Below are 144,179 nucleotides of genomic sequence, written 5' to 3' on the forward strand. Positions count from 1 at the left end.
GTCTTGGCTGACAAGTTAGGAATGAACTTTCCAATGAAGTTTATCATCCCCATGATGCGTAGCACTCCTTTTTTGTCAGTGGGTCGGGGCATTTTGAGTATGGCGTTTACTTTTTCCATATCTGGCTCTATTCCTTTACCAGATAGATCATCTCCTAGGAAAGTGACTTCCTGGACGCCAAACTGACACTTGGCTTTGTTGAGCTTCAGTCCATTCCGGCATATGCTCTGTAGCACTTTAGTCAGTCTCTCATTGTGTTCTGTCAGTGTGGAGCCCCAGATGATGATGTCATCAACATAGACCCGAACTCCTTCCAGACCTTCAATTATGTGTTCCATTGCTCTATGAAAGATTTCAGATGCAGATATTATCCCGAAAGGCATTCTGAGGAAGCAATAGCTGCCAAATGGTGTGTTGAAGGTACAGTATTTGGTGCTCTCTTCATCCAGTTTTAGTTGCCAAAATCCTTGTGAGGCATCGAGCTTTGTAATGTATCTGGCACCTGACATTTCACTGGTGATTTCTTCTCGCTTGGGAATCTGGTAGTGTTCACGTTTTATGTTTGCATTTAAGTCCTTTGGATCCATGCATATTCTTAGATCATTGTTCTTTTTCTTTACACATACCATGGAGTTAACCCAGTCTGTTGGCTCTTCGACTTTCCTGATGACTCCTAGTGTGGTCATTCTGTCCAGTTCATTCTTGAGCCGGTTACGCAAGGGTGCTGGAACTCTTCGTGGAGCATGTACCACTGGCTGAGCATCCTCCTTTAGCTGGATCTTGTAAGTGAATGGTAGAACACCAAATCCTTTGAACACATCCTGGAAATTATTCACTACAGAATCCACCGAGTCATCTGGTTTGCTTATGGCACAGTTTATACGGTAGACTCTCTTGACCAGTTCTAAGTCCTCACAAGCTTTGTCACCCAGTAGTGAATCAAGTCCTTCAGCCACAACAGAAAACATGAGATGATGCACTTTGTCTTTGACTGTCACTTTAAGTCTGCATACACCTAAGCTATCTATTTTCTGTCCATTATAGTCTTTCAGTAGTACTGACCTTTTCTGTATTTTGGGCTTTTCTTTCATATTGTTAATGTCACTCATACTGATTAAGTTTGCTTTTGCCCCAGTGTCTAGTTTCAATGTAACTAATGCTCCATTTACCTGCAGTGGGATCATCCATTTGTCCTCTTTTACTGCATTAACTTGATGTTCAGCATTGTTAATTCCTGAGGGCTGCACATTTTCTGTATCCTTTTTGATATTGTCACATGACACCATTCCTACAAAACATGTCTCACTTAACTCAGTGTCCTCAATTACATTAACTCGTTGCCCTTTCTTAGTTTTTACTTTTGAAAAGCATTGTTTGGCAAAGTGATTCTTTCCATGACATTTTGTGCACATTTTTCCAAACGCTGGACATTGTTTTAACTGGTGTTTGTAACCACAGCGTTTACAATTAAAAATTCCTTCCTCCGATTGCTTTTCACTTCTGTTCTGCCCATGTTTCTTCCCCTTGTAGGACACAGCACCGACAGCAGCACTTACTGCAATCGCATCATCATTGATTTCACTGAAAGTCTTGGCATGCTTTTGAGCTAGCTCGCTAGCTTGGCATATTTTCACAGCAATTTCCAATGTTAGTTCGGTTTCTCTCAACAGACGTTCCCTGACTTTTTTTTATCATGAATACCAAACACAATCTGGTCACGAATCATGGATGCTTTCAGCTCAGGGAAATTACATGTCTGTGCTTTCAGTTTCAGATCAGTCAAAAAGCTATCAAAAGTCTCATTTTGCTGCTGTGTCCGAGAACGGAAGATGTACCTCTCATAGTTTTCATTCTTTTTGGGAGAAAAATGTGTATCAAACTTCTTTAGCACATCGTCTAATTTTTCTCTGTTCTCCTCTGGATTAAATACAAATGTATTAAATACCTCTATCACCTGTGGGCCTGCAACCGTGAGCAGCAACGCTATTTTCCTTGCGCCTGGCTTCGTCCCGTACCCGATGGCAGCAATGTAGAGTTCAAATTGTTGTTTAAAAGTCTGCCAATTGTAGTCAACATTTCCTGTGAGTTTCAAATGCTCTGGTGGCTTCAAATTCTCCATGTCGCGTTGCACAATATTCGGCAGATCTTACCAATCCTGGTACCATGTTATGTTCATTAATAACTAGTCGTTTTTATTAAGAACAGCTAGCTTTTGCTAGACACTTTATTGAGCAGCACATGTGGACTAGGTACAGTATCTGTAGAGGCCTCCATCTTGACTGCTGCCTTGTGGGTAGCCTGGTGCATCCTGGGTAGCCCACTCTTATATACATACAGCACCACCTAGTGTACCATTCCAGAATGACAGGTTACTGATCATTACAAGTACATTTCAGATATCCTAACTATAATCTTACAAAGTTCTCTCGATTCAGGAATCGTCCCTTTAGATTGGAAAATTGCGCATGTCATTCCGCTATTTAAGAATGATGACAGAGGGAAACCTGGGAATTATAGACCAGTTAGCCTAATATCTGTTGTTGGGAAATTACTAGAGTCTATATTTAAGGATAGGGTGAATACATTGAAAATTTTCAGTTGATCAGAGAGAGCCAGCATGGATTTGTAAAAGGTAGGTCATGCCTAACAAACCTGATTGAATTTTTTGAAGAGGTGACTATAGTAGTGGATAGAGGAATGTCTATAGATGTTATTTATATGGACTTCCAGAAGGCATTTGATAAAGTCCCTCATAAGAGACTGTTAGCTAATGTTGAAGCCCATGGAATTTAAGGCAAATTATTGGCCTGGTTAGGAAATTGCTGAATGGCAGGAGACAGAGAGTCAGGATAATGGGCAGTTACTCTAATTGGCAGGATATGACTAGTGGTGTTGGGGCCTCAATTATTCACCATATTTATTAATGACTTAGATGATGGGCAGCACGGCGGCATAGTGGTTAGCACTGTTGCCTCACAGCGCCAGGGACCCGGGTTCGAATCCGGCCTTGGGCGACTGTCTGTGTGGAGTTTGCACATTCTCCCCGTGTTTGCGTGGGTTTCCTCCGGGTGCTCCGGTTTCCTCCCACAGTCCAAAGATGTGTGAGTTAGGTTGATTGGCTATGATAAATTGACCCTTAGTGTTAGGGGGATTAAATACGTGGGGTTACGGGGATAGGGTGGGATATGTGTTGGTGTAGGGGTTACGGGGATCGGGTGGGATATGTGTCGGTACAGGCTCGATGGGCCGAAATGGCCTCTATCTGCACTGTGGGGTTTCTGTGATTCTGTGATAGAAAGCCACATATCCAAATTTGCTGATGACACAAAGATAGGCAGCATTCTAGGCAGTGTAGATGAAAGCATAACATTACAAAGAGATATTGATAAATTAAGTGAATGGGCAAAACTGTGGAGTAGGATTTCAATGTAGGGATATGTGAGGTCATCCACTTTGGACCTAAAAAGGACAGAAGAGGGTACTTTCTAAATGATGAAAAGCTAAAAACAGTGGAGGTCCAAAGATACTTGGGTGTCTAGGTACATAGATCATTAAAATGTCATGAACAAGTACAGAAAATAATCAAAAAGGCTAATGGAATGCTGGCCTTTATATCTAGAGGTCTAGAATACAAGTAGGTAGAGGTTATGCTGCAACTATACAAAGCCCTGGTTAGACCACACCTGGAGTACTACGAGCAGTTCTGGGCACCACACCTTATGAAGGATATACTGGCCTTGGAGGGAATGCAGTGTAGGTTTACCAGAATGATACCCGGACTCCAAAGGTTAAATTACAAGGAGAGATTACACAAATTAGGGTTGTATGCCCTAGAATTTAGAAGGCTAAGGGGTGATTTGATTGAAGTTTTCAAAATATGAAGGGGAACAGATAGGGTAGATAGAGAGAAACTATTTCCATTGGTTGGGGAGGCTCTAGGACTAGGGGGTATAGTCTAAAAATTAGAGTCAGACCGTTCAGGAGTGAAATTAGGAAACATTTCTACACACAAAGGATGGTAGCAGTTTGGAACTCTGTTCCGCAAATGGCAATTGATGCTAGATTAATTGTTAATTTTAAATCTGAGGTTGATAGATTTTTGTTAACCAAAGGTATTAAGGGATATGGGCCAAAGGCAGGTATATGGAGTTAGGTTGCAGAACAGCCGTGATCTCATTGAATGGCAGAACAGGCTCGAGGGGTTAAATGGCCTACTCTTGTTCCTACGTTCCCATGTACCAGCACTGCTAGTAGGCCAGGAGGAACAGGAGTGCTTCCTCTCGACCACCCAAGCAACCCTGTAAACCTCCCCAGTGATAGGACCACCCTCCCCCCCCCTGCGATCCGATGCCCTCCCGATGTCCTCCACGGGTCCCCCACAATCTTCTCCCCTCCTCTCCTGATCTCTCCGAGCATCCCTGCGATCTTGGCCCCTCCTTCCCGATCTCTCCTGGACTCCCATCAATGACCCCATGATCCTGATCTCCCCCGACCCCGAATCTCTCCCTCCCTCCCGCCCGACAGCCAGCCAGTCTCTCAATCTGGCTGGCTGTGGCCAGGAAACAGATTTTAAAAATGGTAATCAGGTCTTGCCGTTAAATTCGGCAGGACCTGAGGGAAACCCGTTCTTCTGGGTTTCCCTGCCACAAAACTATCCCCCTGCAAATATCGGGGTCCTTGTATCAGACAGGCAATCTTATAGCACAAGCAGTCGAGAGGATCAACAGAAGTGGTGAGAAAGTAGAGCTGGGTGTCACCATCACACATGTGGAAGCTGACCATCTGGGGGGGATTTTAACCTTACCTGCCTGATGGAAACTGGTGGGCGGTTAAAATTGCTAAACCGCCTTCCCAAAGCTGTCGGGTCCTTCTTTAAATATGCAGATCTGGGTCCACTAACGTCATAAGGTCCCAACTGTAATTTTAGCTCCGGTTGTGACTTTCCCGTCAGGCTGAAGAGAGCTTGGACTTGCTGGAAAGATGAAAAGGACCAAACAGGTAAGTTCTTATTTTCCTTTGTGGGGCCAGGAGTAGCACAAGGAAAGGTAAGGCCTCCCATGCCCCGGACTCCCCCTTTCCCTCTGGTGAGACCCTGCTGGAATTCCCTTCCCCATACTTACCTGAAAGCCAGTGGGCAGCTACGGCCACCCGATTCTTCCTGGCTGGCAGCATCCACCCACCCACTTCCTGACCGGTGGCATGTTAATGAGGCCCGCGAATTAAAATAGCCTGAGCCTGATTACTGCAGCAGCGGGTGAGTTAAAATCGGGGCCACAAGTAGCATGTAGATAAGGAAGAAGAGGGGCGAAGGGGAAATCCTGGGGTGACTCTGAAGGCAATGGTGCAGATTGGAAAGAGAAAATGTGCGAGCTGATTCCAACATGTTGGAATGGAACCATAAGGGGTGTCCATTGGGGCCGGACAATGGAAGAGAACCGATGGAGGAGGATGACGTGGCTGACCGTATCAAACGTTATGATGCTCCTTTGTTTACTATTTTATCAGAAGTGTTAACTCAGTTAAAATAAATGGGTTAAATGCTTGTGTTAAAATAACACTCATATAAATGCATTAAGTGTATATCTGCTTTTATCACCAACAGTAATTTCTAGCCTTGTATGTACATTAGCAGTGTTTTCTTGAATAAAGGCTATTTTTAAAAGAAATTAAAAATCTTACTTGATGTAGCAATGCATAAATGATTGATGCATTACAAACAAGAAAAGCACAACTAAAGACTATATGGTGGGACTATAGAAATTTCAAGGTCCAAGTGATGAATGTCTTAGGGCAGGAATACCCACGTTTTTCTACTTTACATAGATGTTTATCCGGCAGCCTTGGAGACAACATAAAAAGTTAAATCATATTACTGTAGGAACGGAGGTTCCTATCAAAAAGACTGAGTTCGACTCAGGCAATCAAAACAATGAACTTTAATGGAACAAAAGAGGTTTTAACTAGAAACTGCTGGAATACATCGAATACAGGTCTGCTCTCTTTGAAGGCTCCATGAGGACTGATCCTCTGGTCTGAAAGCTGACGTCATGACATCATCACGTTCTTCCCGCCATTGGGGAATCACGTGACTAATGGCATGACGTCATCACGTTGAAACCGCGCTGTAAAGGTAACTAGACATTGTACAGTCAAACAGTGTAATTAAAGGTACAGACACAGACAGTAACTACATTGCTGTTAAAGGAATTATGTACAACCGCTCTGAGTCCTTTGGTGGCTCCGCCACATGCGCCCCCCCTGAATTGTCTTTAACAGAAAAAGTGAGACGAGGGGGAGGTATGACAAGTCTGTCTGATCGACTTCGATAACCTGGCAGAGGAAGTTGATGACCGGTGGTCAAGCTGGCAGGCGATTGTGGTTGAGCAGGCGCGGCGAACGTGGTCGAGTTGGCAGGCGGCTTTGGTTGATCTGGCACGGCGGCTGCGGGCGGTCGGCCACGTTTCGGTGGTTGAGTGACGACGACTGGGCGGTCCAGGTGAGCCGGCTTCAATTGGTCCACCGAAATGTGATCTGGCTTTCCTCCGATGTCGACCGAAAAGGATTTGTCTCCTGGTTCGATGACGCGGAAAGGACCAGTGTAAGGGGGCTTGAGCGGATCCCGGTGAGCGTCGTGGCGGATGAATACATACTCCGCATTCTTCAGTTCCGCTGGCACGTGGGAGTTCTGTAAGCCGTGATTTGATGTAGGCACCGGAGCGAAGCATCTGGCCGCTTCCTGGTGGGTAACGAGTTGCTGGGAGGCGGACCATGGCTCTGTGGGAGAAGGGAGGAAATCCCCTGGTACTCGGAGAGGCTGGCCGTAGACGAGTTCAGCTGAGGACGATTGCAGGTCTTCTTTGGGCGCCGTACGAAGACCCAAAAGGACCCATGGGAGTCTGTCCACCCATCCTGCACCTTGAAGACTGGCCCGAAGGGCGGCTTTAAGCGACCTGTGGAATCGTTCGCAAAGGCCGTTCGCCTGTGGATGATAGGCGGTGGTGCGATGAAGTTTGGTGCCGAGCCCCTGAGCTACAGCGTTCCAAAGCTCCGAGGAAAATTGTGGCCCACGGTCAGAAGAGATGTCCGCCGGTACCCCGAAACAGGCAACCCAACAGGAGATGAAAGCTCTAGCGATGTCTGACGAAATGGTGGAAACCAAAGGAATTGCCTCTGGCCACCTAGTGGTGCGGTCCACCATGGTGAGGAGATGAGTATAACCCTGAGAAGGCGGAAGCGGCCCCACAAGGTCCACATGCACGTAGTCGAAATGACGCTCCGGAACAGCGAACGTAGCCACTGGAGCTTTAACATGACGCTGGACCTTAGCCTTCTGGCAGACTACACAGGTATTAGCCCAGTCACGGACATCGAGGTGCATACCTTTCCAGACGAACTTCGCCGACATAAGCCGCTGTGAAGCCTTCATCCCAGGGTGCGACAACCCGTGTATGGCATCAAACACCTTCCGGCGCCATGCGACTGGCACGATAGGTCGGGGAACGCCCATGGAGACGTCGCAAAGGAGCGCGGCGCCTGTGGCCTGGAAAGTGACGTCGGTCGCTTGGAAACTAGAGGGGACGGTTCTGTATGATTGGACCTCAGAGTCTGAGGCCTGATCTGCAGCCATGAGGGCGTAGTCGATCCCCAGGTGAACCGCGTGGACCGTCGCACGGGAGAGGCAATCCACCACCAGGTTGTCCTTACCAGACACATGTTGAATGTCCGTGGTAAATTCAGAAATAAACGTCAAGTGACGTTGTTGACGAGCGGACCAAGGTTCGGTGGTCTTGGCCATGGCGAACGTTAGAAGCTTGTGGTCGACAAAAGCCGTGAAGGGACGTCCTTCCAATAAGTCATTAAGGGGACGGCGCCGTCCGATGTTATGCGGTGTCCCAAGAAATCGATCTGCTGCAGGCCGAACTGGCACTTGGCCGGGTTGATGATTAAACCGTGCTGGCTGAGGCGCGTAAAGAGGGTACGCAAATGGGAGATGTGCTCTTCCTTGCTAGCACTGGCGATGAGAATGTCATCAAGGTAGACGAAGATGAAGCATAGGCCTGTGCCGCGTTCTTCAAGCCAAACGGCATCCACAGGAACTCAAAGAGGCCGAAAGGGGTGATGACTGCGGTTTTCGGGACGTCTTGCGGGTGCACGGGAACCTGGTGATACCCCCGGACGAGGTCGACTTTAGAAAAGATAGAATTTCCCGCCAAATGGGCCGAGAAATCCTGAATATGCGGAATCGGGTGCCGATCAGGAGTGGTGGCGTCATTCAGGCGTCGGTAGTCGCCGCATGGCCGCCAGCCGCCGCCCGGTTTCGGAACAATGTGGAGAGACGAAGACCAGGGGCTATTGGATCGGCGAATGATCCTGAGCCACTCCATCGTGTCGAACTCCGCTTTCACAGCCGTGAGCTTGCCGGGTTCGAGCCTTCTAGCCTGCGCATAAACCGGGGCGCCAGTAGTGGTGATATGATGTTCAACACCATGCTTCGTGGCCGAAGAGGAGAAAGTGGGCCTTGTCAGCTCCAGAAACTCTCCGAGGAGCCGAGCGAAGTCATCCGGAGGAGGGAAGGCGCAGGCAATAGAGCATGCCACGGTGGTACCGTGGTAGCACAGAATCGAGTGGAAGGTGGCCGCGTTGATCAACCAGCGGTGCCGAACATCGACGAGGAGGCTGTTGGCACACAGAAAATCCATCCCTAGGATGGCCTGTGAGACTGTGGCCGTGATGAATTCCCAACAGAAGCGCTGACCGCCGAAACAGACTTGGACCCGCCGCTTTCGGAAAGTTCGAATTGCTGCGCCATTAGCCGCAACGAGGGAAAAACCGTGGTTCCCAGCCTGCATATCGAGCTTCGACACAGGTAGAAAGCTACACTGCGCCCCGGTGTCACAAAGGAAACGTCGACCCGATAGGGAATCAGTGATATAAAGAAGTTTCCCCGTAGATCCGACGGCCATCGCAACCGCGGAGCGCCTGTTAGACCCGGTCCTCCTTCGCCAGGAACGCTGCAGGAGCTTTGTTTTTTTGGGGGGCGAAAAACTGCAGGGGGAGCGGCAGCATCGTGCTTTCACACCAAAACGAGCGTGGTAGGAGCACCAGCCCGCTGCAGGAGGAGCTGGAACTGCGTCTGTGGGGGATGGGAGCCTCGTGGCCGCGCAGCACTGCTGGGTTACAGTGAAGATCTTATCGGCTTTGGCAGAAAGCTCGGCGCAGTCTGTAATGTCGGATCTGGCTAGGGCAGCCTATACCTGCTCCGGCATTTGGTAGAGGAAAAGCTCCCGGAAGAGGAAGCATTCCGGTTCGGCACCCAAGGGTGTGAGCATTTGGCTCATGAGCTCGGACGGTTTGGAGTCCCCGAGGCCAGGCATCGTGATGAGCCGGTGAGCGCGCTCTGACTTCAAGAGCCCGAAGACCTGAAGCAACCGCGCCTTAATCGTATCATACTTGCTGTCAGTAGGAGGACTACCGAGGAGGCTGATGATCTGTGAGGCAGTTGCGCTGTTGAGGGCGGAGACCACGTAATAATAACGGGTCTGATCCGCGACGATGTTCCTGATGGCGAACTGGGCTTCAGCCTGGATAAACCAGGTGTCTGGTTGTTGCTCCCAGAACTGTGGCAGTTTCAGAGTCACGGCGTTCGTGTCCATGATGAATCTTCCACGAAAATTGTTCGTAGAAGTCGGGGTCACCAATGTAGGAATGGAGGTTCCTATCGAAAAGACTGAGTTCGACTCAGGCAATCAAAACAATGAACTTTAATGGAACAAAAGAGGTTTTAACTAGAAACTGCTGGAATACATCGAATACAGGTCTGCTCTCTTTGAAGGCTCCACGAGGACTGATCCTCTGGTCTGAAAGCTGACGTCATGACATCATCACGTTCTTCCCGCCATTGGGGAATCACGTGACTAACGGCATGACGTCATCACGTTGAAACCGCGCTGTAAAGGTAACTAGACATTGTACAGTCAAACAGTGTAATTAAAGGTACAGGCACAGACAGTAACTACATTGCTATTAAAGGAATTATGTACAACCGCTCTGAGTCCTTTGGTGGCTCCGCCACATTACCATGGATTTTCATATATCTGAGTTGCAGATACCAACAGATTTTGGTGTTCTGATTTAGGATCTATTTACCAATGAGGCAACAGCACTAAAAACAACTATTTCCACAACTTCAAGCTCGCAAAATTCAGAACAGGACAAACCAACAAATAAGCAATATAAACACAATTAGAACGGAGTTGCCTGCGATTCGAGGGCCAGATTGCCACATCTCAAGAGTTGCACTCCTGTTTTAGGGACATGTCCAGTAGTCTCCCTTGTAAGAGATTGCCTGATTTTGATGTGAATGGATAACAAATGAGGAAGAAGTAAAGTTTTTTTTGAGGGTGGGATAAATTTAAGAATTGGCTATCGATAACAGCAAGAAAATATTGCCAGGCAGTGGGATACGGAGACACAAGTTTATTAAAATTTCAAATCCCTCCATGGCCTCTCCCCTCCCTATCTGTGTAATCTCCTCCAGCCCCCCCCCCCCCGCCACTCCAAAGATATGTGCACTCCTCTAATTCTGGCTTCTTGAGCATCCCTGATAATAATTGCTCAACCATTGGTGGCTGTGCCTTCAGCTGCCTAGGCCCTAAGCTCTGGAATTCCCTCCCTGAACCTCTGCCTCTCTTTCCTCCTTTAAGACGCTCCTTAGAACCGACCTCTTTGACCAAGCTTTTGGTCATTTGCCCTAATTGCTCTTTACGTGGTTTGGTGTCAAATGTTTTGTCTTATAACACTCCTTGCCTTTTGACGTTTTACTATGTTAAAGGCACTATATAAATAAAAGTTGTTGTTGTTGAGCAGGAGTAGGCCACACGGGCCTCTTCCCACTCTATTCACTTCATCTCACCCAATCAACATATCCTTCTATTCCTTTCTCCCTCATGTACTCATCTAGCTTCCCCATAAATGTGTGCTATTCGCCTCAACCACTCCAGGTAGTAGCAAGTTCCACATTCTCACTACTCTCTGAGTATAAGTGTTTCACCTGAATTCCTTGTTGATTTAATTAGTATCTTATATTTATGGCCCCTAGGTTTGGACTCCCCCACCACACAACTTGAACAGCCAATTTAAAGACATAGGTGTTGTGTCTGTACCTTTCTACCTAGACACAATTAGAACTCAGAACCCAGAGATTCAAACATGAAGTGCTTTATTCAGGAAGGAAAGGAAAGTTCTGGAGAGTTCCGAACAAAGAGAGCTAAACTTAACCAAGAGAACACCCAACCATGTATCTGCTGTGACAGCGCCACCACAGGTGGGAGGAGAACACACAATACATAACATATTCCTCCCCTCTTAAATGAAAGGTCCACATTATTCCTCAACAGGTAAGTTACTTTCAATGCACTCAACTAACCAAGGGTAGAGGTAGACTGCCTCAAACCCTGACTTTACCCTGGGGTTTATTCTGTCCCAGTCTTGTGGATAAGTCACTAAGCCTACAAATCCAAGCGTCTTGGAGGCCGCCGCTCTCTGACAGGATACCGGCGGTCATCGCTGGCTTCCACAGCAGTAGGCATTGACACAGGCCTAGATAGAGAAGGTGCCTGTGTCAGTCGAAAGTCAGGAGTTGCACAGGTGGAACAGTCTCTATGACTTCCTGTGTTGGAGAAGAGCACTGTGGCAAAGGATGCTGGTTTGCGGTATCATCTGGAAACAGTTCAGGCCAACCAGCCGTTGGAGCCTCTGTGGCTGTCTCTGCTCCTAGCAACAGTTGATCTGTGTGTCTTCTCCAGACGATGTCCTCAGCAGTCTCAACCGTGTAAGACACAGGCCCGTCTGTGCGATCACCATAGCAGGAACCCATTTCGGTCCAGTGTTGTAGTTTCGAGCTAGGACGTGCTCTCCAGGGTGAAACCATCTCTCCTTGGCTCTTTCCTCTCTCTTTTCAACTTGAGCTTGTTGTTGACAATGGACAACCTGTTCTGCCCTTGGAGGTTTGAGTAAGTCAAAAGTTGTCCGCAACTGCCTCTTCATCATGAGTGAAGCGGGGGAAGTTTTGGTTGTGGCATGCGGCTCGTTGCTGTAGGACAACAGGAAGCTGTTCAGACGTTGGTGGATTGAGCCCTGACCTTGCGATGCCTTCAAGGCGTGCTTCAAAGTTTGCACGAACGTTTCTGCCAGGCCGTATATGTTCATTAATAAATAGACATTCTTATTATGAACACAGCTAGCTTTTGCTAGTTACTTTATTGAGCACATGTGGACTAGGTACAGTATCTGTAGAGGCTTCCATCTTGGCTGCTGCCTTCTGGGTAGCCTAGTGCCTCATGGATAATGTAGTCTTAATATATATACAGCTGGGTAGTGTAGTCTTATATACAGCTCTACACAGCTCTACGGCTCCACCTAGTGTCCACTATAGAATGACATGTTATTGATCATTACATCCCCCTTTCTTTGAGGTTTAACAAAATCAATATCAATCAACTTTCAAGAAAACAATAAAGATAATATCAGTAACACTTTTGTTAGTGCTCTATAAACATAAACATTTTCAAAACAGTCAACACACTTTCAAAGCTTTACATTGTACTCAAAGATTAAGTCTATCAGGCTCTTTTACTTCACGTGTGGATCTTCTCAACACGGGTAAGTCTGATGTGTCTTCATGAGATTGTTCAGGCGGTGAATGACAAGATGCAGTTGCGGCATTGTCATCAATCTGGTCTTGAATAGTCTCTTGTGTTTTTAGGAGGGAACGGCTGTTCCTCCTGAGAATCTGTCCTTCCTCAGTTCTAACAGTGTATGACCTTGGTCCTACTTCCTCAAGAACTGTAGCTTTCCTGTTCCATGCATCTGGATCCTCAATCCTGACAACATCATCCCTTGTCAATGGTTTTAGAGTTTTGGATGACTTGTCATAGTATGATTTCTGTTTCAGCTTTAACAGTTGAAGTCTCTGTCTCAGTTCCTCACTTTGCTGTTCTTTTGCACAGCAGGGTAGCGTGGTGCGCAACTTGCGACCCATTAGTAGTTCAGCAGGTGAAGAACCACAGTCTAAAGGTGAGGCTCGGTAGCTCAGCAGGGCGAGATAAGGATCAGACTTGCTTTCTGTCGCTTTCTTCAGTAGCTGCTTGAGAACTTGAACACCTTTCTCTGCCTTACCATTTGACTGAGCATACAAAGGACTGGATGTGATGTGCTGAAAGTCATAATGTGCTGCAAACTGTTGCCACTCCTTACAGTTGAAGCACGGACCATTGTCGCTAACGGCAATCCTGGGAATTCCATGTCTGGCGAAGATGGATTTCACATGCATTATGACACTGCTTGCTGTGGTGCTTGAGAGCAGCGCCATCTCAGGATAGTTAGAATAGTAGTCAATCACTATTAGATAGTCTTTACCATTTAAATGAAAAAGGTCCATACCAACCTTTTGCCATGCTGCTGTTGGTATGTCAGCTACTATCATTGGTTCCTTTGCTTGTTTGTTTTGGTGTTTCTGACATGTCTCACATTTGCCTATCATGTTCTCAATGTCCTTATTTATGCCAGGCCAATAAACAGTGTCTCTTGCTCTCCTTTTGCATTTTTCAATTCCGAGGTGTCCCTCATGAATCCTTTTGAGCATGTCTTGACGTAGAGCCTGTGGAATGACTATTCTGTTCTGTTTTAGTAATAGTCCACTTGCGACACTCAATTCTGACCTTATGTGAAAATATTTTGGACAGGAACCTTTTGGCCAACCATGATGAATGTTCTCTATTACTGTTTGTAATACTGTATCTTTTACTGTTTCTTCTGCTATTTGCTTTGATTTTGTGTCTGACACGGGCAGCGCAGCAGTGACCATACTCACATGAACATCCACGTCTTCTTCAGTAGAGCTCACATGACTCATTGTGGGTGCTCGGGATAGTGCATCTGCTAACACTATGTATTTGCCTGGTGTGTAGATCAGTTCAAAGTCATATCTTTGCAGCTTCATCATGAGTCGTTGAATCCTTGGAGACATCTCATTCAGGTTCTTTTTTTTATGATGGCAACCAGAGGGCTGTGGTCTGTCTCAACTGTGAAGGTGGGAAGTCCATATATGTAGCCATGAAACTTTTCTAGTCCAACTACCAAGCCTAGACATTCCTTTTCAATCTGGGCGTATCGACACTCAGTATCAGTCATAGACCTGGAGGCATAGGCAACAGGCTTCCAATCTTCACCCTCTGCTTGTAGCAAGACCGCACCTAGGTCATCTTTTGATGCATCCGTTGACACTTTGATTCTTTTGGTTGGGTCAAAGAAGGTGAGTACAGGTGTGGTTGTCAGCACTGTTTTGAGGTTTATCCACTCTTGTTCATGTCTTTCTGTCCATGCGAACTCATTTGTTTTATGTAGCAGGTCTCGCAGACAGGCTGTCTTGGCTGACAAGTTAGGAATGAACTTTCCAATGAAGTTTATCATCCCCATGATGCGTAGCACTCCTTTTTTGTCAGTGGGTCGGGGCATTTTGAGTATGGCGTTTACTTTTTCCATATCTGGCTCTATTCCTTTACCAGATAGATTATCTCCTAGGAAAGTGACTTCCTGGACGCCAAACTGACACTTGGCTTTGTTGAGCTTCAGTCCATTCCGGCGTATGCTCTGTAGCACTTTAGTCAGTCTCTCATTGTGTTCTTTCAGTGTGGAGCCCCAGATGATGATGTCATCAACATAGACCCGAACTCCTTCCAGACCTTCAATTATGTGTTCCATCGCTCTATGAAAGATTTCAGATGCAGATATTATCCTGAAAGGCATTCTGAGGAAACAATACCTGCCAAATGGTGTGTTGAAGGTACAGTATTTGGTGCTCTCTTCATCCAGTTTTAGTTGCCAAAATCCTTGTGAGGCATCGAGCTTTGTAATGTATCTGGCACCTGACATTTCACTGGTGATTTCTTCTCACTTGGGAATCTGGTAGTGTTCACGTTTTATGTTTGCATTTAAGTCCTTTGGATCCATGCATATTCTTAGATCATTGTTCTTTTTCTTTACACATACCATGGAGTTAACCCAGTCTGTTGGCTCTTCGACTTTCCTGATGACTCCTAGTGTGGTCATTCTGTCCAGTTCATTCGTGAGCCGGTCACGCAGGGGTGCTGGAACTCTTCGTGGAGCATGTACCACTGGCTGAGCATCCTGCTTTAGCTGGATCTTGTAAGTGAATGGTAGAACTCCAAATCCTTTGAACAGATCCTGGAAATTATTCACTACAGAATCCACCGAGTCATCTGGTCTGCTTATGGCACAGTTTATACGGTAGACTCTTTTGACCAGTTCTAAGTCCTCACAAGCTTTGTCACCCAGTAGTGAATCAAACCTTTCAGCCACAACAGAAAACATGAGATGATGCACTTTGTCTTTGACTGTCACTTTAAGTCTGCATACACCTAAGCTATCTATTTTCTGTGCATTATAGTCCTTCAGTAGTACTGACTTTTTCTGTATTTTGGGCTTTTCTTTCATATTGTTAATGTCACTCATACTGATTAAGTTTGCTTTTGCCCCAGTGTCTAGTTTCAAGGTAACTAATGCTCCATTTACCTGCAGTGGGATCATCCATTTGTCCTCTTTTACTGCATTAACTTTATGTTCAGCATTGTCCATTTCTGAGGGCTGCACATTTTCTGTATCCTTTTTGATATTGTCACATGACACCATTCCTACAAAAAATGTCTCACTTAAATCAGTGTCCTCAATTACATTAACTCGTTGCCCTTTCTTAGTTTGTACTTTTGAAAAGCATTGTTTGGCAAAGTGATTCTTTCCATTACACTTTGTGCACATTTTTCCAAACGCTGGGCATTGTCTTAACTGGTGTTTGTAACCACAGCGTTTACAATTAAAAATTTCATCCTCCGATTGCTTTTCATTTCTGTTCTGCCCATGTTTCTTCCCCTTATAGGACACAGCACTGACAGCAGCATTATCACTCATTACAATCGCATCATTATTGATTTCACTGAAAGTCTTCGCGTGCTTTCGATCTAGCTCGCTGGCTTGGCATATTTTCACCGCATTTTCCAAATTTAGTTCGGTTTCTCTCAACAGACGTTCCCTGACTTTTTTATCATGAATACCAAACACAATCTGGTCACGAATCATGGATGCTTTGAGCTCAGAGAAATTACATGTCTGTGCTTTCAGTTTCAGATCAGTTATAAAGCTATCAAAAGTCTCATTTTGCTGCTGTGTCCGAGAACAGAAGATGTATCTTTCATAGGTCTCATTCTTTTTGGGAGAGCAATGTGCATCAAATTTTTTTAGCACATCTTCTAATTTTTCTCTGTTCTCCACTGGGTTAAATACAAATGTATTAAATACCTCTATCGCCTGTGGGCCTGCAACCGTAAGCAGCAATGCTATCTTCCTTGCATCTGGCTTCGTACTGAATCCGATGGCTGCAATGTAGAGTTCGAATTGTTGTTTAAGAGTCTGCCAATTGTAGTCGATGTTTCCTGTGAGTTTCAAACGCTCTGGTGGCTTCAAATTCTCCATGTCGTTTTTCACAATTTTCAGCAGATCTTCAGCATCCTGGTACCATCTTATGTTCATTAATAAATAGACATTCTTATTCTGAACACAGCTAGCTTTTGCTAGTTACTTTATTGAGCACATGTGGACTAGGTACAGTATCTGTAGAGGCTTCCGTCTTGACTGCTGCCTTCTGGGTAGCCTAGTGCCTCATGGGTAATGTAGTCTTAATATATATACAGCTGGGTAGTGTAGTCTTATATACAGCTCTACACAGCTCTACGGCTCCACCTAGTGTTCACTATAGAATGACATGTTATTGATCATTACAAGTCAAAACTTGTCCGCAACTGCCTCTTCATCATGAGCGAAGCGGGGGAAGTTTTGGTTGTGGCATGCAGCTCGTTCCTGTAGGACAACAGGAAGCTGTTCAGACGTTGGTGGATTGAGCCCTGACCTTGCGATGCCTTCAAGGCGTGCTTCAAAGTTTGCACGAACCTTTCTGCCAGGCCGTTAGTAGAGGGATGATAGGGCACAGCCCTGATGTGTTGGACACCATTCACATGCAGGAAGGTTGCAAACTCCTGTGATACAAATTGTGGACTGTTGTCACTTACGAGTTGTTCCGGTGAGCCATAACGGCTGAACACCGCACCAAGTTTCTCAATTGTTTTCTCTGCCGTGGTAGACCTCATCACAGCGACCTCCGGCCACTTGCTACGAGCATCCACAACCACCATAAACATCTTCTCTTCGAAAGGACCAGCGAAGTCCACATGTACGCGCTGCCACACTTCTGCAGGCCAATCCCAGGGGTGGCACGGTGGCATAGTGGTTAGCACTGTTGCCTCACAGCGCCAGGGACCCGGGTTCAAATCTGGCCTCGGGTGACTGTCTGTGTGGAGTTTGCACATTCTCCCTGTGTCTGCGTGGGTTTCCTCCGGGTGCTCCGGTTTCCTCCCACAGTCCAAAGATGTGCGGGTTAGGTTGATTGGCTATGATAAATTGAGCCTTAGTGTTAGGGGATTAAATACGTGGGGTTACGGGGATAGGGTGGGATATGTGTCGGTGCAGGCTCGATGGGCCGAAATGGCCTCTATCTGCACTGTGGGGATTCTGTGTGATTCTGTCTGTGTGTGTGTGGGTGTAGGGTTGCCAGCTGTGGAACATTCCAGACCCTTTGACATGGGGAACATGTTTTGGCTTTCTCCTCAATATTTCCATCGAGACCTGGCCACCAGAAGTAGCTTCTTGCCATTTCCTTCATCCGAACCATCCCACTGTGGCCTGTATGAAGTTGTTGCAGTATAGGTTCCCTCAGAGGTGGCGGAATGATGACACGGCGTCCCCAAAGAAGACAACCTGCCTGGACGGAGAGCTCATTTCTTTTTGAAACATAAGGTTTCAAACTAGGAGAATCTCCTATAGCTCTCCCTTGAATGACATCGTCCATTACCTCAGACAGGACTGGATCGTTGCGGGTGTACCTTCGCACCTGAACTGCCGTGACAGGTGCTCCCTCCACTTGTCTAAAGTAGAAGATGTCTATCTGACGAGACTCTGGGGGAGTAACAGGCAAGGGTAGCCTTGAGAGACCGTCTGCGTTGCCGTGCAAGTCTGATTTGCGATATTTGATGTCGTATGTGTGTCCTGACAACAGTAAAGCCCACCTTTGCATCCTGCTTGCAGCAAGAGATGGAATTCCGGTGTGGGGCCCAAAGATTGAAGTCAATGGACGGTGGTCCGTCAGGAGTGTGAACCTTCTCCCAAACAGGTACTGATGAAATTTTCGAATTCCAAAAACGATTCCCAAGGCCTCGCGCTCAATCTGTGCATAGTTACTCTCGGCCTTGTTCAAGGTGCGTGATGCAAAGGCGATAGGTTTCTTTTCACCAGAAGGCATGATGTGGGATATGACTGCTCCCACACCATATGGTGACGCATCACATGCTAGCTGCACGGGTAGCTTTGGGTCGAAGTGTGTCAGGACCTCCGATTTCAGCAATGCTTTCTTTGCTTGGGCGAAAGCTTCGTTGCACAGTTCAGTCCATTTCCATGTTTTGCCGTGACATGGCAACTGATGTAACGGCTTCAGCAATGTTGCTAAGTCTGGAATAAACTTCCCATAGTAGTTAAGTAGCCCCAGAAATGAACGTAACTGGCTCACATTCTGGGGTGCTGGGGCCTCTACGATCGCCTTGACCTTTGACGACGCCTTATGCAGGCCAGTAGCGTCAATCACATGCCCCAGGTACTCAACTGAAGACTGAAAGAATTCACATTTGTCTTTACGAACTCTGAGTCCGTACTCTTTCAGTCGTTGTAGTGTCGCATCCAAGTTCAGAAGACAGGAACAATGGGTGTGGCCCATTTGCTCATGCTCACAGGCTCCAGCACTCCATTCTCGACTAAGGCCTCCAAGTTAGCCTCAACTTTTGGCCTAATTGCATAGGGTACAGGTCAGGCTTTGTGAAACTTCAGCTTGCTGTCAGGTTTAATGTCCAGTCTCACACTGATCTTTTTCATGCTCCCAAGTTCCCCATTGAAGAGTTCTGCATGTTTGTTTAACACTGCAGTCAGACCTGACTCCCCTTTTGACATCATGCGGACTGCAGGCCAGTCCAGCATGATTTTCTCTAGCCACGCACGTCCCAGTAGTGATGGGTAATTTCTCTTTACCACGTATAGTGGCAGTTTCGCAGTCTGTCCGTTCAATTTAACTGTCACCTCAATGGCACCTCTCATGGCCACAGGTTCGCCGGTATACGTCTTTAGCACAATGTTTGTTGGCTGAAGGGTAAGATGCTTTAGCATTTTGTTGTAGACAGTGTTTGAAACAAGGGACACAGCTGCGCCTGTGTCCACCTCCATCCGCACTGATTGTCCCTCCACCAGTGGTGACACCCAGTAGCCATTTGAACCACCTGCAACCGTCAGTATGTGCACCTCTTCCTCCTCAGAGGTGTCGCTCCCCTCTGTTTTGCTTGTTCCATCATACTGCACTGAATGAACACTCTTTTTCCTCTCTTGTCCCAATACAGACATTTTGCTTTCATGCTTCCCAGCTCTGTCTATTCTTTTTTTACCTCTACAGGCGCGTTCAATGTGACCCTTTTTGCCACAATTTCGGCATTCCAGCTCCGTACACCAGCAGTCATTAGTGTGATGGCCCGTTTTCCCACAACGGTAACATGTGCCGTTCCGCGCACCTTTAGGCTCAGACGACACCTTGTGAACTCTCCCTGTTGAACTCAACTGGTGAGCCTCCTTTTCCGCCACTTCCATGGAGACACTAACTTCAATGGCCTTTTCAAGAGTAAGGTTGTCCTCAGTAAGAAGGCGCTTCTGTGTGGCTGCACTTTGCAGACCACACACAAGTCTGTCTCTAATGGTGTCATTCAGCACCTCCTTGAACTCGCAGTGTTCTGACAACCTTTTTAAAGCAGCAATAAACATCGTCACTGATTCCCCCTCCTCTTGATTCCGTTTGTGAAATCTAAATCTCTCAGCAATAACCAGAGGTTTTGGTGAAAAATGTGCTCCAAGAATTCCCACTAGTTGCTTATATGTTTTAGTTCCTGGCTTATCTGGCTGCACAAGGCTGCGAAGTAAATTGAATGTCTTCGGCCCCATTACACTCAAAAAGGTAGGCACGACCTTTTCGTTTGCCACCGCATTCGCCAATACAAAATAGTCAAAACGTTCTGTATAAGCGCTCCATTGCTCCACATTTTCATCAAAATCACCGATGTTTCTGAATATAGCAGCCATCTCACGTTTCAAATTAAAATTTCACTTTACTCACTGCACCCGTAACATTAATGTGATGCTGCAATCTCTGTTCCGAGTGTTTTGTAGTCGAAAACAAGAAAGTTCCCACAACGCAGATTCATCCGATCCTCGTCACCACTTTGTTGTGTCTGTACCTTTCTACCTAGACACAATTAGAACTCAGTACCCAGAGATTCAAACATGAAGTGCTTTATTCAGGAAGGAAAAGAAAGTTCTGGAGAGTTCCGAACAAAGAGAGCTAAACTTAACCAAGAGAACACCCAACCATGTATCTGCTGTGACAGTGCCACCACAGGTGGGAGGAGAACACACAATACATAACAATAGGGGTTTTGTTTACTGTTCAGTGTAAGGTTTTACACCAAAACAAGGTTGCAGCCCCTCTTTCATTATTTGAAGGGGCTGCTCCTCGATTTTTGGCGGCACTTCAGTCCCACGCTCCTGATCTTTGGTCACCCGGTGTGGAGGGGAGCGGGCGGATCGGAGGACCTCCTCGTAGGACTGCCCCTGGGCCTGGCCAAAAAAGCCATTAACTGGTCCAGGCAGCGGGCGGTCGAGGGGGTCGTTCGGCCCGATTGCCTGCCTCTCTTCTGTGGCCATGTTCGCACCCGGGTAGCCCTGGAGATGGAGCACATGGTGTCCGCCGGCACACTTGAGGCATTCTGCGACTGGTGGGCGCCGCGGGGTCTGGAGTGCATCGTCAACCCGGTCAATGAAATTTTAATTTAATTTGTTAAGGTTTATTTAGTTTTATTAGTTAGTTATTTTGTTTAATCACCCAAAATCAAAAGAGTACACCAAAACAAGTGAATCGGGCCACTGAGAATTAACAGGCCTTCATATCACCAGACCAAAACAAACTTTCCCGGTAGAAACACATCTCAACACTCGACGAGCGAGCTGACGAGTGGAAATCTCGCGATACTCCAAGATTTTCGCCGACTGGAAGGGCGGTTCTCGCGAGATTGGCGGCGTCCTTTAATGAGGGCCGTAGCGTGCTGGCGAGGCCAACCCGCTGATTGGCTAGAGAGTGCGTCACGTGCGCGGTCCCGTTTCCCGGCGGTCTTCGCGTGAGGTGGTGATAACGAGAGACGAAGGGACGAGGGAAGGAGTGCGGCAGCGACATCGACAATAGCAGCACTCTCTCCGGCAGCCACATACCTGGCTCTCGCACTCCACAGGCACTGTGTACCGGCAGGACAAAGCCAAAGGCGAAAAAGAAAGCACCCTCCAGGAATACTTCCCCCCTCCGGAAAAAACTTTTTTTTCTCGTTTTTTTTTCTTCCTGGTCAAAATTTTTTTTACTCACTTTTTTAGTTATGAGTCATGTGGCCATCGGAAATGTACTGGATCTAGATCAGCAGGTGAGTCGGTGCGAGCTCCGCTGGTGCGTTTTGTTTTTCAGTTGTGTTTATTGGTGATTGATTTGTTTGTGTGTGTGTACCGGGGGGGGAAAGACGGAGTCTTTTCCCGTTCACCCCCTCACCCAGCGCCGGCTGCGGGAAGTTCGTCGACAATGGCGGCTTTTGTCTTCCTCGAAGCCGCACGGCGCTGCAGCGGGGAGGAGTCTTGAGGTTTTTTTTGAAAAGGGGGAGGCGGTGGGGGAAGATCCTGACCATCGAATCTTGTAAACCCCCAACTCGAGTTACATAGGCTCTCCATTCTATATTCCTAGGCCTGTGGTGTAAATTGTGGCTGAAAATAACTTGGAACTGCGGCCTTTGTCTGTTTCGACCTCGTCTCGCAGAGGGAAACCGGCTCTCTGCTTTGTTCTAATCCGTTGAATTTTGTTTTTAGCAAAGCGCCTTTGGTGTTTCCAGCTGAACTTTTTTCGGGGGGTGGGAATGAATGGGATTTTAAGGTGCGCAGAGAAACTTGCCAGTAAAATCTGTAATGGCGGCCTTTGTGGTTAACTGCGAGCCCTTCTCTTTCTTTCCCCCCCCCCCCCCCCACGGCCAAGTACAGTAACGATTACAATATTTCCACGTGAGCACGGTTTTAAAACCCATCGGCTGTCATTTAAAGTGCTATTCTCGGTTTGTTTAACTCTACTAAATTTCCCTTCTCTACTCCCAAAAACACAATACGGTCTTTATTTTTAAAGATGGGGAGGAAAGGAAAACGCGAGGGAAGCCTTGGCCTGCTCAGTTTTGCGTCAATTATCACATCAGTTCGTTTTTAGTCCCTTTTAAAACTGCCGATAATTTATTTTTCATTCGCCACACTAATTACTAATGGTTTCCAAAATGTCCCATTAAAAATGATTGTAATTCTTTTCTATATAAAGTTCCATAGCTGTAACTCTTGATATATTTTTTTCACTTTACTAACTGCGACCGGATTTTATTTAGAAAGGATAGTTATATAACTCATTTCCCACCCCACCACAGATCCCTTTTCGGGGTCCGCTCCCAATCCTTTTATTTTTTGTTGAGATGATTAATTTGCGACCTTTACAGAAACTTTCTAAATTTTTATAAAACTTGTGATTCGATGGGTTTGAAATGATTAAGCTAACTGGCGTGTGTGTTTTGGGGACTTTGAATAAACTTGATTTAAGATGTACAGCCGTGTTAAGAACTCGTTCCATTCTCCAGTGTTTTAATTGCTCGGAGGGCAGGTTAGAGCGGAGATTTCGCTCGAGTGTCGATTGCTGTTGGGCTTTCTTGTTTACTTGGTATTGGTGCGCTAGGAAACTGCGCCATCATTGTGTCTGGCGCAGCACGTTATTAGCTGAAGCATGAGGCTTCCTGCGGGCAAATATGAGACGTTTCGGAACGGTTCGCTTAATTTTGTTGACAGTTAAGTTCCTTCAGTTAGGCTACAAGAGGGATTGCAGAACTGTGTTAATACTAGGAGGATAGCGTAAGAGAAAAATATACAATGGGTGGGGGGGGAAGGAGGTAAAATAAAACATTAAAATGGAGTTGTCGGTGATTAATTTCTCTGACGAAGACGGGGCGTGTATGCGCTGGAGACTGACGGGCGATTGTTGGAAGGGTGGGGATGGTTCGTCACAGGTTTAAGTTTCCTGTAAACGTAACGAACGTGCGATGCCATTTTCTCGTGTCGTTGTGCGGTAATTTTTGTTGAAGCAAAGCCATGCGATACGGAAAGCGCTGGCTCAGCAACGTGTGACCTGTTTGCTAAACGAGATCATTTCTCAGCACGGATCTTGGTGCAGACATTCGACATTGACCCGATTAAAGATCCCAAGATGCGGGAATGGAGGGTTTAATCCCAAACGGAACGGCTGTTTGCAAACTGCCAATTATCATGGTAGTTTGGGGCGTTAGGCCTTGAAATGCAGAAGGTGGTCAGGCTGGCTTCGTCCCTTGGGCTCAGCACCACGTGACTGCAAATGCCGCCGGTGTTTACAGAGAATATTCAAGTTCGGAAGATAACAGTCAGCATTACAAGTAGAACATCGTGTAGGTAATGGGGAAGCATTAAGTGCTATCGATGCCAATGAACATGAAAGTTGCCGTTAAGAGTGCATTTTTTTCTATATTCAAGAAATGCAGAACCCCTTTCCAGTTGGTCACTAGGTCTTCCTAAATTAATAATGGTCTGGATTTGTTACACTTGCCTGTAGACTTTTTACGGGTTTTTGCACTGGAAGTTACCCTCCCCTAGCCAAACAGAGCGGCGCCCTCTACAGGGCATTTAGCACCTGTGAACAAGGCAAGCTTTCTGTGAACCTTTCCTTAACCAATCGGATTGATGAGCAGTAGTCTGAAACGGAAGCCAGAATATTTAATTGAATGTCGAATATGTATGAAAGCAAGAGATTGGATTGAGATTAAATATTCTCATTTATTTAATCAAAAAAAACCCAAGAATAATTAAAATCTGAAGGAATCAGACTCCACACAAGTTAATTTTCATTGCCAGATGGGTGGTTTGCCAGTAATTGTCATGCCATTAAAAATGTACGTGTGCTGGAATGAACATGCCCTAATTTTTTTTCTGGCGAGTTTAGTGTGCATTTATCGGGTAAGTAAAGCAACTTCACACTTTCATGTATTTCCATGGCGAGTCTCCTTGAGATACTGTTTTCACTGCTTCTGGAGGAGCAGTGAATCGGACAGTAACTTCCTGATTTGTGCAGTTGCTGTCTGGTTTCCATGGAAATAATGGTGAGCACGGTTTGCTCAGTCTGAGCCCCGTGTAGCATGCGTACAACTTTGCTGCACCCCGCTGAAACACAATTTAAAAAAAAAAAAAAAAAAACGAAAACCGCACCAAGTTTCTACTTAAGGAAAGAAAGTGTTCCTGGAGGGGAAACTGCCAACTTAGTACCTGGTGGCTGCATTATGTTGGCATTGGTCAGAATGGGGTGTACCTGCCCTTGGTGCAAAAGCATAATTGGTGGGCAAATGTAGAGATTAAGACAACAAAAATTGGTGACATTTAATTAAACAATGGGTAATCTTCAGAGATGGTTCAGGTAGACCCATTCCTATGGGGGTGGAGGAAGGACATCCAAAATTAGAACTCCATGGATTAGAGGTTAAAATGAGACAAAGGCTTATGACAATTGTAAGGTTTGTTTTACAGTAGAGAACCAAGCTGAATATAGAAAGAGATCTAAAATGGGAAAGTGGGTGAGACTAGATTAGTGACTAATGTAAAAAGAATCCTCTTGTAAAAGGAACCCTCTTATAAATGCATAAGCAGTGGCAGGGTGGGGCTGGTTTTGGGACCAAAAAGATCATGTGGAAGCAAAGGACATGGCTGAAGTACTAAATGAGTACTTTGCATCTGTCTTCACTAGAGCAGAGGATGCTGACAACATACCAGTAAAGGAAGAGGCAGTAGCAATATTAGATGGGATAAAAATAGAGGATGTACTTTAAGTTGGCAGTCCTCAAAGTAGAACAGTCTGAATGGGATGCATCCTAGGTTACTGAGGGAAGTAAAGGTGGAAATTGTGGAGGCTCTGGACACCATCTTCCAGTCCTCCTTGGGGTGGTGCCAGAGTACTGCAGGATTGAAAGTGTTCCACCCCTGTTTTTAAAGGGAGGGATAAACCCAACAACTACAAGACAGCCGAACATTGATGGCAGGGGATACTTTGACAATAATCCAGGACAAAATTAATTGACCTTTTGAGGATTTGTCAAGTCGTGTTTGGCTAAGTTGATCTGAAGTAACGGAGGGTTGATGAGGGTAGTGTGGTTGATGATCTGCCTATGGACTTTCAAGAGTTTGCTAAAGTGCCATGTAATAGACCTGTTGGCAAAATTAAAGCCTATAGGATTAAAGGGGCAGGACAAATTGAGAAGGCCAATAAAGCATATGGGATCCTTGGCTTTATAAACTGAATATGAAATCAAGGAAGTTATGCTAAACCTTTAGAAAATACTGATATGGTCTCAACTGAAGTATTCAATTCTGAACACACTTTTTAAGAAGGATGCCAGGCTTTGGAGAGGGTGCAGGGGTGCTTTACCAGAATGCTACTGGGACTTTTGTTCTGGGAGGAGCAGAGTTTGAAGGTGGGGAAAATTGGGCCAGGGTGCATGCCTGGCTGAACTTGTTCTCTCATTGAACAACTTCTCCTTTAACTCCACTCATTTCCTCCAAATCAAAGGTGTTGCCATGGGTACCTGCATGGGTCCTAGCTATGCCTGCCTTTTCGTGGGCTATGTGGAACAATCTTTGTTCCAGTCCTACTCGGGTCCCCTCCCTCACCTCTTTTTCCGATACATTGATGACTGTATCGGTGCCGTTTCCTGCTCTTGCCCCGAACTTGACAATTTCATTCACTTTTTGCCTCCAATTTCCACCCTTCCCTCACCTTCACATGGTCCATCTCTGACTCTTCCCTTCCTCGACGTCTCCATCTCTGGGGATAGGTTATCGACCAATATTCACTACAAGCCCACTGACTCCCACAGCTACCTGGACTACACTTCCTCCCACCCCGCTTCCTGTAAGGACTCTCTTCCATTCTCCCAGTTTCTCCGTCTCCGCCGTATCTGCTCCGACGATGCCACCTTCCACACCAGTGCTTCAGACGTGTCTTCCTTTTTCCGCAACCGAGGATTCCCCTCGACCATGTCAGTTCTATCTCCCACACTTCTGCCCTCACCCCTGCCCCTCCCTCCCGGAACCACGATAGGGTTCCCCTTGTCCTCACCTTTCACCCCACCAGCCTCCACATTCAACGGATCATCCTCCGGCATTTCCGCTACCTCAAGTGATCCCACCACCAAACGTATCTTCCCCTCCCCTTTCAGCATTCTGCAGGGACCGCTCCCTCTGAGATACCCTAGTCCACTCCTCTATCACCCCAAACAGCCCTTCCCCTTCGTCTGGCACCTTCCCGTGCAAGCGGAGGAGATGTAACACCTGCCCCTATACCTCCCACTGTCCAGGGCCCCAAACACCCCTTCCAGGTGAAAGTGATTTACTTGTACTTCTTGCAATCTAGTATACTGTATTCGCTGCTCACGATGCGGTCTCCTCTACATTGGGGCGACCAAACGCAGATTGGGCGACCGCTTTGCGGAACACCTCCGTTCAGTCCGTAAGGGTGACCCGGAGCTTCCGGTCGCCTGTCATTTTAATTCACTGCTCCATTCCCACTCGGACCTCACCGTCCTTGGCCTCTTGTATTGTTCCACAGAAGCTCAACGTAAACTCGAGGAACAGCACCTCATCTTCCGATTAGGCACTCTGCAGCCTTCCGGACTCAATATCGAGTTCAACAATTTCAGATCATAAGCTCGGCCCCCATTTCATTTTCTCTTGTAATTGTTCCACTTCCCCCCCCCCCCCCCCCTCTCTTTTCTCTCTCCTGGCAGCTATCTTTTGCCCTGCCAGTACACTTTACACCTAATCCCAGCCTATTACCATCTCGTCTAGCTTCTAATCTCTTTTACTTTTGTTTCTTTTATTTTGTCCGATCGCAGCCCCGCCTTCGATCTAGTTTCTTTTCTTTCCAGTTTTGAAGAAGGGTTCAACCCGAAACGTCAACTCAAATTTCTCTCCACGGATGTTGCCTGACCTGCTGAGTTTTTCCAGCATTTTCTGTTATTTTGGATTTCCAACATCTGCAGTATTTTGCTATCGTGCACAGATTTAATCCAGACTCAAATTTTTGTAACTCGTTCTGTCAATTATATAAAGTGTGCAGTCTGGGAGGCTGAAGTAGTTAGTTTGAGGAATTTCTCCACAGTACAGGCAGGCTGAGGAACTGGGTGATGTGATAAAATGCCATCACTAGTGGAAGGCTGTAATTATGACCAGTTTACATTGGCAGTTTCAGTTGTAAATGTGGGTGTTTGTAAAAGTCTGAAACATGACAACTGGAAGTAAGCTTTTGTAGAAGGGAAGTGTGCTGAACTAAGATTTTAATGATGTACACTTGTTCTGATAGCCAGCTTTCACAGTGCAGACAAACTGCATGTATAGTTTGTGCTTACAGCCTCTGCACAAATTAAATAGCTATTGAGGCATCCTCAACATACAGGAAACTTTGGTTTGTGCGGCATGCTCGAGCCACCGGCAAAATTCAGGAGTCGGTTCAGTATGGTTTTTTCTTTTCGTTGCTTTTTTAACTAGTCAGGCTCTGCAAGGTCTAGCTAAAGCTGTTGCTTAGCTACAGAGATGCTTGCAAGCTACAGCTGACTGTTTAGAAGCTGTTGCTAAGCAACAGGGTTTGTTGCTAGATACAGAGCTCAAAAGCTTTTGTATGTTTTAACATAGCGCTGGTTTGTCCGGCAGTTTTGATGGGACGGCAACCGCTTGGTGCCGGATAGCGCACAGTTTCCTGTATTTATATATGGCCTTTAACGTAATAAGACATCCCAAGGTGCTTAAAGGACACAGCCGCATGAGATATTAGGACAGATGACCAAAAGCCTTGACAGGTTTTAGAGGTGGGGAGGAAATGCCAGGGGGGGGCCCATGCAGCTGAAAGCATCGCCACCAATGGTGGAGGTTTTTTGGATGCTCAAGGCCAGAATTGGAAGAGCAGAGATCTAAAGCTTCTAGGGCTGGAGGAGAAATGGGATTTTAAAATTGATCTGTTGCTGGACCAGGTGCCAGTGTTGGTCAGGTCAAACTGAACTTGTTTTGGTCAGTGAAATGATGTATACAGGAAACTTTGGTAGTCCAGAAAGCTCTTATCTACTGGCAAAATTCAGGAGCTGTTTTTTCCCCCCAGTCAGGCTCTGCAAGGTCTGTAGCTAAGCAACAGCTTCAGCTAGAGATGCTTGCAGCTGCCTGTTTCGAAGCTGTTGGTAAGTAACAGGGTTTGTTGATTCTCATGGAGCTGAAAAGCTCTGTTTTAACATTGCAGCTGGTTTATACGGCAGTTTTGATCTAACGGCACTAGCTCGGCCCTGTCAGTGCCGGATACCAGAAAGTTAACTCTATACTGTTTGCAAGCATGTCTCAGAACTTATATTTAAATATTGAGAAGCTTTCAGTGTGGGATTCTCTTGTATGTTGGCGCACCCTTTGGAAAAACCTTCACAATTCACTGAAGTTTGGACCCATTAACATTTCTACTATGCTGTACTTGCTTGACATTGTCTCTCCCCCCCCCCCCCGTCAATCTCAATTTTTTGGAATAATGCTGCTTTGAGTTCCTCTAAGGCTCAAATTAATTTGTACACCTGCAAGGACAATTGTCTCAGCAGAGTAACCTAGAGTTGGTGATAGCATTATTGGGATTCAATTAATCCAAGCTCTGAACTCTTCCAGGATGTATGCCCCAAAATTTAGTATAGCGTTTGTTTCTTTAGTTTATTGTTTGCTGACACTGCGACAGGGTGATATGCACTTTTTTACTGATTGTCTTCCTTGCTGCTGGTCTGCCCAGTCACTGAAGGTAGTGACTGTCGCATTCCATGTAGGTCCACTGGCCAAGAAGTCATGGCTGGTCTGCATATGTGCAGAATGGCAGGCCTGAATAGTGCTGTCAGTTTTCAGGAAGATCAATTTTGCATAAAGGTTGTAGTTAGCTTACACCTGAGACCAGGGCAGCAATATAAAAGCAAATGACTTGTCCCTTTGTGGGCAGAGCACACTTCCTTCTTGGGGGAACCTAAAGGAAAGACAGTTCAACTTTATTTCATGGAGAATTATTACTGCATAACTCTTGAAGATAGACAAGCAGCACTCACCGTTAAGTATAAATCAGACAGCCACTTCCGACAACCGCACATGAACAGCTAAATGTGGAAATCAGGATTTGCCCTGCTCCTCCAGAAGTTGAGATATCTTGTTGAGACTCGGCATTAAAATACCAAGTTGCTTCATTGGCAGTTGATGCCCATTAAACTCACCAAAAAAGTTAGGGCTTGTCCATTCCAGTGTAAGTAAATTTTTAATGCTGCACTAATTCTTAAATATGGCCAAACAACCCCTCTGACACTACAAATTAACTTTCGGTGTGGAGTCTCATTCCTGGAGATTTTACTTTGTCACGCCTCTTCAATCTCGTCTTTCTTTCCCTCTTTTTTTTGTTTTCTGCACATGATTTGACATTGAATTAAACATTCTAACTGACTTCCTGGTTTAGATTGCATGTCTCTAAGGATTCTTCAAACTGGTTAAGGAAATACACTGCCCTGTTCACAGGTCCTAGAAGGCCCTGTGCAGAAATGACTAATTGCAGTAGGTTCCAGTGCAAAATCCCAAATGGCCAGTGCTGTTTGTTGCTGACCAAAATCTGGCCCATTAACTGTCTTTCAGCTGTGTGTGGATCTGAATTCTTTTCAGGAGGTCATGGCTAGAATAATTTAACACTGCTTTTTGTAGTGAATAAAATGTGTTGTAAATTACTGAAGAGATGAAGTGACTTGAATTGAACCTACTTGTGTCCACCTAATAATTGTATTTCTTCTATTTCAGCTTGCTGGCCTAGACTTGACATCGTCTGCAGGTGATGCCCAGAGTGCTGGTGGGGCAGGCAGTAAGTAGCAACTATAGTGTGGCTATTTTTCCCCCACAAGCTCCAGGCATATGCTCTAATTAAACCATAAACATAAGTTTGTAATGGAACAGTGTTTTAAGTGTTCCTCACTTTTTTATGACGAACAGAAAAAATCCACATGATTCAGTTCTCATTTGTCAGCATGGAAGTAGGAAATCATACAAGGGAACAGGCCATACTAGATTTAGTGATGAGAAACTAACTAGAATTAATTCACAATCTAACAGTAAGAGAACATGGCAAGTATATTCTTGGGTAAGGAGACATTGTACACAGTACTCCAGGTGTGGTCTCACCAAGGCCCTATATAATTGGAATTATACAGCACAGAAAGAGGCCCTTCAGCCCATTGTGTCTGTGCTGGCCATCAAACCCTGTTTATTCTAATCCCATTTTCCAGCACTTGATCTGTAGCCTTGTATGCTATGGCGTTTAAAGTGCTCATCTAAATGCTTGAATGTTGAGGGTTCCTGCCTCTACCACCCTTTCAGGCAGCGAGTTCCAGATCCCAACCACCCTCTGGGTGAAAATGTTTTTCCTCACATCCCCTCTAAACCTCCTGCCACTTACCTAAAACTATGCCTGCTGGTTATTGACCCCTCTACTAGGGAAAAATTCCTTTCTATCTATGCCCCTCATAATTTTGTACACCTCAATCAGGTCCCCCCTCAGCCTTCTCTGCTCTAAGGAAAACAACCCCAGCCTCTTCAATCCCTTCATAGCTGAAGCGCTCCAGCCCAGTAACATCCTGGTGAATCTCCTCTGCACCCTCCAATGCAATCGCATCCTTCCTATAGTGTGGTGACCAGAACTGCACACAGTATTCCAGCTGTGGCCTAACTAGCGTTTTGTGTAGCTCCATCATAACCTCACTGCTCTTGCCTTCATTAGCCGAGGCATATAAGTATCCCATATGCCCTTTTAACCCCCTTATCTACCTGTCCTCCTGCCTTCAGGGATCTATGCCCATGCACACCAAGGTCCCTCTGATCCTCTGTCCTTCATAGGGTCCTACCATTCATTGTGTAGTCCCTTGCCTTGATAGTCCCCTCAAAATGCACCACTTCACACTTTCAGGGTTAAATTCCATTTGCCACTGTTCTGCCCAACCTGTCTGTCTCGTCCTGTAGCCTGAGGCTTCCTCCTCACTATTTACCACTCCACCAATTTTCGTGTCATCTGCAAACTTGCTGATCATATCTCCTACATTCATATCAATCATTAATGTACACTACAAACAGCAAGGGACCCAGCACTGATCCCTCTGGTACACCACTGGACACAGGCTTCCAGTCACAAAAATAATCTTTGACCATCCTCTGCCTCCTGCCACGAAACCAATTTTGGATCCAATGTGCCAAATTGCCCTGGATCCCATGGGCTCTTACCTTCTTGACCAGTCTCCCGTGTGGGACTTTGTCAAAAGCCTTACTGAAGTCCATGTAGACTATATCAACTGCACTACCCTCATCCTGCACTTAAGTCACCCCCCCCTTGCAAAATTCAATCAAATTGGTTAGACCTGCTGACAAAGCCATGCTGACTATCCTTGCCTCTCCAAGTGGAGACTAATTCTGTCCCTCAGAATTTTTTCCAATAATTTCCCTACCACTGATAAGCTCACTGGCCTGTAATTCGCTAGTTTATCCCTACTACCCCTCTTGAATAATGGTACTATGTTAGCTGTCCTCTGGCACCTCCCCTGTGGCCAGAGAAGTTCTGAATTTGTCAAGAGCCCCTGCAATCTCCTCCCTTGCCTCACACAGCAGCCTGGGATGCATCTTGTCTGGGCCTGGGGATTTATCCACTTTTAAGCCTGCTAAAACTGCTAGTACCTCCTTGATGATACTAATTTGTTCTAGTATATCCTAATCCCCCTGCCTGATTTCTATGGCTACATTGTCCTTCTCCATAGTGAACACTGATGCAAAATATTGATTTAAAACCTCACCTACATCTTCTGGCTCTACACACAGATTGCCACTTTGGTCTCTAATGGGCCCTACTCTTCCCTGGTTACCCTCTTGCCCTTGTATAGTATATACATATAAAACACTGGGAGTTTCCTTTATTTTGCCTGCCAGTTTTTTCATGCCCCCTCTTCGTGCTCCTAATTTCTTTAAGTACCCCCCTGCTCTTTCTATACTTCCACTGTTTTTAGTCCTTTGTATCTGCCAAAAGCCTCCCTTTTTTTCCTAATCGATTCTTGTATATCCCTTGACATCCAGGGTTCCCTTGACTTGTTGGTCCCACCCTTGACCTTTACAGGAACATGTTGGTGCTGTACTCTCTCTATTTCCTTTCTGAGACTCCCACTGCTCTGATGTGGATTTTCCTACAAGTAGCTGATCCCAGTCCACTTTAGCCAGATCCTGCCTTATATTAAAATTGGCGTTCCCCCCAATTTCAAACCTTTATTTCCAGTCCATCTTTGTCCTTTCCATGACTACCTTAAATCTCTCTGAATTATGGTCACTCACCAAAATGCTCTCCTACTGACACTTCTACCACTTGGCTAGCTACATTCCCTAGAATTTGGTCCAGTACCGCCCCCTCTCTTGTAGGACTTTCTAGATGCTGGCTGAAAAAGCTCTCCTGGATGCACTTTAAGAATTCTGCACCCTCTAAGCCTTTCACTCTGACTATCCCAGTTAATATTGGGAAGTTGAAATCCCCTACTATTATTACCCTATTATTTCTACACTTGAGATTTGCCTACATATCTACCTACAGGATTAAGACCTCCTGTACTCAAATCCTCTTGTAATGAAGGCCAGCATACCATTTGCCTTCCTAATGGCTTGCTGCACCTGCACATTCATTGTGACTCTTACAAGGGCACCCAGGTCCCTTTTTGAGCATCTGCATTCCCCAATTTTTCACCATTTAGGAAATACTCTTTTTTTTTTTTTCCTACCAAAGTGGATAACTTCACATTGATCCACATTATATTCCATCTGCAATGTTATTGCCCACTCACTGAGCCTGTCGATCCCCTTGAAGCCTCTTCACAGCTGGCACTGCCACCTAGCTTTGTATCATCAGCAAATTTGGAAATGTTAGTTAATCCCCTCATCCAAATCATTGATATAGATTGTGAATAGCTGGGGCCCAAGCACTGATCCTTGTGGTACCCCACTAGTCACAGCCTGTCGTCCTGAAAATGAGCTGTTTACCCCTACTTTGTTTTCTGTCTGTTAACCAATTCTCAATCAATGCTAGTATATTACCCCCAATTCCATGTGCCCTAATTTTGTTCACCAACCTCTTGTGTGGGACCTTTATTGAAGGCCTTCTGAAAATCCCAGATGCACCACATCTACTGGTTCCTCTTTGTCTACTCCACTAGTTACATCCTCAAAGAACTTAAATAGGTTTGTCAAACAGGATTTCCCTTTCATAAATCCATGTTGATTCTGCCCAATCTTACTATTTTTTAAGTGCCCAGTTATTGCATGCTAATGGGTAAATCTGCAGATATGGGTAAATCTGGCAATATTGTGGAAAGTATTAAGTATACAAAACCAGTACATAACCCTAAAAGGCAAAGGCTCCACTTGTATAGGTAAGCAACAATGAGGTTATGTGACTATCAAGCACAAATGCAAGGAAAAGTGGAAATCCAGGGGACTTGCAGAGTCATAAAAAGCAAGAGGTACAAAGGAATATGAGGGGAGGGGGAACATTCAAGTGATAACCGCTAATGACAAATGGTTTTTATAATTAGTGTCAATGGGGAATGTTCACCAATTTAAATACAGATTAAGACTGGAAATGGCAGGTTATTTTCTCAGTGGAGGAAGGTGATCATACCAGTGGTACAAGGAACCTAAAAATAAGTTGAGGGGAGGAACTTAAAGTTTAAAAGAAAATAATGGGAGTTGAGATGATTCTCACCTTTTTTATAGTAAAAGAAATAGGTGAGGAAATTGGAGACATTATTGGTCATAATTTTGCAAAGCTCTCCAGATTCAAGAATTATACTGTTTTGGATCAGGATAATTGCAAATTCCAATAAGAAGGGACGGAAGAAATCAGAACCATTAGACCTCAGTTTAACAAAAGTGAGGAAGTTACTGGTATCTGACCGACTGAGTAAGCACTTGGGCAAGTATGAGCATGGATTTGTGAATAGTAGTTCATGTCTGACTAATCTAGCTGGAATTTTTTGAAGTCACTAGCATAATTTCTGGATGTTGTCTAACTTTCAGAAGGCATTTGACCAGGTTCTGCACAAGAGATTAACAAATTATAAAGTGCTCATAATTGGGGGTGATCTTGACATGGGTTGGCAATTGTTTTGGAGGTAGGAGCTAAGAGAAGATGAAAGGAATGTTCTGATTAGCATGGTGAGGCAAGTTGCCCATGGGATCTGTACTGGGGCCTCAGCTTTTTCACCATCTGTCCATGTTTTGGATGGAAGGATAGAGTTGTATATCCAAGTTTGCAGACCCTTGAGACATAGTGGGCCTGAATTTGCAGCCTGAGGCTTCCTGTGGGCAAATGCCTCTAACCTGCAAGAAAAGTACGAATCTACCCGATCCTGGAGGTTTGTAGACCCTCGTGCCTGGGCCTCTACGTGTAGGCATATGTAAAAGCCCAGGGCACATGATCATGTGGGCCAGGCCAACCAACCAATAAGTATCCCATTATGCATATGGTGATTTCATTTATGTACAGAATCCCCATAAGCATAAATAGGAATCTCCTAAACACAATTATAACCAGTTAAATAAATAAATCATTACATGTTCAAAATTAATTAAAATACAATTAAATTAAACATTTAAAACTTAAATTTTTGAAATACATTTAAATGTTTGAGGGGCTAAAAATAACCTATAATTTAAAGTGTTTTATGTAATTTAAAAAATATTTTAATATTTAAACTCTTAGATTGGTAAAAAGACCCTACGCATGCTTTTTACCAGGCGTGAGTTTCACAGGCATTCATTGAGCAGTAGTTGGGCAAATACCCCAACTTTGCAGGTGAATCTCCATTTCTTGGATGCAACTGAAACCTGACAAATTGCAGTGCACTTGTGTATGCAGTCATAAGCCCTTCAAAATCCAGACCAGTAAGTTGTGTAGATAGTGGCAGGAAGTTAGAGGGACAGACTAAGTAGGCAAAACTGGTACATGGAGTTCAATATGGGGAATTGCATTGCCATCCACTTTGAACCTGAGAAGGACATATGATTTTCATGATGGTTAGACTATGGGGAGCTGTGGAGGAGCAGAGGGATTTAGTTGTCAATGTGCACCGATCACTAAAAGCTAAGGCACAAGTACAAAAAGTAACCAGAAAGGAATGTTGGCCTTCATCTCAAGGGGGTTGGAATTCAAAAGTGAGTAAGCAATGCTTCAATTGTACAGAGCCCTGGTCAGACCCTCATGAGCACTGCTTTCAGTTTTGAGCACCACAACTTGGGAAAAATGTATTGGCTTTAGATGGCATACAGAACAAATTCACAATGATGCTGGGTCTTAAAAATATTAAATTATGCATAAACTTGGTTTGTATTACCTTTTTTAGTTTACAAGTTCAGAAGTTATCTAGTTGAGGTCTCTGAATCCCTTTCACCTTTAATCAAGTAGATAGAGAAACTGGGGTATGAATTTGTTTTGGATGATGGCCAAAACTAATTTATATCCCTAATATTCTGTGGTGTGGGAATCCAGAAAAGGGTTTGGGGGTGGGGGTACTTAAAATTAAAGATGGGCATCTTTTTGCACATGGTAGTGGAAATCTGGAACTTTCTTACCCCAAAAGGCTGCTGGGTCAATTGCAAGTTTAAAATTGGGTTTAATTAATCTTTGTTAGAGAATGGGGCATATGAGGATAAATGGAGTGCTGGTACAGATCAGCAATAATCTAAATGAGGCAGAACAGATTTGGGGCTGACTGGCTTGCTCCAATGTAACTGCTGTTGCCACTGCAGCCCCCCTCCATTCTCTTGACTGAAGTCCTTTGCTTAGCCCTCTATTTAAGGATCCTGTATTTTGGAAATAGTTCATATTGGATTTCTTTATGCAGAATGAAAATGTTGCTGCCACAGTTTGGTTCCTGAAGTTCAAATGTTAGATTAAGGTCTTTAGGTTCTTGTTACCCCAACCCTCGTAGGGTTTCATTGTCTTTTAATATGAACTCGGTAGGAGTATGTATAGAACTAACTAGGTATTCTGAGGTGACTCGCCTACAGCCCAAACAAAACCAAATTTATGCCCTGACAATCTACTGAGCCCATTTATATGCTCAATCTAAATTGGTAACTTCCACAATGGTATTGTGTGTAAATGCAATGTACTGGGTCATACAGACCAGAAAGCCTTTGTTCAATTTGATTACCATTATGAACCACCATGTAGTTGAAGTGGTAGACTGTTGTGTTGGCATTGTATACTAGTACCAGAGACTATGTAGAATTTATAATTTGGCACCTTCAGTGGATGGAATCTAGTCAACATGATTTTTTTTCCTCCGCACCCCCCCCCCCCCCCACAGACCAAAGCACCCCTACTCTGCCCAGTTTCATTGATACCCTAGTCTGTTGTCATATTCAACCTAGATCTGACTTGATTACTATGTTCCTGGAAAATTATAACAAATCTGGTACTATGCTTCCAACATTCTTTTCTGTGGATGGGACTTGATGATTTCATTTCAGAAGTGTACTCCTGCTTGCAGATTGTGCTGCTAAACTTTTGGCAAATATTCCCATCACCATTTCTAACTTGCAGGGGATTTAATTTGCAGAATAATGTATTTTTGAGCAACCCATCTTTCCCAAAGGGGGAAATCTTTAGTGTCTGCTATATAGTTCATTCTTGCCCAGGAATTGGAATGGGCATTTGAAGGTGTATAATGAAGTGTCACGATTCCCCTGTAGTGCATCTCCTAATGACTTGGATCTCTCCAGAAAGCACCCATTCCAATTAAGAAATATTAAACAATTCCTGCTGGTGTGATGCTTATTGCTAATATCCCTATCAAATGTTACATTTTGAAACCCTCAACTTGTAATAAATCTGTTGCAGTTTTGTTACTGACATAATGCAGTAGTGGGTCATTGTTGCCCCTACTCAAGGAGTTGAATAGTTTTTCCTGCATCCAGGTCTGTCCCAATATAATGTCCCCATGTCAATTTGGCCTGAGTGGAGAAAATCATGGGATATGTCAGCCCAGGCTAATTCTTGTACCTTTGAGCACCTGATGAGAACAGTAGTGTCAAAGACATAGGACCAGCAGCTCAGTTTCTTGATTAGGGATTGCTGAGCAATATTAAAATTCAACTTTATTTTATAAAAGTGGTGTAAACCTGTAAATGTGCCTTTTATTCATTTGAAACTTTGTTCATGGTGAAACTTTCCAATGTTGAATCTACCTCTTCCCTTTTTTATATAGAAGGACGTTATATTCCTCCTCACCTAAGAAATAAAGAGGCATCCAAGAATGGTAAGTTGGTATGACTATCCGAGTTGATCTTGAATGAGTACCAATAGTTGAAATGTATTCAGATTTTATGGTATTCTACTTTAAATTTAATTGGAGATTAAATGAACAGGTAAGTGGTAGCATACAGCTGGGAATTGTTGCCATCTGGGGAAAATCATGTTGACTGTCTTAAATTATTTTGAAAAACCTGCAGAGTAGAGAGAAACTGTTCCCATTGGCAGAGGGGTCGTGAACCAGAGGACACAGATTTAAGATTAGCAAGTGATGTTTTTATGCAGCAAGTGGGTAGGATCTGCCTGAAAGGGTGGTGGAGGCAGGCTCAGTCACAGCTTTCAGAGAGTTGGATAAATACCTGAATTTGCAGAGCTGTGGGGGAGTGGGACCAGCTGAGGTGCTCTTGCAGAGAGCCGGCATGGGCTAGACGGGCTGAATGGTCGCCTTCCGTGCTGTAACCATTCTATGATCCTAGGTGTTTTTCTAACTAAAATCATTGAATTTTGCTCTTGATTGCAAGGAGTCCTTTTGCTCCCTATTCTCCTGCCTGACTTAAGTCACTGGTGTTTTGTCTTGGATGTCCCTCCTTTTTAAATTAGTGTTGATTTATCTCCGCTTCCTTTTGTTGGTATAAGGAAGTTTCCTTTTTTGCCATTAATATAGTTCATGGTTCATTTTCTAGGCTTGATTTGCAGAGTCCATGTTCTACCTTGGGTTTGTTTTAGATTAAGCTTTTAAAGAGCACTGGCAAGGACCTGCATGTAATCCTGATTTTTCTCCAAGGTGCCTACACGTTTAATGTACTTGAAGATTTGGCTGGTGCAGGTACCCTCCTGAAAAGGCTGTGCAGCAGGTCCTGTCTCGTTGGAATGCTTTATCAGCTGGGATAAATCCTGTTGTGCTCAATGACCCATTCATAGCAAAACTTTTGGTTGCTTATGACATTGTTTTGCTCCCATGATCTCCTTTTCCGTCCCCATAACCTGTAAACAGATAGTTTTTAGGAACTGTACATAATAACAGTTAAAATAATTGCTGGCATCAAGAGACCAGTTCTTGGTTGCCTTGATGTCTATTTTAATATCTTGCCACAGGTGGTCACAGAATTGGACACTAAGCTGCTTCCCAAGCTGCATAGAATATGCAATAGGTCATGTGACATGTTGCTTAAACTTTCTTGATGCTCATCAGTTTAGGTGTTGAGTTTTTTAACACTTTTTGGCTGGGTACCAACAAACTGGCTGAGACCCTATTCTAAATAGTCACGAGGCACACAGTTTTGAATTGTCTGGCTGATCACTTAATGTCTTTTTTTTTGTTTTTGGTGCATTGTCAAAAGATTTTGAATAGTACATCTGAAGCTACCTTTCTCCAAAGTCAGTCTATCTGAAGCCAGCAGAGATGAGCAGTAAATCAGAACTTGGTGAATAGACACTGGAATTTGCTGCAATGGTGTTACTGGCAACACTCCCATAAGATTGTTGTTTGCCTGGACCCTCCAGTGCTGATTCAAAGCCAAAATTTGCTGCAAAACTCATCATACAACATAGCAGTGATGGTGGCAATCCAAGAAACTTGTCAAATCAAAACTTTACTGTTGTTTTGGATCTACAGTGAAACCTGAAAATTAGGGACTCCTCAGATGTCCTTATTTTCAAAATGGTTGTTGTATGTACTGTAAACTGTAAAGCTATGAACATAAACTAAATTGTCCTAACAATCTTGAACCACTGGATTATGGAAGCAGATGTAACACAACCGATGTTGCAAGTATAGTACCTATATCGCAGAACCTGTTTTTAACTACTCAGAAAACTGACAACTGTGTGGCGGTCATGTGCATGCAAATATTTTAGGTCTGGTATGTGGGCATCCTCTGGCATGTTTGTTGGCGGTTGCTTTTGGATAGTGGCTGCAGGGGTGATTCAAACCATGATACCAACATGGACAAAGGAATTTAGTAACCAGTCATCAGGTGTACTTGCAGTAAATACAGTACATTGAACATAAAGTGACATTGGGTTGTGTCCAATGTTTTAATTTGTAAAAGGGCTTGATGCATTGAAGGCTGTCTAGTTTGTAATTTGAGAATACCTGGTTTGAGTGATGTGTATTTTACAATGCAAATTATTTGGGTCTGTCTTTTGCAGGTGTTTTTTGGGAGTGTCTTTATATAGGTTTCACTACTTATAAATAGGAGCAGCATTTACATGTTTATGGGGGCATTGCAGTTAGCCATTCAATTCAAAATGGGATTTTGATAGAGAAGGAAAGTAGTGTTTGCTGGTACCTTTTTCAGATGGTGCTTTAGGGTTTGAAAATGCTTTGTGGCCTTTGTCACAGCAGTGGTAATAACTAATGCTTCTACTTTCATATCCACTTATTCTGTACTATCAATTTGTAGTACCTTGGGTAATGTTCAAACTCAAGTGTTGCAAGGGTATTTCCTGTGTGCGCGATACATATATATAATATCTCTATCCTTTCAAACATGATGGCAGGTGTTAATGTGACTTAAAGATACTTGAGGTTTCTATATTATGCTGTTAATGGGCTCAATGGTTTCAGGTAGGTAGCCTGTGATTTTTATTATTAAAGCTACATGTTTACTGTAGTTGCCTCATCTTCCTTCATGGAAAGGGCAGCAACTTCAGAAGCTTGAGTACATGCAAATAAAATGAGTGATTTTCTTAGCCACTAAGTATAATGCACAATAAAATTCTTAGCTAAAAAATTTGTAGAACTTGGCTTTTATTGTCTGTCATTGACCAGTAACATTTACTATCCAATACAAAGTTTCAGCAAGATTCCCACTTTTGCCATTATGGTGATGGAACTTATTCTGGATAGAATTTATCCTACATGGGTAATACATTGAAAGTGAACAATAGAGTTCATTTTTCAAATTAAAATTCACATTCAGTGCCTTTTTGTCAACATTTGTAGAATTTGATGGAAGTTTTTTTTTAATGGATAGGTGTTGCAGTTGGCTTTGCTGTCTCTGGGCTGGAGGAAATTGGCTCGGGTACCTGCTAAATGCTATTTCAGCATCTCCTGCTTAAAGTGTAGGTGTTGATGCTTGAACATAGAATTTGACTTCGCTATGATGACTCCCATGGTTGAACAGACTACTTAGGCTTATTTCTGCTCTAAAATTCTATAATGTCTGTCAAATATTTGGAACAATCCTCACTTGAGTCACTGGGGAGCTGATCACAATTGCTTTCAGGAGATGGTTTGGGGATAATTTAGAAGTAACTTAAACCATTTGTCCTAGATCCCTTTCAAATCTTCAGATTGGACTGGGAAAAATTTGCTGCAAGATTTGAAACCTTTGCATACTGTGAATGTGCTAGTCTTGGGTAATTTTTTTTGTTGCATGATATCCATTTTGTTCCACTAAATTCAACACTGCTTCTGAACAGTTATGTAGGTTAAAATATTCATTGCTTTCAATGGACTGACACTGACACTCGGACTAAATTGGCTTGTCAGCTAAATAGTTTAATTGAAGCTTTGTACTTAAATTGATTTGAATTATAGATTGAACTAAGTAATGTGAAGAACATAACATGAAGTAGGCATAGGCCATTTGGCCCTGTGAGCCTGCTGTCATTCAATAAGATCATGGCTGATCATCTACCTCATCTGTACTATCCCCATATCCCTTGATTCCCTTAATATTCAAAAATCTATTTATCTCTCTCTCATATACTGAGCCTTCACAGCCCTCTGAGTGAAGAAATTTCTCCTCCTTGGCCCTAAATGGCCAACCTCTTGAGTCTGTTGACTCCTAGTCCTAGACTCCCCAGCCAGGGGAAACATCCTCCCTGCATCTACCCCATCAAGCCCTGTAAGAATTTTGTATGTTTCAATGAGATTGCCTCTCATTCTTCTAAACTTGAATATAGGCCTAGTCTACTCAATCTCTCCTCATAGGACAATCCCAGGAACCAGTCTGGTGAACCTTTGTTGCACTCCCTCTATGGCAAGTATATCCTTCCTTGGGTAAGGAGACTAAAACTGTACACAATACTCCAGGTGTGGGTGTGGTCTCACCAGGGCCCTATATAATTGCAGTAAGACATCTTTACTCACTCAAATCCTCTTGTAATAAAGGCCAACATACCATTTGCTTTCCTAATTCTTGATTTACCTGCATGTTAACTTTCAGTGATTTGTGTACAAGGACACCCAGGTCCCTCTGAACACCAACATTTCCCAATCTCTCTCTCTCCATTTAAAAACAACTCTGCTCTTCTATTTTTCCTACCAAAGTGGATAACTTCACATTTCTCCACGTTATTTGCCATGTTCTTGCCCATTCACTTGTCTATATCCCCTTGAAGCATCCTTGCATCCTCCTCACAACTGACATTCCCACCCAGTTTTGTATCAGCAAACTTGGATATATTGCATTTGGTCCCCTCATCCAAATCATTGATGTAGATTGTGAATAGCTGAGGCCCAAGCACTGATGTGGTACCCCACTAGTTACAGCCTGCCAACCTGAAAATGACTTGTTTTCCTACTGTTTTCTGTCTGTTAACCAAGCCTCAATCCATGCTAGTATATTATCCCAATCCCATGAGCCCTAATTTTGTTTAATAACCTCGAGTGGCACTTTATCAAATGCCTTCTGAAAATCTAAATACACCACATCCACTGGTTACCCCATCTATTCTGCTAGTTACAACCTCAAAACTAACATTTGTCAAACATTTTTTCCCTTTCATAAATAAGTGCCCCATTGCCACATCCTTAGATTCTAGCATTTTCCCTACTACTCAGTCTGTAGTTCTGTTTTCTCAAGTAGTGGGGTTACATTTGCCACTGTCCAAACTGCAGGAACTGTTCTAGAATATCTAGAATTTTTGAAAATGACAACCAATACATCCACTATCTCTAGCCACCTCTTTCAAAACCCTAGGGTGCAGGCCATCAGGCCCAGGAGATTTATCTGCTTTTGGGTCAATTAATTTCTCCAGTACTTTTTTTTTACTAATTTCTTTCAGTTCCTCATTCTTGCTAGAGCCTTGATTCTCCACTATTTCCAGAAGCTTTTTGTGACTTCTGTGAAGACACAAATTATTTGTTTAATTTCTCTGCCATTTCCTTATTCCCCATTATAATTTCTCCTGTCTCTGCCTGTAAGGGACCTATGTTTACTTTTGCTAATCTTTTCCTTTTTACATACTGAAGCTTTGAGTCTGTTTTTTGTCTCTCGCTATTTTACACTCATTCTATTTTCTCTATCAATTTCTTGGTCCTCCTTTTGAATTCTAAAATCCTCCCAATCCTCTGGCTTACTACTGTTTTTGGCAACATTATAAGCCTTTAATCTAATACTAGCTAACTTCTTGTTAGCCACAGTTGGACCACTTTTCCTGTGGGGTTTCTGTGCCTTAAAGGAATGTATTTGTTGTAAATTATATAAATTCTTTAAATGTTAGCCATTGCTTGCCTCCCTTTACTACAAGGTTATCAATTAACCCTTTCTCATTGCACAATACAAAATCTAAAATAGCCTGTTCCCTAGCTTGTTCCTCACATACTGATTTAGAAAACTAGCTTGCATGCAATCCATGAATTTGTCCACCACTTACTGCAAATTTGGTTTCCCCAGTCTATGTAGATTAAAGTCCCCCATGATTACTGTATTACCCTTGTTACATGCACCTCTAATTCCCTGATTTATACCCTGCCCTACATTACAACTACTGTTTGGGGGCCTATAAACCACTCCCACCAATGTTTTATGCCTCTTGCTGTTTCTTTGCTCCACCCAAACTGATTCTACTTTATTTTCGGAGCCAAGATCCGTTCTCTACTGTCTTTATCCCATCCTTCATTTATCAGGGCTATCCCGCCTATCTCTCCTAAGTAGCCTGGAATATTTAGTTCCCAACCGTGGCCACTTTGCAACTGCATTTCCGTTATGGCTATTAGATCAAACCTGTTCATTTCTATCTGCGCTGTTAATTCATCTATTGTTGCAAATGCTTCGTGCATTCAGGTAGTGTCTTTAGTTTTGACTTATTTCTATTCTCTGATGTCCCCATAGTCACTGATGCCTTCTTACCTATGTTACTCTGTCCCTTCCTGACCCACTGCTTATTTTTACCCAAAACTCTGCTCTAGACCCTTGACAATTCTCTCGCTGCTTTCAAATTTACTGTTTCCTGAATCCTCCCCCCACCCCCTTCATTAGTTTAAACCCCTGTCTACTGCCCTAGTTATTCGATTTGCCAGGACACTGGTCCCAGCCTGGTTTAAGTGGAGCCTGTCTCAATGGAACAGCTCCCTCTTTCCCCAATACTGGTGCCAGTGCCTCATGAACTGAAACCCCTTCCTCCCACACCACTCTTTGAGCCATGCATTTAAGCCTCTAATTTGTTTGTCCCTATTCCAATTTGCACTTGGCTCAGGCAACAATCCAGAGATGATTAACTTTCAAGTTCTGCTTTTTAGTTTGGATCCTAGCTCAAACTCATGCAGCAGAACCTCATTCCTAGTTTTACCTATGTCGTTGGTTCCTACGTAGACCACGACAACTAGACCCAAGTTCTTCAGCTGCGAGATGTCTAGCGGCAGGCAACACAACCTTTTGGAACTGTTGGTCATGGCTGCAGAGAACAGGTATCTATCCCCCTGACGATAGTCCCCCTACCACAACTACATTCCCTTTCAGGTTCTTCCCCCCCCCCCCCCCCCCCAAAAAAAAAAAACTTGAATGGCCTCCTGCACCATGGTCCGCTTGCTCATCCATCCTGCAGGCTTTTCCCTCATCCACTCAGGCAGCAAGAACCTCATACCTGTTGGACAAGGGCATGGCTGAGGCTCCTCCAGCACTGCACCTGGTGTCCCCTTGCCTACCTGAGTTGCAGTCACACCCTCCTGTCCCTGACCACTAACCAGACCTGTACCACTACCTAACCTAAAGTGTGACTGCCTCCTGGATCAAAGTGTCCAGGTAACTCTCCCCACCCCTGATTCCTCGCAATGTCTGCACCTCAGACTCCAGTTCAAAAACATCTTGAGTTCCTCAATGCAGGTGCTTACTGCAAATGTGGTTTTCTAGGATCGCACTGCTCGCCACAATCTCCCACGTGTTGCAGTTGTGGCACACCACCTACACTGCCATCCCTATATGATCTTGTTTTATTTAATTAAATTTGTAATTGGATAACTTGGTTTACAGTGTAGTTTTTTTGACTACCTAAGTTGATCTAGTTTAAGTTAAGGGTACTGAAATTAAATATCTACCTAGCACTACAAGTAGTGCTGGCAAAAAGTAGCAACTTCTCTGAATTCCCACTTTCTAAATTCCCAACTAAGACTGTTCAAGTCAACTCTTTTTTTTAAAATTCTACTTTGCAGTAGAAATTAAGTGCAAAAATTGAAATTTCACTTGATTTCTGTGAATTAAGACTGATATGCAAGCAGTAACAAGGCTAACTTGTGAAATTGTGGTTTTCTACAGTGGATGTACTGCTTGTATGGAAATATTCTTAAATACTAAAAGTATTGGCAGATATACAATTGTGTTCCAAATGCAAACATGTGTTCAACTATTGGACACTTTCTTATAATTGGGAGTATTCACTGGCTACATAGTTTTAAAAAATTGAAATATTGTTACAGCCAGAAGTTTCCTGTCCTGCAGTAGCAAATTTAGGAATATAGAAAACTTCAAATGCACAGCTTGTCCAGGACCCTACCCCTACTGGTTTGAATTAGACATTTTAAATCGAGAGCAAGCAACCAGTGCAAGAACAGCATTATCCATGGGTGCACAACCCAGGTTAAGGAATCTGCAGGAATCTTTTGTGCTGTAAATACTTGGAAAGCTTGAAACCAGTATAGTTATTTAAAACACTTTAGTGAAGGTGTACACTTGAAATAGATGAAAGGGTAGATGTGTGAACCAGTATTTCAGTCCTGTCTCTGAATTAAGTTGCTGTTAATGTACTGGATATAAGATGTGTGACTAGCAATGATGTGGATGGAGAAATTTTGCCTGTGGACAGACTAGGAGTTGCATTTGGACAAGGGGACCCAGCAGTTGGTTTTTGCATATTTAAAGACCAAAGGAGTAATTGCATCAGTGCTGCTTTTGGTCCTTGTTTGGAGGTGTGCAAGGAAGTGTTAGATACTTCCAGCAATTCATGGAACTGAATCTACACAGGACCAATACTTATTATCTGTATATATTGACAGTTTCAAAATTTAGTTAATCTTGCAATTTTTCTGTTGATACTTGTCTTTACAATGGGAAGAGAGTGCTTTTGGTTATAGTGCTTGGTAACATGCAGTAGAATTTGAAAGTACTGGTTTTTCTATACGGCAGCATGTGATGTCTTTACTGTTGCAATTAATTGTACCTCAAGTGCAGTTAATGAAGAAATTAATGCTTATTCATATTTATTACTCAGCTTTGGAATAACTAACTTGCTCCAAATCAGTAAGACATTTCAAGGTATTTAATGGAGGCTACTGACTAGCTACATCACTTTCACCTAGGAGTGTTTCATTCTGGGGAAGGAGTGTTCAGTAATCTAAAGCTTCGATTGAATTAGATTAACCTCAACCGTAATTGCAAGTGGACAAAAATCTAGTGGGTGAAACTCAAAAGTGTGAAGTCTTGCATATTTGCAGAAAATCTTCATGTCAAACAAGAGCCTGAAGGATCTGGCGGTGGTAAATTGTCTTCCAGATTGTTGTAGATTAGTTCAGCTGACTATGTTGAGGAGGACATGGGGTCACATGGGCAGAAATCTGTTAAATGTTAGGTGGCACAGGTTGCCAACTCGTGGTGAATGCTGTTTTACTGAATTCCTGAGGGCGCTGGACCTGATCTGGCTTGGGCAGATCTTGTACAAGAGGTACATACCAGGTAATGCTAATTGGGGTGTGGGTGGTCTCATGGTCTAGTTTCCAGTCACCTAAGGTAGTTTGAGATGAATTTTCCAGTCTCCCTGTAATTGAAAAGTTTTTGCAAGTTGAATCATAACTGCAAGAAATGGCTATAAACTGCTAAACAGCAAGTCAAGACTGATTTAGTTCCTGACATACTAGATGGTGGTGAGTCCATGGTTCAAATCCATCAAAGGCTTTAAGATGCTGTGGTTTTAGAAAGGGTGTGGGGGATGAAGATTATGTTCCTATGAAGGGATGAGCTAGATGGAGCGAATGGTCTCCCTCATTTGTACTTGCCTTGGATCTTGTATTGCTGTATTTGGGGACATGAAAAGCTACATAGGATGCAGTTAAACTGACTTACACACCTAAGATCAAATTAATAGTGTAGAAGTCATATCTGAGGTGTTTATAGCTTGGCAGAAGATTTCTGATTGCGAAATATCTCTTGTAGTTGACATTTATGACCAAGTAAAGCTAGTTCTGCGATGGTTACTTTCCTATTGTATAGCTGTGCTAGATCTCTAGATGCTAGCCTTTAACAGTCCTTTTATAGCCTACTTTCCTCCTTTGTGCTATGGATATATACTCCTTCATGGAGAAGGACTAAATACCTTGATCTACTGTTGTATAAATCAAGGTAATCTGTTGCCTAACTTCTACCTGGTACAATTTGTAACTGGTGATTGATTTTTCTGGATCCTGCTGGTTTGCTGTACCTTTTTGGAAGGGAGGGATGTGGAAAACGTTAACACAAGACATGGTCAATAAATGACTTGTTTATCTTAAGTGACTTGGCTATTGCAATATTTGTTTAGCTAGCCTATATATGTCCTGCTCAGCCATCATCCCTGGTCCCCCAACTCTTTTGAAACTCATCCTCCTGTTTAAATCTCTGGTTTTGCAGATCCCCCATGTCTAACCCCCTCCAAGCCTACAGTCATTTCTCTTTCCTCCCTGCCCCCCCCCCCCCCCCCCCCCCCCCCCCCCCCAACTCCATTCCTGACACTGGTGCACAACCTGCCATTCCACCTAACTCTTGGCTTCACATCCCTCTCTTTATAACACTGCTTTGATCAAGCTTTGTCACCACCCTCTTCTCACCCCTGCCCCCCCCCACGTCCATTTTAGTTTTGAAGCCCATGCCAACCCTGTCTCTGCTGAAACCCTCATCCATGCCTTTGTTGCCTTGACTTGCCTACTCCAATGTGCTCCTGGCTGGCCTCCATCTTCCACTGACACTTGTGCTCATCTAAAACTCCACTGCATGTATCTCGCACCAAGTCTCATTCACCTATCATCCCTGTACTTGCTGACCTACTCTGGCTCCTGGTTTGACTGCTTAAATTTAAAAATCTTCATCCTTGTTTTCAAAGCCCTCCATGGCCTTGCCTCTCCCTATTGCTGTAACCTCCAGATCTTCAAAATCTCTGCATTCCTCCATTTTTGGCCTCTTGTACATCTTTGGTTTCAATTGCTCCACTATTGGCTGCTGTGCATTTGCCTTGGCCCTAAGCTCTGGAATTTCCTTCTGAAATCTCTACCTTTCCTCCTTTTTAAAGATGTTCTTTAACCTAAGCTTTTGGTCATCTGTCCTGAGATCTCCTGTGGCTGTCAAATGTTATTGATAACCCTCTTGAGCACCTTGGGACACTTTGATATGTTAAAGGTGCACTGAGACCACACCTTGCGTATTGTGTGCAGTTTTGGTCGCCTTATCTGAGTAAGGACAGTCTTGCCATGGAGGGAGTGCAGTGAAGATTCACCAGGCTGATACCTGGGATGGCAGGAATGATGTATGAGATTGTGTTGATTGGGCTTATACTCTCAAGTTTAGAAGATTGAGAGGGGATCTCATCAAAACCTATAAAATTCTGTCAGGCCTGGACAGACCAGATGCAGGAAGGATGTTTCCGATGGCCGGGGAGTCCAGAACCAGGGGTCATAGTCTAAGGATCAGGGGTAAGCCATTTAAGACAGATGTGGAGGAATTTCTTCACCGAGTGGTGAACCTGTTCTCTACCACAGAAGGCAGTGGAGGCCAATTCATTAAATATATTCAAGAAGGAATTGGCTATATTTCTTAAGGCTAAAGGGATATGGGGAGAAGGCAGGGACAGGGTACTGAATTTGGATGATCAGCCATGATCTCATTGAATGGCAGAGCAGGCTCGAGGGGCCGAATGGCCTGCTCCTGCTCCTATCTTCTGTTTCTAAAAGTTGTTTGCTTGGGATGCTCAAGGTGCACTGTAAACAAATGCAAGCTGTTAGTGTATAAGCTATAATTGTATCACCATCCATATTGAACTTGCATTTGTGTAGCCTGTTGCATCCTCAGGCTATCTTTGTTTCCCAGCCAAAAGACATGGCAACCAATCGCACTGACAGTAAAGGAGTTAACTTGAGGGAGGAATCCTTGCTCTTTGAATAATGCCATGGGATCTTTGTTTCCCCTAGCAGACTGATTAGGATTTGTGTTTTATCCAGAAGATGGTACTTCTGAAGTGCTTCCATAATACTGCTCAGTACGATCTAAATCGTGTGCAGAAGTCCTGGAGTTGGGGCTGAGCCTTTGATGTGCTTCCTGTACAAAGTACTATTAACTGTCCAAGTTGACCATTATCTTAAATAGGATTTGTTTTTGACATAACGGAAAATGCTGGAAAAACTCAGCAGGCCAGGCAACATCTGTGGAGAGAAATAGTCAACATTTCGGGTCAAAACCCTTCGTCAGGACTGAGAAAATTGTTGTTGCAATTTGTTTTTGGTGTTCTTTGCTTGTGGTTCTACAATTTGGAAAATAGATCCATCGTTAATTAAGAAATGGAACATAGTTTTTTGAATGCAAAGGTGGTTCTAGACCGGCAGGCAAAGTTAGTATTAGTATCCTGGAAATGACAAAAGTAGAGTACAACTGTGAACTACAAGTTGCTGGGTTTCTTGAGCTGTGCAAAATATAAATGTAGATGATTGCTTAAGACCAGATTAGTGTTTCTATAAAATATGCAATACTTCAGTTACATGGATAGGGTGCCCACTGCAGAAGTGTGCTTGGTCATACAGGTACTGTAGGTTGATCATAGGTGGAAAGTTTTAATTTTGGTGCTCCCTGCAAGCATCCCCTCCATTTTGCTTGCAGTCTGGAATTCTCCTCTCATGGAGGGGGACAAAGTGGAAAAGACTAGTATCAAAAGTGAACCATGTTCAACTCTACTCATTGTGTAGTATGCAGCCATTACAGGTCTCTGCTTTTGCACTCTACTGGTTTTGAAAGCTGTTTGCTCACAAAACATGATGTCATTTTTATTAGCAAGTGGTACAAATAGTTAATCTGCAACAAATTGCATTGCAATTTAATGTTCAGTTGGCTAAAATGTAATGGTATTGCTGCATCTGGTGAATTGACCGTTACTGTTTCTTTTACAGCTTATAATCCACTAGGAACAAATCGCTCTATTAATTTTCCAATGTTGAGGATTTGTAAGTCTGCACTTTCTTGCACTTAAAATAGTGTGTGAAAAGGCATGAGATTTGATTTTGAATATTGATTTTGTAAAGGGGGGTCATTCCACACGCAGAGCTGGTCTGTCATTTTCATTACCGTTAAGTAACAACTGAGTGCTAATTTTGAACTAAATGTCTGTAGCTTCCACTTGCCAAGTTAATGCTAATTTAAATCCAATCTGAAAATCTACACTAAGTTCTAAAGAAATTGGCTTTTAAGGTTGATCTGTATTGTAACTGCAAATAGAATCTTGGGTTTTCTTGACATGGCAGCACTAACAGCAATAACTCTCAGCTTTGTAACTTGTCTGCCCTGCCCAGTGAGCGGATGCTACTTTCAAATGTTTTTTGTTTAAAATGGTTTTGTGTTTAAAGCTTTTTTGAAGTTCCACAAGTTGCCCTGTGTTTAACAGGGATGCCACCACAGTCTTGAGTAGAAGAGAGAATTTACAAAATTGGTAGAGATGCTTGTACATTTCCCCCCCCCCTCTCGCTATGGATACATTCCAAATAAAAGCTTGTGCTGTTGCTCAGCTTTCCCAAGAGGTCCTGGCAAGAAGTGGACATGCATCAGAACTGCAATGATGTCTGGCTGGACCGATGTGGTATGACTTGGTGTGCTGGTGCATGGTGGGTGCAGTGCTGTACTAACATTGCATGCACCACTGCATTCTACAGGTTCTGTACATGCATCTTCAGTTTAATTATCTGGTTTGTGGTTAAGTAACTGCACATTTCCCAATATTGTAACTTCATTGGTGCCTACAAATAGATTAACAGTACATGGGGTACAAATAGATTAACAGTACATGGAGTATAGTGTGGGACAACCATATATTTGGAGTTTCAAAGGTTATGCAGCAATTTAAGGTGAATGGGGCTGAAGCTATATGGTGTGCTTCTTTTGAGCAAAGTTAACACTTTCACCATTGGCATCCCTTGTGTGGTATACATAACTTGTGCTAAAAATGCACATTGAAACAGTTCTCCTAATCTGAAGTTGGGAGATTTTAATTCCAGCTGACTCCATACTCCTGAGTAATTTGGTGGTGAGAAGCCTGTTTGCATCTAGAGTAGTTTTTTTTTTAAACCCTCCCTATAACCTGCAATTCAGCTTGGCAGAAACACTACAGCTGGAATTTTTCGTGCCTCTGACTTGCCTTCAAAAAGTGTTCAGTGAATCTGAAGTTTGACTTGCTGTAGAATCATGTAATCTGCTTTGTATTTCAGGCTTCCAACTTGTAGCACGAACACTCAACTGAGTCACAATTTTAGTTCTCAAGGATTTGATCTAGTTTTGTGTGAAACTTTTGCAGCTGGTTAATTTTTGATTTAGTGCCATGTATCTGCAGGGACTTGAGTCCACAGCAAAAGTACCTATTTAACATGCTGCTCAATTAGCATCTCCTGCCTTCTCCAACTACAGAAACAGACTATACAGCAAGTGTTGAGTTGGGCAGATTGTTGTGGTAAATGGTCAGAAGTTTGAGAAGCCTGATTTAGTAGCTTTGTTGCCCACCAGCATGTCATTTTAATCTGCCTTGATGCAATTACAGAAATTTGCTTCCAACATTTCATGGTGCTTACATAGAATGACAAGGGCAAGGACGGTGGCATAGTGGTTAGCACTGTTGCCTCGCAGCGCCAGGGACCCGGGTTCGAATCCGGCCTCGGGTGACTGTCTGTGTGGAGTTTGCACATTCTCCCCGTGTTTGCGTGGGTTTCCTCCGGGTGCTCCGGTTTCCTCCCACAGTCCAAAGATGTGCGGGTTAGGTTGATTGGCTATGATAAATTGACCCTTAGTGTTAGGGGGATTAAATACGTGGGGTTACGGGGATCGGGTGGGATATGTGTCGGTGCAGGCTCGATGGGCCGAAATGGCCTCTATCTGCACTGTGGGGTTTCTGTGATTCTGTGACATAGAATATGCAGCATAGAAATGAGGCCATTTGGCCCAACCAGTCCATGTTGGCATTTATACTCCACTTGCTCCTCCATCTAACTGGTTACAGTTTACTCAAGATTTTAAGCATAAGAAAGGTTACATGTCCTATAGTTCAGGTTACCATTGCACACAGATTAGACTTGAATTCTTGCACACAATTAAAAATCCATTGCTGATGTTTAACATACTAATTAGATAGTAAAAGTATTCTAAAAGCCAACTAATCCATGATCTTACAGTATGCCCAATTTTATAATTCAAATTTTTGCATGTTTGATTACCTGTTTGAACTTTCCCACCGCACACTAGTTCAATAGCACCCACTTTCTTTGTCCTGCACATTCCCAATTGAGCAGTAGCCCAAGCTGGAGTTCAGTTTTACAGGTGGTCTCGGCACAAGTTCAAAGTGGCAATTTGTGAGCCTAGCTGGCAATCTGCTTACAAACTGGGTTCAATTGTCAATTTTATCTAAACTGGCTGACACAATTGCACTTGCTTGACAGATGTATACACTTTAAAGCAGGTGCTCTCATGTAGAGATCTGATGGGGACAGTGGCTGAATGTTTCCATTTAAACAAGCAATAGATGGACTGTACAGCTGGGTGGATGAGTGACCAGCTACAATGCACTGCTCAGACACTGGGGGTGGGAAGGAATTATTTAGTATAGCTTGTAGAAATTGACTAGACTGGGTGGATGTATAAAGGGAATGAGCTATAAAAATATTAGATCAATATACTTGCAGTTAAAATTCACACTGCTACAGGGAAAGAGCAGGGCAGTTGGACTTGGACTGCTTGGATAGTTCTTTCAAGGAGCTGGCACAGATGGGCTGAATGGCCAGAGTCTGATCTTGATGGGTTTAGAAAGATGGCAGTTAAGGGGGGTGAACTATCCAAATGGTACAGCTGAAGTAAACCCAGATTGCCTAGTTCAAGGACAGAGGCCACTTGCAGCAGCACTCACTGCTTCCCTGATTGAGATCTGCTAACTTTGAACAAACAAGCAATCCAATGTAGGATGCTGCTGTTCTTCCAAACCAAGTCTATAGCTTTACTTGCTGAATTGTCAGATATTCTAATGGGGCTGATTAATGCTCTGTTAATGTAAAGTGTGCTCATTCTGGTGCAGTTTGGCTTGCAAAAACACAATAAAGTAAATTTTTCTAAGTTGGTAATTGCTGGTACCTTTGTTATCCATGTGACTGTCCAAAACATAGCTGACACTGGGGAGGTAACCTGCTCTAGCAGTTGAGCATGCACTTTTCACTTGTGCTAGCTAGAGCAGCATCAGCCCTACACTAAATGTACTTATTAGGTTGTATGAGTTCTGACAGTCTTGCTGGATTTGAGTCCCATCACCACAAATTGGTAATCTCCCTTTGGGGATAAGCATGACTTGTGTGGGAAAGGAACTGAGTAACTAATGGTATTGATGTGGTGTATAGGGTGTTCTCCTCTTGACACTTGGAGTGAGATCTCATGCCATATCTACCTAACCTGTCTGTTTCCATTTTCCAAGTGGAAATTTCCATTTACCATGGTCAACTTTGCTCCGGTCTTTCAAGAAAGCACCATGAAATGCCATGGGTGTCGTGGTGGATGCAGTTTAGCATGAAATTGTCACACTGCAAACTGTTTCAGAAGAACAGATGCAAGATTCATCTAGAATACTGCTTCGAGTGCTTGGTCTAACCAGGTTACTAAGACCTACTCCATGAAATGAGATTGCATTTTCTAATGCTAGCTGGATGAAGTGAAACAAAGTGGATAGAAAGTACTTTGCTATAATCTATGGGTGTTTAGTTTAAATACAGGAAACTTTGGTTTATCCGGAGGTTAACTGTCCGGAATGCTTGAGCCACCGGCAAAAATCAGGAGCTGTTTCGTTGTTTGTTCTCTTTTTTTTTCACCAGTCAGGCTCTGCAAGGTTTCTCTGAAGCTATTGCTAAGCTAGAGACGCTTCGTATGTTTCAACATTAGCGCTGGTTTGTCCGGCAGTTTTGATGGGACGGCAACAGCTCGGTCCTGTCGGTGCCGGATATCAAAGTTTCCTGTATAGCCAGATGATTTCCACTACCATTTGTCCAGTGTTTATTGACCAAGCCCAAATCAACTAGTATGGAAAGCAAAAGGATCTGATTAAAATTGCCAGCCTACTGGGCGAAGCAAATCTTAATTTAGTTTGCAGTTTTCTGTTGTATCTGTTTACATTTCTTTCCATTCCCACTAAGAGCAGCCATCTTAGCTGTGGGTGCACAAAAGGTTCAGTGGGCTATTGAGTATTGACACATTAAACTTGATGGGAAATGCAGGTAAAATGGTTGGCATCTTTGTTCCACTAATGTATTTTGATGTACACTATTGTGATCAAACATGCAAGAGTATGGTTTGTGCAAGTAAACTGCAATCTCAAATTGGTTAAATTTTTTGATATTGCTGAAAGCTAACTTTCTCCCCTCATGCAAACTAAGATTCATCAAACTGGGATTCTGGACGTGGAGGAAATGGCTCATTGAATGGGTACCACGATGGAAAAGACAGTCGGGTAAATGGTTATGACCGTGGCCGTAGTGGGTTCAACAGTCGAGGCTTCAGTCAAAATGACACAAGTGGCCGAGATGTTCTCAACCGAACAATTAATCCTGGTGCCCAGCAAAGTGCTGGATCAGGTGTGCAATACTAGCTATATTGCTGTTATGCCAATGTTGGATCAGAACTTCTGTGGATGGGAAAATGGGATTTTTGGGTTTTCTTTGAGTGGGGGGGGAGATTTAGTTGGATCTTTTACACATTGACACCAATTGCTGCTGGCACTGTTTCAAGATCTGCAAGTTTGGTCTCTAGGAAGAGTAAGTAAAACCAGTTCAAGCTTGAGGGCTAGGTCTGTAATGAGCATTCTCACTAGAAATAGTCAATTATTTCTCAATCCTTGACCGATTTGAGTTCCACATCAAAGTGCAAGGGAAACTATTTCTGGTTGGTATTGACAAAGTAACCTTCCAGGATTGGGTGTTCTTGTAAAAACCCCCACAAACACTGCCAGTCACATCTTGCATATGCATGTATATTGACTGCTGCCTACCCTCATCAATTTTACTTTGGCTGTATATTGATTATATATCATCTCAATAGTATAAAGAAATTGATGCCAGGCAGGAGTTGACTGAGGTGGTAGAGCTGGGTGTTGCCAACATGCATGGGGAAGCTGACTCCAGATGTCTCTAAGGTAGATGAGGAATAAAGGGGTTGAAGGATAGATTGATGTGGGGGGTGGTGACTAGATCGTTAGAGGGACTAAAGTAGTATGAAGAGAAGTGATTGCTGGAAATGCTCTGGCTATGATCAGATAAAAGTGCAACCCACTGAGCTAGACGAGGGGTTGGAGAATGGTGTCAAAAGTGGCAAGTTGTTAGCAGACCATGTAGTATCAGTAGATTTATTTTTTTGGGTGTGGCTGGGGCTTGTTGCTGGAGCAGACTCTGCTTGTTTGGTGAACCACCTTGAAGATTACTGAAGGTAGTCAAGCTGACCCTGAGCCTATTTGGAGATTGCTTATAAATTGAAATTCAGCTGCAGCCAAGGCAGCCCTTGTCTGAGGGCCTGGGATTCAAATAGCAGTGGGCGCAGTTGGTCTACCAGTGAAGCACTCCTTTCAGCAGGAAGTGGTATTTAGCTTTATACAATGTGCATCCAAGGCAGCTGGTATCTGACTTTTTGCACTTTGGATGAAGTTTGCAGTCCACCTTGCAGAGCGGTCATCTGAGGTGCTCTACATTTTCCATGAAATCTACCAACCTATAGGGAAGAGGCATATTAAAATGGCTTATGAAGCTGCAATCACTACACTGTTGCCCTGAGGTCCCATCATAGGTACACCATATTTAGCTTTACCAAAATTATAAAAGTAGTCAAACAAAGTTTTCTGTCCATATTTAAACACGCAGGATCCTGCACAATACAGGAAACTTTGGTTTATCAGGAGGTTGAATGTCCAGAAACCTCGATCCACTGGCAGAAATCAGGAGCCGTTTTTAGGTTTTTTCTTCTCGTGGCTTTCCCCCCCCCCCCCAAAAACACCCAAACAGTCAGGCTCTGCAAAGTCTCTGAAGCTGTTGCTAAACCACAGAGACTTTCACGGTACGGGCTGACTGTTTAGAAGCTGTTGCTAAGCAACAGTTTGTTGCCAGATACAGAGCTGAAAACCTCTGCTTCAACATTAGCGCTGGTTTGATCGGCAACAGCTCGGTGCTGGATATCAAAGTTTCCTGTATATGGAATAACCAAAAAATCCCAATGGGGAAAGAAACTTAGCCTGCAGTCCTGCTATGAGCATTGAATCTGAATGGAGTCTGCTGATGGATATTGGAACTTTCTGGCTTGAGTTTCCTAAAATGGAGGGTTCCTGTTTGCAAGATCTTAATATCTTGAGGGTTCTGCTTTAACTAGTATGTCTGGAAAAGATTTGTATAGTATCTCATACAACTTACATTCTACTACTAATTCACTTAGTTTCTGCTTGTTGAGGAATTGATCTGCCCAGTTCAGGACCCACAAATCTTTGCCTATAGTTCATTTTGGACCAATTCATGCTCATCAAAGGTTGACTCTTTTTACATCAATACACAAATCTAGGCTGACAGTCCAGTGCTACACTGTCAGAGGTGGAGTCTTTCGGATGACACACTAAACACGCTCTGGGGAGTTGTCCCAGGTGTCTTAGCCCTCAATCAACATCACTTAAAACAGATTATCTGGTCACTCTCATTGCTGTTTGTGGGGGCATGTGTGCAAGTTGGCTGCTGCATTTCCTACATTTAAACAGTGACTACACTTCAAAAAAAAAAGTACTTCATTGACTGGGCTTTGGGATGTCCAGTGGTCATGAGAGTCTTGCATTTATATAGCGCCTTCCACGACCGCCAGACACCCCAAAGCGCTTTACAGCCAATGAAGTAATTTTTGAAGTGTAGTCACTGTTGTAATGTAGGAAATGCAGCAGCCAATTTGCGCTCAGCAGGCTTCCACAGACAGCAATGTGATGACCAGATAATCTGTAGGTTCATTGAGGATAAATATTGTCCAGGACACTGGGGATAACTACCCTGTTCTTCCTCGAGTGCCATGGGTTCTTTTACGTCCACCTGAGGACAGACGGGGCCTCAGTTTAATGTCTCCTCTGAAAGACGCCACCTCTGACAGTGCAGCACTCCCTCAGTCCTGCACTGGTGGCTCATTTTTGTGCTCAAGTCTCTGGATTGAGACTTGAACCCACAACCTTCTGACTCAGGTGAGGGTGCTACTGGCTGAAAGGTGCTATATAAATGCAAGTCTTCCTTCCTTTAACCTGGAATTAGAATCTGACTGGCTCACTTGTAACCTTAAATTCTGTTGTCTTGGCTTTAAGAAATTTGTTATGAAGCTTTGCCCATGGTTCATTAGAAATATTTTTTAATTTGCCTAGGTTGACAAAACAATGTGGATTGAACAGTTTGTCCTGAAACATTACAGCTAAATTGGTTGCTGAATGCATCTTTCTCTCATCTGGAGCTATTGAGCAAAGCTGATGTGCATTCTGTAGTAGTTTTCAGAAACTATACCGTAACAGATGTTTCAAGAGTAACATTAGCATCTTTATCTATTGACTCAAGCTGATGAATGCTTTAGTGCTGTGCTCAGTAGTTTTTGTACTTTAGTATAACTGCTGTCTGGAAATACAATACTGCTGTCTGTGGAAATACAATACAGGAAAATATTTAGCTACCATAGTCTCATTCATTCAAACTCCATATGACGTGCTTGGTTCTTTTTCTGACCTAGTACACTTGTTGAGTTAATTTTTTTCATCTGACTACTGTCCTGATAAAGAACCCGGCAAAGAGCAGCGATTGTGGCTCAAGGGGGTTTAGACAGTCAAAGGCAAGTCGGTAAGTACCTCAAAAACCAGTGTTTATCAGCACTCAATCCTGGCTAGGAACAAGTGTAGTTTTAACTATTCAAGTTATACCCTCCATCCGGCAGCCTGATTGTACTGTTGGCTACCTCTGAGCTTAAGTAATCTGATTACAGTAATAGATGTACAGTCACAACCTGCTCTTTAAAGCTTAGTCATTGACTTATTTTAGTTGCAATCTATGTATTTCCCACAGGCTTTGTTGAAGGTGTAGAGCTACCAACTAAATTCAAGGTCACAAAATGCTTACCCATGATCATTTTTCTTAGAACATAAACAGGAGTAGGCCATTTGGCCCTTCAAGCCTGCTCTGCCATTTTAATGAGATCATGGCTGATCTGATTTTGGCCTCAATTCCACCACCCTGCCTGTTCCCCATAACCCTCAACTCCCCTATTCAAAAATCTGTCTCAGCCTTGAATATATTCAGTGACTCTGCTTCCACCGCTCTCTGGGGTAAAGAATTCCAAAGATTCACAACCCTCTGAAGAAATTCCTCACCCATCTCCATCTTAAATGGGTGACTCCTTATTCTAGATTCCCTGACTAGGGGAAACATCCTCTCGGCATCTATCTTGTCAAGCCCCCTCAGCACCTTGTTTCAATAAGATCACCTCTCGTTCTTCTAAACTCCACTGAGTATAGGCTCAACCTTTCCCCATAAGACAACCCTTCCATCCCAGGAATCAACCTAGTGAACCTTCTCTGAACTGCCTCCAATGCAAGTATATCCCTCCTTTAAATAAGGGTACCAAAACTGCACGCAATACTCTAGGTGTGGTCTCACCAGCGCCCTATACAGTTGTCGTAAGACTTCCCTACTTTTACTCTCTCCCTTGACATAAAGGCCAACATTCCGTTTGCCTTCCTAATTACTTGCTGTACCTGCATGCTAACTTTCTTCCATGTACGAGGACACCCAAATCCCTCTATTGTATTCTGTAGTCTTCATTTAAATTTTTTTCTATTCTTCCTACCAAAGTGGATAAATTCACATTTTCGCGCACTACAAATTCTTGCAAATATTGCAGATGTGTTTTTGAATTCAGTACTTGATTAGTCAGTTGGTTATTAAAATCTGTGAAATAAGCATGCTTGTTTCCATTTATGCATTAAATTGAATGTTATCCATGATTTGAAGAAAAAAAATAACCCCCTCTTTTTCTCTTTTCCCCCCCCCCCCCCCCTTCTGAAATTGTGTAATTTGATGAACTAGGAGCCCACAACAGGGATTGTTTACTTCTCTGTTCAACAGCTCACTGGTAAATTTTCAGGGGGTTGTATACTTGGAAAATGCCCTGTGTAACTTCTGTAGTTGATTGTCTCTCCTGTGATTTATCACCTTTTAAAACAGACCTTGCACTCGCTTATACAGAAAGAATACTTGTTACAGGGTGCCCATGGAATTTTCTATAACACAAGGGGCCTCGGAAGCAAAAGTTGAGAACCCCTGTCCTAGTAGACAACTTGATATCTACGAAGTGTACATAAGTGAAGTTTCCCCAAAAGGTAAACTGGCCTCAAAAGCTTTGTTTAAAACTGAGTGCATGAAGCCCTAGTTGCAAATTCTGCTTGAATGAGGTTCAGAAGGTAGTGAGAACGTTCCTTTTCTGCTTCATTTCTTTTTCCCTTCCTCATCAGATTTGAGTCACTCACATGGATGACATTGACATTTAATTCAGAACACTGATGGCAGGAATGCCTGTTGTAGTGGATACTTGCTGCTTGGATGTAAAATTGAATTGGTTTATGCTGCTGCACAAATTGCAAGCTCAGTTTAATGGCCCAGAAATTCCGATCGGAGGCTTTCTGCGGGCGTAAGCCCCTGACCTGCACAAACAAACCACGCCAACCGTAATGCTCTGGGCTGGCATAGAATTCTGTTGCTGTGCCTGAAACTGCTGGTGCGCAGGGCCCGCGTATCCCAGGGGTGCAGCTCGTTCGCAGCATCCCTGGGATCACGTGGGCCATGGGGAGCCAATCTGAGCAGGGAATCTCCGTTCATAGATTTGATGGGAAGACCTGTCAAATCTATGAAGAGATCACCCTCAAAACAAACTTCAAAAAAAATAAATCCCATTTTAAAGACTATATAAATTACATAAAATAGTTTAAACATTAAAATTTTTAACAGGGCTAAAAATAAACTTTTTAAAGTGTTAAATTTCTTTTCCTGATATCACCTCTTGTTAAAAGCAGGCCTTGCGCCTGCTTTTCCAGGCGCAGCTGCTACCAACTTACCTGGACTGCATTAACCTCAAAACTGATGTTCCAGGTGTACACGCTGCCTCTCTGGTGCAGGCATTTGACCTGCAAACTCCAGAGAATGGAAGTTCTGGTTTCCAGTGCATGTATGAAACTGGCACTTCCTGTTGGCCCTACGGGTGAGTACACAGTGCGTACACACCTGTAGGACAGAATTTATGGGCCAATATCTCACCTAGACCAGAGAGTCCCTTTTTTTGAAAAGACAATAACAAAATTGCACACTGGCTTTGACTTGGTGTGGCTTTTAGACTTCTGGCAAGCTTTTACATGTGACTTGCAACCTTTCACTTCATTAAAGGTTTACTTTTGAGTGTCAAGGATTTTAAAATTCTTGTACATAATTGTACAGAAACTGGAAATATTGTGAATGAATTGTAGCTTGTACACAAGACAACAGCCATAAATGAGCACATGCTCTTACTAGGCCTATAAACCACTCGGCACTTTGTAGAGTACAAATGAAAAGCTTGTGCGTGGCATTGGCCTGTTCCCATCTGGAGTACTGTACAGTCCTGAAATTGTACTTTGGCTGGAACTTGCACCCAAAGAAGTAGTTGTGGAATAAATTATTATGGGTGGTCATTGAAGGAGCCTTGAAATTACTTCATGTGCTTTTGGAAGAGATTTAAAGTCTTTGAGTCCTATCTTGGGGGATGAGGTACCATTTTTCAATCTCTTGCATTGGCACAACAAAAGTTGACACTTGAAACATAACAGAATTCTTGGAATCTAAAATTTATCTCCATCTGAGATCTGTTTACCTGTGGGGATTTTGATCAAATTTCATAAGGTTTGGATTTTGGGCATTTAAATTGGTACAGTGGCTCATCTGCAGTAGAATTTGTTGTGGCCATGTCTTTTTTAGACCCTGGCTGCCAGGAATAGGTTTCATAGTCAGTGCCTCTTCCTCACACTCCTGTCCCCTCTGGAAACTTGCAGCTCCAAAATTTGCACTTGCTTTGAAATAAAACTTAATAGTGGGGTAATTATGAACTTTAAAATGACAGGCTTCGGCTATGATAAAGATGATGGAGGATGGAGTAACAAGGAAGTCAGGGATCCGTACAGCAGTTTTGGATCACGTGCTGATCGGGGAAAATCAAGCTTCTTCAATGATCGTGGAAGAGGAAGGTGAGCTGAATTTCAAGTAACATTGTTGCTGTAATATTTCAACAAAGCTAACAAGTTTATACTTTTATTGAACTTTGCCTAGTATTTAGCTTGATTTTTTCCCCTATACTTGCATAGAATGGATGCTGTAACCTGTATGAATAGAGATGAGTGAGTATATGCAGACTTGTACTGGTACTCAATAGGAAATTTACGTTGGGCCTGGTTTGTGTCTCGTATTTTCCTCTTGTTGCTCAATGAACCCTTTCTGCTGGACTATTTAAATGTTTTTTTAATCAGGGGAAATGCTAGTGACAGTGCTTATGATCACTTTGGAAGCCGCAGTGACCGTGGAGGATATAGCCGAATGGATCGTAGTGGATATGGTTCTCGTGAAGGTGGTGGAAATAGCCGTTGGGTGGAAGACAAACGGGATGAAGATGACTGGTCAAAACAACTACCGGCCAGTGAGCGTATGGAACAGTAGGTGTTCTTTACTCCAGTTTATGACCATATAAAGAGGATTTCAAATCTGCTGTATGCTTGGAAAGTTGACATTATAAAATGGATGGGGAGGGAGAGGATGTTGCAGAGATGGAGGGGTGAGGCCTTGAAGGGATTTAAACAAGGATGTGAATTTTACATTGGAGACGTTGGGGGAATTGAGAGCTAATTGATGTCGATGAGGACAGGGTAATGAGTGATCATGTCTTGGTGGGGATAGTCTACAGGCAGCAGTTTCTGGTGGAGGCTGGAGATGATGGCTTCAGTTTTCCCAATCTTCAACTAGAGGAAATTTTGACTGATCAGGACTGGATTTCTGACTAGCTAGCACAGGAGTGACTTAGGCCAGAGGTGGTGGTGGATAATGCACAATTATGACATTCAGAGCTTATGAGTATCATTTGAGCATGTCCCCTTCATTAGTCAACTAGCTGTAGGAAACCCTTTCCCATTTTGGTGTTTTGAGTTGATGGAGATTTGAATCTCAAACTCTAATGGAGGGCATGGTTCTTGAGACTGGCCTAAAGGGACACTGACTGACAGCATTACAAAAGCTTCTACTTCAGCTGCTAGTGTATTGTATCCAAATTGCAATTCCAAAGGCCAGATTTGTTCCCTTCTGGGATGTTACTATTTTTAATTACCAAGCATTTGCCTGAGTTCTGGCAGGGACCATTCATTTTTAAGTAATTGCAATTTTTGGGAAGTCTGGAGCTACTATTTGTAGGGGAAATAAGATTATCAAAAGTCTGTATGGTGACGTACAGCAGAATATATTTCCCCACCCCCAAAAAAACCTGCCGCACGAGCAACTGGGGACAAATCTTCGAGACCACATAATATGGCTTTCTCAATGTTCTGTAGCAGCTAAAGAATAGGAAGGACTGGGGATACAATCTATATTTATTTTGTCTTGCTTATAGGTACCCTCGCTGCAAGTGTTGAGTGAATGTTGGCTTGCAGCAGTACTGTAATCCAGAGTGCACAAACTTGAATACAATTTGTTTCCAGACTCTTCATGAATAAAGATTCTTTTTATTTTTAGGGAGTTGTTTTCAGCAAGCAACACTGGAATCAACTTTGAGAAATATGATGACATTCCTGTTGAGGCAACTGGTGCAAACTCTCCTCCTCATATTGACACTGTAAGTAGTTCAGTCCTGGCAAAACTGGCGCTTCCACAATTTTTCTTTAAAAAAACCTTCCATTGGGACTAAATGGTGCAAGTGTAAATTAGGAATTGCAGTGCAATAAAAGCAGTGAGAACCAATACGTAGCCAAAGTTGTTGAAAACAGGGGAAGTGAGAAGACCAGGCTGGTCCCCTGATGGCTGGGCCATGAGTAACATTGGGAGAAGTGTTGTCTGTGCCTTGGCCATAATGTCCAGCTTCCAGCAGTGGGTGGCTGAATTTAAATTTATTCAGCCTTCTGTCTAAATTGTTATGCTATTTTAGTTCCAGGATGTAAACATGGGAGAAATAATAATGGGAAACATTGAGCTGAGTCGCTATGATCGTCCAACTCCTGTGCAGAAACATGCCATTCCCATCATTATATCAAGGAGGGATTTGATGGCATGTGCCCAGACAGGTATGTATACTTTTGAAAGTTGGTGTAACATGCAATAAATTACAACAGATGTGACTTGCTGCTTAATTTCTTGGTATAATTTGTGGCCTGTGCTCCAACCAGTATCAATGTGGCACATTAGCACTTAATTGTTCCTACCTACACTTTGGGATGCTACCCCATAAATGTTCCTTTATGGTTACATTTGTGTATCATGTAAAGTTTATGTTGAACTGCTTTATTAATTTCAATACCTTTTTTTAAGGCTTGGTCAGAAGCTTCAATTGACTTCGAGTGAAATTGCAGTCTAGAAGCAGCCATTTCACTAGTGGCCTTTGATAGAAACGCAGGAGCAGGCCATTCGGCCCCTCGTGCCTGTTCCGCCATTTAATGAGATCATGACTGATCAACCAAATTCGCTACCCTGTCCCTGCTTTCTCCCCATATCCCTTGATCCCTTTAGCCTTAAATATATCTAACTCCTTGAATATATTTAAGTTGGCCTCAACTGCCTTCTGTGGTAGAGAATTCCACAGGTTCACCACTCTCTGGGTAAAGAAATTCCTCCTCCTCTGTCCTAAATGGCTTACTCCTTAGACTGTGACCCCTGGTTCTGGACTCTCCTGCCATTGGGAACATCCTTCCTGCATCTAGTCTGTCTAGTCCTGTTAGAATTTTAAAAGTTTCAATGAGATCCCCTCATTCTTAACTCCAGCGAATACAAACCCAATTTTCTCTCGTACGTCATTCCTGCCATCCCAGGTATCAGTCTGGTGAATCTTCGCTGCACTCCCTCCATGGCAAGAACATCCTTGCTCCGATAAGGTGACCAAAACTGCACACTACTCAAGATGTGGTTTCGCCAAGGCCTTGTACAACTGCAGCAAGACATCCTTGCTCCTGTACTCTAATCCCCTCTCTATGAAGGCCAACTTAAATGCCTCCTTAACCGCCTGCTGCACCTGCATGCTTACCTTCATTGACTGGTGCACAAAGACACCCAGGTCTCGTTGCACTTCCCCTTTTCCCAATCTATTGCCGTTCAGATAATCTGCCTTCCTGTTTTGCCACCAAAGTGGATAACCTCACATTTATCATTAGTAAAGTAGGCATTCATCCCCCCCCTTGATCCTGTTCAATTCGGTAATGGCTGATTTGTATCTTGATTCCACTTAACCAGCCTTGGTTCCATATCGTGAATACCATTACATAACGGATGTTCCTAATCTGATTTTCATTTAACCTAGTCTCAATTTTTTGCGGGAAGTGCTTCCTCAAGTTTCTAAACTCTCCAGAGGAAATAATTTCTCTCTACCCTTTGAATAATCAGCACCTCTGTTATCTTCTATACTTAATGGGCTGTGCAGGCCATTAAAATTTTACGCATTCTCTGTTTTTCTACTTAAGGGCTAGATCACCAGCTGCACGGGACTGTAGTGTTGTGCAGCTGCGCAGCTTAAAGGGAGCTTTGTGCCCCCTCTAATGTATCCTTCCTGGGGTGCAGTGCCCAGAGCTGAATGTAGTACTCTAGATGTGGTCTAACTAGAGCTTTATACAACTGTAGCATAGCTTCTATCCCTTCATATTTCAGTCCCATTAAGAAGGCTAACTTTCCATTAGCTTTTGAAATTTTTTGTACTTGTCCTAGTTTTTTATTATATATATATATATATATCAATATATATATCATAGAATGGCTGCCTCGTGCTGTAACCATTCGGCCTGTCGAGCCCATGCCAGCTCTCTGCAAAGCACTTCAGCTAGATCCACGCTCCTGCCCTTCCCATAGCCCTGCAAATGTTTTCCTTCAGGTAGTTATCCAATTTCCTTTTTGAAAGCCATGATTGAATCTGCCTTCACCAACCTTTTTAGGCAGTGCATTCCAGATCATTGCCACTTGCTGTGTAAAAGTTTTTCATGTCACCTTTAGTTTTTCTGCCCCTTAAATATCTCTGCTTCTACAGTTCCTAGCTGCTTGCCATTTAGAAAATATTGCCTGTCTTGGGTCCAAAGTGGATGATCTTGTAATGAACATCTGTCAGTTTTGCCCAGTTCATCTATCAATGTCCCTTTGCCACTTTCTGCTCCCATCTACACTACTTGCTGTACCACTTAACTTGGTGTTGGCAAACTTGGATATATAACTCTCTCTTCCTTCGTCTAATCATTCTTTAAAAATATTGAGAAGCTGAGTCCCCAGTACAGATCCTTGGGCACACCACTAGTCACATCCTGCCAATTGGAGCACATGCCAATTACTACCCCTATTTATAAAAAATAAAAAATAAAAAAATAAAAATCCCTCAATAGGTTACCTCCAATTTCATACCATTTTCACAATCTTATGTGGAATCTTATTGATGCACTTAAGATTTCCATTATACAAGATGGCTGAAATATTTGTCAGTTATAGTTGTGGAATGTTAGACCTGTGCAGTAGAGGATTGGTGTAATTTTTCTATACTTATAAAAAGCAATTATCTATTAATTGACACACATTATCCCTGTAGGCTCTGGAAAAACTGCAGCATTTTTGCTTCCCATTCTTAGCCAGATCTACGCAGAAGGCCCCGGCGAAGCTTTGAAGTCTGCAAAAGCACAAGTAAACTGCTTTTTTTTTTTGGCAAATTAATCAGCGGTATTCATTTTTGCATTTCTGTAGCTCATTAGTGCATATCTCTCCCAAAAGGATTCCTCTAAATATGGTCGTCGTAAGCAATATCCAATTGCTTTGGTTTTGGCACCTACCAGAGAACTTGCAGTGCAGATATATGATGAATCCAGGAAGGTAAGATTTTAAAATGGCTCTTTTCTAGTTATAATTTCACCAGAAGCTGTTTTACATTTTAACTTAATATTTTTATTTGCAGTTTGCATATCGTTCTAAAGTTCGTCCTTCTGTAGTTTATGGAGGAGCTGACATTGGACAACAGATCAGAGATTTGGAGCGTGGATGTCACCTTCTTGTAGCCACTCCTGGTCGTTTAGTTGATATGATTGAGAGGGGAAAGGTTGGATTAGACTACTGCAAGTATGTGAAAGCCTTTATTTAAAATGGCTTTTGGTCTAATTTGATCTGAACTGAATTTAATCCTCCAATTATGCAGTTTATTCAAGAAATGATGCATTACCTCTTTCCCATTGTATCTCAATTCAATAACTTTCTGTCCAATCTACTAACTGCTCTGTTCTCCTGACTTCAGTTAACCACATGATTTGTCATCTGCAAATTGATTTTGTGCCTGGTATTACAACTGAGTTCAAATCCTGTTCACGATGTGTATATAAAGAAAAACTTGAAATGGCAATTTTTGAATTTCAAGGCACTAACTTTTCACCGATCCATATGTCTGAGTTGCTGTTAATTTTATGGTCTATGGGCCCACAACTCAGTATATCCCTTGAGCAAGGTGTTTCATTTGTAGCCCTCCAGTGTGGTGTAAGTTCCATATCCGGGGATGTTTGAAAGATTGGTTAGTGTTTGTTTCCTCCCTAACTTTCCCATACATTCTAGGATGCATACCAGTGGAGCTTAGTGCCACCAATGTTTAGCTCTTTCCTTAACTAATTTATCTAATCGCTTCACCTCGTCTGCTTGTGGTCTTTATTCCTTATTTTGCACTTTGAAAACCTGAGGCAAGTTACTCATTTAGTATTGCTACCATTCTTTAATCTACAAGGTCATTCCTCCTCCACACCCCCCCCCCCCCCCCCCCCCGACCCTTTAGCTATTATGAAATCCTTTCACTTTCCTTTGCCAGTTTTTGTTGACACCATGGCCTATTCGAGTCTCTTGCTACTGTTTTTTGTATTGGCCCTAGATTTGTCACACATGGCCTTTAGGTCTCATTTTAATTACTCCTCTGGTTTTGCTGCCCCCCTCTGCATTATTAGTGAGTGTCTTGTTTATTTGCTAAATTTGCTTGTTTTATCAACTCTTAAATGCCAATTTATCTAGCTATCCCTTTTACCTCATTTAAAATGTGCATTTTACTTCCTGGCAATTACCTTTTTTTTGCTCTTTTATATTTTTACCCAACTAATTATGGTTGTGTAGACATTCATTGCATTTCCTACATGGCCCACTTTCATTTCCTGGCACTAGATCCAGCTGGCCTCTTTCCTTGTTGGACTAAATGTACTAATCTAGAAAATGGTCCTGACACATTGCAAAGAACTTTTGTTTGCCTTTTAGGCAGGGATAATATAATACTCAAACCTGCATTTGCCAATTTTGCTTTGTAATACCTCCCTCTTATCTGGTCCTGGTTTTCCCTAGTCTTTTATGCCTTGCTCTTTGCTTTCTTATGCATGTTTTCTCTTTCCTTCCTTTCCCATCTACATTAATTTAAACATTCCTGCCCTAGCAAATATACCAATACCAGCCCTGTTTGGGTGAAAAGTTTATCAAAGAAAAAGTTGAGCTCCTAATTAGTGCTTGTAATATAGTTCCTGGGACAGCGTGCATAGGAAAGTCTGCTGTATATTGGTGGTTGGGTATGTTGATGCCACACATGGTGCTCATGAATCTTCAGTGAGCAGTGCACTAGTATATTGACCATTAATCAAGACAAAACTCTAAATAGAAACATAGAAGATAGGAGGAGTAGGCCATTCGGCCCCTCGAGCCTGTTCTGCCATTAATGAGATCATGGCTGATAATCCAAATTCAGTACCCTGTCCCTGCTTTCTCACCATATCCCTTTTAGCCTTAAATATATTTAACTCCTTGAATATATTTCATAAGTTTGCCTCAACTGCCTTCTGTGGTAGATGATTCCACAGGTTCACCACTCTCTGGGTGAAGAAATTCCTCCTCATCTCAGTCCTAAATGGATTACCCCTTTATCCTTAGACTCTGACCCCCTGGTTCTGGATTCCCCTGCCAGCAAGAACATCCTTCCTGCATCTAGTCTGTCTAGTCCTGTTAGAATTTTATAAGTTTCAATGAGATCCCCTCTCATTCTTCTAAACTCTGGCAAATATAAGCCTAATTGACCCAATCTCTTCATATGTCATTCCTGCCATCCCAGGTATCAGTCTGGCAAATCTTTGCACTCCCTCCATGGCAAGAACATCCTTCCTCGGATAAGGTGCCCAAAACTGCACACACTACTCGGTGTGGTCTCACCAAGGCCCTGTACAACTGCAGCAAGATATCCTTGCTCCTGTACTCGAATCCTCTCGCTATGAAGGCCAACATACCATTTGCCGCCTTCACTGCCTGCTGCACCTGCATGCTTACCTTCAACTAGTGCACAAGGACACCCAGGTCTCGTTGCACTTCCCCTTTTCCCAATCTATTGCTGTTCAGATAATCTGCCTTCCTGTTTTTGCCACCAAAGTGGATAACCTTGCATTTATCCACATTGGGCAGATGCATGGCAGATGCAGTATAATTACCCAACCTGTCCAAATCATCCTGGAGTTTCTCTGCATCCTCCTCACTGCGCACAAGCCCACCCAGTTTTGTGTCGTCTGCAAACTTGGAGATATTACATCTAGTTCCCTCGTCTAGATCATTAATATATATTGTGAATAGCTGGGGTCCTAGCACCGATCCCTGCGGTACCCACTAGTCACTGCCTGCCACTTGGGAAAAGATCCCTAAAGGAACCTACTTGGTTAAATATACAAGAATTACTCCATACTGGGATATTAACGGTTTAAAAAATTTTGGTGTAGTAAATATAAACCTTTTTATTCCTCTACTAATGGTATCAATTTGTGTCTGCATCCTCTGGTATCGTGTTTTGGATATCAGCAGCTTGCTTGATGGCGGCATCATAGTCTAGGCAATCATGTCCTTGCCTAGTGTCCATAATCCTTGTTGAGTTCAGTAAATAACCAAGGCAAACAGTGGCCAGTCTTCCTTTCTCTCCTGGAGTGCTGAGGTCAACTGTACAGGTGCCACTTTTTCAGATTCAAATCTTGTACAAATTGAACTGTTCCTAGCATTTAACTGTTCCATGGTAAATGGGTTGTGCAATGGTGGAGGTTATTTGTGTTCAGTCCAATGGCTGAGTTCATAAGTGCATATTCTTGCCCTATTCCTTTGGTCCCTGGCTTGATAACTATCTAAAAGGCCATCTCTTGTTCTCATTAGTCTCTAATCTATATATGAAGCAGTGCAATAGATGCCACTTTCTAAATCTCCTGGTGCCAGGATAAAGCCAGTTGACCCAATGGCTTAGTATCTTGAGTAGCTGAGTCATATGGTCAAGGAAGAACCCCCACTGCCCTTTCCCAGGCTCTGTTAAATTGGTCTATGCAGAGTTAGCTAGTGCTAAAAATGGACTGTTGGCAAGGGGAAAAATGAGTGATGGTAATTGAGTTGAGTATATTCAAGACTGATAGATTCTAGGGATATGGGGATAGTACGGGAAGGTGGAGTTGAGGTAGATCAGCCATGATCTTATTGAATGGTTTGGCCCTGCTCCTGTTTTGTTTCAATTAGCAATTGGTTCCTGCTCCTGAATGCTATAGAAATGCTGGCTGGAAATGTATTTTTACACTTTAGCATCTCAATTTCTGCCCTGTCACAAGGGGTCTAATCAGGCTTGCAAGTAATTTCAGTTGGACCACTTACTAGAAAGTGGTTGACACCCATGGAACCCTGTATCTGTGCCTTTTGGGAATGGGGAGGAATATTCTACAGGTGTTGTAGTTTTAAACCTCTTTGCTGTTTTCCTCTTGCTCTATTCTAGAGTTGAATATTTGTACTTTTTTGTTTAGGTATTTAGTGCTGGATGAAGCTGATAGAATGCTTGACATGGGATTTGAACCACAAATTCGGCGCATTGTTGAGCAGGATGCAATGCCACCAAAAGATGTGCGGCAGACTTTGATGTTCAGTGCAACATTTCCAAAAGAGATACAGGTTAGATTTGACAATACTGCTGAGACTTCTAAAGGTTTTTGGAATGAGAATGAAAATAGTAGTTGAGTAAGTTCGCTTTCCAAATGGCAAAGCGGTGGGTGAGCTGATCAGCTGTTATGACCTTGCTCTGCCTTTAAGCTGTGATGTCTGATCGATTTGGAGAACAAGAGGCTGGTATCAATCTATGGCTGAGGAAGCCTTTGTGGGCAGGTCCCTGTGTATATTGCTTCCATCTTCCATATGTTGCCATTTTAAGATTCTGTCTGCAGTTCTGAGATAATGGAGTCACCCATAATCTTTGGCAAGGTGCCTAGAAAATGCAAACTTGTGATTATTTCCTACATTTGAATGAATTTAAGATGATTGCTTACTCTTTGCATGTGAGATCAGCATATTCTTTGGTGCAGTGATTTGGCTGTTAAGCTTTTGTCAAGAGTTTTACTTGTATTGGGAAAAGATTGAAAGCAAGTGTGCTTCGTTAAAGGTCAAACTGGCTTGGTGTTGGTCTAAGTAACTACAAAAAAGACCGAGTAAACGCAAAGTAAGTTTGGGTATTGTACCTTTTTTAATAGAACTCTGAAAAGCTGTAGCCTAATTTGCTTGTGCCCAGGGTTAACTGGGAGCAGCAGTGGTATCTGAAGGGTAGTGATGAGTAAACATTTACTTTTGATGGCTCAACTAGTATTTTGGAGACCCAGTCCTCCCAACTAGCCTCAAATCCTAGATGCATCCCCAGTCTTTGCACTCTTGGTTCTGTGGATGTTGTGCTCCCCCTTTTTTAGAAACCTAGAAGATGGGAGTAGGCCATTCGGCCCCTTGAGCCTGCTCTGCCATTCAGTGCAATCATGGCTGATCATCCAAATTCAGTACCCTGTCCCTGCTTTCTCCCCATATCCCTTGATCCCTTTAGCCTTAAGAAATATATCTAGCTCCTTCTTGAATATATTTAATGAATTGGCCTCAACTGCCTTCTGTGGTAGAGAATTCCACAGGTTCACCACTCAGTGAAGAAATTCCTCCTTGTCTCTGTCCTAAATGGCTTACCCCTTAGACTGTGACCCCTGGTTCTGGACTCTCCTGCGATTGGGAACAGCCTTCCTGCATCGAGTCTGTCTAGTCCTGTTAACATTTTATAAGTTTCAGTGAGATCCCCTCTCATTCATCTAAACTCTAGTGAATATAAGCCTAATCGACCCAATCTCCATACGTCATTCCTGCCATCCCAGGTATCAGTCTGGTGAATCTTTGCTGCACTCCCTCCATGGCAAGAACATCCTTCCTCGGATAAGGTGACCAAAATTGCGCACACTACTTGAGGTGTGGTCTCACCAAGGCCCTGTACAACTGCAGCAAGACATCCTTGCTCCTGTACTCTCATCCTCTCAATGAAGGCCAACATACCATTTGCTGCCTTAACTGCCTGCTGCACCTGCATACTTACCTTCAGCGACTGGTGCACAAGGACACCGAGGTCTCGTTGCACTTCCCCCCCCCCCCCCCTCCCCCCCCTATCTATAATCTGCCTTCCTGTTTTGCCACCAAAGTGAATAACCTCACATTTATCCACATATACTGCATCTGCCCAATTGCCCAACCTGTCCAAATCGTACTGGAGTTTCTCTGCATCCTCCTCACAGCACTTGCACCCACCCAGCTTTGTAATCTGCAAACTTGGAGATATTACATCTAGTTCCCTCGTCTAGATCACTAATATATATTGTGAATAACTGGAGTCCTAGTACCGATCCCTGCGGTACCCCACTAGCCACTGCCTTCCACTCGGAAAAAGACCAGTTTATTCCAGCTCTTTGCTTCCTGTCTGCCAACCAGTTTTCTATCCAAGTCAGTACCTTACCCCTAATCCCATGTGCTTTAACTTTATGCAGGACCTTATCGAAAGTCTTCTGAAAGTCCAAATACACCACATCCACTGGTTCTCCCTTATCTATTCTACCAGTTACATCCTCAAAATTCCAGTAGATTTGTCAAGCATGATTTGCTTTTTGTAAATCCATGTTGACTTTGTCCGATCCTGTTGCTGTTTTCCAAGTGCTCTGCTATTACAGCTGGATTCTAGCATTTTCCCCACTACCGATGTCTGGCTTACCGGTCTATAATTCAGTTTTTTCCCCCACCACCTTTTTTAAATAGTGGGATTACATTAGCTACCCGCCAATCCATGGGAACTGTGAGTCCATAGAATTTTGCAAGATGACCAGCTGCATCTACTATTTCTAGGGCCACTTCCTAAAGTACCCTAGGATGTAGATTATCAGGCCCTGGGGATTTATCTGCCTTCAATCCTGTCAATTTCCCAAATACCATTTCCCTACAAATACTGATTTCATTCCGTTCCTCCCTCCCTCATTAGACCCTATGTTCCCCAACATCTCCAGTTTATTCGTGTCCTCCTTTGTGAAGACAGAACCAAAGTATGTCTTTGTTCCCCATTATAAATTCCCCTGATTCTGACTGCAAGGGACCTATGTTTGACTTTACCAATCTTTTTCTCTTCGCATATCTCTTTTCACATATCTATAGAAGCTTTGTCAGTTTTTATGTTCCCTGCAAGCTTACACTCATACTCTATTTTCCCCCTCTTAATTAATCCCTTTGTCCTCCTTTGCTGAATGCTAAACTGCTCCCAATCCTCAGGTGTGCTGCTTTTTCTAGCCAATTATGTCCTCTCCTTGGATCTTATGCTATCCCTAATTTCCCTTGTTAGCCATGGTTGAGTCACATTTTTTATGTATGCCAAACAGGGATGAACAAATTCTGTAGTTCACCCATGTGATCTTTAAATGTTTGCCATTGCCTATTCAGTCAACCCTTAAGTTCCCCATTTCCCCAATCCATCCTAGCCAACTCGTGCCTCATACCATTGTAGTTTCCTTTACTTAAATTCAGGACCCAAGTGTCTCAACTACTTCACTCTCCATCTTAATGAAGAATTCAATAATATTCTTGCTCCTCCCCAAGGGGCCTTGCACAAGATTGCTAATTAATCCTTTCTCATTATATAAAACCCAATCTAAGATGGCCTGATCTCCTAGTTGGTTCCTGAACATATTGGTCCAGGAAACCATCCTGTATACTCTAGGAATTCCTCTTCCACAGTATTGTTACTAATTTGGTTAGACCAATCTATATGTAGATTGAAGTCACCCATGATAACTGCTGTGCCCTTATTGCACACATCTCTAATTTCCCATTTAATGCCATCCCCAACCTCAGCATTACTGTCTGGGGGTCTGTATACAACTCCCACTAACCGTTTTCTGCCCCATGGTATTTCTCGGCTCTACCCATACAGATTCCACATCAGAGCGAATATCCTTCCTTACTATTGATCTCTTTAACCAGCAATGCTACCCCACTGCCTTTTCCTTTTAGTCTGTCCTTCCTGAATATTGAATACCCCTGGATGTTGAATTCCCAGCCTTGGTCACCCTGGAGCCATGTCTCCGTAATCCCAATTATACCATCTATTTGCGCAGCTAATTCATCCACCTTGTATTACAAATGCTCCTCGCATTAAGACGCAAAGCCTTCAGGCTTGTTTTTTTTTTAACACTTGGACCTTTTTGAATTATTGTTTACTGCAGCCATGTTTGATTTACACCCTTGATTTCTCTGACTTCCACTTTTGCTTCTCCTTCCTGTCTTTTGCTTCTATCCTTGCTTCCCTTTCCTCTGACTCCCTGCAGAGGTTTCCCAACCCCCTGCCATTTTAATTTAAACCCTCCCCCAACAGCACTAGCAAACACTCCCCCAAGGACATTGGTCCTGGCCCTACCTAGGTGCAAACTGTCCAGTTTGTACGGGTCCCACCTCCCCGAGAACCGGTTCCAATGTCCTGGAATTTGAATCCCTCCCCATTGCACCATTCTTCTAGCCATGTATTCATCTGAAATATCCTTCTATTTCTACTCTGACTAGCACATGGCACTGAGCAATCCTGAGATTACTACCCTTTTTTTGAGGTCCTATTTTTTAAATTTACCTCCTAACATTCAGCTTTTAGGACCTCATCCCATTTTTTACCTATATGCACCATGACAACTGGCTGTTCACCCTATTTCCCCCCCCCCCCCCCCCTCCAGAATGCCCTGCAGCTACTGAGACATCCTTGACCCTTGCACCAGGGAGGCAACATACCATCCTGGAGTCTCGTTTGCGGCTGCAGAAACACCTATCTATTCCCCTTCCAATAGAATCCCGTATCGCTCTAGCTCCCCTGCTCTTTCCTCCTGTCCCATGCAGCAGAACCACCCATGGTGCCAGGAAGTTGGCTGCTGTTGCCTTCCCCCGATAAGCCATCCTCCCCAACAATATCCAAAGCGGTATATCTGTTTTTGAGGGGGATGGCCACAGGGGACACCTGACTGCGCCTACTACTCTGCCTGGCGGTCACCCATTCCCTTCCTGCCTGCACAGCCTTTACCTGTGGTATAACCAACTGATTAAATGTGATATCCACGACGTCCTCCCATCGCGAATGTTCCAGTATGTCTCCGTTCGCAGCTCCAGTGCCGCAATGCAGTCTGCCAGTAGCTGCAGCTGGATACACTTCCCGCACACATGGTCGTCGGGTACACGGACAGTGTCCCTGGTTTTCCCACAGTACAGGAGGAGCATGCCATGGGGCAGAGCTTTGCTGCCATGACTTACCCTTTAATTAATTTAAATTGAATCAATACCACCAATTATACTACAATTAAATGATATACTCAAGGGCCCTTGTTGCCAAATAGATCTCACCTGGGAATACCCAAAAGGATAGCATGTTTTTCATTTTTCCTTTCTACTCTTTCCCCTGCTGCCTGGATGTGACTTCCTGTTTCAGCACTTGGCTGTTGGATGGGACAATGTCACTAGACAAAACTGAAGATGTGGCCAGAGAAATTTCTGTAGTGAGCAATCACATTGCACTGTGCAATTTCTTTAGGTGGCTTTCTTCCCTATTTGCTAACTCTCCTCTCCACCAAATGGATGGGCTGTCCATGTTCAATATTGTATGGAGGTGGTTGGACTTGGATAGGTAATTAAACTTCAGAGCAATGGGATATAGCTGGTCGAAAAGCTACCATAGCAAATGCACAATTGTCTGGTTACTTCCTATGCTGCAGATTTTAAAGGTGTAGCGATTAGTTTACTTTGTGTAAGATTTTAAACCTACAGCATGTGGTTAATTGCAGGTGCTATGTGTTCATTTATGTAGCAATATATGTTAATACTGTAATCCAATTGTTGCACCTTAGAAATAGTGTGCAACTATTTGGACAGGCTTTTTTTTGATCTTTTAAAAACTTCCATGTAATTTAAACTTTTTTTATAATCCTGTGTTCTTGTACACATTCATCCTCAGATACTTGCTCGTGACTTTCTGGATGAATACATATTCTTGGCAGTGGGTCGTGTAGGCTCCACCTCTGAAAACATAACTCAGAAGGTGGTGTGGGTGGAAGAACAAGACAAGCGCTCATTCCTGCTGGACCTCTTAAATGCCACAGGTAAATGTGAGGTAGAAAACTATTGCTGATAGAATAAATAGATTCTTTTGATCTTCAAGCTGAATCAGGTTAACTCTCATTTGAGCCTGACTGGATCTTTTCCACTGAACCAATTCCTTAATGCCAGCACTCTTACAAAGTAATCCTTTCCTATTTTGTATCCCTCTCCACCAAGGAAGAGGATGCTGCTATAGACAGTGAAGGAGGAGGTAGTGGAGATACTTGATAGGATTAAAAATTGATAGGTATTAGAAAGGCTGGCTGTACAAAAGTAGATAAATAACCAGGAGTGGATGGGATGCTGAGGGAGGAAATCCGAGGTACTGGCCATAATATTCCAAGCCTCCTTCGCTTGTGCCAGAGGACTGGAATTGCAAATGCATTGTTCAAAAAATAGTGTATGGGTAAACCCAGCAACTACAGGCCAGTCAGTTTGACCTCTAGTGGGGAAGCTTTTGGAATCGGTGACAAAATTAAGTCACTTGGATAGGTGTGGACTAATTGAGGAAAGCAGCACAGATTTGTTGATGGCAAATTGTGTTTAACTAACTTGATTGAGTTCTTTGAGATGAGAGGGTTGATGTAATGTACCTGGATTTCCAAAAGGCATTCAAAGTGCCACATAATAGGCTTGCCAGGAAAGTTGAAGCCCATGGAATAAAGGACAGTGGCAGCATGGATAAGGAATTGGCTAAATGATGGAGAACAGTAGTGAAGTTACTTTTTGACTGGAGGAAGGTGCACAGTGGTATTCCCCAGGGGTCTGTTCTAAGACTGCTTTTCTTGATGTATATTAGTGACTTGGATGTGGGTGTACAGGGCACAATTTCAAAACTTGCAGAGGAGACAAAACTTGGAAGCATAGTGAAGATTGATAGACTTCAAGAAGGCATAGATAGGCTTGTGCAATGGATGGACACGTGGCAGATGCAATTTAACACAAAGTACAAAGTGATGTATTTTGGTAGAAAGAATGAGGATGACATAAAAACTCAACAGTACAATCCTGAAGGGGGTGCACGGACAGACCTGGGGGTATGTGTACACAAATTGAAGAGGGCAGGTTAATAAAGCAGTTAAAGGCTTACAGGATCCTGGGCTTCATAAATAGAAGTAGAGTACAAAAGTGTGGAAGTTATTATGAACCTGTTTAAAACACTGGTTTGGCCTCAACTGGAATACTGTGCCCAAGGATGCGAAGGCCTTTGAGGGTGCAGAAAAGACTTACAAGAATGAATCCAGGAATGAGGGACTTCAATTATGTTAGACTGGAGAAGCAAGGGTTGTTCTCATTGGAGCAGAGGGGATTTGATGGTGTTCAAAATTGAGGGGTCTGGACAGAGTAGATAGAAACTGTACCATTGGCAGAAGGGGTGAGAACCAGAGGACACAGATTTAAGGTGATTTGCAAAAGAACCAAAAGCAACATAAAAACATTTCTATGCAGCGAATGGTTTAAGATCTGAATGCACTGCTTGAAAGGGTGGTGGAGGCAGATTCAATCACTGCTTTCAAAAGGGAGTTGGATAAGTATCTGCAGGAAAGAAATTTTCAGGGCTACAGGGAGCAGGCAGGGGAGTGGGACTAGCTGAAGTGCTCTGAGCTGGCATGGGCTTGACTGGCTGAATGGCCTTCTGTGCTATAACCATTCTAGGATCTCCTCTTGGGACTTTGTAAAGCCTCCTGCTGTGCTGTCCCACATCTGTTAATTTTATTTGCAGGATGGTGTTAATTAAAACAGCAGCTCTGCTTGATCATTGTCACCCAAGGGAAGTCTGGATCAATTGGTGTCTGTGCCATCAACACTTTGGAATTGTTTGTGGCTAGTTGTTTTAAAGAGCTGCAAATGGACTTTGCCATTTTGCAAGACCATGGCACAGCTTCCACTGCAGCAGTTACCTCCAGCATTAGCAACTTGAGCTGGATATTTGTAGTGACTATCGTTAAATTCATAGGGTGCAAGAATTTCCTGACATACAATATCCACTGCAACAGTAATAGAAGTTGTGTATTAGTGTCCTTGTACATGAGAATCAAAATTAACATTTAGGTACACAAGCAATTGGGAAAGCAAATGGTATGTTGGTCTTTTATTACAAAGGGGTTGGAGTATGAGAAGTCATACTTTGCTATTATATATGGCCTTGGTGAGACTCCACCTAGAGTACTGTGCACAGTTTCAGTCTCCTTACCCAAGGAAGGATATACTTGCCTTGGAGGGAGTGCAATGCAGGTTCACTGTGCTGGTTCCTGGGATGAAGATATTGTTCTGAGGAGATTGAGTAGACTAGGCATATGTTCCCTAGATTTTTAGAAAGAGGTGATTTCATTGAAACACAATTCTTAAGGGGCTTGACCAGGAAGGGGCTTGACTGGGTAGATGCTGGCAAGATGTCCCTCCTCACCCTCTCTTCTCCTCACCCCCCCCCCCCCCCCCCCCAAAAAAACCACACAGGGCGGGAAAGTTTTAGAACTAGATCAATCTCTGAATAAGGGATTGACTTTCAGGCCTGAAATTTCTTCACTCGAAGGTTGTGACTCTTGGAATTTCTCTACCCCAGAGGGCTATGGATGCTCAGACATTAGCATATTTAAGGCTGAGATTGATAGATTTTTGGAAACTAAGCAAATCAGGGATAGGGTGGGGAAATCTACTTTGACTTTGTGGAAATTCAGCTATGGTACTAAATGACGGAGCAGGCTCGAGGGGTTGTATGGCCTACTTGCTCCTATTATTCTTGTGCTCCAAAACTTAGTTTGTAAATGCAACTGATTTTAGCTCCATTCCATATGGTGAAGCTAGCAATTTAAGTTGATGTCAAATCTTTTTTTCCTCTACTCCCTCTTAGTTCTCATCTCCATTGCCCCACCCCACAAGAAAAATCTTCATCTGTTTCAATTTGAAGCTGGGTTTTTCTCCATCTCAAATTATTTTGTGGTTTGCAGTTAGTGTAGGTTAAATTGTACAAATGAAGGAAAGTGTACAAGACAATGTCCAACCAATTGGTTTTTCTTTCCCCTCTAGGAAAAGACTCACTAACACTGGTCTTTGTGGAGACTAAGAAGGGTGCAGATTCGTTGGAAGATTTCCTTTACCGTGAGGGTTATGCTTGTACCAGCATCCATGGTGACCGTTCTCAAAGAGATAGAGAGGAGGCTCTGCATCAGTTCCGCTCTGGAAAATGCCCCATCCTGGTTGCCACTGCGGTATTTGTCAAATTAATTCTTAAATTGGGTTAAACAGCCCATAAACAAGTGTTACCAGCATGCAATTACTAATGTTTAGATTTTTACATTACTTGCATGAATCCTATTGGAGTTCATAATTCTTCAAGATTAAAATCAAAACAGGTTCCATTGTAACCGGAGTCAGTCAGATACTGAGCTGAATTTTGTGATGTGCTTAGTATTTTGGATAAAATGTGTTTTTTTTTCTAATTCACAGGTTGCAGCCCGTGGACTTGACATTTCTAATGTCAAACATGTTATCAATTTTGACCTACCTAGTGACATTGAGGAGTATGTGCATCGCATTGGGCGTACTGGTCGTGTTGGCAACCTTGGTATGTTGTGATAATTGAACTCCAAGTTAATTTTTCTATGTATAAAAGGGATGTGCTTTAATACATTTGTTAGGAATGGTGTTGAATGTGCTGCTGATTATCTTGCAGTCACAATGAAATGCAGTATTTTTGGATGCATTTAAGTTTGATTGATTGCTTTTGTTCTATAGGTCTTGCCACCTCATTCTTTAATGAGAAAAACATTAATATTACTAAAGACCTTCTGGATCTACTTGTGGAGGCTAAGCAAGAAGTACCATCTTGGCTAGAGAACCTGGCATATGAGCAGCAGCACAAGACCACTGGTCGTGGGCGATCAAAGAGGTAAAACTGCACACTAAGCAATTCAAGATGTGTTTTCTTCCCCCCCCCCCCCCCCCCCCCAAATTCAAGGTTTACAAGGATCAGGCTGGGGGGTTTTCTAGAAAAGAGAAGGGTGAGGGGTGACTTGATGGAGGTCTTTAAAATGAAGGGATTTAATAGGGTAGATGTACAAAATGTATCTGCTTGTGTGGGAGATGAAAACTAGGGGCCATAAATAGAAAATCTCTACTGAAACCTAACCAGGAATTCAGGAGAAACTTCTTTACCTAGATAGTTAGAATATGGAACTTGCTACCACAAGGATTAGTTGAGGCGAATAGATGCATTTAAGGGGAAGCTAGATAAGTATGGGGTGGGGGGGGCAAAGGAATAATGTATATGCTGATGGGGTTGGATAAAGTATGGTGGGAAGTGGCTTGTGTGGAGCATAGACCAGTTGGGCCAAATGGCTTGTTTCTGTGCTGTAAAATTCTATAATTCCTATTCTGTTCAACCTAATGCAGGCTCCTTGACACTATAAAGCTTTCTAGCAAGCGGGTTACGGCAGTCTTAAATGTAGATCTTGGTGTATCTTTTTTAATTGTTACATAATTGTAAAGATTCATGCAGTGAGGTCCTCTTATCTTTGCACTCCTTTTGACGTGGTATGCAGTATTTGCCTGCTCAGTCTAGTTAGCTAACTTAATTAAACAACTGACCTAAGGCCCTTTCACAGCTAGGTTTGGTAAACTCCACTCTGCTCTTTGGTGAGGCATCTCAAATTTGCAGCAATCATACCACTTAGCCATAACTTGTTCACCTGACCATTGAGTTGGTTCACTTCAATACACAGCCATGTCTTTAATTTTCACTTCTCACTTGCTGTAGAGTTGAGTTTTATTCAAAATTGAGCACTTTCAATTGGCTCTTTTAACCTTTAGACTATTGTAATTGCACTTACTGTGCTATACCCAAATTGGTTATTAGTGGCTTTCTACAGGAAACTTTGTGCTATCTGGCACCGACGGGACCGAGCTGTTGCCGTCCCATCAAAACTGCTGGACAAACTAGCGCTAATGTTGAAACATAATGGCGATTTTGAGCTCTGTATCTGGCAACAAACCCTGTTGCTTAGCAACAGCTTCTAAACAGTCGGCTGTACCTTGCCAGCGTCTCTGCAGCTTAGCAACCGCTTCAGCAAGACCTTGCAGAGCCTGACTGGCTGAAAAAAAAAGCAACAAAAGACAAAAAACTAACTGGCTCCTGATTTTTGCTGGTGGCTTGAGCATTCCGGACAGTTAACCTCTGGATAAACCAAAGTTTCCTGTACATTGTTTTATGGATTAATATCCATTTGTTGCAATGCATAAACTTTGCATACTGGAATTGATTTTCTAATTGAACACAGTTCATATTCATTTCTGCTTTCAATCAGGTAAATTAACACTTGCTAAATGTTATTTGAAATCAATTTACTGTCACTAAATTGGTAAATAGAATTGCTTGTTTCAGTTTGTACTATAATGTAGATGCTTGTAATGTCTTAATTACCCCACTGCAAAGAGCAAAAATCTAGATTGCACAATTGGTAATGCAGTTTGTTCCAACAACTTGAGCACTGGCTAGATACCTTGAACTTTGTTCTGTGCTATGAAGTTGTAAGCCTAGTTCTCAAGTGGAATTTGAGATTCATAAAGCTGATTACACTGGTATTAGCTGAAGACCAGAAGCTAGCTGCTTGTCCCCTCCTGGCTGGTTATGGTGAATTATTTATAGGTTATTAAATAATTTCACCTTGCAACCTCATCTTTGGTTACTGACTTTTTTGAACTTGATTCTAAACTCTTCATACATGCAAGTTAGAAGGATATTGGAACTAGAATAGTACAGCTGAGGGAAGCGGTGATCATCATTTCTTGGTTAAAGCATTTTAAATTTTGCATTTCAGTCGATTTTCAGCTGGATTTGGTGCCAGAGACTACCGGCAGACCAACAGCGGCTTCAATGCCCGTGGAAGCCGCACCGCCGGAGGGCCCAGAGGATATGGAGGAGGTAAGTTATCTGCTAAGCATAGTACTTAAGATTTTCCTGGAGTAAATTCTAATGTGCATAAAGTTGTACTGTATCAGGGAGGGGGTGTGAATCCTTCCCAAGTCACCAGCAATGCTGCTTTGTCTAGCTGTTGAGTTGGGGGGGAAAGCTTTTGTATGTTGAAGACTGGTTTGAGGGATTGCTGGTTCCTTGTGTAAATACCTAGGAGTTAATTATCAGTACAATAGAATTTAAAAATCAATTGTGAACAAGAAACTTAATTTTGATAACCAATTGTTTAAAGTGTTGCTTTGGATTGGAGCTGTCTGCAGAGGGTTTTTTGCAGTAATTTATCTTTGGTTATTGCAAGTTGAAATTCCAGCTGCTATAAGCCATATATTTAAACCTTTAAGTTTGTAGGTGGGGGTACAGATGCCTTTCTTCCCTACAACTTTCAACTTGTGGTACTGCACTCATTTCTGTTCCAGGCTCCCTTGCATGACTCGGTAAAAGTCTCTCCTCCTGAAGGCATTTGCCTCTTTTGGATAACAGTTCCACAAGTGAACTTCATGCAGTACTGTGGTCATTCTTATGAGCCAGTATAGTGTCAGCAGGCTTTTTGATTGTGTGGTTATCTAAAATCTCCTAGTCAGTTTCCATATCACTCACTCCAGCAGGAGTCTCTGGATAGCAACCAGAAGAGAATCCTGGGTAGCTTTTACCTTTTACTAATCCAGGACCCTGAGGCCAACTGCTATTTCACAAATCAGCTAATGGCACAGACTGGTCCTTCTACACTATTAGGCTATGCAGCACAGAAGTTTTAAATCTCTAACTGAGCTCATTTGTTTTCCAGGTGGCTATGGAAACTATTACAATTCTGATGGATATGGTGGAGCTTACAACTCCCAGGTGGATTGGTGGGGAAACTGAAGAACATATTGCAGTGGATGCCACCTTGCCAAACAAGCTAAATGGAAACCACATGTAACTGAGCCAGACTATACCTTGTGTAGCTTCAAGAACTCGCAGTACATTACCAGCTGTGATTCTCTGGATTTTTTAAAGGGAGCTCAAATGCAAAACGAAAGACAGCAATAGCAGAGGAACACAAACCCTAGACCATGGAGAAAATGTGGCCGTAAACAGCACTAGAATATTGGCTATAGATGTTAAACTGTGCTGTGTTTAATAGTTTTTCTCTGTAACTGAGGATCATTTGTATGTTAATGTACTGTGCCTTTATAGAGGAACTTTTATTTTTAATGTCCTACTGGTTCATTGGGCCTGAGTTCTCACAATCATTCTCTAGCACAATCTGAGAGAGACTTGGGCAAAACAAACCTTGGCAGAAGCAGGGTGAAATGGCTTTACCAGGAGTCATTTACCCAGTTGCACTTAACATTGTTACAAGGCTGAAAATAAGCAGCGACCTCCATTACGGCCTTGACATGCGTGACCTGTAAAGACAACTTGGGGCATTTGCAGCATTCTGATCCCTAATGTGGGGAACCGATGTTGCTCACTCTATCCTGGATAGATACCTGTTGGGGACATGGTAGTTTTACAAGCCATTCCAACAATGTGTACAGTCAAGTTTTAATACACTGCTGTTTCAGATTACTACACCTAAGCAAATGCAAAAGTTCAGAAAACTTGACATCAAGTAACTTGACAACATTAAAGGCAGCTAGTTAACTAATTCAGGCTTGCCTGGAGTGGGCAGAAAGTAGCTAGGAATGTATTTTTTTAGGGGATTTTGAAAACTTGAAGTTTTTAGATATGGATGAAAATCCCATCCATTAGAAATCTTAAATGCCTGCCATATCTAAAAGGAAATTTGGAATTTCAGAATGGCTAAATGGACCACAGCACCGAGTGACTTACAGGCGGACTCGGCTGATTTTGGTCTGATACGCATGCTAGTGTTGTTTTTTGGTCAAGGGGAACGAACAGAAAGATCTCTGCAGCAGGCTTCTTTACTGAAAAAAAATTACATTTGTGTATATTCAAGCTGCGTTACGAAGTTCAGAAAAGCCGCATTTAACTGTTTACTGTAGATTCTGTAAAATTGCTCCACTAGGGTCTGAAGTTTGATGCTTGGAGATCACAGAGAATGGAAATGTACACATTACTGCACAAGGTGCCAACGCTGGTAATTGATTGCATATCCACTACATAGTGGCTTAGGTTTCCTTTTGCACACTGTCCATTACATGGACGAATAGTCAGTTTAATCCGCTAAATCTGGCCAAAGATTAGTTTTCCCACCTGTTTAAATGTTGAGCTGTACAATGCTGCAGTCAGGTGAGTTGACTTCAAACTGCCAAGATAGGGTAGTTTTTTTCCTTGGCTTAATTTTTCAAGTGGCTAGACTGCCAGTATAAAAACTACTGGAAATATTGGGTGGTGGAGAATGAACTGAAAAGTAGCAAAAGAACTTATTAAGTGCAATACATCTATGAAGTGTGTTGTGCCTTGTACTGAAATTCTCATCAATGGAAAGTAGATGCACTGACAGTATTGAGCTAATCTCTTGTGATGAATGGTGCTATACAGGTAGGTTTAGGCCCTTATACATTGTGCCCATCAGGTTTTATATAAGAGATCTAAATACCTTTAACAAATTTATTTTAATGCACATTCAGAAAGAATATTTTATATACAGATGTCTTGTCTTGCATGCATTTTTCTTGAACCTCCAAGTCTTTTTTTTTGCAGTGATTGTCAAACGCAGCTTAGTTAAAAGAAGGGGAGGGGGGTGGGAAAGAGGCTAGATACCAAACCAGGACTATTTTGGGACCATGGGGGTCTAACAGTTGGGAATTAACTATTTGCACACAACAGATCTAGGTATTTTTGCTGCTAGTTTTGTGTAATATTTATTCATTTGACAAATATTTAATTTTTTTTGTGATTTTGTTTTGTAAGCCTAAAAGTGATTCTTTGAAAGTTCATAGAAAACCCGAAAAAGTAACTTGACCAAAAGACAGTCCAAAAACACTGGCACTTGAATGTTGAATGTCAACGTATGCGTGAATATATATACATATATTTCGGGGTAGCGTGAGCTCTTATTGTTAAGGTCATATTGGACCCAGAGTCAGAAACTGAACCACAACCCACCGTCGGCCTTGATTGCCGCTAATTCCCATTGTCCTATCAAATTCATTCATGTGGGTGATTTGATCAAAACTGAAATAAAATATGCCAAGGTTTGGACAGAGTTTCTTAAAATTCTAGAGGAAAACGTTTAGAAAATGGCAAAATGTTGAGGTACTCCAATTTGGTTTTTTTTGTTTAGTGAATGTCTGGCAAAGAGCAAATTTAATACATGTGGTTAATCACTTTATTGTTGCATTTAGTTGCATTTGCGTATTAAGTGACTTGGGTATTCAACTTGACACTTCTAAGCAAGTTGTAGTTTTTAGACCTAACATTCATAAATTGTAGAAATGCTCTTCATGCTGTAAGTTCCTACAATATAACTATTGCAGTGCATGAATGTGTCCAGTCTTGCTCAGTGCATTGATTGAATACCTTTTTAGTCACTAGATCTAGAATTTGCTTTCTATAATAGTTTAGATGCTATGCTCTACATTGCACGAGAAGAATCAGCTGTGCATTACTTGTATGATTTTTATCAATAAAAAGTTTGAGCTGCATCAACTAATGTTTTTTGTGCTGACTGTTGTGGGCAGGGAGGAGCAAATTAAGCTTTGAGAATCTCAACCTCATACACTTGTGCTTTGCCAAAAATCTCCAGACTGTTCATGATTTTAAATGTATCATAGAAACTAGAGCATTCTAAGTCAGTTGTATCTTGGCAATTAAATCGTTCTTGCAATGCACATGTTACTGGACCAGGATCCAGTAAGCCCACCGGGACTGAGCTGCACTGGCAAAGATAGTTAGTCAGATCCTGGGAATATCCAGTTGAGTTAAATTTCAAATTTAAAAATCTGACTTTTGCTATTGAGCTCAACTGGTCTTGAATCATTCCATTTAAGTTGTATCGAGCCTATTTAATAGATTCCCACCCTTCTCCAGTGTTGAGAAAGTTGACCAAATTGGGCATGCAAAACCTGGGGTGTATATTTATGGCTTAGTGCTGTACCAAGTGCTGCCTTTACACTAGGTAATGGGAGGTCTGTTACTTCATTTTTATAATGCAGATCTCTAGACAAATGGCCAGTACAGTGCCTGACTTCTGTGGAATACAGTATTAAGAGTGCTGTACTTTCAGATGAGACTTCAAACTGAGGCCCAGTTTGCCCCCTCAGATTACTGTGAAAGCTCCCATGGCAATGTGTAGGGACTTCTGTCATGGCCAACACTTCTCCTTCAATCACCAGAATAGTACTGATTTATCTCATTGCTGATTGGGAGACATTGTGCCCAAATTGGCTGCCATGTTTCCCTGCATTGTAACTTACTGCACTTGTACTTCATTGGCTGTGAAGTGCTTTCAGATGTCCTGCGATCAGGAAAAGCACTACCTTCTCTTGATTAGAATGATTGTGTGGGTTTCTATTCCAGGTGTTCATCAGGCCATGAGAGTATAATTCAGAAGAGCAGATGGCTTAGGTTGAGTAGATGTCACATGAAACTTTTTTTAAATTTGATCAATTTTTGGGAGGGGACATGTATACTAAAGAGTTCAGATTGGCACATGTGGATAAAGCTTTTGAGTATTGGGAATACTCAGTTTTATAAATGGGGCAGACTACAAAAGTGGATTATTGCTAAACCTGTACACTGAATCTTCCCCTTTTTTGCCACCTTTTGAAAAGATGTCATGGACCAGAAGGTGCTGAAGAGATTCATTAATCTAGGAATGAGGGGCTTTAGTTAAGATTAGATAAACTTGCATGTACTTTCCACTAGGTTCTGCTATTTTCAGCAATTTATTGTGCTAGTTTGAAGCAACACCGAGCTCTAAGCTGGGCCTGCCCTCAATTAGCCATGCCCCCAGGGACCTTTGAGGAGGCTCTTAAAATTAAGCTGTTTGAGGTGCAAGGAGACTAGGCACTTTATAAAGCTGCTTCAATATTTTTAAAACAAACTGACTACTGTAGAACGTAACTAGCAAATGGTTCTAAATAGTTTAAGTCTTAAGTTATTTAAAATCTGGTTACTGGCAGGTAGACACTTTAATGCTGCTAGTTTGTGATAAACCCATTTTCAGCTGTATTAAACTCTCCAAGCTACCACTCTTAAATATATAACTGAATATTCTTGGAGCAAATTTTAAAAGCAAAAATTACATTCTAAAATGCTGTCAGATTGCACTGGTTCATGGCAGATTTAACATTCAGTGATTATACATGAGTTTGAGCAGAAACTTGAGGGGTGAAACCTCCAAACTAGTGCAGATTTGGGTGCAATTTGCACCTGGATTGCTGATTGTGCCCAAAGCACAAACTACCCTGCCTGCTGTAGCTCATTAGAACAAAGATTAAGAGGTGTTCTAATAGATGTTTGAACATGGGTTGGGGGAAGGGGACGAGAACACTCTGGTCAGTAATTAGATGACATGAGCTTGAGAATAATTGAGACTTTAATGCAGGAAGTGGTTAGGATTTAGAATGCCCTACCAGAAACTGTAGTGGAAGCAGAATCCATAATGCCTTTTAAAAAGGAAGTGAGTAAATGTTGAGGAAAATTAAGGCTTTGGGGAAAAGAACAGGATTGCTGTGAACTGACACACCCCTCCTAAGCTGTAAAATTCTCACTCCAAGATTGGCTGAGAAGCCATTGTAGGCCCTTCAGCCCCTCGAGCCTGCTCACAGTTGATCTATTCCTCAACTCCATTTACCTGCTGCAGCTCCATATCCATTGATGCCCTTGCCTGAAATTGATCTGTTTGTCAAAGCACCAATTGTCACAGCATTTTGGGGGAGAATTCCAGATTTCTCCTATCCTTTTTGTAGAAAAAGTGCTGGTCCCTTGATTTTTGTGGTGTATATCAATTGTTTAGACTTCAATGTAAGGGGCATGATTAAGTATGCAGATGTGGCCATGTGGTTGATCATGATGAAAGCTGTAGCCTGCAGGAAGATATCAATAGACTGGTCAAGTGAGCAGAAAAATGGCAAATGGAATTCAATCTGGAGAAGTGAAGTAATGTATTTGGGGAGGGCTAACAAGACAAGGGCATACACAATAAATGGTAGGATACTGAAGTGTAGAGGAACAGGGACCTTGAAGTGAATATCCACCGATCCCTGAAGGTAGGACGGGTACACAGCTAGAGTATGGTGTACAGTTCTGGTCACATTACAGAAAGGATGGTGATTGCAGAGGGTACAGAGGAGATTTGAGTATGTTGCCAGGACTGGAGAATTGTAGCTGAGGAAAGATTGGATAGGCTGGGGTTTTTGGCAGAAGAGGCTGAAGGGAGACTTGATTGAGGTATATAAAATTGAGGAGCCTAGATAGTGGATAGGAAGGACCCATTTCCCTTGGGTCAATAACTAAGGGTCATAGATTAAAAGTAATTGGTAGCGAAGAGTTGAGAATTGTTTTTCCACCCAGAGGGTGGTGGTGGGGGGTCTGGAACTCGCAGCCTAAAAGGGTGGTAGAGGCAGGAACCCTAATCACATTTTAAAAAGTACTTGGATATGCCATAACCTACAAGGCTATGGACCAAGAGCTAGAAAGTGGGTTTAGGCTAGATAGCTCTTCCGGCTGGCACAGACACAGTGGGCCAAATGGCCTACTGTGCCATAAATTCTGTGATTATTATTTTCCTGCTAAATGGCCTGGCTCTAATTTTAAGATTGTCCCCTTGTTCTCAGTTTTTCCCCCACCTGAATAAATAAATAGTTTCTTGTATCTACTCTATCTAATCCATAAAATTTTAACCACAGATCAGATCACCCCTCTTCTATGCACTTAGATGGCTACAGTTCTGGAAATGCATAACACGTGGTTCAGTTGATACTGTACATCCTTTTGTAAGCTTGAATGAATATTCTAGATTAGGAAGCCAACAGAAAGCATATCTGCTTGAAGTGGTATGTTGCCAACAAAAGTTACTGCTGTTTAACAGATTCTTTACCAGGTGTTTGTTAGTGGTAGCCATCGAGGCAATTAATACAGGCGATGGGTTAGTAAGGGTGTCCTTGAGATGATGTATCTCGTTAGGTGCTAGCAATACTGGAATGTTTGCAATTTGAAATTCCAACTGTGGCTGATGTTGGGTCTGCCCTACATACAAGGTGCGTCCAAGTTAAGTATTGTATCTTTCCTTGAGTGCAAATTTACTGTGTTCCTCATGACAATTCACAATTCAGACAAGACCCAGAATAGATGTGCAGTATTTCTTGTGTATTGGTCATTTTTATAGTGCCATGTACTCAGTTATTTATGCAGTTTCCACACGTGCCTTCAATATTGTGCTGAAGCTTCCACATACCGCACATCCTGTGGTAAGCGGTTATAGATGGTTTTCAGAGATGTGGGGTGTGGAAATACCCTGCTAATGTTAACAGACTCCTGGAGATCCCCCCTCTGGACTTCCATGGAAACTCATTGGCATACAGCCAAAAATAATGTCAAACAAGTGCAGAAGTCTGATTATTTTGCAACACTGTTAGGGAAAGGGTGTCTAGCTTAGGGTAAAGGTATTCCTTGACCCATGGCAGCTCAGTTTTGAACTTGCCAATTATGAAATCTCAATTTTGTGGACCTGGAGATTTGGAAAACAAAACCGTGGGAGACTGCAGTCTTTTCCAAAAGGTAAGAACATGGAAAGCAAGCTTCATGTGAATCACTAATAACAGCTGTTTTTGGAGTATGGACAGGTACAGATATGGGGCACTATATTTAAGAAAACTTCATTTCATGAACTTGACAGCCGATCACTTGACCACCCTACCCACTAATCCCAGTGCATCAATGGTTAAAATAATAGCAAGAACATTTTTATTCCATATTTTCTATCCTTCAGATTGATTTAAATTGGATAAAAATCATTATAGGGCAAAAAGTATTTGGGCTTGATTTAAATTGGATAAAAATCATTATAGGGCAAAAGTATGTGGGCTTGATGGATTGAGTGGACTTTTATTAATATATTTACAACTTGAACATTATTTGCTCTAGCTTAATTTACATAGTATTGTAATTTAGCTTGTAGTAATTGTAAAGTGAAAATAATGCAGCTTGTAGAATAAAAAGTTACTTAACTATAATTGCCCACCAGGTGGAGCTAATGCAAAACTGGAATAAAAACAGCCTTCTGACCACAGGTTAATGTTCTTGGTGTGGTTAAGTGTCTGTACCTGAAACATTAACCTTACCTGAAGGGCCTACACCTGAAATATTTTCAGAAGTCCTATTTTGCTGATTTGGAGAATCTTCATTTGTGTAGCTCAAGTTTTATTTCTGTCTGGGTTGTAATATAGTACAAATTACCCTTTACAGGAAGTGTCTGGGGAAATCTCATACTGGAGGCATGCGTGGTCATGAGGTCACAACACTGCAGATTGATGGCGCTTCATGTGGTTTTTTCAATGTTCTAAAGCCTCCGGATCTGCTCCGTTCTACCAGCTTGTTTTTCTTCAGCTAAAGGCTCTTGGCTCCTTATATTTAACCATTCGTCACCAATTATTTGGAATAAAGTTTCCAGCCTCTGTACAGGAGCAGTTTAGATTAGTCAAATGAAAGCATTGGACATTGTTACTTTTATGCAACTTTTTGTGTTTTCTTTAGAAGGTTAAGGTTTTTAAAGTCAGACTTCCAATTATCTGGGCCAGGAAGCTTTTTAAGCAAAATAAAATTCAGGAAGTGAGTTTTTCATAACTATGGTTAGCCATTCCGATTAATCTATGCTATATGCTTGTTTTATTTGTTCTTGGGATGTGGGTGTTGCTGGCAAGGCCCTCAGTTTTTACCCATCCCTAGTTGCCCTTCAGAAGGTGGCATTGGGCTAGGGTGGGGCAGCATTAGGTACCCATCAAACTATATCCCTCAAGGGTAATCAAAACAAAGCAGAAATATCCCCCCTGAGGGATTTTTGGTAGACTCCCACACCCAAGAAAGCATCTTGAAATGAGCTTGGCTTTGTACTCTGACCTCTTCATTCTGGTGAATGAATGGTCCTTTTCAACATATATCATGGCACAGCCAACACAATTTCCCCCAACTGTGACTAGGTGAGCAGGAAAATTCTGATGAATTGTCCGAAGCTGCATTATTACAACAACTTGCATTTATATAATGCCTTTAATGTACTGAAGTGTTCCAACGCACTTCACACGAGGACAAAAATTGACACCAAACCACAGAAGGAAACATTAGGACAGGAGACCAAAAGCTTGGTGAAAGGTGGGTTTTAAAGGAGCGGCCAAATCTCCAACTATATTAAATTATTTACTGTGAGTCGGCCTTAATGTGCTGGTCCTTTCATTTCCCTGAGCCCAATGGGGGACCCTCCTGGGAATTTTGAATGAAGCATAACAGGTACTTTGTACATGATTCTTCATGTCTGTATTTCTATGGTGATGTATGCAAAACATACATTTAGGATCGAACCCTAAAATTAACTAAGTATACAAGATCCACTGAAACTCGCTGGAGCTTTTGATCAGTGGTGGTAGGCTCGGCAGTTATACTTCAAATCCTCCTTGCATAGGAAGTTTGCGCAAAAGGGGTGGGGAGAGGCGATGAGAAGGAAAGGAAGGGGGAAAAATTGACATTAATACTTAAATTGTTAGTTTCTCAAGCTTCTCCAAGAAATGGAGCAAAATCAGTTGCATTTGCAAACTGATATTTGGAGCACAAATAACGCAAGAACATAAATAGGATAAGGTGCATAAGAGTGAATGTGTTGTACAAGAGGTGGAAGTAGCACCATATTAGATAGCAAACTAAAACTACGAAAAATTCAAAAATGGGTTTAGAATGCATATACGTAAACGCACAAAGTGTAGTGAATAAGGTTGGTGAGCTACAAGCACAATTAGCTGTGGCAATATGATGTGGGAATAACGGAAACGTGGCTTAAAAACGGTGAAGACTGGGGACTTAATATTCAAGGGTACAAGGTGTTCAGAAATGATAGGGAAAGAAAAAAGGGAGGTGGGGTGGCAGTGCTGATTAAGACAGACATTGTAGTGTTGGAAAGGGAGAATGTTCTTGGGATAAGGACAGAATCCATTTGGTTAGAGTTGAGCAAAAAGGATATAACGCTATTGGGGGCATTCTATAGGCCTTTAAATGGTGAGAGGGAGGTAGAGAAGCAAATCTGCAGGGAAATCGCAGAGATATGCAAGAGCTATAGAGTGGGATATTGGGGGACTTTAATTACCCAAATATCGATTGAGTTAATGCTAGGGTAAAGGGAAAGGAGGGGGAGGAATTTCTGAAATGTGTTTGAGAATTTCCTTGACCAGTATGTTCTTGGCTCAACTAGGAAGGGAGCATTGCTGGATCTGGTGCTGGGGAATGAGGTGGGCCAGGTTGACCAAGTGTCTGGGAGAACACTTGGGTACGAGTGATCATATCAGATTTAGATTAGCAATGGAAATGAGCGAGGAACAATCTAGAGTGGAACTTCTAAACTGGAATAGGGCTAACTTCAATGGGATACAAAAGAATCTAGCCAGGGTAAAATGGAACCAAAGACTGACAGGAAAAACTGTAATGGAACAATAGGTGATCTTTAAGGAGGAGATGTTCTGAGTACGGGCTAGGTACATTCCAGCAAGAGGGAAGGGTATGGGAACCAAAGCAAGAGATCCTTGGATGACGAGGGAGATAAAGAGGATGATGAAACAAATAAAGAGGGTGTATGATGCATGTCAGGTGAATTCTTCAAGGGAAAACCAGACCAAATACAATAAGTTGAGAGGGGAAGTGAAGCTGAAAATAAGATTGGCAAAGAGAATGAGAGTAGAATGGCGGTTAACATAAAAGGGAACCCAAAAATCTTCTGCCGGCATGTAAACAGCGGTATAGAGATTAGGCCAATTAATAGCTTAGCTCTAGTCTTTCAAATATTCAGGATCGACTGCAAACCAATATGGTGGATATATTGTGTTTACTCAGAGTTTAAGACGGAATATAATATGCTAGTTGTACAGCAAAAAGATACGACTGTGACGAGTAGCTGGTACCGGTCCCGATCAGACAGACGGCTGGCATATGTGAACAGTTCTCTGGCTTCTGGCCTCTCTCTCTCTCGGGCCTCTGAGTTGCTGAGCGTGGGATCACTCTCAAAAGAGCGTTCGACCAGCCCAACTTCTGTCTGGCTGTCTCCACCATCCGTGTGGACAAGCACTCAGTGTCACTTTTATTCTTTTTAGGGGTGGGTCTGAGGCCAAGTTATTGACAAGACCATTTAACCTATAGAAGTTCCTCTAAAACCTCATCAACCAATGACAGCTCAAGTTCTTTGTCTTGGTTCTTGGATGAAAGCCCTCCCCTAAAGGTGGTCTCATTACCTCATCCAATTTGTCTTATTGATTAATCTTTCTGAAGGTTCTTCCTTTGGAATTCGTGTCTTATCTCTCTCGTCCCTAGTTTGGAGTGGGACATGCCATTCTCGGCCATCAGATGTTCGTAACTGCTTGCTATCAGTTATTTATGTTCACGCTGTTCGTGCAGCTTTAGCTATGCAAAACTAACTATTTCATTATCAGACTATTGTACTATGGAATAAATCATTAAATTCCCAAAGATATCTTGTATTCTATTCTAATACGCTGGTTAATTTATGCATTTTAAAGTAGTTTTGTTAAACCAAGTCACAATCCTAACTTAGCATTATAATATGGTTATTAGCAGTAATGGAAGAAATATAACGTTGGGCCTTGGTTGGTCAAATTAGAGAAACATAAACAAGGTTGAAACCCTAACTTGAAAACAAGATTATTTATGACTGTCACACTGCAGAATGCTATAACATCCGCAGGGAACCAAAACACAGGCAGATTCTATCTAATTATTCTAAGACTAATCTTGAGAGACTTTCTGTCTCAAGTTCTAATACAATCATGTAAATACAGCATTACTCGCGTCACAGTTTTATCCGCAAAACCATAATACATTTTGAACACCCCTGATTTCTAACAGCAGGTAGTAAGAGGTGGGGTGGGGCCTACTCATGTATGCTTAGAGGCGCAGGGCAAGGCTAGAATACTCAATGAGTACTTTGTATCAGTATTTACTAAGGAGGTGGATGCTGACAAGATATTGGTAGAAGTGGAAAAGGGAGAAGCAATGGAAGGGGTGAAAATTAATAGACAGGATGTATGGGAAAGGCTGGGTATGCTTAGAGTGGATAAGTCACCTGGTCCAGATGGCTTGCATCCCAGATTGCGATGGGAATTGGGGAAAGAGATAGTGGAAGGGCTTGCCATAATTTTCCAATCTTCCCTAGATGTGGGGGGAAGTGCCTGAGGATTGGAAAGTGGCAAATGTGACACCATTGTTCAAGAAAGGGTGTAAGGACAATTCTAGTAACTACAGGCCGATCAGTTTAACATCAGTAGTGGGTAAAGTTTTAGAAACAATAATCAAGGAAAAAATTAACAGGCACTTGGAGAGGTTTAAGCTAATTAAGGAGAGCCAACACGGATTTGTAAAAGGCAGATCATGTTTGACTAATCTAACTGAATTTTTTGATGAAGTAACAGGGAGGATTGATGAAGGGAATGCAATGGATGTTGTCTACGTGGATTTTAGAAAGGCGTTTCATAAAATATCACTTAGAAGGCTAGTTAACAAAATTGAGGCTCATGGAATAGGTGGGTCAGTGTCAGCTTGGATAAGGAATTGGCTTCAGGACAGAAAACAGCGAGTTGTGGTAAATGGCTGTTTTTCAGACTGGAGGATCATAGACAGTGGTGTTCCCCAAGGGTCAGTGCTGGGGCCACTGCTTTTTTTGATATGACTTGGATATTGGAATACAGTAGAATTTCTAAATTTGCCGATGACACCAAACTTGGGGGTGTGGCAAATAGTGAGGATGATACCAATCGTCTGCAACAGGACATAGAAAGGCTAGCAGAATGGGCAGACAAGTGGCAGATGGAATTTAATACAGAGAAGTGTGAGGTGATGCATTTTGGCAGAAGGAACAGGGAGAGGCAATATACATTAATGGCACAGTTTTAAAGAGTGTGCAAGGATGATCAGCCATGATCGCATTGAATGGCGGCGCAGGCTCGAGGAGCCGAATGGCCTACTCCTGCTCCTATCTTCAATGTTTCACTTAACCGGTCTATATCCCTTTGCAGCCTCTTTGCGTCCTCCTCACATTACTTTCCCACCTAGCTTTGTATTGTCATCAAACTTGGATACATTGCACTTAGTCCCCTCATCTAAGTCATTGATATAGATTGTAAATAGCTGAGGCCCAAACACTGATCCTTGTGGCACTCCACTAGTTACACCTGCCATCCTGAAAATGACCCGTTTATTCCTACTCTCTGTTTTCTGTCTGTTAACCAATTCTCAATCCAAGCTAATATAGTATCCCAATCCCATGAGCTCTAATCTTGTATAACAACCTCTTGTGTGGCACCTTACCAAATGCCTTTTGAAAATCCAAATATACTACATCCACTGGTTCCCCCTTATCTACCCTGCTAGTTACACCCTCAAAAAACTCTAATAGATTTGTCAAACATGATTTCCCTTTCATAAACCCATGTTGACTCTGCCTAATATTGTGATTTTCGAAGTGCCCTGTTATCACGTTCCTAATAATAGATTCTATCATTGTCTTTACTACTAACTGTGGCCTACTGTTCCCTGTTTTCTCTCTCCCTCCTTTCTTGAACAGCGTTACATTTACTACCCTCCAATCCATGGGGACCATTCTAGAATCTAGGGAATTATGGAAGATCAAAACCAATGCATCAACTATCTCTGCAGCCATTTCTTTTCAAACCCTTGGATGTAGGCAATCAGGTCATGGGGATTTTTTGACTTTTAGTCCCATTAATTTCACCAGTACTTTTTCTTTACTAATAATTACTTTAAGTTCCTAGACCCTTGGTTCCCCACTATTTCTGGTCTGTTCTTTGTGTCTAGATAGATATAAAATATTTGTTTAAAGTCTCTACCATTTCCTTATTCCCCATTATTATTTTTCCTGTCTCTGCCACTAAGGGACCAATGTTTACTTTTATTAACTCTTCCTTTTTACGTACTTGTAATAGCTCTTACAATCAGTTTTTATATTTCTTGCTAGTTTACTCTGTCTATTTTCTCCCTCTTTATCAATTTCTTGGTCATCCTTTGCTGATTTTTAAAATCCTCTCAACCTCAGGCTTACTATTTTTGGCAACATTGTAAGCTTGTTTTTTTAATCTAAGCCTATCCTTAACTTTTCTAGTTAGCCATGGTTGTACCACTTTTCCAATGGAGTTTTTATTCCTCAATTTCATTGAGAATTATGAATTATTTCTTTAAATGTTTGCCATTGCTTATCTACTGTCATCTTTTAATCTAATTTCCCAATCTGCCATAGCCAACTCCCTCTCATACCTCTGTAATTGGCTTTGTTTAAATTTAAGTCTCCAGTTTTGGACTTAACCACATTACTCTCTTAATATGAAATTATATTATGTTATGATCACTTTTCCCCAGAGGATCCTTTACTATAAGATTACTAATTAACCTTGTTGCACAATACTAGATCTAAAATAGCCTGTTCCCTAGTTGGTTCCTTGACATATTGTTCTAGAAAACTGTCTTGAATGCATTCCATGAACTCGTCCTCTGAGCTATTTTAGCCAATTTGGTTTGCCCAGTCTATATGAAGAGTAAAGTCCCATATAATTATTGCATTACCATTGTTACATGCTCCTCTAATTTCCTGAATTATACTCTGTCCAACACTATGATTACTGTTAGGGGGCATATAAACTACTCCCACCAATGTTTTCTGCCCTTTGTTATTTCTTATTTCCACCATACTGATTCTACATCCTGATTTTCTGGGCTAAGATCTTCTCTCACTACTGCCTTTATCTCCTCCTATATTATCAGGGCTACCCCACCTTCTTTTCCATTTTGCCTATCTTATCTAAAAGTCAAGTACCCTGGAATATTTAGTTCCCAACCTTGGTCACCCTGCAACCACATCTCAGTAATGGTTACCAGATCAAACCCATGTATCTCTATTTGTGCCATTAATTCATCTATCCTGTTACGAATGCTTTGTGAATTCAGATATAGCACCTTTAATTTTAACTTTTTACTATTTTTCCCTGATGCAGTCTTAGTCACTAATGCCCTATTAGTTGCTAAACTCTCTGTCCCTTCCTGACACAATCTGCTTGATTAAACGAGTTGCCCTGTTCCTTCACAAGTCTCTTTACACCAATACCTCCTCAAAAGATTCGGCATTCAAACACATGAAGGGCGTGAAGTTGTGTACTTCATTGGCTGTAAAGCACTTTGGGACGTCCTGAGGTTGTGAAAGGCACTATATAAATGCAAGTCTTTCTTTCTATATTTTAACTTCCACTTCCTGGTTTAGGCACTGCGTGTCTCATTAAGGATTCTTCAATAGGAATCGTTGAGGAGACATGTTGCTTGCCCTGTTCTCACATGGTCCTAGATCCCCTGTAGAGGGTGCTGTGATGTTTCAGACATCCGATGATCATAAGCTGCTGCGCAAAAGCCCACAAAAAGTCTGTGGGCATCTGTAAATGTAATGAACGGCGAGTGCCGTTTGTTCGCTGCTAACCGCAAAATGCGGGCCAGTGTTTATTATATCAATTTTACAGAGCTCTCAGCTAGTATTTTCTTGCAAAAAGCCATTTAGGCTGACTTGGTAATTTTTTGTTATGACGCAAGAACTCAAAACAAATTGGTGAATCAGCAGCGGACAGCCGAATGATTAGTAGAGTGCGTTCTATACTGCTACAGTTTTATGGGGAAGAAGCTCAAGAGGTTCTAAGAGTTACTTTGAATTTGCTTTCTGGGCAGCCCTCAATCAGATTTCAATTGATAGCATATGCAAGACTGCCACATGAAGCAATCCTGAAATATGTACAAAACATTGCCTGGGCTTTGCAGTAAGAATAATGGGGAGGCTATCAGTTATTAAGGAGTAAATCGAACAGCAACTTCTGGCATCTGCACATGTGCAGTTAAATGCGGAAATCAGGAAGTTGCTGTCCGAGTTGCCCTGCTCCTCCACAAACTTCGCTTCACTGGTACCTCGCTGAGACTCTCGACATTCAAATACATGAAGGGTGTGAAGTTGTGGTACTTACCCACTAGTTACCCACTAAACACACCAGAAAAAGTTAGGACTGTCAATTCAAGTGTAAGTGAATTTTTAACGGCATGGTAAGTTTTAATTACTGCCAAACAACCGCATTCCTTCAGGTATTAATTGTTGTTGTAGGTTTTATAAATATCAAATTAAAAAAACATGTTTTTAACTCTTCCTTTCTGTTTTTTTCTCTCTCTCTTAATCCAATCTTTCTTTCCCTCTTTATTTCTCTTTCTGATTTGACATTGAATTCACTTTAATTTACAATTCCTTCTCTGCCTTCTGCTGTTTATTTCTCAATTCTTCAATCTGATTGGCTAAGAAGATACACACTTGGTTGTCCCATTCACTCAGGTACCAGATGACCTGTTTCCCTCGCTCGCACTTTCATCAACATTGTGGGGAAAAAATATTTTGAGCTGAAGGGTGCAGGGGCAAGTCTAACTAATGACAGACACCGTTCGATACCCTGCTACAGCAAGATCTGGCCCACTGTTTCAGCAATGGTAATGGTAGAGTGGCAAAAATGGCCCAGGAAGCTTTGGCGCAGCATTAGTAATGGCGTGTCACTTATGCCATCATTTTTTTGGAGTATCTGCACTTGAATAATGATTTATGTCGTAGATACACCGTTAATATGGCGCAAGCTTTAAGGCAATTCCCCAGAACCTATCAAGTTGGCTATAGTCTTACAGTATATGGAAGATGCATATCTTTGGAAGAGTGAAGAGGATCTATAAGGTAGATAATCTGTCTTTCCTACTGAGTCAATCTTTATTCAATTCCAAAATTATAATAGTGCAATTGATTTAATAGCAAAGCACCCTTCTAATTTGTGTTATTTTCAGACTTTGAAGGTTCAACAAAGATTATCAAATGGCATGAAATGTTAATGCTTTATAAATCTCCAACATCAAATGGATTGGGATTGTTCTTAAGATAAAGCACATACTACTCTTTAATTTATTGCTTTTGGATAAAATATTGCTCAAAACTGAAAGTAGAAATATTGCTGTATTGAATTACTATTAGAGCTATTGCTGGCTTTTACTAAAAGGCATAATAGTAATTTAGAAAGGATTATCAAATGGCATGAAATGTTAAATATCTGTGCTCTGCTTGTATTATCAGGCATCCTTTTTGTTCCAAATCAGGATACCAGCAGTAATAATAAGAAAATTAAAAAGTCAAGCTATAAAATGTTTTGAAGAAATAGGATCTCTTGGTTACAGTTCAAAGATTTCAAAATGAAATTATTTTAATTAAAATCCTTCAACCTCTGAGAAAATGTCAATATAGAGCAGTTTCTACAACCAAATATACTATTTGCTAATATGTTATTTATTAATACAAAGGTGGTGATGTTGTACTGCTTTCAAATTCACATAACAGTTCTTCTATGTTAGAGCCGGGTTCGAGGATGTACAGCAGATGTCATGCACAGATTTGTTTGTTTTAAAATGTGGTATGAATATCAACTGACAATATGTAAATTGCCTCGTTAAGGTCACAAATGGGTGTTTTGACATTTCCTGCATTCTTATTAAATTCTCAAAAAGGTACATTCACATACATACTTTATCAAATCATTGTACATTTTGATTGCATGGTACTTGCAGGAGGAATGCGTTGATACATCCAGGTTTCTTGGCATCACTGGACATTGTCTGCTTTACTAATTACCTTACATTTAATTGTTAAACCAAGTTTGCACTCTGGTGTTTTATCCGTTGAGGACTGCAATGTTAAGCAGTTTACTAGTTCAGAATTGAAAATGAAAAATATTTGGCATTTATATAGCTGCTTATCAAGTCCTCAATACATTCCAAAGTCCTTTACAATCGAATTACTTTTGAAGTGCATTTTCGTAGTCAAATGCAGCAGCCAGTTTGCATACAGCAAAGTCCCACAACAGCAAATGAAGATGAATGACCAGTTAATCTGCAATTAGTGGTACAATAGCAAAATACTGTGGATGCTGGAAATCTGAAATAACAACAGAAAATGCTGGAAATACTCAGCAGGCCAGGCAGCATCTGTGGAGAGAGAAACAGAGTTAACGTTTCAGGTCTGGGACCCTTCATCAGAACTGGAAAAAGCTGGAGGTGTAACAGATATTAAGCAGGTGCAGAGATGGTGGGGGGGGGGCGGTGGTGGGTTTAGGAGGGGAGGAAGGAATTGAAAGAACATACTGAGAAAATGTTGCAAATGGGAATGGCAAAATCATACATCATGAAAAATGGGGGCAGGGATTATTATCTGAAATTGTTGAACTCGATATTGAGTCCGGAAGGCTGTAAAGTGCCTAATTGAAAGATGAGGTGCTGTTCCTCGAGCTTATGTTGAGCTTCACTGGAACAATGCAAGAGGCCGAGGACAGAGAGATCAGAGTGGGAGTGAAGTGGAGAATTAAAGTGACAGGCGACCGGAAGCTCGGTCACCCTTATGGACTGAACGGAGGTGTTCTACAAAGCGGTCGCCCAATCTGCGTTTGGTCTCCCCAATGTAGAGGAGACCGCATCGTGAGCAGCGAATACAGTATATTAAATTGCAAGAAGTACAAGTAAATCACTGTTTCACCTGGAAGGGGTGTTTGGGGCCCTGGACAGTGGAAAGGGAGGAGGTAAAAGGGCATGTGTTGCATCTCCTGTGCTTGCACGGGAAGGTGCCAGGTGAAGGAGAAGGGCTGTTGGGGGTGATTGAGGAGTGGACCAGGGTGTCGCGGAGGGAGCGGTCCCTTCGGAATGCTGAAAGGGGAGGTGAGGGGAAGATGTGTTTGGTGGTGGGATCACGTTGGAGGTGGCGGAAATGGCGGAGGATGATCCGTTGAATGTGGAGGCTGGTGGGGTGAAAGGTGAGGACAAGGGAACCCTATCGTGGTTTTGGGAGGGAGGGGAAGGGGTGAGAGCAGAAGTGCGGGAAATGGAACGGACACGATCAAAGGCCGTGTCAACCACAGTAGAGGGGAATCCTCGATTGAGGAAAAAGGAAGACATGTCGGAAGCACTGGTATGCAAGTTGGCATCGTCAGAACAGACGCGGCGGAGACGGAGAAACTGGGAGAATGGAATAGAGTCCTTACAGGAAGCGGGGTGGGAGGAAGTGTAGTCCAGGCAGCTTCTTTGGCCAGGAGTCTTCCCCCCACACAGCTGACCCTTTCTCCTGCTTTCTAAATTCTTGTTCTACTTGGACCCCTCCCTCTGGCCTCTTACCCTCTCTAGATCTTTTCATTGCTAACTGCCGACGTGACATCGGCCGTCTCCATTTCTCTGCTCCCCTCTCTCACTCCTACCTACCTCCCTCTGAACTTGCAGCACTCCGTTCTCTCTGATCCAACCCTAACATTATCATTAAACCTGCTGATAAGGGTGGTGCTGTTGTTGTTTGGCGAACCGACCTCTACCGTGCAGAAGCTGAACGCCAACTCTCCGACACCACCTCCTACCTCCGCCTGGACCATGACCCCACTAGCAAACATCAAGCCATTGTTTCCAAGACTGTCACTGACCTCATCTCCTGTGGAGATCTTCCCTCCATGGCCGCCAACCTCATAATCCCCCAACCCCGCACAGCCCGCTTCTACCTCCTTCCCAAGATCCACAAACAGGACTGCCCTGGTAGACCCATCGTTTCAGCCTCTTCTTGCCCCACGGAACATATCTCTTCCTATCTCGACTCTTTTTTTCTCCCCTTGTCCAGTCTCTTCCTACCCACATTCGCGACTCTTCCGACGCCCTCCGTCACTTTAACAGTTTCCAGTTTCCTGGCCCTAACCGTCTCCTTTTCACGATGGACGTTCAATCCCTCTACATCTCCATCCCCCACCAGGACAGCCTTAGGGCGCTCCGTTTCTTCCTTGAACAGAGGCCCAACCAGTCCCCATCCACCACCACCCTCCTCTGCTTGGCTGAACTTGTTCTCACATTGAACAACTTCTCTGACTCCACTCACTTCCTCTAAATTAAAGGTGTTGCTATGGGAACCCGCATGGGCCCTAGCTATGTCTGCCTGTTCATGGGATATGTGGAACACTCTTTGTTCCAGTCCTACTCAGGTCCCCTCCCTCACCTCTTTTTCCGGTACATTGATGAATGTATCGGTGCCGTTTCCTGCTCACTTTACTTCCAATTTCCACCCTTCCCTCACCTTCACCTGGTCCATCTCCGACTCTTCCCTTCCCTTCCTTGGCTTCTCCGTCTCCATTTCTGGCAATCGGCTTTCGACAAACATCCACTACAAGCCCACTGACTCCCACAGCTGCCTGGACTACACTTCCTTCCACCCCGCTTCCTGTAAGGGCTCTATTCCATTCTCCCAGTTTCTCTGTCTCCGCCACGTCTGTTCTGACGATGCCACCTTCCATACCAGTGCTTCCGACATGTCTTCCTTTTTCCTCAACCGAGGATTCCCCTCTACTGTGGTTGACACGGCCCTTGACCATGTCCGTTCCATTTCCCGCACTTCTGCTCTCACCCCTTCCCCTCCCTCCCAGAACCACGATAGGGTTCCCCTTGTCCTCACCTTTCACCCCACCAGCATCCACATTCAACGGATCATCCTGCGCCATTTCCGTCACCTCCAATGTGATCCCACCACCAAACACATCTTCTCCTCACCTCCCCTTTCAGCATTCCGAAGGGACTGCTCTCTCCGCGACACCCTGGTCCACTCCTCAATCACACCCAACAGCCCTTCTCCTTCACCTGGCACCCTCCCGTGCAAGCGCAGGAGATGCAACACATGCCCTTTCACCTCCTCCCTTCCCACTGCCCAGGGCCCCAAAACACCCCTTCCGGATGAAACAGCGATTTACTTGTACTTCTTGCAATTTAATATACTGTATTCGCTGCTCACAATGTGGTCTCCTCTACATTGGGGAGACCAAACGCAGATTGGGCGACCGCTTTGCGGAACACCTCCGTTCAGTCCATAAGGGTGACCCTGAGCTTCCGGTCGCCTGTCACTTTAATTCTCCGCTTCACTCCCACTCTGATTTCTCTGTCCTCGGCCTATTACATTGTTCCAATGAAGCTCAACGTAAGCTCGAGGAACAGTACCTCATCTTTCAATTAGGCACCTTACAGCCTTCTGGATTCAATATCGAGTTCAACAATTTCAGATAATAATCCCTGCCCCCATTTTTCATGTTGTATGATTTTGCCATTCCCATTTGCAACATTTTGTATGTTCTTTCAATTCCCTCCTCCCCTCCTAAACCCCCCCCCCACCCCCCCCGTCTCTGCACCTGCTTAATATCTGTTACATCTCCAGCTTTTTCCAGTTCTGATGAAGGGTCCCAGACCTGAAACGTTAACTCTGTTTCTCTCTCCACGGATGCTGCCTGGCCTGCTGAGTATTTCCAGCATTTTCTGTTGTTATTGCAATTAGTGGTGTTGATTGAGGGAGGAATGTGGGCCTTGACATTTGTAGAACTCCCTGCTCTTTGAATAATGCCATAAGATATTTTATGTCCACCTGAAAAGGCAGATAGGGTCTCAATTTAATATATTTCCCATCAACAGCACCTCACACAATGCAACACTTCCTCAGTACTGTTTTGTGCCCCTAGCCTAAATTATGTGCTCAAATTCTGTAGTGGCACTTAAACCTATAACCCTCTGACTCAGATTTTCCCCATCACAGCCTCTCACTGCCAGTCACAACACCTTGCTGTGCTCTGTTCTGGCTATTCTTTCTGCAGAGCGAATCTTCCCTTAAAAAACTACCACCAGTTCATGCAGATCAACCTCACTCCCAGCAATAAATTGTTGGTTTGGATTTTATTTGTAATGTGAAGAACATTGCATTTAAATATAGTCCTAAATCAGCCTCAAAACAGAGCAGTAAGATAGAGTTGCTGGATATTAAATCAAAAGTACACAATGGTTCAAACCCTACTCCAGGATTTAAGTACATAATCTAGGCTGACGGGCCTGAGCTGTACTGACGGAGTGCAGCATTGTCGGAATTGGTGGCAAAAACAGGAAGGCAGATTATTATCTGAACGACAATAGATTGGGAGAAGGGGAAGTGCAATGAGACCTGGGTGTCCTTGTGCACCAGTCGCTGAAGGTAAGCATGCAGGTGCAGCAGGCGGTTAAGAAGGCAAATGGTATATTGGCCTTCGTAGCGAGAGGGTTCGAGTACAGGAACAAGGATGTCTTGCTGCAGTTGTACAGGGCCTTAGTGAGACCACACCTTGAGTATTGTGTGCAGTTTTGGTCGCCTTATCTGAGGAAGGATGTTCTTGTCATGGAGGGAGTGCAGCGAAGATTCACCAGTCTGATACCTGGGATGGCAGGAATGACGTATGAGGAGAGAGTGGGTCGATTGGGCTTATACTCGCTGGAGTTTAGAAGAATGAGAGGGGATCTCATTGAAACTTATAAAATTCTAACAGGACTAGACAGACTTGATGTAGGAAGGATGTTCCCGATGGCCAGGGAGTCCAGAACCAGGGGTCACAGTCTAAGGATAAGTGGTAAGCCATTTAGGACAGAGATGAGGAGGAATTTCTTCACCCAAAGAGTGGTGAACCTGTGGAATTCTCTACCACAGAAGGCAGTAGAGGCCAATTCATTAAATATATTCAAGAAGGAGTAAGATATATTTCTTAAGGCTAAAGGGATCAATGGATATGGGGAGAAGGCAGGGACAGGGTACTGAATTTGAATGATCAGCCATTGAATGGCGGAGCAGGCTTGAGGGGCCGAATGGCCTACTCCTGCTCCTATCTTCTATGCCAACCTTCAGATGAAAAATTCAAATTGTCCCACCTGCCTGTTCAGGTGGACCTTAAAGATTCCATGCCATTATTCAAAGTCGAGGGGGGTCCTGGTCAATATTCTTCCTTCAAGCTAGCACTTCCCCAAAAAAGATTAACTGGTAGTTCACTTCATTGCTAATGGTGCGATGTTGCTGTGTGAACAATATCTACTTAACAACGGTTACTGTGCTGCCAAGTAATTCATTGCATGTGAAGTGCTTTGGAGTGTTATTATAAAAGGTTCTATATAAGTACAAAATTTTAAAATACACTGGAATTTAAACAAAAAATTATTTTGTCTAAAATTGGGTAATAGGCTGTGTGATCATCTTTTGTTTGACCAGGAACGAGCGTGCGACAGCATTCATTTCCACCTTTCTTTGCTATGTGGAGTCTGGCCTGGAACGACTAATGCAGGCAGGGACAATCTATGATTTCCATGGGAGTGTTTTTTTTGGAGCAAGGTTACATGCATTATCAATTTGATCCGCGGGAGACGTTTTAGCTTGATCGAGGCTAATCCCTTCTCACACTACAGATTTGTCCATGCATTAAGTGATGGCTTTTAGAAAAATTACCGGAAGCTTCCTGAATTTTTTTTGCTGGGGACTCAATCGAGATAGGAATCGCTACTATTGGTTTGAAAACGCAAGAAACAACAGATTCTGCTCAAGGTAGGTATCGTATTCAGTAATTGAGAAATCACTAAATAAACAGACTTTGTCAATTCATGAAAAGGATTTGTACAGTTTCTCACTATTCACATTTCAAACGTGTCTGTTACGTGCTGCAAATCTGAATTTCACAGACCTTACGCGATTTGCCTTTTTGAACGGACTGCTTAACTTGATATTTTGTTTCGTTTGCATTTTTTTCTAGGTAGCGTCCGGTAAAGATCACCTCGGCACACCTGTATCCTGAGATGCCACAGATGAAAAAGCACAGAGATGCTTCTGATCATTTTAAACGGTAATTCATATTACCATTCATTTTGATTAACTATTAGGCCCCTATCTTAACCTTTGTGTGATTTTTTTGCAGTCATCAAATATAAGATGGAAGTTTTGGGTTCTTGGCTCTGGTTCTTAGTTCCGGTCATTTGTTTCATTAACCTCGCTGGCTGTACATTTCCTTCTAGCTCCCGCATCTTTCGCTTGACCTTACTTTAACATTTCCATTATCGCTTGGCTTGATAACCCGTTTCTATTCTTGCTGCATCTATTCTTTGCCCACCTCGTATTTTTTCCTGATATTCCTCGCTCCCTGATCGTTTCTTTCTCGGTTTATATATTTTCCCTATCTTGTTATACCCCAGCTGGTGATGCTTCAATATCTCTGGTAGTTTTTAGTTATAAGAACCACGTGAGCCTATTTTTGAGAAGATGAAATCTCTCTATCTTCTCCCTGCACCTCCTTGGGTCGCCTCAGCCTATAGAACTGAGATTATTTGAAAAGTTGATTTTAGCATAATAAATGAAATGTGAGAATTGTATTTAGTAATGTATTTATTTTTTCTCCCATTATATGTATCCCTTCATTTTGATCTGAATTTTCCTTTATGTTGTCTTTTCTGTTATCTCTCCTGGGTCTTTATTTTTTCATCCATTTTCTGCTTTATCTTCTAATTTCTATCTTCGTCTGCTTTCTTTGTCGATTTGTATTTCACCTTTTGATGTCATTTCTCTCAGTGGTTTTTCTTGCTCTCCTGCGTGTCTCTGCTCCTTGGGCGTGTGCCCGTTTATGTCCTCCCGCTTGTACCTGTACTCAGGAACGGAGCTGTGCTGTTCTCTGCGACCGAGCTGGACTGCCCCGAGTCCTCAGGGAGTTCCCATGTGAGGCCTCCGCTATCAACTTGGATAAAAACAGCATCAAATTTTTGTCCGAGAAGGCCTTTGGTACCCTTCCAGCCCTCCGATCTTTATCCTTAGACCACAACAACATCTCCTTCATCACCCCGGGCGCTTTTAAAGGACTGCCCAACCTCACCGAGCTCAAACTGGCACACAACGAGTACATTAAATACCTGCACACCAGGACTTTCACTGGTCTCAAACGCCTCCTGAAACTCGATTTGTCTGATTGCAATCTATTTAATATCCCAGACCGGATCTTTATAGCAGTGACTTCTCTGCAAGAGCTGGCTATGTGGCAGAACAACTTCAGGAGAATACCCGGAGCGGTGAGGGGGGTGGAGAGTCTAACCCGTTTGTACTTGGAGCGGAACAGGATTGAAGCAGTTGCTTATAACTCTCTGCAAGGATTAGTCAACTTGAAATATTTAAATTTTCAAGATAACAAAATTGCGGTAATCCACAACAAAGGTTTTCAAGACTGCATGAAATTGGAGTATCTCTATCTTAACGACAATCTCCTGAGCAGCCTTCCTGCGTTTGCTTTTAAAGAACTCAGACTCCTGAAGATGTTAAACCTGGGAGGTAACACTTTGGTGAATGTGTCCAGTACTTGGTTCAGTGAGCTGGTTGAGCTGGAGGTCCTCTATCTCGACAGAAACACGATCAGTTACATCGAAGAAGGGGCTTTTGAAAACCTGACCAGTTTAATCTCCCTGCATCTGAACAGCAACAAGCTGACTTCACTGCCCCTTTCAGTCTTTCAGCCAGTGTACTTCATCGGGAGACTCTATGTCTTCAGAAATCCTTGGGCGTGTGATTGTGAGATGGAGTGGTTGAAGGAATGGATGGAAAACTACAAATTGGTTAGGGACATCCCGTGTGCCTCTCCATCTTCAGTAGCCGGTATGGACCTGAGTGAAGTGCGCTTCACCAAATCTACAGAAGGTTTCTGCCTGGATCCGGCGGAACAGAATGTGACAGCTTACACCCCAACCCCGACCGCGTGGCTGCGATCCACCACAGAGAGTAGGTTCAGTAGTCTTATCTCTAAATTACTTCTTCCAAAAATGTACGAGGATACTGCGAACACCACCGAAATATTTAGGAACGTGTCAGACCCGGGCGGACTCAATGAGGAGGTGTCTGCAGCAGCCAATGTCGAATTTCATCCCAATAATATACACATTCAGATCCTCGTTCCGTTCATTATCATTTTATTTTATAATATATGAGTCAGTGTTTAGTTTTCCATTCTGCTGTTGCCGGATTTCCTGCAGTTCACTAAAGTCCACAGGGGCCAGACGGAATCCAATGCACTCCGCATCCATTAAAAATACACAATTGGGAAAGTCGCATTTGAACTTAGCTCTCCGAAGGTTGTGATTTTTACAGGGAGTTCGGTCTTGTGTTTGTTTAAACTGCACAATGTTGTCTCTGTTGGCTGCCGTTCTTGTAATTGCAAAGCTATCTAAGTCATCCAGTGTCACAGGGTTACATCCTGGTCTGGTTCTGGGATTTAGCCCAACAACAAATCCCCGGGAAGCGTCTTATCTAATCTAAATTGAAGTTCTGCATAAAAAGCGGTGTCTTTAGTTCAAAAACTATTTTGTAATTTCACAGCACCAACTGCAATTTTTTTTAAAGCACTACATTTTGTAAGGGGAAGACAGAATCACGCTGTTTATGTTGGAGATTCCGATTACCGCATTAGTCGAGTTCAAATATGCAGATATTGAAAATGTTACTATTACTTTTTGTAATTTATTAATACCATGGCGTAATATATCTGTGAACATGAAGTGTGTTTTTGTAATGTATTTTACCCAAAATATAATGCATATAACGTGTATCTTGCAATAATTCATTTGCACGAATCTATTACATAAGCGCATCCCTCAGTAAAATAAAATATAGCTGATAGAGACTGGATGTTGGCCACAGTAACCATTTGATCTTTTATGCATGATTTTCAGGGATTTATGTTTTGATCTGTTATTCAATGGTAATCTGGGAGAATTGGGGTAATCGTGGAAACCTATTTTACTGTCCAGAAGCAGCAAATGAAAGATGTAACTTGTAATGTTTAGGTTGAAGTAATTAGAAATATTAGTTTCATATAATTGAGTAAAATGGCAGTTAGTTTACATAGTATTAAAAAGAAACTATTAGAACTAGCTTTCTATTGAGACAGGATTTTTAACAAAACGTTATCACACTTTGTATAAATTTTGCATAAAAGCTGGTTTATTAAACAGAATATTAATTGAGGACAGAAGATTTTATGGGCCCATGGTTTCTGAAAATTCCATCTTTGTATTAATATGCTGGGTATATATCAGCTGTGTACTGAACTTGGATGCCTAGGGTATCAAAGTGGCTGGCACAGCACAAACTCCTTCCGTATGCTTACAGCAAATATCCTTCTATAGCTGATGAGGAAATGTGGACACTTGGAATGACAGATGCCGGAAGGTGTTATCCAGAGGCCAGGTATGAGAGCAGGTGCTCATATAGCCAGAGTTTAGTGCCTATCACAGCTGTGTTGCAGAGAGGCAAGCAGGTGCTTGGGATTGTTCTACTTGGCACCAGATAATCCTGCAAGCCAATGCTCTAACAGTTAGGATGGTTCTAGCTGGACAAGTAGTGGCACTTTATTGATGCTCTGTAGTGGTATGTTGAATTGTTTTAGCTAGTTGAATTCCACTTGGGGAACCCTAATCCCTTACCCTCCCAACTTGTCTGTCTGATATTAAATTGATTTTCCTTCAAATGAACATTGTGAAGACTGAAGACATTGGTTTTGGCCTCCACCAAAACCCCATCCCCTTGCCACTGACTCCATCCCCTTCCCTGGCTGCTTATTCAGGCTGAACCCATATCCTTTTCATCACCAAAACCACTTATTTCCACCTTCACACCTCCACTCCTACCTCTCCCCTCCTGCCACTATAATCCATATTCAAGCTTTCATCATCACTGGACTCAATTTCTCCAATACCCTTCTTAGCAACCTTCTGACCTTCACGCTCTACAAATTCCAACATCCGGAACTCTGCTGCCTGCATCCTGTCCCACAATAAGTCTTACTCACCCATCAGCCTTTCCGCACAAACTTACTTTGACTCCCTATTCTCCAATGCAACAAATTTAAAATCTTCATCCTCATCTAAAATCCCTCTATGGCGTCTCCTGAGTGAGAAATTGGGCTCAGTAATGCCAATTTTTTGGGTGCTACGAGTGCCCTTAGAGTTCCAAAATGCCGTCCCCAGTGCATGCGTACACTTGTGATGTGAAGCACACTCGACGCCATCTTGGTGCAATGTGCAGCACTGATTTGATGCCAGCGTTGCCATTTTGCAGCTCAACGGTCCAGCTGACACCTTTTAACCTTACACAGCTGAACACATGTTAAGCAGCAGGAAGGACACCTGTCAGTGCTATTTAAAGGGATCATCAACTACTTACAGGTTAGTTGCTGGTTGATTTCTTCTGGCTGTTGCTACAAATCTATATGTTTTTGGTGGTTTCCATAGTTATTTCAGGTTTCAAAAGTCTACAGGGAGTGGTTTAGCAAGTGTTGAATTACCTTTTGCTGACTTCAAGGCTTCTGCGCAAACCAGTTGGTCCTAGACATGGGTGCACTAGTGGGCCTTCCTCTTGGAATTGAGCATGACTGGGAGCATGAGCAGAGGCCACGCAGAGCAGAACAAGGTGCTAGAAGAGGGAGGAAGAGGAGGAGAAGGGGGAGAAGGACTCTCAGCAGGAGGCCATATCTGCTCAGGCTGTTCAAGGAGTAATTCTCCTACCTGAAACCTCAGTGAGGATCAATGTGTGAGATGTGTGCACTTCACTAAGGAGGTCCTCACTGAAATCTTCCAACCAATGTTCCCTCTAATTCTTTTTTCCCCTGCGTGGGCCATTTAAATTTGCTGTGCGGCTGTTGATAAAAAGAACATATGAACATAAGAAATAGGAGCAGGAGTAGGCTATTTGGCCTATTTGAGCCTACTCCGCCATTCAATAAGATCATGGCTGATCTTCTACCTCATCTCCACTTTCCTGCACTATCTCCATATCCCTTGATTCACTTAATATTCAAAAATCTATCGATCTCTGTCTTGAATATACTCAACGACTGAGCCTCCACAGCCCTCTGGGGTAGATAATTCCGAAGATTCACCACCCTCTGAGTGAAGAAATTTCTCCTCATCTCAGTCCTAAATGGCCGACCCCTTATTCTGAGACTGTGACCCCTGGTTCTAGACTCCCCAGCCAGGGGAAACATCCTCCCTGCATCTACCCTGTCAAGCCCTGTAAGAACTTTGTATGTTTCAATGAGATCACCTCTCATTCTTCTAAACTCTAGAGCATATAGACCTAGTCTACTCAATCTCTCCTCATAGGACAATCTCCCATCCCAAGAATCAGTCTGGTGAACCTTCGTTGCACTCCCTTTATGGCAAGTATATCCTTCCTTAGGTAAGGAGACCAAAACTACACAATACTCCAGGTGTGGTCTCACCAGGGCCCTATATCATTGCAGTAAGATGTCTTTACTCTTATACTCAAATCCCCTGGTAATAAAGGCCAACATACCATTTGCTTTCCTAATCGCTTGCTGTACCTGCATGTTAACTTTCAGTGATTCGTGTGCAAGGATACCCAGGTCCCTCTGAACACCAACATTTCCCAATCTCTCACCATTTAAAAAATACTCTGCTTTTCTATTTTTCCTACCAAAGTGGAGATCTCCACATTATATTCCATTTGCCATGTTCTTACCCGCTCACTTAGCCTGTCTATATCCCCTTGAAGCCACCTTGCACCCTCCTCACAACTTACATTCCCACCCAGCTTTGTATCATCAGCAAACTTGGATATATTACATTTGGTCCCCTCATCCAAATCATTGATGTAGATTGTGAATAGCTGAGGCCCAAGCACTGATCCTTGCGGTACCCCACTAGTTACAGCCTGCCAACCCGAAAATGACCCGTTTATTCCTACTCTCTGTTTTCTGTCCGTTAACCAATCCTCAATCCATGCTAGTATATTCCCTCCAATCCCATGAGCCCTAATTTTGTTTAATAACCTCTTGTGTGACACCTTATCGAATGCCTTCTGAAAATCCAAATACACCACATCCACTGGTTCCCCTTGATCTTCTGCTAGTTACAACCTCAAAAAACTCTAACAGATTTGTCAAACACGATTTCTCTTTCATAAATCCGTGTTGACTCTGCCCAATCCTATTATTATTCTCTAAGTGCCCTGTTACCACGTCCTTAATAAGATTTTAGAATTTTCCTTACCACTGATGTCAGGCTAACTGGTCTGTAGTTCCTCGTTTTCTCTCTCCCTCCTTTCTTAAATAGTGGGGTTACATTTGCTACCTTCCAATCCACGGGAACCATTCCACAATCTATGGAATTTTGGAAAATGACAACCAATGCATTCACTATCTCTATAGCCACCTCTTTCAAAACCCTAGGATGTAGGCCATCAGGTCATGGGGATTTATTGGCTTTCAGTCCCATTAATTTCTCCAGTACTATTTTTTTTACTAATACTAATTTCTTTCAGTTCCTCATTCTCGCTAGAGCCTTGTTTCTCCACTATTTCCAGGAAGTTTTTTGCGTCTTCTTCTGTGAAGACAGACACAAAGTATTTGTTTAATTTCACTGCCATTTCCTTATTCCCCATTATAATTTCTCCTGTCTCAACCTGTAAGGGACCCACATTTACTTTCGCTAATCTTTTCCTTTTTTCATACCTATAGAAGCTTTTACAGTCTGTTTTTATGTCTCTCGCTAGTTTACTCTCATATTCTATTTTCCCTTTCTTTATCCATTTCTTGGTCCTCCTTTGCTGAATTCTATAATCCTCCCAATCCTCAGGCTTACTACTCTTTTTGGCAACATTATAAACCTCTTCCTTTGATCTAATACTATCTTTAACTTCTCTTGTTAGCCATGGTTGAACCACTTTTCCTGTGGAGGTTTTTGTGCCTTAAAGGAATGTATATTTGTTGTAAATTATGTATTAATTCTTTAAATGCTAGCCATTGCTTGTCTACCATCATACCTTTTAATGTAGTTTCCCAATCAGCAGGCGGAGTTATTATCCCAACAAGGATTTGCTCGGATTGCAGGGTTTCCCATGGTGCAGGGTGCCTTTGACTGCATGCACATTGCTTTCTGGGCTCTGCATGTCAATTCTGTCATGTTCTGGAACTGCATCATGCAGGTCAATGTCTGGTATCCTGGCAGCAGTCGTGATACCTTCATTCTGCGGCAGTCCACTGTGCCAGCTGTATTTCAGCCACAATGGCAAACCAAAGGGTGGCTACTGGCCAACAAGGACTATCAGCTGACAATGTGGCTCATGACTCTGGTGGCAACCCATGCACACATGCGCAGCATGCATACAATGAGAGCCATAATGCCACAAGAAATGTGATAGAGCAGACCATTGGCATGCTGAAGCAATGATTCTGCTTTGGAGGAGCCCTGTAGTACTCAGCTGAGCGGGTCTCAAGATTCATGGTGGTTTGCTGCATGCGGCACAACCTTGCCATTATGAGGGGAGAGCCTTTGCCACCACCTATCAGCACAAAGCTGAGGAACAGGAGCAAGAGGAGGAGATGGAAGAGGAGGAAGGGAGGCGACAACCTAGACAACCCATTTCTGCCCAGACTGTACATGAAGAACTAATTCAAATGCGATACCAGCAACCTCAACTCCAATTCCCCATTCACCAACAGTCCCACACTCCTTACCTTCCCTCTGTCATTGACCATCTTGTTGTCCTCTTAGCCACAATGCAAAAATAAAAGCCACCACAAAATAAACATTCCAAACCAAATTTATAAATGATATCATGCCATATTGCAAAGGTAAACTAATCACCCTTGTGCATTCCCTTAGTGCCTATTTTCCGTGTGTCTTTCCCTGTCATAGTGGTGCAGTTGGTATTTGAAGGTGCATTTATTGAACTTGACCACTTGTGTGAGGTCATTAAATTTCTTGTAGCACTGCATTCAGGTTCTCGGGGCTGGATTCCTGGTATTGATCTCCACAGCTATCTGCTCCCATTGCCTTTTCACTGTATGTCTGAATGGCCTGCTGGCCCCCACATATACTGGACAGCTCTCCTCATTTCTACCTCCTCCACCAAGACCTCCAGTGCAGTATTGTTAAACCTGGGTGCCCGTGCTCTCCCATGTTCGAAATCACACAACACCATGTTCAGCCATTCTTCTGTCTTTCCCAGGTCAGATTCAGCTCACACAGGATACCCAGCACCTGCTCCAGCCACAATGTACCTCCCCTTTGAGAGGTGCAGATTAGCTTTAAGCAGTGCAGGCTAGCTTTAAGTAGTGCTAGCAAGTATCAATTTTGGGCCCCCGCTGATGCATGCAACTAATCAACAGCATGGTTAGCGCTAGCTGTATGCAGAATTCAGTTAAATGAGCAGGCAGCATGAAGATGGCATCCTGCCTGCATTACATCGAACAGGCGCAGGTAAGTCGCACATTGCGATCCCCGCAACCATTTTTGGGGGTTATCCAATTTAGCCTTCCCCATCTTTGCAATCTACTCTCCCTCCTGTGCTCTCCAATTCTCCAACTCTGGTCTTCTGTGCATCCCCCCATCTCCTTCAGCAGCTTCCTCTCAGGGTGATCAGCCATCCTTCCAACCAGCCCGCCCCCTCAAAGGAGTAAAGTGGCAGCAGTTAATAGGCAGGCACTAGCAGCCACCGGCATCACAGATGTGGCTCCAACTGTAGTAGGGTCATCTCATGACTGTGCATCAGACACACAATGCCACCTTCATCCCTTCAGGCCCACAATGTACACTGGCAGCCTGCTGCCAAACTTGCTCCTTCCACTGAGAGACGACTAGACGTAGTAGTAGGTTGGGTGGTAGGACCACCAGTGGGAAGTAGTGGTGGACAATAGAAACACTTTGTTACATAGATACCGAATACATTTGAGCATTTATTGCTCCTTTGTGCAGAGTTTTTGTTGGGAAGGGCCATGAAAAGATACTAACTAATGACAGGATGGTGTAAGATGGCAGTTAAGATACAGTGGAAGAAAATGTGCAGCATGTTGTTTCTGGGGGCACTGCATTGTGATCGATTTGTCTACAATGCTTAGGTAGGGACAGGATCTGGGATTTACTGGAAGCAGATGCTAATGAGTGCCTGGTACAACAGGCTTCCTACCTGCACCTCTGTTTCCGTCATTTCCCCCTCCCCCGCTACTGCGGTACCATGGGTCTCTACCATGTCCTGCTGCATGCTTACTCCTCTGTATTGCAAAGTTACGCAGTAAGCAACAGAGCATGAATACTTTGGACGCAGTTATTGGGTTATAGAGGAGCACTCTGCCTGAGCAGTCCAAATGGAATCTTTGCTTTAGCACCCCAATGGCATGTCCTACAGTAATTCTAGTTGAGACAGGTTATATTCTGCTTTTGCTCATATGTTTCTCAGTGCAGAGGTTCGTCCTGGTCTCCCAGCAGCCATCCGTTCAATTTATGTGAGCCTTCAAATAATGCGGAGGCCACTTTTTCTGCATAAGAACATTTTTTTACAAGGCTTTCTCCGCCCCCGCTATTATGGATTGCTGCTATAATTGAAGTTGCAACACATTGCTGATACCATGCACTGCTGCATAATAAAGGTATTACGGATGCTTCCTGGATAACTGGCATTAACTAGAATTGTAATGATTCTATGGTCTGCGTCCGCCTGAATATTAATTGAATGGAAGCCCTTTCTGTTCATGGAGGCAATGGGATTAATGTTAGGAGCGTTGATGCTCACGCGTGCCATCTGCTACACCCGGGACTCTTCAATCCTGCTCTGTGCATTGTCCAGCTGATGGCTCTTTTCCACCAGGAAAATGATGTAGGTGTTGCCTTGTGCCACCAGTGTCTGTCACTTGATGCATGTATGAACTTCAGACTGGGTGAACTGGCATATATCCCTTGCGATGGCTTGGTAGGATTCAATAGCATAAAAACATAATGCTGCGATAATCTTCACAGCTATGGGAAGAGCCATTACACTGCTAGATGTTGTCTGCAGCTCACCTGAAGCAGATAACACACAGCGCAGAATTTCTAGTGAAGTGGAGATGTTGAACACAGGTCTCCTCTGACACACACAAGTAGGAGTGTTAGGATCTATAAATGCAGGTCCTCATGTACTGATGGGTGTATACATAATACCGCAAAGAAATCCCCATCATCAGCAATTTGTTGCAACTTCAATTATAACAGCAATCCGTAATATCGGGGTGGGAGGGGGCGGGGAAAGCCTGGTAAAACATGCTCTTATGCAGAAAAAGTGGCCTCCACAGTAACTAAGTATCAATACTTCTTATAAAGTGGTAACCTAGGCTATAGATGGCCCTAGAGTGACCACGCGCTCCGTGACACAGAATTTTGATCCTTTGCGTCAGAACCTCACACATGAAGGTTGTAGAATCCTCCACAGGAACCACCATGTGCTGAAAAGCTCCTAGGCACTGTTCAATGTCTACAACAATCTATTATGCACAGAAAACACCCCAGTTTTAAAAGCTGTGCCTTAGAGATCTGTATGCATGGATTCTTCAGCAGATAATGGACGTGAACTGACCCTCCAAGCAGCGAGTTCCTCTAGTTGTTTCCTTCTGTGCCACTGCTACCTGCGTCTACTCACTTGTCCGCGGAGTACTTCCCTCAATCACTGACTAAAGCTTAAGGAGTGGAGATTGCTGACCTGGTGCTTGGCAGGTTAAGAATGAGTGTCGGTGCATCTTGAGGTGGTCTCTCCACAGCTATATCACTGGAAAACAACAGCCTGGATTTATACAGTGCCCTTTAACGTAGTAAAGCGTCCCAAGGCCCTTCACAGGAACGTTATCAGACAAAATTTGACACCGAGCCACATTATTACATATATATTACAAAAGGAGCTATTAGGCCTGGTGACCAAAAGCTTGGTCAAAATAGTAAGTTTTAAGGAGCGTCTTAAATGAGGACAGGTAGAGAGACAAAGAGGTTTAAAGAGGGAATGCCAGAGGTTACGGCCTAGACAGTTAAAGACACAGCTGCCAACGGTGGGGGTGAAGGAAATTAGGGATGTACAAGAGGCCAGAATTGGGGCAAAGTTCTTGGAGGGTTGTGGGGCTGGAGGAAGCTAGAGAGATAAGGAGGGGTGAGGCCATAGACGGATTTGAACACCAGGATGAGAATTTTAAATTCGAGGTGTTGTTGGACAGTGAGTCAATGTAGTTCAGCGAGCACAGGGGTGATGGGTGAACGCGAGTTAGGCTGTGGGCAGCAGGGTTTTGGAGGAGCTGAAGTTTATGGCAGGTAGAAGATGGGAGGCTGGCCAGAAAAGCATTGGAATAGTCGCGTCTGGAGGTAAAAAAAAAAGCATGGATGAGGCAGGTATAGAGACGGGCAATATTATGGAGGTGGAAGTAGGCGGTCTTGGTGATGGAGAAGATATGGTGTCAGAAGCATAGCTCAGAGTCAAATAGGATGCTGAAGTTGTGAACAGTCTGGTTCAGCCTCAGCGAGGGAGAGGGATGGTATTGGTGGCGAGGGAACTATGTTTGTGGCGGGGGCCAAAGACAATGGCTTTGGTCTTAATGTTTAATTGGAGAAAATTTCTGACCATCTACTACTGGATGTCGGATAAACAGCGTGACAAATCAGATAGTGGTGGGGTTGAGAGAGGTAGAGCTGGGTGTCATCAGCGTACACACGTAATCCGATGTGCTTTCAGATGATGTCAAGGGGCAGCATGTAGATGAGAAATAGGAAGGGCCAAGAATAGATGCTTAGGGGACCCAGAAGTAATGGTGTGGGAGCGGGAAGAGAAGCCGTTGTGGGAGAGTCACTGGATAGATAAGAATGGAACCAGGCAAGGGCAGTCCCACTCAACAGAGGAATGTTGTTGGAGGAGGATGGTGTGGTCAACTGTGTCAAAGGCTACAGACAGGTCAAGAAGGATGAAGGGGGGGATAGTGCACCATGTCACAGTTACATAGGATGTCATTTGTGACTGATGAGGGCCTGTTCAGTGCTGTGGCAGGGGCAGAAATATGATTGGCGAGGTTTAAACATGGAGTTGCGGGAAAGATAGGCACACATTTGGGAGGCAACATGTTCAAGGACTCGAGAGGAAAGGGAGGTTGGAGATGGTGTGGCAGTTTGTAAGGACAGAGGTGTCAAGGGTGGGTTTTTTGAGGAGAGGAGTGAAGATGGTAGATTTCAAAGGGAGGCAGACAGTGCCAGAGAGGGAACCGTTAATAACATCAGCCAGCATGGAGGCCAGGAAGGGAAGTTGGGTGGTCAACAGTTTAGTGAGAATAGGGTCAAGAAAGCAGGAGGTGGGTCTCATGGACAAGATGAGCTCGGAGACAGACTGACAGGGTAGAAGAGGGAATAGAACAATAATACTTTGAGATACGAGGGGGAATAGTAGGTAGACAGTTTTGGAGTCATCCCCACCTTAGCTACTAACTCACCTCTTTTCTCTGGAAAAAAACCTGTTAGTTTATATGCCAAGTCTCTTTCATCAAGTATAGAATTAGAAGGTGCACTCCTAAAATTCTGCTCTGCATGGGTTTGTGCAAGGTCAGCATAGCAGATGGAATTTTAACCTAATAAAACTGTATTTAATTCCTTAATCCACTAGGACTTAAGGCACTTCACAAGACAAGGGCAGATGTTTTCTATTTGTAGTCACGTAACTTGCAAGTAATGTAATAATGGACCCTCATTGCTGCATGAATTATTAGACTCCCAGCAAATCTTTCATTATGTTGTTTAAGGTGAAGATCAATGTGATGGCTCAGGTAAGGGAACAAGGGACCTGGCTCAGTCTTCGTGATTCATGCATCAGTGGTAAGGCAGTCTCCAGCTGGTTTCAATGTAGCTATTCCAATTTACTACAAGACAGCGTATATGGCTCTTATAAAGGTCCTTATTGGTTTCTGCACACCAGTTTGGCATCTAATTATTGGCAGCTTCATGCTGTAAACTCTCATCCATTGGAAACTGGATTCAAACTGTTAAAATTAATCTTACTTTTGGTCTTTATGATCATCAATTAATTTTTATTTTGTAGGTGTAGGCTTGATGCAAACCCAGGTGCTTTAGCTGAAGAACAGTGTGTTAGTTCAATGTCCACTTAGATCTGCTTTGAACTCCTGTTAAAGCTCACACTGCTATGACTCACAGTGATGCTATGACTGAAAAGTGAAAATAGCAGTGAAGTTTTTTTTGCACAACAGATACGGAAGTTCAAGACTGACAACAGTAGATATAATAAAATGGAATCAAAAGCTTGATAAATATACATGTCGTCGTACTGGTCAAGAAAAAGCTTGTGATTAAAAAGAAAAAGTAACTGCAGATGCCAGAAATCGGAAATGAAACTGAAAATGCTAGAAATACACAGCAGGTGAAAAGAGAAAATACAGGTTAATGCTTTGGGTCAGAACCCGGATCAAAAAAGACCACTTGGGTGAAATAAGCTGCTGGTATCTGTAAATCTGTACTACAGGGCGAGTTGTCTGCTTCAGGAGAGGAAGAGTAAGGGGACGAAACTGAACCTAAACAAAATATCTGATGAGGGATTGAGATGGTGGCACAGTGATGCTGTATTAACATATTGCACAGCAGAATGGTACAACTTGGGTCTTTTAGCATTTTTTACACCAACTGCCAAGTCTCAGCCAAGCTTAGTTCAGGCTGTGCTCATGCAACTTAAGTATCTGGCCCAGAATGCAGATGGCAGAGATCTTGAGATACTTGACAACATCAACTGCTGTTCCCAGTGTGTTCCACTTGTGGGGTAAAATGTACTCACAAATTTATGTCCTCTATTTTTGTGTTTTTGGCTCAAGTGAAAATGCCTAATCGCATATACATCATCAATATCACCATGTTAAAGATCTAGATCATGTCTTCCTCCCCTTCAATCTTTTCTTCAATGAAAAATGAATTAATTTCAATGAGTGTTTCCTTACAATTTGGAATCATAAATTCCACAATCATCCTTTTCACCCTGCTCTGAACTCTATCCAATGCATCATGGCATTTGAAAGTAACATGCTCAAAAATGCCAATGTGACCCATCACTGTTAAAATAACTTGTTCTGACTTATAATCAAATGCTCTAAAAATCCATTTACTTTTTTGCTACTTTCACATTGACGGGAAAGTTTTTGTAAACACACACAAATCCTTTTCTTTTTCTACCTTTACATGCCTCATTATGTGCATGTTTTACATTTCCTGTTCTAATGTGCATGATCTTCCATTCATCTACATTCAAATTCATTTCCCATTTGCTTTATTTATCCAGTCAACAACTTGCATTTATACAATGCCTTTAACATTGAAAGCAAAGACGTGTGATTAAAAACATGGATGCCAAGCCAAAGGAGACATTCGGAGGGGTAATCAAAAACCTGGTCAAAAGATGGCAGAAGGGAGTCTTAAGGAGGAAAAGCAGAGGGTTTAAGGAAGAAACTCTGCCAATGGTAGAGTGAAGTGAGGCGGGGTGGGGAAGAATGCAGGAAGTCAGAGTCCCAGGAAGAGAGAGAGTTTGGAGGTAATGGGTGGTAGAGCTGGAGAAGGTTACAGAGATAGGGAAAGTAATTTGAACACACTTTTTGGATGCTGCTTACCTTCCTTACCCCTGTCCACAAGAGCTTGGAAATTCCAAATGTATTCTATACTAGTAGATATCCCATGGCTATGTTCACGGCGAGCACTGATTTTCATAATAGGGTGCTATCAAAAACGTGCAATAGGAAAAATGACAGAATTATGGAAGAATTTTAAATATACATAAAGATAAAAGAACTTGCATTTATATATTTTAGTGCCTTTCACAACCTCAGGAAATCTCAATGAAGTACCTTTTTTGAAGTGCAACCATTGTTATAATATAGGGAAATGTGGCAGACAATTTGTGCACAGCAAGGTCTGAAAAACAGAAATTAGATAAATGACCAGGTAATCAGTCTTAGTGATGTTATTTTGAGGGATAAACATTGGCCAGGATATCGAGGCCTCAGTTTGATGTCTCACCTGAAAGATGGCACCTCAGACAGTGCAGCACTATTCCAGTATTGTACTGAAGCATCAGCCTAGATTAAATGTTCAACTCTGGAATGCGACTTGAACCCACAATCTTCTGACTGAGGTGAGAGTGGTACAATTGAATAAAGATTGACACTAAATATATATATTTTATATATAAAAAAACTCTTCCCAAATCATTTTCAAATAGAGTGAAATAGAGTAGGGAACTTCTCCTGCAGAACTCTGCTAGTCATCATCAGACACAACATTTTCTATTTATGCTCTTGTGCTTCACAGTGCCAAGCAAGTTTCAAGTCATACAGATACTACTACTTAAAAAAAAAGTAACTCAATAATTTTGGCCTCACTGCAGTTTAGTTCTTGACTCATATGTCAGCTGTAGATGCGCCCATGAAAAGCCTTTTCCAGGGTTGGTTGAGTTCTGTTAATTTTCAGATGGACTGATGCGCAAAAGTAAGGCATTCCATCTTGGGGAAGGAGAATAGAAATGGACATCAGCCAGCTTGCATCACTTGAAATATGCTTCCCTTTAGCCAGTAATGAAGGATACAGATATTGAAAAGTTTACATCTTAGACTTTCGATCTTCCTCCTGACTACTAGAGAAGGGCATGTGCCAATGAGATCTGGAAGTTAATTACGCTATTCATCTGATAATTATCATGTAAATTTTCAATGGCATATGACCAACTCCATCTGCACTATGCACGAATAAGGGTTTAAATTTTGTGTGTTTTCTATAGTACAAATGGACAAGGGTTCCCCCACCTGACCAGAAACTTTATACTTCATATTTATTCCCATCGACATTGGTTATGATGGATGACATTTCTGGATTTCTATGAGATTCACACATTCTGTGTTCCATGATACCAAAATCAATGACTGTGTTTTCTAAAAACAGTTAACTGTTGACATCTGAATGCAGATGAAAACTTAATGGCATTCAATTAACAGCATTTTGTTAATTAATATTAATAAAATTAAACTGTTTCAGTTGAAGTGTTCGTAGTTGAACATATTAAGCACCAAACTATAAAATTATTCAGTTTGTATATAGATTGAAGAGAAGTAATTAAAGTATTCAAGACTTAAAAAAAACATTTTCCCATTACAATTGATCATTTTCAATTATTCAAGAATCTCAACTGTACCACTTGTCCTTTAATACAGATTTCCATAGCCAATTGTGTTTCACCAAAGCATCCACAGCATTTATGCAATATTGAACAATATGCACTTTCTGAAATGTATAACAGATATGTAAATCTCCTTTCAATACTGTTAGGAATGGCAATACATCAAAGAAAGCAGGAATTAAGTTACAAAATGTCTTAAGGCAAACAATGCGTTCCTCTGCTCTAAAATCCTGGTGGGAACAGTTTTATAAAATACCATTTCTCTTTATCTGAATGGACTTTCCAGAAAATATGAAAATGCTCAATAAATTCCAGTTGTGAAGTTGTGCTTCATTTTCTTTTACATTTTTCCACAGTATTTTCATTTTTATATTACATGACCAGAGGTACTGTTCAGTTCCCGACGGCCAGCACCATACTGGTCTTACCATTGACCAGTTACAAGAGTATAGAACTTACAGCCCTGTAATTGAAACACAATAATGTCTTAGGCAGCTGTACTGACGGTCAATATTTGCAGCCTATTCAATTTTACATGGCTGGGTTAGGTTGAGTTCCATATAAGCTTGTAGAAAGACAATTAGGGAATAATAAAAAAAAATCTGAAAAACTGACCACATAAAAGGAAGATTAAAAAAAAAATTGTCCAATTGCAGTTGTGTTTGTTGTCATCTTCAGAAGCATTGCAGGCCAGTTTGAATGAAGTAATGATGTGAGCTGAACTGCTTGTATCTGACCACAAACTATTTCTCCTTTGCACATTATTTCTTTAGTAAAATTTGTGCATTTTTAATACATTTACTTCAATGATAAAAATTAAACCATTTTTTCCAGACGGAACGTAATTAAAATATTTATATTCAAAGACGACACATATCTGAAATGGCGAAACCGGTAATTCTTCCCCTTAGAACAAATGAAATTGCAACAAAGTACAAACACATTTCACTACATGATTAAAAATCAGTCATTTATAAACTTGCCCACAATGCAAGGGATGTGCATAGGTTTACAGTTTTTTGAATAATAATTCCCTTGGGTAATTTTTCCAACAAATGGAATGTACGTTGCTGTAGAATACAGTTTCCAACACAGATACACCAACAGCATGAATGCTTGTAACTGTCCACATGCAGTAAAACCTGATTCAAATTCCTAAAATGTTTGTACATTTTTAAATTGTAAATGACGGTATCCCCTTTATTAACCTTGACTGGTTTATATAGAAAAATCAAATCTACTTAATGCTCTTACTACACCTAGCCTCCAAAAATATGACTGTAGACCTCTGTAACTCTGCAGACTCAAAATATCGATTAATGCTTGTGCCAATGACTTTTTGACAGCTATTTGGGGACTTCATAAGATGTAAATTCTGCATTTATAATACATTATCACCAAAGTGAAATTAAGTTTTAAATAGCCAGCAAGGTAGCCGAACTACACTATTTATACTGCTAAATCAAATAGATTCATATTTGAAAAACATTTGCCAAAGAAATTGGGTGGGTTTGTGGGTTTTAAAGCTTACTTTAAAAAATCTCAGTAAAACCAAGTGTTCAAGTTAAGTTTTACAGAACCATGTGGGACTTTGGATATGTATAGATCAGGAGGCATTTGTAGATTTGATTACTGAAGTACAACCCTCACACAGCTTTAAAAAGGGACACTGTCACTAAGAGTTTGGTAATTTTCTCTCCATCCATCTAGTAGGACATGACAATAGTCAAAAAAATTTAGGGCACACTAATCCTAGGCAGTCTATAAGGGGCAAGACTTGATGCAAGGTCATTTACAAAGTCTAACGTCAGGGTGGTGCTAGGGAATGATAAAGTTCATGGTTTCTCTGTTCAGTCCTTAATATACCCAGGATACAGGGACCCACTGTGGTGTAGTACACACAAGTTCAATGGCTTCTTCCAGATGCCTGATGGTCTCATCTATTTCATTGTTGATTATGGTTAGATCAAAGTAGTGTGCATATGTTTTCTGTAGAATTTCTGATTCCTTCTGCAGACGCTGAAGAGATTCATCCTGAGGAACAGAAAATTAGTAAATTATAATTAAATACATGTCAGAGTCAAGTGGAATCTTCCTATACACAATAGATAGGGATGTGCTAAACAGATTTTCATATGGTGAGCATGGCAGAACCAGCACTGACTGAGGCAGGAACAAATTGGCATTTGTTTTCTTACGCCAGCAATGTATATATATATATGGATTTCACTGTACGTTATGTAGTTGATCTGCAAATTATAAAATGTTTAATGGTGTTTTGCACAATTTCGGTTGTATTTACCAACCAACTGGTAAGTTGCAGGAAAACAATGCTGTGAGCGAGTGCAAGCAAACCGTTCAGCAGGCAATACATAGGATCTCATCTTCCCCATGATGTACTGAACAGACAAAAGCATTTCAGTCTAAAAGAGGCCAAAGTATGAATCAGAATATCTTGCTTTTCACAATTTTATCTAACATTGAGGTCATATATACTCTGATTGAACACAGAAGATGTACAGGAAAATCTGTGAAATCTTTTAGTATTTGTTTCATTCAAGAGAGAAGCCAGGTGGGCTATCTTCTAAGTCTCTTCCTCCTTATCAGTGACAGCTCAGTGCAAATCATATTCTCATTAAGCTTGTGGTTTGAGTGTTTTTCTGATGAGCTTTACCATAAAGAATTAATCTGGTTAATGTATGATTAATCAATTGCAATGTATTCTAGAGGGCAGGATATGTGTGTGTTGCTGCATTCTCCTGATTAAGCCTGAAAAAGCAATAAAACCCTGTCCGGCCTAGATCAATTGCCTGGTTTTAGATGGCATTTACTGTCTAAATTCAGAATCTGGGTTCTGATGTCCAAGGGATGGGGACTGGCACAGCGATATAGCAGACAAGACAGATAAGCCACTGTACCCATGTATTTCCATATTTATTCCCATATTTATGAGTAAACCAAACTAGAGGATGGGAGCTGATTGCTGGAAAGCTCTCATATGACAGCTTTATTTTTAAATATATGGAGGAGGGCACACAGATTTATCAGAGGGAATAGATTATATGTATTTTATCTGGTGAACTCACGAAACAATAGCAGGTTTGACAGGTTTAGTACCCTCTAAACAGATATATTTATCTATGTTTTCCCTGCCGGCCTCCTATCGTCCACCTTCTATTAACTAAAGTTTTTCCAAAACTCTGCTGCTCATATCCTATTCTGCACCAAGTCCTGTTCACCCAACCCCCCATCTCACAGACACATAGTGACTGCTAGTTTCCCAGTGCTTGAAATTTAAAATTCTTGTCCTCATCTTTAAATCCATCCATAGACTCACCCCTCCCTCTCTCTGTAACTATTTCCAACCCTACAACTCTCCTCCCCCCCAACTCTGTTCCTCTGATTCCAGCATTTTGTGCACCCCTAGTTTCCTTTGCTCAACCACTGGTAGCCTTCAGCTGCCTAGGCTCCACTTACTGGAATTCCCTCCCCAAATACCTCCGCCTCCACTTTTTTCTCCTCCTTTAAGACACACCTCTTTGATTAAACTTTTCATCACCCCCTCCTAATCTATCCTTCTCTGGTTTGATATCTATTTTCCCTATACATCTGCGAAGTGGCTTGAGACCTTTTTCTACATTAAGTGCATAACATAAATGCAAGTTGTTATTGTCATCAGATTCTTCTCTGTGAAACTGGCAAAGCAGTAACCAACTAACTAAAATTGGTTAAAAAATGCAAATTGCTTAATTTAAATGTGTGTGTTACTCAGGAGGCAATGTTAATTGTGTCAAAAAGGGATTTTTTAGCTAACATTGTAGTGTATGTACTTTTAAGGGGAGAACGACTTTTTACAGCTCCTGTATACTGTAGTACTGGCAGTGACCACACCTGTATATAAACCCTGAGTAGGGATCTGTACAGTTAGTTTTAGAGTAACCCTCATCCAGTAAACACCTGTTGATTGTTCCCTGCAGTCTCTTGTCTAATTATTGAAGGACACACAACATCAAGATACACAGATCTAACATTGGCGACGAGAAGATTCAAACCTACCTGCAACTCTGCATCACCTCCCAGTGATTCGCTCCTGGAGAACAGTGAAAGAAGAAGGCAGAGTCCAGAAGCACAGGCGTTGACCATCCAGCGGCGACTTGAGCATCGCAGGGGAGGCTGTTGAGAGCTGGGCTTGGTTCTCCAGTCACGGTGGTCCAGCGAAACGGGCTGGCAACAGGTACGGCGCAGACCCTTCCCGGACAGCGGTGGCTAGAGCCGACCGATGGCACAGAAAAAGGCCGAGCAGCGTCGACGGGAGAAGAGGGTAGCGCGCACAGGGCGCAGCCGGTGTTCAGGACCGAGCGGCGTCAACGAGAGAGAGCAGAGCGCAGCCGGTGTTCAAGGGCCGAGCAGCGTCAACGAGAGAGAGAGGTGCACAGGAAAACGCGCAGAGCGCAGCCGGTGTTCAAATGCCGAGCAGCGTCAGCGGGGAAGAAAGGAAAGCGCGGGAGACGCCATTTTGAGCCGCAGTGGAGAAGAAGGGAGAGCGCGGGAGACGCCATTTTGAGCCAGTCTAACCACACCCAGGGATGCCGAAGAGTGGCAGTGTCACAGCGTTCGACAATGAAGTCGAAGATTGGACGACATATGTCGAACGCATAGAAGTGTACTGCAAGGCGAATGAAGTGCCAGATGACAGGAAAGCGCTGGTATTGTTGAATTCAATGGGTGCAAAAACGTATGGCTTACTGCGAAACCTAGTAACCCCAGAGAAGCCAGTGGAAAAGGATTTTGAAAACAGTGTCAATCCTACAGGACCACTTAGACCCCACACCGCTGCTGATAGCGGAAAGATTTAAGTTTCACAAAAGGAACCAGCATAAAGATGAAAGTAATGCTGAGTTTTTAAACAGAGCTGCGCAAGCTATCGAAACACTGCCAGTTTGGAACGGGACTAGCAGATACTTTAAGGGACAAGTTTGTGTGTGGGCTTCAAAGTGAAGGAACCCAGAAACGGCTTCTATCAGAAAAGGATCTTACGCTGGACAAGGCTTTCAGCATGGCAGTATCACACAAAGCAGCAGCACGGGGCGCGGCAGAGATACAACGGAGACCGCAAGAATATGGCACAAATGAAATGTCATACGGAACAGTGAAGTGCTATCGCTGCGGCAGAACAACACACGACCATAAGGATTGCTGGTTCAAGTACCAAGTGTGCAGACAGTGTGGAAAAGGAGGACACATAGCAAGAGTCTGCAGGTCGGAAAAGAAAACCAGCAGCAAGAAATCCCCACAGGAGAAGTACAAGAAGGTACATAAGGTGACGGAGAGTAGTTCAGACGAACAGAAAAGTGATACAGACTCTGGAAGCAAGGAGCTGGGTTGTCTGAAACTACATAATGTGATTAAAACGGAGGATCACCAAACTATCTGGGTCACGCTCAAGATAGTCGGAGTCCAAGTGAAAATGGAATTGGACACAGGATCAGCCCTAACAGTCATAAACTGAAGGGACTACAAGCGGCTATTCTCACATATACCCTTGAGAGATACAGAGATTGTCTTGAAGACGTACACGGGGCAAAAAGTTTACCCCAAAGGAAAAATAAGGGTGAACGTTATATATAACGGCAAGGAAACACCAAAAATTGACCTATATGTATTGCCAGATGGAGGACCACCACTACTAGGACGTGAATGGATCCGGAAGATACAGCTAGATTGGCATTCCATACAAGCACTGACTGTAGATGCCAAAAAGGATGACGACGTCACACCTGGACGACTGTCAAAAATGCTAACTGACGCACAAGAAGTGTTCCAGGAGGGACTCGGAACACTAAAAGGCATAACAGCGACGATCAAAAGAGAGGAAAATGCAAGCCCAAAGTTGTTTTCTTTTTTTTTTTTTTTTTTTTTTTAAGGCCAGACCGGTACCTTATGCGATCCGCCCAGCCGTCGAAGCAGAGCTGGAAGGTTTGGAACGTTCAGGAGTACTGTCCAAAGTGGACTGGAGCGAGTGGGCTACACCCATCATTCCTGTAATGAAGAGGTCGTTGAGTACTACGCCTGGGGAACCAAAGAAGGTTCGCATCTGTGGGGACTTTAAGGTGACAGTGAACCCAGTCCTTCACACTGTACAATATCCGCTTCCGCAGATTGAAGATATTTTCGCCTCGCTATCTGGAGGGAAACACTTCACTAAGATTGATCTGGCCCAGGCGTACCTGCAAATGGAGGTAGAAGACGCCTCGAAACAGTACCTCACGATCAACACGCAAAGGTCTCTACCAATACAACCGGCTGGTGTTCGGGGTAGCATCAGCTCCGGCTATTTGGCAAAGGGCAATGGATCAAGTCCTGCAAGGGATTCCAGGGACCCAGTGTTATTTGGACGACATCCTGGTCACGGGCGAAAATGACAGTGATCACCTCGCCAACCTGGAGCAGGTGCTCACTAGATTGAAGGAATATGGGCTCCGAGCTAATCGCCACAAATGCGAGTTTTTCCAGAAGCAGATCTCGTATTGTGGCCACGTTATTGATGAAGAGGGGGTTACATAAGTCCCCTGAAAAGATTGAGGCAGTAGTCAAGGCTCCAGCACCGGAAAATGTGTCACAACTGAGGTCGTTCCTCGGGCTGGTGAACTACTACCATAAGTTCTTGCCGAATTTGTCTACAGTACTACACCCACTGAACACCCTACTGCAAACGGGGGTACCATGGAAGTGGAATGACGAATGTAAACGAGCTTTCCAGAAGTGCAAAGAATTGATCACATCAAAAGAGGTGTTGGCTCATTTCAACCCAGCACTACCAATTCGGTTGGCGTGTGATGCATCACCCTATGGCATTGGAGCGGTGCTGTCGCACAAATTCCCGGACGGCTCGGAGAGGCCAGTAGCCTTTGCGTCTCGGTCACTAACCTCAGCCGAGCGTAACTACGCCCAGATTGACAGGGAGGCCCTCAGCCTAGTGTGGGGAGTGAAAAAGTTCAACCACTATCTGCACGGGCAGAAGTTCACCTTGCTGACTGACCACCAACCACTTGTCTCCATCTTTAATCCAAAGAAGGGCGTTCCGGTGATGACTGCGCAACGGCTACAAAGATGGTCCCTTTTTCTAGGGGCGAACCAATATGAAATCGAGTATAAGGGCACGAAACAGCATGGAAACGCTGATGGGCTATCACACCTGCCACTGCCTACTGCGAAGGAAGCACCAGCAGTGGACCCTGTCGAAATATTTTATTCGACTATAATTGAACGCTTGCCAGTAACTAACGCTGATCTAGAGAAGGAGACCTGAAATGACCCGACACTGTCTCGGGTATATGACTTGACGGTGAAGGGATGGCCAACACATGGCGACTCACTGTTGCCAGCATTCGCATCCAGAAGAGAACAGCTGTCAGTATGCCAGGGGACCTTGATGTGTGGATCCCGAGTGGTAATTCCACCCAAGTTAAGGGAGAGAGTGCTCAATGAGCTTCACGAAGGCCATCTGGGAGGGGTGAAAATGAAAAGCCTTGCTAGGGCTTATGTGTGGTGGCTGGGGATCGATCAGCAAATCGAGGACCTGACAAAGAGCTGCTCAGGATGCCAGAAGGTCCAAAATGCACCACCACATGCCCCTCTACACCCATGGGAGTGGCCCTCATCTCCATGGCAACGGGTGCATATTGATTTTGCTGGTCCATTCATGGACTCAATGTTTTTAATAGCCGTGGATGTGCACTCGAAATGGCCTGAGGTGATCAAAATGTCCTCCACCACCACGGAGAAAACTATTGCAGTCCTACGGACCATATTTGCCAGGAACGGCTTGCCAGAGCAGATTTGCTCTGATAACGGACCACAGTTTGTGTCCGAAGAGTTTCGAAGATTTATGAAAAGGAATGGGGTAAGGCATTGCACATCCGCCCCGTATCATCCAGCCACAAATGGATTGGCTGAGAGGTTCGTACAAACCTTTAAAAAAGCAGTAAGGGCCATGTGCGATGACGACATTCCACTGCAGCATAGGGTGGACAATTTCCTGTTAGCCTACAGAAATGCGACACATGCAGTCACCAACCAGACCCCGGCCATGATGTTCTTTAACCGAAGGTTGAGATCTCGTCTGGATTTGCTCAGACCAAATGTACGAAGAGATGTTGAGAATAAGCAATTCCAGCACATCAATGAGAAGCCGACAAGGAGCTTCAATGTAGGGCAACCAGTCTTGGCCCGCGACTACCGAACAGAGAAATGGCAACCAGGAACGATATGCACACGGCAGGGGCCACTAATGTACACAGTGGATGTTGGGGAGAACATTGTGAGACGCCATGTTGACCAGATCCTAGAGTCACAGGAACGAGTCAACCCCATGTCTCCCGTACCTGGTGATGAACCCAACATACAGGTAGCATCCACCCCAGAAACAGTAGCATCGGAAGCTGATGAACCAACCGATGACAGAGGGCCAGAATCGCCTCCGCACCAACAGCAAGACACTCAGGAAAGGCGCTATCCAGAAAGGATCAGGAAGCCTCCCCAAAGACTGAATTTATAAATAGACTATTTTCAGTTAATGTTGCATGTTAAAAGTGTTAATTGTAATTAGTTGATATTTAATTGTTAAATGAATGTTATGGTACTGTTAATCTAAAAGGGGAGGAATTGTAGTGTATGTACCTTTTAAGGGGAGAACTACTTTTTACAGCTCCTGTATACTGTAGTACCGGCAGTGACCACACCTGTATATAACCCTGAGTAGGGATCTGTACAGTTAGTTTTAGAGTAACCCTCATCCAGTAAACACCTGTTGATTGTTCCCTGCAGTCTCTTGTCTAATTATTGAAGGACACACAACATCAAGATACACGGATCTAACAAATATTTCTCCACTTAATATGACACAAAATTTCTTCGGATTCTATTTGATCAGCAATGCTAAATAACAAAATAGTGTACATGTATGAACTGGACAAATAGAACATGTGGTTAGATCAAAACATTTTCAAGCAAGACCTTTAGAAAGGTCTTAAATAGAAGATTCAAAACCTATTTACTTTAAGGAAATCTGTACACATCTTGAATAATGTCATCAATGACATCAGATGTCTTCTTTTTGCTTAGAAAGCAGATTTTTTGATCAAGTAATTAAAAGGCTTAAAGAACAAAGAGCAAAAGAATAGCCTTTGCTCACATTCTAAGAAGCTGGAAGAAAAGCTAACCTTTTCTCAACGAAGACTACAACATCACTAATTGCTATCGCTAAAACACCATTTTCATACAGACATCCCTGGCTAATGCAAATACTTACAGGTAGCTTTTTGCACCACCTTGGGAGCTATGTAAAAATCAGAAAGGAGCAAGGAAATAAACAGAAAATGTGAGTTTAAATAATAAAAAAAATATGCAGAAACAGACAAAAAGGAAGAGAAAGTGATAGACCGAGGCTACAGAAAAAGTGAGCTGTATGAATTTAGTTCACCTCTTACAAAGCTTCTAGTTCATGAAATCCCTTTGCTGCAAACTCTTTTCTCAAAGATTAAATTTTCTTAAGCCTCCCCACCAGGTTAGGCTCCCACTGCTGCTTCTTGCCACCATGCTTCTTCCTTGAAATTGACTGGTCTACAACCTCATTAATGCTGTTCCACAATTGGCTGATAAAATCTGTGCTTCTATTGGGGGATTGGGTAGCATAATGGATTGATGGCATTGTCCATTCACCTGTGGGACCTGGGCTTCAATCCAGTGTGACAGTCTTCTTCCTTTTGGCTGCTGCAGTCTTATCTGCATATCTGGAATACGGGGGAAAGTGGCAAGTTGGACCCAAAATTGGCTCAGTGGCAGGAAGCAAAGGGTAATGGTTGACGGGTGTTTTTGTGACTAGAAGGCTGTTTCCAATGGGGTTCCACAGGGCTCAGTACTGGGTTCCTTGCTTTTTGTGGTATATAAAAATGATTTAGACTTCAATGTAGGGGGCATGATTAAGAAGTTTGCAGATGATACAAAAATTGGCTGCATGGTTGATACTGAGGAAGATATCGATGATCTAGTCAGGTGGGAAGAAAAGTGGCAAATTAAATTCAATCCGAAGAAGTGAGGTAATGCATTTGAGGAGGGCTAACAAGGCAAGGGAATACACAATAAATGGTAGGATACTGAGAAGTGTAGAGGAACAGAGGGACCTTGGAGTGCATTTCCACAGATCCCCGAAGGTAGCAGGACAGGTAGATATGGTGGTTAAGAAGGCATACGGGAATATTTTCCTTTATTAGCCGAGGCATAGAATACAAGAGCAGGGAGTTATGCTTGAACTATACAAAACACAGCTAGAGTACTGCATACAGTTCTGGTCACCACATTACAGGAAGGATGTGATTGCACCAGAGAGGGTGCAGAGGAGATTTACAAGGATGTTGCCTGGGCTGGGGAATTTTAGCTATGAGGAAAGATTGGATAGGCTGGAGTTGTTTTCTTTGGAACAGAGGAGGCTGAGGGGAGACTTAATTGAGGTGTATAAAATTATGAAGGACTTAGATAGAGTGGATAGGAAGGACCTATTTCCCTTAGCAGAGAGGTCAATAAACAGGAGGCATAGATTTAAAGTAACTGGTAGAAGGATTTAAGGGGAGTTCAGGAGAAATTTTTTCACCCAGAGGGTGGTGGGGGTCTGGAATGCACTGCCTGAAAGGGTAGTAGAGGCAGAAACCCTCATGGCATTTAAAAAGTACTTGGATATGCACCTGAAGTCCCGTAACCTGCAAGGCTATGGACCAAGAGCTGGAAAGTGGGATTAGGCTGGATAGCTTTTTTTCGGCCAGCACAGACACAATGGGCAGAATGGCCCCCTTCTGTGCCGTAAATTTCTATGATTCTACGATTAACTGGGTTTGGGCAATCCCAAATTGGTTCCTGGTGGGCACGGATTTACATCACAAAACGTACCATAATGTGGCACTAATTTAACAATCTCATTCAGAGGGACCAGAAGGATGGCTGGAGTAGGAAGTAGAAATGTTGGATGTTCTTCTGAGTTTGGGGTTAAGTTGCAGGGACAGAGGAGAAGGAGCAGTGACCATATCACTGCCTCTGTGTTGTCACGCTACTTGTCCAACATCCAGTACTAGATGAGGAAAAATTTCCTCCAAACAAACATTGGGATAACCAAAGCCATTGTCTTCAGCTCCTGCCACAAACTCTGTTCCCTAGCCACCGATTTCTTCTCCCTCCCTGGTCACAGTCTCAGACTGAACCTGATTGTTTGCAACCTCGGCGTCCCATTTGACTCTGAGCTGAGCTTCTGACCCCATATCCTTTATCACCAAGACCGTTTAATTCCATCTCTGTAATATTGCCCGTCTCTGCCCCTGCCTCAGCCCATATACTGCGGAAATCCTCATCCATGCTTTTGTTATCTCCAGACTCGACTATTCCAATGCTCTCCTGGCCGGCCTCCCATCTTGCACCCCCCATAAACTTGAGCTCTTCCAAAACTCTGCAGTATCTTAATTCGCACCAAGTCCTGTTCACCCATCACCTTTGTATTTGCTGACCTACATTGGCTCTCGGTCCAACACCTCAAATTTAAAATTCTCATCCTTGTGTTCAAATCCCTCCATGGCCTCGCCCGCTCTATATCTGTAACCTCCTCCAGTCCAACAACTCTGAGAATTCTGCATTCCTCCAATTCTGGCCTCTTGTGCATCCCTGACTTCCTTCGCTCCACCGTTGGTGGCTGTGCCTTCAGCTGTCTAGGGCCTAAGCTTTGGAATTCCCTCCCTAAACCCCTCTGCTTTTCCATCTCTCCTCCATTAAGATGCTCCTTTAAACCTACCTCTTTGACCTAATGTCTCCTTGTTTGGCTCATTGTCAATTTTGTTGTCTGCTTACTCTCCTGTGAAGCACCTTGTAACATTTTAATACATTAAAGGCACTATATAAATGCAAGATGTTGTTGGGAACATTGGGTGTCAAAAGCAGAGAAGTGTTCCACTTCACCACCTTGATAAACAAAATATTCATCCCTAAATCTTACTTAAAGTAAAGGATGGACTTCTGCAAGACAGAAGCAGTATTGCCTACAACCTTCTGCTTGGGATGGAACACTCCATCATCTGAAAGGGCTATATCATGCAGCCCAGTTAAGCACTACGGGAATGTGTCTGCTGGCAGCAATCAAATTCAATTGTCAGTCTAGGCTGCAATTTGAATGGAGAAGTAGAAGAGCAAGCAGAACGCCTTATACAAAAGCTTTTACCATAGCTCAGAAGTTACCTGAAGTTAAATTAAATGAAGAAGATGTAGATGTACAAATATAATGATAAAATCTTTTTAAAAAAACTGTTCTGTTGGGACATAGCTAACATTATGCATTAAGGCCGTTAAGTGTTTCACAGCACTCTTATCAGTGTTTTACTCTTGCAACTAACTGTATAGTCTATCAGTCACTATTCTCAGTATCTGGCCGACCATAAAAATGTTAACTATTTTAAACTGAATTAGTTTTGCATATGCATTAGACAGAGAAAGCTACAGAGTCATGAATCATCTTTGGGAGAAAAAATGCTGACCCCATTGCTAAACAAAACATTTATGTTCATCAAAGGACATTTATTCAGCTGTAGCTGTGACTACAAGAGTCAAATTCAAATAGTTTAACAAGAACAAATTTTTAAGAAACATATTGAACAGCTGTCACGTCATAATATTAAATTGGTAATTGGATATCACAACTGTAGCTCAATTAGTTCACATTCAGTGAAATTATTAAAATGCAAGGGCAGGACATACAAGATCTCTCAACTTCAAACTAAGATAAAATTACAGAATTGCTGCCTTACCTCAGTCATGCCTGGAGTAATGGTCGGGGCAGCAATGAAAACGACAAATGGGGCAAACTCCGCAGTTCTCAAAACCTTCAGTGCCTGTATGAGATTAAGATTGAAGCTGTGAGGATCAGTAAAACTGGAGTTGAGCATTAAATTAAACCAGTAGTGTGGGTAAACTCACACCACAAACTGCATTCATGTGTTTCAGTCACACAATGCCCAACACTTGAATCCCTCAGCTTCACCAGAAGAACAACAAAGTGCATCCTTCTTAGTAACAGAATATAGAACTTTGTCTGCATTAAAGTCAAAGGGGGGGGAAATTAGGTACTGCGCATCCTGGGGTGCTAACCTCGCTGGGGTGCCAATTTTAGCGCCCAAAAAGGTTAGCGCCCCATTCCCGTAAATTCAGTAGTAGCGCCCCAAGGAGGAGGTGGAGCGACCCTGATTAAAGGGGAGGGGCCTAGCGCTGCGCACACCAGGGCCCTGCTGGACCACCGGGGAGCGGGGTGCCGTGGAAACAGCCTGGCACTCAAGAGGAGTGCTGGGCTAAGTGATCGAAGCCGGCACCCCGCATACAAATGTAAAATGGGGGCAGGTGCAGGCCGTCGGCCAAAATAAAAATGGCCGCCTGACACCTGCCCTTTAAGTAGCGCCGCCGCACGCTACGGCCGCTGAAACCCCCCCCCCCACCCCGATCCTATCGCACATATCGTCTGGCGATAGGTCAGGGGGTGCAAGGGAAGCTTGCAGCCGGGGCGCTGCGCACGGCGATGACATCAGCAGTGCGGGGGCGCTATTGGCTGCCGCTGCCCGCTAACCTCCCGCTGAATTTTGCGGGAGGAGTCAGCAGTGCTGCGCCCGGGCGCAAGGGCATTTGCGCCCCGAGAGGCGCAAAGCAACCCAGTTGCTAGCCCAAAGTCTTGCTCACTTATTTGGCCTCCTGTTCACTATAAATGAAAGCAAGAACATGTGAGGTTAAACATATTTAAGATTAGTGGACATATTTTTTTCAGACATAGAAAGTCCACTTGATTTTTTAGATAGAAAACTAGAATACATTGTTTTGTCTGCACATAATGCACCACAAGGTAGTTATTTTTTCAGGAAACATTTGCTGGTCTGCACTCCAGGAAGTCCGTCAATTACCAGTTCAGTGTTATTCCCTGAAACGGATTAAAGTGCCGATATGAAAATTAAGATAAAACAGAATGGACTGACTGGGGCAATAGGAACTGTACACATGCTCATTCTTAATATTTTACGGTCTCTCTCATGACAAATCCTAGCAGCAGATAAAATTAGGAATTACAGTTTACTTTTCTTATTCCTTTTAGATGAATTTAATTAATTCTTCACCTCCCCAAAAGAGAACCTCGTTATCTTTACAGAATACTGGAAAAACTTCTACCAATTTTTAGTATGTTTTGTTAAAAATCTGTAAAGCAGATGTTTTTAAATAGGAATGAGCAGTGATAAATTTGATTTTAATCACTTTATGGGAGTGTTTATTGCTAATTTCCATCTACTCCGAAGTGATTAGATTTTGTTTTAGTAACAATAAATCTAATCAGCATTCCAATTCTTCCTAGGATCCAATGTACATAAAACACTGAATAAAACTGATTTGACATAAATCTACATAGTTAAGAGTCGGTTAAAAGAAAAGATTTTAAATTCACCTTAAGAGCTGTTGTTGCTGAAATGTATAGACAATCTGGAAATACAGCAGCAGCTCTGAAGGTTTTTAAAATATATTTTTTCTACTCCAATGTTCTCCCCTTTCATGCTAAAGGCTCTAGCTTGTGCCGAGATACAGTTCTACAGATGCTGGGCTCCTTCCTGTATGTATCTTGTTTGAGCGATGATTCTTCATGTGTGAGGTTGGTGAACAGGTTTAGGCAGGCTGTTTGCACAAGGGCCATCATAACTAAACTTATGCATACTTTCTAGCAGGTGGTCTATGGATAGAAATTAGGAGCTGAGATCCCTGCTTCATTTTTCTCCTCATCACAGGGGTGCTTACGTCAAATTTACTTCCCAATGTAGTATCAGTTAATTCGAGGATCAAATATGGGATCTCCCTGGGCTGTAATGGCTCAGTTGTTGCTAGCTTGACCATCTGACCCTTTGGGGAATCTAAAGTTTCTTCAAAAAGCCACTCTCATTACTAATAAGAACACTGCATTGATGAATATTTAAATGAAGTAAACATAAAGCGATTACTAAAATGGTCCAGGTTCATGCACTACATTTTAGATTCTCATCAATAATTCGAACAATCCCTAATCCAGTAAAAAGTGCATAGTTTTACATTACAAAAGTGCATAGTGAGATCTCACATTTTAAAATGCCGAAAACATCAAATTCCTATAAGCAATGAATGATAAAAGGATCAGCAAAATGTTGTCTCTGTTTTATCCTAGTCTCTTGTAATGTACTTTTCTCTCTACCTTTTCCCTCTTTTCCTTTCCTGAAAGCATTGACTATTTGCTGGGGTGCAGTTATAGGTAGGCATTAGTTCACCGTGAGCCTCGATAGTGTGCTATTTGACTGTAAAGAGCATCAGTTGAGCCCATTTCTTTCCTCAACCAAAGTCCTTTCACATGCACTTCCAGAAGAGGTCGCTGTATTCTGATCAGGAGGGGGAACCCTTCCAATGTCACCTCTAATCCACGAGACTGAGTCCAATGGTAGCATCCCTACTGCACCCAGGTGAAATCAATTAACTCAGCACTAACCAGGGGCCCTTCATGGTCCGTGGGGTTTAGCTACTCATTGGCTACATTTTTTGTGTCACCGGGAAGCCCTGTAGCGTAATGGTATTTTGTCTAATTACAACATACACTTCAAAAAGACCGCTAAATTATCCAGATATCTGTCTGAAAACAAATGAATTTAGCAAACCAGTGCTTCTTCCAGGTATGAGGCAATTATTAGAAAACAAGCAATAAAAATTATTTAAATGCCATGTGAATATTGCTACACTGTCTTTCTTCCATCCATCCACAAGAAAATAGATGATGGTAAAAAGCACAAAGAGGGCAGATAAATGCAGAGTATAGCTCTTGCATGAAAAATTGTACATGAACACTTGCCTTGCAGCACTGCATGTGATGTCAGAAAGAGAAGTCATTATTGGCATCAGCCTAGGCCAATCCATTAGTAACACTTAAACTCCTTAAACTCGGACTGTGGGATAAAAGGCCTTTAAAGGGAATCTTCACATTCAAATCTTTTTCTCCTATCCATTACTGACCATTAGCTGTTTATTAATACCTGGGGCTCAACATCTAGTATTGCAATCAGTCCTTGTTCATGGATTTTGCGTATCGTTTCCAGCTTTGTTCCATACATTGCATCCTCGTGGCTGCCATACTCCAGATATTCATTATTGGAAATATCCTGCATCATTTGATCATGTGAAACAAAATGGTAATTTTTGCCATTTTCTTCATCTTTTCTGGCAGGTCTGGTAGTGTCTATGAAGACAAAAAAATCTTATATTAGAGAGAGATATTACTGGCACAAGTTAAGGCTCTAAATTATGCCTGACTCCTCAATCTATATTTCTTCCCTGGAAGCAGGGCAGTTTAAATTGTAACGATATTATGCTTTTTCCTAGACATTTCTAGGCTTACATTGAAACCTAATGAATGTGTGACCAAATGTGCAGCAATATTCCCTGTTATTTGTTTTTGGGTGCGTGGCCCCTTTAGGTGGCTGCGCAGCCCATTCAAATTTTCGCTCATGCGCGGTTATTCTCATTAGAAATCCGGTGAGCTGTCTGCGCGGGACCTACAGATGGCTGTGCGGCCGCAATGCTTAATGGGAATATTGATTTGCAGTTTTTCATATTTTATTAATTGTAAAGCATGAAGTGACTTAATCGCAACATAGATTAAAAATATATTATATTCTCCTTTTCTGAGGGCACTGACATGTTGGGGTATCAGGCTGGGCGCCATCTGGTACAACAACAACTTCCATTTAAATTGTGCCTTCAACCACCCCAAGGCGCTTCACAGGAGTGTAATCAGACAGAAAATTGACATCGAGGCAAAGGAAAAGATATTAGGAGGGGTGACTAAAAGCTTGGTCAAATGGGTAAGCTTTAAGGAGGATCTTAATGGAGGAGAGATAGGTGGAGAGATTTAGGGAAAGAATTGCAGAGCTTAGGGCCTAGATGGCTGAAGGCACGGCCGCCAATGGTGGGTGAAGGAAGCGGAAAATGCACAAGAAACTGGAGTTGGAGGAACACAGAGGTCTCGGAGGGTTGTAGGGCTGGAGGAGGTTACAGCGATAGGGAGTGGCAAGGCCATAACGGGATTTGAACACTAGGATGAGAATTTTAAATTGGAGATGTTGGTGGACTAGGAGCCAACGTAGGTCAGCAAGCACAGGGGTGATGGGTGTGCAGGACATGGTGTGGGTTAGTATATGGGCAGCAGAATTTTGGATGAGTGAAGTTTATGGAGGTACCTTGCCCCAACAGCTATTCTTCTTGTGTGAGCTAGATAGAAGGCAATTCAACAATGGGGACCGGCACACTTTCTAACAGAATCCACTAGATAGAATCCTGGCTGATTTTTTTCCCCCTCCCTAACCTAAGGGCAGAGACCAACTGTAGAACCTTTTGTTGTGTTGATTAAGATCAGCTAAGTCATTCATTCTGAAAAGCAACCAAAACTTTTAATTGTTATTTTATTAGTGTTCTACAAGCAACTCAGGTGCTTAGATTTAAGCTTACTGATTTACTTGAATGCCCAGAAAGTTCAATGAATAAAAGATTGTTTAATAATGGCCCAAATCTTGCTGAAAAAATAACGCTGAGTTAACGATGTTATTAATGCGCAATTTCAGGTGAAGAGATTCGGCATGAGTTGCAAATTGCCAGAACTTGCTGATTTACACTGCTCCATCATTTGCCTTGCACAAACGGCAGCTCGTCCTCGACCTCGTTATTTTTAAGAACTTGCTGGATTTGTATATTAATTGCCTATAAACTCGCCGCAGAAAGCTAGGGCTCGAACTTAATAGCGTAAGTACCCCCTTAATGACGTGATAATTGTTAATGCAATGCCAATCAACGTCACTGGCCCAGAAAGGGAACAATTTAAACGGTTGAGTCTCATTCCTGCATGTAGTAAATTCTTGAGATTTAAAAAATTTCAAATTTTAATTTTTCCTTTGTCTTTTTTACACTCTCTCAATCTAATCTTTCTTTCTCTTTCTTTATCCAATTTGACTCTAATTCACCCCCTCTATTTTACCCTCCTTCACCGTTGTTCCTGTTTCTTTCTCAATCCTTAAATCTCATTGGATAAAGAGATAGCCTGTTGGCCCAGTCGCCTTCGCCACACAGTTATCAGCTCTTCCACCAACTTATAGGGCAAAAAATGTTAGAACCGAAGGGGTGCAGGAAAAAGTCCAATGGGGCATGTCGCGAGATACCTCAATCCAGCAAGATTTGGGCCAATATCTACTCTTTCCTTTCCTTGTAATAATAAATAATTTGTTGATTTTACTAAATTTCCCCCATATCTTTTTGTTTGTCACAAGTGAAAGAACAACAGTTCAAATACAGGTTAAGGCACAGCACGAAATGGTGGTGCTCCCAGTGGGACTGTATCCCATTATTGTCTGCAGGAGAGGAGGGGAAAAATATAATTACAAAAATCCATACAACAGTAAAGTCATTTGCAATTATTATAAAACCCAGTTATTAATGAACTGGACAAGTATTGGACAAAGTTCCTCACATAGTCATTTACCAGTCTTTAAAGTATGTACAACAAGAAACACATGACTCCCATGCAAAACTTGGTCACAGGCTGCTGGCATTTGCGATCATTTATCTCAGTTGGTTAGCCAGTTCACTAGAGAGAGAACCAGAAAAGGTGGAGGCACTGCATTTTAAGCTGAAAGAAAACCAACATTGCCCATTTTATTGTCTGAATCTCACCCTGAAGTCAGCTGACATTGGTTGTGAGAATTCCACAGCCCAGACTGTCCCATCCTCCAAAGTGGAGGAAAATGTATGACAGTAAGTAGCCTCCAAGACTGTAATATGGTATTAGCTTTGTTCTTTCACACAAGAAAGATCTTCATCTATGCTTATGTGAATACAATACCTCATATGCAACAACCACGGCTGTCCAACAAACCATAACAACTTTGATTTAAGAATTTAACTGCTCATTACTTCTGGCAAGTACAATATTTCAAAAGCCACCACTTACGTGGAATAGGGTATGCAAATCTGTCTGGATGCTTTGTGATCAGAGTGTTTTTAATGTGCCTTCGCCCTACTCCATGGGCACCTTTTCCACAAACAAAAAACGGAGAAAAGTCTTTATTCACTTTTAAAGTATAACTTGGACAGTAATGTTTGGTAATTGCCATTTCACAATTTATGTATTAAATTATGATTTTTTTTTACCTAGTAACACTAGTGTCTTCCTTCTGAAGGCTGGCAGTTTTACTACTTCTTCATATGTGACAAGATCTAGTTGGTCAAAGACTAAAAGAGAGGCCCATTGTGAGAATAAGTTGCATATTATTAGCATCACAATTATTTTACAAAGTAGCTAAAACTACAAGGGAACATTTTTAACATTCCTCAAAATGTTCATATCAGGATAATAAAATCTTTTAGGATCTGATGTACCAAATTGAAATTAATTACTCTGTTTATTCTAAAGCAGCTGCAGTACAGTAACACAAGTTATTCTGTGATTAAACATTTGTTATACTAAAAAATTCTACAGATGAGATGAGCTGAAATGTATTTGGTAATACAATTGAATAATGGGCGTTATTAAAATTGGAATCTGATTTTCCTTTAGATAAAATCTCTCAAAACTAAATGGTTGATTTGTAAGATGTACACATTTTAATTTGTTTTTGGTAGTGGTAAAATTATGTTTCATGGAATAAATGTGCATCTTTTCAATAACATATAGCATTATAGAATACTAAAAATGATATAAACTAAACAGCATCATAGAACATAAACATTCTTTTTAAGAGCAAACTTCCAGAATATGGGAAAATGCATCCTAAATGACATACTATTTTGTTGAACATCTTAAATCAGTTACAAAAATGAAATGTAGACTCCTACTTTTTCTGTAAGTACTTTTATTGGGCTTTTAGTTTTTATTGGCAGTTTTCTTAGTGTCAATGGACAATTTGTCTCTTATGAACTGAGCTTCTGAAGAAAATCTAAGCTGCAATCAAGCAGAAGGAAAGCAAGGAATATCTTTTTTGTTCCCGAGGAGGGGAAGGTTGGACAGGAACTCACTTTTCACACAGGTTACTGTGGAAAAATGCAAAACTCAGCAAACTATTTTTAATACATATTAAAATGGGCTACTAGAAAAAAAGACTTGAAACATTTGTTGAATTTCAACTTTTGAAACCTTATTCACATACATGGAACCATTCTAAATAATTGTAGACTTTAGGACAGTTTTAAGCCAGGACTTGAAGAAGTGGTTATATGACCTGTGGATATCTAGTTGGTGTTGGCAGGGGCCTGGAGTACTTAATGCACTAAGGAAACAGGAGTGCTTCTTTTCTTCCTGTCCAGTTCCATAATCTTCAGTCACATGTCCCACTTCTAAATGCTAATTTGTCTGCAAGTGCCCTCTTTTCTTAGTCGCAATGTGGCCACTTGCTCAGAGACAGGTTGAGGGAAAGTGACTGGGGAGTTGGGAGGTTCCAGTCTCCCTCATAAACTGATAATTTACCATACTATTAGAAGCTATGGGAGTATTAGAGTTATGAGAGGGTTGTTAGCAACTGGTTGAGAAGAGTGAAAGCACATTATGCAGGTAGGAGGCATGAAGGGGAGATTAAGATTCCTAAAATAAATTGAACTATAAAATATGACTTAAAATGCTCATTTAAAAATAAACATAGTAGAGGTACTCAACAGGGGCCTTCAACATCTGCAATAAAGGTCCAGAATTTGTGGTCAGTGCCAAAGCGATGGCGCTCGTCGCTGACCTCGAAGAAATCTGCCCACAAAGATCTAGCAATCTCTGTGGCGTAAATTTCAGCTCTCCCTACGTTAATTTCATGCTGGTGTCAAGTCTAGGGGATCTCCAGCGTGCAACAGTGATGTCATTAAACTGGCGAAGCAGCCAATCACATTGAAGAATTCTCAGACAGCAAACCAGGAAGTAAAATGCACTGATTTTCCTTCACTTTTTAATCATGTTAGAGAGTGAAATAAAGATTGGGACATACACATGGGATTAAGGTAGAAGCTGAAATATCATAAACTTTAACAAATAAATAAAAAATATTAAATTTATTTTTAAAATTTGACATTCCACAAATATAAAATTAGTTTTTCAGGGCCAGAATGGTTGTTCAGCAGTAATTATGAATCAGTACGCCATTAAAAAAAAAAGAAAAAGTTAAGCCTTGTTGAAAGAGTGTTATTTCAGGATAAAAGCTCAAGTTCTCGTCAGTTCAGTGATGTTTCAAAGATTGCCGGCTCCAGGGAGTTCAAGTGTGCACCCTATGGAGAAGTGTAGAATCACTGACAGCAACTTCTGGATTTCTGTGTGTGCGCGCGCATGTGCTATCTCCAGAACTTGCTGTCAGTTTCAGAGGGGTAATGACGGCGAACGCGGACAGTTTCACTGTCATTACCACCTCAAAATCCGGGCCAGTATTTTTTCAATTTCTAACATGAAGATCAATGGTAAAGACTTTGTCTTCAGTCACAATATTTTATTAAAGGAAATGCCACCAGAGTTGTTAATAGTTTAGTCACACATTTCATAATGAAAAATAGAGCTCATTCTTGCTGTTGCAAATTAGATGAAACACTAGGTCATTTCAGGTGTACTTACAGGGAAATTATGAGTCTTACTTAGCGATTCCATCACGCAGTTAAAGCTGCATTATATTTTTTATAATGCATCATTATGCATTAACAAGCATTTAGCCTTACACATCCTAAATAGATGTAGCTAATTAAGATCATAAATGTTCACTTTATGGTGCATCTCTCTACAGTGTGACCATTAGTAAGTCACTGCAGTATCACAGGAGGGGTCACTGTGGCAGAACCATTTCTTCAGTAGTACCCTCAATTAGAGAAGAGTGTGGCTCTTTCAATATAGAAGATATCTAAACAACAGACATGTAAATGCAACCAGATTATATATTTTCATTACTCCCCTTTTCCTCAATTTTCTTCTACTCTCATTCTGCCATGAGTTACTGTTGGCGATGCCATCCCTTGCTCAGCTGACAGGAGAAACACCTGAAGGGGGGACCGATGCAAAATGCCATTACTGAATGGTGGATGGTGGTGGGGGGAGACCGACAACTGCTGAGGTGTGGAACTCACACTTAATGTCACTGCTTGAGCAGATGACAGGGAAGACACATGTTAAGTGAGTGAGGTGTCAGAGGTTCAGGTTCTTCCCAGA

The 144,179-nt window shown here is 42.6% G+C and overlaps 3 protein-coding genes across 23 annotated transcripts in view; 2 read left to right on the forward strand and 1 right to left on the reverse strand.

Annotated features, from left to right (window-relative positions):
• The first annotated feature begins 21,353 nt into the window (after nt 1–21,353).
• Nucleotides 21,354–85,446, forward strand: ddx3xa (DEAD-box helicase 3 X-linked a). 5 transcript variants are annotated; one of them, XM_086006654.1, is made up of 19 exons: nt 21,354–21,677; nt 30,184–30,244; nt 37,671–37,721; nt 50,061–50,114; nt 54,558–54,755; nt 61,312–61,435; nt 61,715–61,897; nt 62,964–63,063; nt 63,373–63,508; nt 65,998–66,089; nt 66,177–66,275; nt 66,358–66,518; nt 70,223–70,367; nt 75,736–75,880; nt 78,906–79,087; nt 79,326–79,443; nt 79,614–79,767; nt 81,695–81,798; nt 82,634–85,446. In XM_086006654.1, exons 1-19 carry the CDS (start codon nt 21,633–21,635, stop codon nt 82,708–82,710), a joined length of 2,229 nt encoding a protein of 742 aa, XP_085862780.1. In that variant the 5' UTR covers nt 21,354–21,632; the 3' UTR covers nt 82,711–85,446. The 5 variants fall into 5 exon arrangements, with proteins under 5 accessions (XP_085862780.1, XP_085862782.1, XP_085862784.1 ...); XM_086006655.1 differs by lacking the exon at nt 21,354–21,677 and adding an exon at nt 23,090–23,114; XM_086006656.1 differs by lacking the exon at nt 54,558–54,755 and having other exon boundaries at nt 21,356–21,677.
• A 19,908-nt stretch (nt 85,447–105,354) lies between these two features.
• On the forward strand, nt 105,355–108,905 carry nyx (nyctalopin). Of its 2 annotated transcripts, XM_086007414.1 has the most exons (3): nt 105,355–105,460; nt 105,666–105,755; nt 106,475–108,905. In XM_086007414.1, the coding sequence occupies exons 2-3, from the start codon at nt 105,734–105,736 to the stop codon at nt 107,869–107,871; spliced, it is 1,419 nt and encodes a 472-aa protein (XP_085863540.1). In that variant the 5' UTR covers nt 105,355–105,460; nt 105,666–105,733; the 3' UTR covers nt 107,872–108,905. The 2 variants fall into 2 exon arrangements, with proteins under 2 accessions (XP_085863540.1, XP_085863541.1); XM_086007415.1 differs by lacking the exon at nt 105,355–105,460 and having other exon boundaries at nt 105,480–105,755.
• A 13,002-nt stretch (nt 108,906–121,907) lies between these two features.
• Nucleotides 121,908–144,179, reverse strand: part of caska (calcium/calmodulin-dependent serine protein kinase a) — a 540,018-nt gene continuing 517,746 nt past the window's right edge. For 7 of the 16 annotated variants that reach the window (XM_086006672.1, XM_086006668.1, XM_086006674.1 and 4 more), the window contains 6 exons: nt 141,167–141,247; nt 140,967–141,047; nt 138,004–138,206; nt 134,737–134,820; nt 131,211–131,237; nt 121,908–123,934 (listed from right to left, as the gene is read on the reverse strand). In XM_086006672.1, coding sequence (XP_085862798.1) covers nt 123,758–123,934; nt 131,211–131,237; nt 134,737–134,820; nt 138,004–138,206; nt 140,967–141,047; nt 141,167–141,247 — 653 coding nt within the window. In that variant the 3' untranslated portion in view covers nt 121,908–123,757. The remainder of the gene's footprint in view (nt 123,935–131,210; nt 131,238–134,736; nt 134,821–138,003; nt 138,207–140,966; nt 141,048–141,166; nt 141,248–144,179) is intronic. The other 9 variants (XM_086006673.1, XM_086006675.1, XM_086006669.1 and 6 more) reach the window with 3 other exon arrangements.

This window comes from Somniosus microcephalus, chromosome 14 (genome assembly GCF_052327205.1).
Source record: "Somniosus microcephalus isolate GS21.2 chromosome 14, FLI_Smic_1.0, whole genome shotgun sequence".
NCBI lineage: Eukaryota > Metazoa > Chordata > Chondrichthyes > Squaliformes > Somniosidae > Somniosus > Somniosus microcephalus.

Bases quoted from the DNA above. Each gene is read 5' to 3' on its own strand.
- nyx (XM_086007414.1), top strand. From the start codon at position 105,734: ATGCTTCTGATCATTTTAAACG. The intron at 105,756-106,474 runs GTAATTCATATT...CATTTCTCTCAG, and splicing joins GCTTCTGATCATTTTAAACG to TGGTTTTTCTTGCTCTCCTG.
- ddx3xa (XM_086006654.1), top strand. From the start codon at position 21,633: ATGAGTCATGTGGCCATCGGAAATGTACTGGATCTAGATCAGCAG. The intron at 75,881-78,905 runs GTAAATGTGAGG...TTTCCCCTCTAG, and splicing joins GGACCTCTTAAATGCCACAG to GAAAAGACTCACTAACACTG. The intron at 79,444-79,613 runs GTATGTTGTGAT...TTTGTTCTATAG, and splicing joins TGGTCGTGTTGGCAACCTTG to GTCTTGCCACCTCATTCTTT.